This window comes from Ranitomeya variabilis, chromosome 2 (assembly GCF_051348905.1).
Source record: "Ranitomeya variabilis isolate aRanVar5 chromosome 2, aRanVar5.hap1, whole genome shotgun sequence".
NCBI lineage: Eukaryota > Metazoa > Chordata > Amphibia > Anura > Dendrobatidae > Ranitomeya > Ranitomeya variabilis.
The window spans coordinates 243796502-243940680 of NC_135233.1; the positions used below are offsets into that span (position 1 = coordinate 243796502).

Sequence of the window (144179 nt, forward strand, 5' to 3'; positions counted from 1 at the left end):
TGCTTCACCTCAGACTTGGTGTGGGCAAATAATGTACAATCCTATACCCTCCGGTTCTGTCGTGCGTCCAGGAGAACAACACGACCTCGGGCTCCTGATGCCCGGTTTCTGCACTCTGGTTCAGAGAGTGTCCGGTCGCCATTCCCCTCTGAGCCCCTTTCTCTTCCACTGTTCTCCTTTCCTCTTGAGCTCCACTACAATCCAACCCTTCAGGTTATCTCTTCCTTTTCCAGGGGCTGCAGCTCCCATGTGGTTGCTTGGCCCTACTGTCTGCTCCCCTTCCTCTCTCCTCACTGTCTGATCCATACTCATCTCTCTCCTCCTCCAGACCAGAACACTTAAAGCTAGGGAAGCTCCCCTGAATCCAGGTTCAGAGCTCCCCCTTCAGGCCTGGATTCAGAACATGTTGTATGTAAGTGCTTACCTTGTAAAGAGAATCCTTCTTGCCTCCAAGCATGATATCGCCCTCCCCGAAAGGAAGGCAACATCACTGTAACAACCGGTTACCTGGGGTGTTACACTGGCCCACTAGAAGGTCTTGCAAGGTGCACCTATCTTGGTGAAGCCCTTGATGAATCTCCAGTAGTAGCCTACTAACTCAAGAAACTGCTATACTTCATGAATGGTATTGAGTTTTGGCCAGTCCCTGATAACGGTGACTTTGTCAGGGTCTGGTGCCACACCTTCTGCGCTTACTTCGTGGCTTAGCTACTGCACCTTGGGCTTCAACAGGTGACACTTGGACAGCTTCACTTTCAGGCCAAAGTTGAACAGGGCTTTGAACATCTTGGCCAGGTGCTTCAAGTGGTCTTCATAGGTTTTGGAGAAGACAATGGCGTCATCCAGGTACAACAGAATGGTTTCAAAGTTTTTATGTCCTAAGCAGCACTCCATTAACCGCTAGAACGTTCCTGGTGCATTGCAGAGCCCGAATGGCATGCAGCTGAACTCGCAGAGGCCCATTGGTGTATTAAACGCTGTCTTCTCTCTATCCGCCTCTGCCACGGGAACCTGCCAATACCCACTGGTAAGATCTAAGGTGGACAAATAGTTAGCAGATTTCAGTGCAGAAAATGATTCCTCAATTCTGGGTAATGGGTAGGTATCCTTATGTGTAATGCGGTTAATCTGCCTGTAGTCAACACACATCCTCATTGTACCATCTTTCTTTCTAACGAGGACTTACAGAGCTGCTCAGGGGCTACAACTGTCTCTGATCACCCCAGCCTCCTTTATCTCCCATAACATACCCTTGGCGCATTGATAGTGAGCTGAAGGTACAGGCTGGTACTTCTCTTTAATGGGTGGATGATCTCCGGTGGGGATATAGTGTTGGACCCCTTTTATCTGCCCAAAGTCTAGAGGGTGTTTGCTGAAAACCCGCTCATATTCTTGGACCACTCGGTAAGCCCCATGCTTTTGGTGCAAAGGGGTGGAGTCAATGCCTATGTGAAGCTTCTGACACCAATCCTCTAGCTGTTCTGCAGAGCCATTGTCCTCCACCTGGTCTGACGGTACCAAGGGTTCTACTACCTGTATTACATTGTTACTGACAGTAAAAGGCTTAGCAAGGATGGTGTATCAGGGTAAATCTGAACTCTCTTTCCCCACAATTCAGGATGCGTATCAGTATCCTCCCCTTGCAGACATCTACTACTCCTCTGGCTGTCAGGATAGTAGGCCTGCTGTCTGAGTACATGGGTTCTACCAGTGCCTGGTAATCTTGACCCCGGATACCTATAGCAGCTTGACACCAATTTAACATTTCAGTTCTGGGAGATATTACAATGGGGAATGGGTCACTCACTCTCACACTGCCAATTTCTCCACCAGACAGCTCCACCTGTTGCCTCTGCATCAGGGCTTTGATCTCTTTTTGCAGGATACGCTGCTGACTGGAACTGGCGGTCTCGGCTACCTGTTGCAATAAAACAATAACCTCACCAAGACAATTTTCTATCACATTGATACCTAGGGTCATCATTGGGTTACATTCTCGCCGATCAATATCTACAATTATCAGACCTTGGGCTTTCAACTCTACTCGCCCCACCTTAATGATCACCTTTTTATACTCGACTTGTGGCAAAGGCTGACCATTTCTGGCGACTAGTGTCAGATCATTGTCTGCAGGTAATATCAGAGTCAGCCAAGTACCGTTTGTAAAGAATAGTCACCTGGGAGCCGGATTCTAGTAAAGCGTTCATCTGGATGCCATCAATAATGACAGGCAGGACTGGCCGTCCTCCAATGTACTTGTCTCGCCAGCTTTGTGGGCCTGGTCTTCTTATTCCCAGGGGTTGGCCTCTGCCCCTGGGGTTGCTCGTTTAAATTGCAGAATCTTGTGATGTGCCCCCCCTTTTAGCAGTGGTGACAGATGGGCTGTCCGTCCTCATCATAGTTATCGCTGTCTCTCCCTCTGGTCGGTGGGATTCTCTTCCGCTGTCGCCACGGGACGTCATCTGGGCTGGAAGCCAGCTGGAGCTTTTCCTTTGGGGACACTTGCATGGACCGCATGGTTTTGGTTAGCGCAGCCACACTTTTGGTCAGCTCCTGGACCTGGAGACGTAGTTCTGCAGAAGGGTCATTATCTAAGGTCTGGGCGTCGGCCTCAACGAGGGTCTGTGGAAAAGGCTCCTGGTGGTATGTAATTGCTGGGCACCTAGGTGAAGCGATGCCACTGGAATTTGGTTCACGTAGCACCCGGATGGCCCTATCTTTAAAGTGCACAAAGTCCAGGTCAGGGTTTTGTAGAGCCATGATGCGCAGCTGTGTCCTGTGGGTGTTGGACAGGAGTCCCTCAATAAACTGCTCTTTTAGCAATCTATCCTTATCGTGCACGCTGTCGGGGTCAACCTGCTTAATGCCTCACAGCACCTCCTGAAGATTAAGGGCATAGTCCCGTATACTGTCCTGCACCCTTTGTTTACACCCAAAGAATCTCATTTTTATCTCTGCTGCAGTGCGGGTGTCAAAGGTGTCCTTCAGCCTGGCCAAGATTTGCTTGACAGTTCTTTTATCAGTGTCCAGCCAGGACTTTACCTCCCCCTGGGCTGCACCAGGTAACTGGCCAGCAAGGATGCTGACTTTTTGACTCTCAGACAGGGAGTACACTTCAAACTACATAGTCTCTCCTTGAAATCGCTAAGGGTGTGCCACTCCCCTGAGTACTGTAGTAACCAGGCCGCTCCCGGCATGTACGGCATTGATAGTGGCATTATGGGCATTGCGGCTGCGGTCACCGGTGGATCTCCACCCGGGTTGGACATTTTTCCCCCCCTAGTGAACCTCAGCCAGGCTCTGGGTATCATTACTGTAGTAAGCGGCTGTTCCACTGGCGGGATGGATTGAGCTTCTGAGGGTGTCCAAATCGGGGCCTCCTGATACCAGCCGACTAACGTCCGAGCTCCCAGCAGGGCTTCTCTTCGCGCACTCTCTTGGGCTCCGACCACGACAACACATCCATTCTGCTTCTTGCACGCCGCGTGGCGTGATAATGGCGGTTACCACACAGTTCAATAAAGTTTATGACACACAGGACCTGGTGGTACCGAGCTACGATATTCTGCTCGTGACACCAAAATGTGACGCCCGCTAAGTCCGTGGGGTACTCTGAACTGGGTCGGGCAGTTCTTCAGGGAGTTGTCACAGCAGCGGTGACCCGGTCCGTGGCAATGGGCGTGCAATAAAAATTATGAGGGACTACAGGGACCACAGGGCTACCGATACAGTTTTGTAAGGGATCGTGGGCGTTGGGGTGCAGGACGGAGAGTGCAGGAAATAACTGGAGCACACAAGGATTGTAGTTTTCTTTACCTTTACTTGGTGGTTGAAGGTGCAGTCCGGGGCACAGGTAACAGGTGATGATGGGGGTCCGGGCAGCCTAGAAGCAACTTAGCATCCATCTTGCCTGATGGGGTTGGAGGCCTTCCTACTGCGCTGTTCTCTTAGGTCCTTGCTGCTCTAAGCTCTGCTCAAGTTCCTCTCCTGCATGTTGCTTCTAACCTGTATGGCAGACAGTGGGTGCCTATCTCGATCACTGCCTGTTCACTGGCAGCCCCAGCCTCTTGATCTGCTGTGGTGCCTCTGGGCATTCAGTGTGGCCAGGGAGCTTGCAGTCCTCTGCCCTCCAGATTCGGCTGTCGAGGCAAACAGCACCCACACAGACAAGGACTCTGGCGTCCTCTTGGTCAGCGCTCAGCACTGGGGTGAGCTTGGTTACAGATCCACTCCCCAGGTTCTCCTCGACCTCTCCTCTCACTCCCTCAGACTCAGACTAACTAACTCTGCCTCCAGGCCAGAACTTATAGGGAAGTTACCCTGAAACCGGGTGTTAGAGCTGCCTCTTCTGGTCTGGAGTGAGGAAAAGTGTTGGATGCTGGTGTTACCTAGCAAGGGGACCCCTCCTTGCTTCCAGTCATGACATCACCCACTGTGAGGGAGGCAATGTCACTGTGGCAACCAGACTCCTGGAGTGCCACAAATACCCTTTTGGTGTTTTAAGAAAAGATGGTTTTAATAACCCTGCCAGCATCACTGCATGGTCCTCCATTCCCCACCTGCCTGTTACTTCAACTCACTCACCCAGTGCCATGCTGTGAGATCTGTCTACTGCCGGTTCCATGCCATGTGCTCCATGGCCACTTACTCTGTGTACACTTCCTGGCTGTGTGCATAGGGGGGTGGCGCCAGCAACTCCGGATTCTTATTGAGACTGTGTGCACCTCCTTAGGGTGTCCCTGGCCAATAGCCTAGAGGCCTCTGATACTTAAGGCATCCTCACCCATTGGAGGATGCCTGAGCAAACTATTTCCCTCAGTTAGCATTTGCTACTGAGCTGCCAGGTTGTGTCTGTTTCCTGTCTCTGAGGGCTGCAATACGCAGGCCTTTATCTGTGTTCCGTTACTTCTGTGTCTGAACTCTGGTCTATGTCCGTTCCTGTTCCTTCTTTGTTTGTTTACCAATCTCACTCTGCTGAGTTCATCTCTGCGTTACCTCTCTGCTCTGCTTGCCACTATCAGTGGCTCTGCATCTCTGCTCAGTTCTGCCACAACCTGTGGTCCTGTGCTTCTCTGCTTTGCTTGCCAGAACCTGTGGCTTTGCCTCCTGTGGTTCTGGCTCTTGGCTTTGCCTCCTGCGGTTCTGGCTCTTGGCTTCGCCTCCAGCGTCTCTGCTCTTGGCTCCGCCTCCAGCATCTGCGCTCTTGGCTCCACCTCCAGCGTCTCCGCTCTTGGCTCCGCCTCCAGCCGCTCCACTCTTGGCTCTGCCTCCAGTGGCTCCATCCTTAGCTTCGCCTTCTCTTTTGCCTTCTCCTTCTCTGCTCTTATCTCTGCCTTCTCCTTCTCTGCTCTTAGCTCTGCCTTCTGCTTCTCTGCTCTTAGCTCCACCTCCTGCTCTTACTCCGCCTCCTGTGATTCTGCTTTGCATCCGCTCTTGCTCTACCTCTGTTCAGCAACTTGCCGTACAGGTCTCTACCTGTTTCTTTATATTCACCAGTCTGAACAGGTTCTTACCTGTTTCCATACACCCGCCTGTATACCAGTTCCTACCAGAGTATCAGCCCTGTCTGCCAGAGTGCCAGCCGTGCCCGCCTGTCTGCCAGAGTGTTAGCCGTGCCAGTCTGCCTGCCTGTATCTCCGTCAAGCCAGTCTGCCCATCAGGGCCTCTGCCGTACCTGTCCGTTAGCCAGTGTCACAGCCGTGCCTGCCTGCCTGTGTCTTGTCCCCGGTGGGATCAGCATCCACAGTCAAATTCCACCCTGGAGTTGTACCTGGTAGCAACCTATTGCACAAGTCTGACCTCACCATCAGAGGCTCCAGCGAACACCTAGGAAGCTACTTAGTTACGCCCCTTCCATGGAAGTTTGGTCTGTGGTCCAGTGGGGCCACATCCCCAGACGCCCGCGCCAACCAGTCTCGGCATGAGCGTTACAATGGTTTGGGGTGAGCTGGACTGCAGAGTGAAGGCAAAAGGGCCAACAAGTGCTAAGCATCTCTGGGAACTCCTTCAAGATTGTTGGAAGACCATTTCCGGTGACTACCTCTTGAAGCTCATCAAGAGAATGGCAATGTGCAAAGCAGTCATCAAAGCAAAACGTGGCTACTTTGAAGAACCTAGAATATAAGACATATTTTCAGTTGTTTCACACTTTTTTGTTAAGTATATAATTCCACATGTGTTAATTCATAGTTTTGATGCCTTCAGTGTGAATGTACAATTTTCATAGTCATGAAAATACAGAAAAATCTTTAAATGAGAAGGTGTGTCCAAACTTTTGGTCTGTACTGTATATACAGTATATATAATTATAATATATAAATATATAATATAAAATAATATAATATATACATACACACACAGTGGCTTGCAAAAGTATTCGCCTCCGTGGCATTTTTCATCTTTTGCTACCTCACAACCTGGAATTTTACTGTCCTTTTTAGGGCTTGTATCAGTTCATGTAAAGAACATGCCTACAACTGTGAACATTTGATTTTCGTTTTATTGTGAAGCAAACAACAAATAGGACACAAGTACTGTAAACTTCAGTGTACATAACTATTCACCTCCATAAAGTCAGTACTTTGTAGAACCTTCTTTTGCAGAAATTACAGCTGCAAGTCGCTTTGGATAAGTCTCTATGCACTTTCCACTTCTTGACACTGGAATTTTTGACCATTACTCAAGGCAAAACTGCTCCAGCTCTTTCAAGTTAGACGGATTCCTCTGGTGAACCGCAATATTCAAGTCTGACTACAGATTCTCAATTGGATTAAGGTCTGGGCTTTGACTAGTTTACTCCAAAACATTTACTTGTTTCCCTTAAACCACTTGAGTGTTGCTTTGGCAGTACACTTTGGGTCATTGTCTTGTTGGAAGGTGAACCTCTCTCCGAGTCTTAAACCACTGACAGACTGTGGAGCGGCCCCCAAACGCAGGGCAGCGGGGTACTCGGTACCGGGTCTCTCTCGGTTCTGGGGATGTCACGGTGGCCTGACCCGGTCCGTGGCCCTGCTAAGGGGCGTCCAATAAAAGATGTAGGTGACGGTGTAGGTCGCAGTAAATAACGAGGACACAGGGTTGCAGTCTCTTTACCTCTTTACTGAAGGCTTCAGCATCTGCAATCCAGAGCACTGTTAACAGGGCTGGCTGAGACCGGCCGGTCCGAAGGCACATCCAGAGTTGCCTTTGCAGGTGGAAATCAGTAGCCTACCTACTAGCGCCTGGGTGTTGTAGTACTTCCCTGCTGAGCACCACGGGATAGTCCTCACAACTGTCGTGTATGTTTCTGTTCTTTCTCTCTCCGTCCCCCAGATGATATGGATAGAACACACCCATATGACGGGGTAGGCCTGGAGTTATTTTATAGGGACCCTAGAGACGCCCCTCTCCCACAATTGCCTCCGTTGTCTTCATTAGGTGAAAAAGGTGAGACAGCCAACCTAGAGTTAACTGCCCTGCCGTTGGTTCAAAGTAATGCGTAGAGTCTATTACTTCCTCGGTGTTCCGGCCGCCGGCTACGCGCCTCAGTAGGATGTTGCCGATCTCGGGGCACAACTCCTACTGGTTCTATCGCCTTTGTGCTTTGATCTCGTTTCTCACTTCTCCACAATATCCTTCGCTTCGTGTCCTTTCTTAAGATGCCGCCGCAATGAGGTGCAGGCACGGCTCCGTAACGATCTGTCCTTTTGCTAGGCCTCTGTCAGGGGCCCCCCTGAATCTTCCCAAGTAACGCTCTCCTCTCACTAGATGTTACCTGGGCAAAACCCAGTCAGCTTCTCCCTAACTTCCTATCCAACCCCCAGTTTTACCAGAGTGTGAGGAGTGGCCTAATACATAGAACCCTTTGCTCCCCCTGGTGGCCAGAGTGTGAAGTGTAATGTGTGACTGTGATACCTGGTCAGGTGAACTCTTTTAGTGCAATCAGACGTACCATCACTCCCCTTAGCGGCAGAACGACGTTACTGCAATGACCAGGACTCTGGGGCGCTGCAACTGAAACAGGTTTTGTTCAAGAATATCCCTGTATTTCGCACCATCCATCTTCCCCTTGACTTGGACCATTTGCCTTGTCCCTGCTGCCAAAAAACATCCCCACAGCATGATGCTGCCACCACTATATTTCACTGTGGGATGGTGATCTTCGGTGATGAGCTGTGTTGGTCTGGCGCCAGACATAGCATTTAGCCAAAGTACAATTTTTTTCTCATCTGACAACAGCGCCTTCCTCTATACATTTGGGGAGTGTTCCACATGTCTTTTGGCAAACTCAAAAAGAACCTTATATTTTTTGTATGTAAGTACAGGCTTTTTACTGCTCACTCTTCCATAAAGGCCACATCTATGTAGTGTATGACTTATTGTGGCCGTACAGATGGATACTCCAGTCTCTGCTAGGGAACGCTGCAGCTCCTTCAGGGTTATCTTTGGTGTGTGTGCTGAATCTCTGATTAATGCCCTCCTTGCCCAGGCTGAGTCTTGGTGGGCTTCCTTCTCTTGACAGGTTTGTTGTGGCACCATGTTCTTTCCATTTGATGATAATGGATTTGATGGTGCTCCGGGGGGGGGGGGGGGGGTGCTCCACAGACAAATCCCTTGTAGTGTCCAGCATTACTAATTCATTTACTTATTTGTACCCTATTGCTCTACTCTTATTCTCCGCACTCTGCACTTTATTTATTATTTTTTCAGAAGTCTACTGTTTATTACTTTATATACGTGCACTTTATAATTAGAGTTTACTGTGCAGGTGATTACAAATCGCATATAATTATGGATGCAATATAACTTTTCAGGTACTATCCATCTATTTTTGGCTCCAGTGTTGTGCTTGCTTTTTTCTTTATGGTCTGTATACATCACCAAACACTTTTTTAAAATATCTTTTAATGGTATGTTTCAATCAAAATTATCTTTTTATATACAAATTAGGTTTGGATGACTTTTTTCTGCTCTGCATAGGTGTAAGGCTATGTGCACACTTTGCGGGGTCCTCTGCGGGTTCTCCCGCAGCAGATTTGATACATCTGCAGGGCAAAACCGCTGCGGTTATCCCTGCATATTTATCGCGGTTAGTTTTGCGGTTTCCGCTGCGGGTTTACTCCTATACTATTGATGCTGCATATGCAGCAATAAGCAACATCAATAGTAATGTTAAAAATAATAAAAAATAGTTATACTCACCCTCTGACGTTGCGATCTCCTCGGCGCTGCACGCGGCGGTCCGGTTCCAAAGATGCTGTGCGAGAAGGACCTTCGTGACGTCACGGTCATGTGACCACGGCGTCATCACGGTCATGTGACCGCGACGTCACCGCAGGTCTTGCTCGCACAGCAACCCTGAGACCGGAGGGCCGTGTGCAGTGCTGAGAGGTGAGTATATCATTATTTTTTATTTTTATTCTTTTTTTTTTACACTAATATGGTTCCCAGGGCCTGGAGGAGAGTCTCCTCTCCTCCACCCCGGGTACCATCTGCACATGATCCGCTTACTTCCCGCATCGTGGGCACAGCCCCATGCGGGAAGTTAGCGGATCAATGCATTCCTATGTGTGCAGAATCGCAGCGATTCTGCACAAAGAAGTGACATGCTGCGGAATGTAAACCGCTGCGTTTCTGCGCGGTTTTTCCCGCAGCATGTGCACAGCGGATTGCGGTTTCCATAGGGTTTACATGTAACTGTAAACGCTATGGAAACTGCTGCGGACCCGCAGCATCAAAATCGCCTCGGATCCGCGGTACAACCCGCAAAGTGTGAACATGGCCTTAGTGTCACGGTCCTCCGTGTTTACAATTTAGAGCATTTTTTTTGTTCTTATCTTTTTTCTGTGTTTTTTCACAGTTTTTCCACCCAATATTGATTTGCGCGCTAAGGATACTACCTGGCTTTCACAAATTAATTCTGTATTCAAAGGAGATGTCACACCAGAAAGAAATGATGGCCTTGACATAGCTCAGGATTTGATCACTTCCTCCAAATCTTTAATGAAGAAAAGGTTAAAAATGTGGTGGAATAAAGCTTCACTTGAGAATTACCTTGAAAAAAACATGATACCAAGGGGACTACGGGCTAAAATAGCGCCAGCATTTCAAATTGATGATAGTATCTTTCGCCAAAAATGGGAAGGGGCCTGTAACAACTGCTCCCGTTCCGTGATTGAGTTAGGCCGGCGTCACACTCAGCGTATGTAAATACGGTCCATTTTTTACGGCCGTAATACGCAGAAAAGTCCCCAAAATAGTGGTCCGTATGTCATCCGTAGGCAGGGTGTGTCAGCGTATTTTGCGCATGGCATCCTCCGTATGTAATCCGTATGGCATCCGTACTGCGATATTTTCTCGCAGGCTTGCAAAACCGACATCTAATGGATTTATGGGCTCAAATGTTCGTTAAAACATATATACAGTATATATATATATATATATATATATATATATATATATATATATATATATGTCATTGAGACACATATATATATTCTGTATTTATATTTAATTCAGCGCGATATATGTGAAAAGCCGGTAATTCAATTGCCGGCTTTTAATTTCTCCTTCACAAACCCGACATGATATGAGACATGGTTTACATACAGTAAACCATCTCATATCCCCTTTTTTTTTGCATATTCCACACTACTAATGTTAGTAGTGTGTATGTGCAAAATTTGGGTGCTGTAGCTGCTAAAATAAAGGGTGAAATGGCGGAAAAAATTGGCGTGGGCTCCCGCGCAATTTTCTCCGCCAGAGTGGTAAAGCCAGTGACTGAGAGCAGATATTAAAAGCCTAGAGAGGGTCCATGGTTATTGGCCCCCCCTGGCTACAAACATCTGCCCCCAGCCACCCCAGAAAAGGCACATCTGGAAGATGCGCCTATTCTGGCACTTGGCCACTCTCTTCCCACTCCCGTGTAGCGGTGGGATATGGGGTAATGAAGGGTTAATGTCACCTTGCTAAAAACTCGCTAGTGTGAGGCCGGCCTTATTGGTACTGATTGGCCATGATAAGAGAAGTCTTGATACTCTTGAGACTGAAATTGAGGCTTTGCAAAAGAAAGTCAAAGAAACATTGTCTATTAACCAGTTAGAAATTTTCAAAAAGGAGATGGACCAGTCATTTTTAACATGGAAGAAGGAAATCCAAGAAATGAAAACTCACAAATTTAAACGTGACCTACAGGACTATCAAACCTCTAGGGTGTACAGATGGAATGACAAACCAAAATGTTTGGAAGACTTTTTTCTGCTCTGCATAGGTGTTTGTTCGTGTCACGGTCCTCCATGTTTACATTTTAGGGCGCTTTTTTTTGTTCTTATACAGAGTTAGCCTAAGGTTATGTGCAGACGATCCAGTTCTGGCAGCGCTTTGGACGCAGCGCATGTTCGCTGCGTCCAAAGAGCTGCCATCTATCTATTTATCTATTGAACACAGGTGAATCTACATGTGATCACCAAATCTTGCAGATTCATCAAGTCCAATATATTGTCATGGTGAAATTTCTTTTGCAGAAATTTGTGCAGCGCCCCAGAGTCCTGGTCGTTGCAGTACTGTCGCTCCGCCGCTAAGGGGAGTGATGGTACGTCTGTGTCATGTCGGACGCTGTTCAGACCAGGTCGTCCGACAGACAGCGGTAGTTCCGCTTTTGACCACTATTTGCTCATTGGCGTCGGCTAGATTTTGTCTAGCTGTTCTGGGGTTAATTTACCTGATCCTCGGATTGGAAGCTGGGCCATGCCCATTGCCTTTAAATAGCTTTCCTGATCATTAGGCGTCGCCGATTATAGCTTCTGTCTTGCATTGTTATCTCGGTCTGGAGTGGAGAGCTGATTGTTGGAGAATCGTTGCTGGTGGTGTATTTTCCTTTGTCTTATTTACTCCTTCCTATATTTGTGTTTATTTTGCCCTGCACATTTATAGTGTATTCCTGAGTGACTGCGGCGTGGTGTATATTTTCCTTTATCCTTGTCTGTGCTAACTGTGGCTATTGGTGTATTACATTCACTGGGTGGAGGGCGGAGGTTTTCAACTTAGGGTTGTAACAGGAGGCAGGGTGAGGTTCGAGGCCTGGACATGCACACCATCAGTGTAAACTTCAGGTAGAGGGTCAGTCAGCATTTCCCTAGTCTGAGGGAAATTGCAGGGGCCCGGGTTATTAGCTCTCACCCACCTAGTCTCCCCGTGACATTATAATCAGCCAAATAACAAAAAGGGTTTCTTTTTTTTTGTGTTTTGTCATGGATCCCATGACCTCCATAACCTGCCAGTTGGAGGCGCTGTCCCTACAGGTCACGGAGTTGAGGGGGGCAGTACAGCAACAGGGACTAGCAGTATCTAATGTGCAAGCTAGAGCGACAGAAAGAGTTGCTGAGCCTAAATTTCCTTTGCCTGAAAATTTTTCTGGGGAACGCTGTAAATTTGTTTCTTTTCGTGAAGCTTGCAAACTATATTTCCGTATGCGCCCGATCTCCTCGGGTAATGAGGCTCAGCGTGTGTGCCTGGTGTTGTCATTGTTAAGCGGGGATCCCCAAGCATGGGCGTTTTCTTTGCCATCTGATTCTGCTGCATTTGACTCTGTGGAGATTTTTTTTTCTTCTCTTGGGAAAATCTATGATGAACCTGACAGAATGGCTCTGGCAGAATCTAAGATACGCTCCATTCGCCAGGGGGAGCGAGTAGCAGAGGATTATTGTTCTGAATTCCGCCGCTGGGCGATCGATACCCAATGGAATGATCCAGCATTGCAGAGTCAGTTTATTCATGGGGTTTCTGGAAGGGTTAAAAAAGCCCTTCTGATGTACGAGACTCCTGCTTCTCTAGATTCCGCTATGAGTCTGGTTGTCCGCATTGATCGCCGTCTGCATCAGGGGGAGCATGAGACACCACCTGTGGGTGAAGGTTTAGGTTCACGTGAGGTTGCTGCAGGTGAGCCCACGGAGCCTATGCAAATCGCAGGGGTGTCACATGTAAAGCGTCGAGCCCCAGAGATCAGGAAGCAGGGAGCCTGTTTTTACTGTGGTAAAATTGGTCATTTTATTAACATCTGTCCTCTGCTGTCTAAGAAAAACGCAACGGCGGAAAACTTCTAAGCTCAGATGGTATGGAGGAGACCAATCTGAGCTTATGTATATCCTCCATGGTGGTTTCTCAATGCATGCTCCCTGCTAAGGTTTTTTTCGTTGGCAGTGAGCTGCCAATTACTGTTTTTGTGGATAGTGGTTCAGCCACAAATCTCATTGATGAGGAGTTTGCGCGCACAGCAGGTTTTAGGATTGAAAAACTGTCTCATCCTATCCGTGTGGTCACCATCAATGCTGCTCCTCTCTCTCAGGGGGAGATTACTGAATTTGTGGCTGAGGTGAAACTCCACATTGGGGTTCTACATTCCGAGCGGGTTACATGTAAGGTGCTCAGGAATCTTCCTGCTCAGGTGGTTTTGGGTTTTCCTTGGTTGTCTATGCACAACCCGGTAATTGACTGGAAAGCTCAGGACATAATTCGGTGGAGCGAGTTCTGCCAGGAGAATTGCCTGGCCACATGTGTGGCTGCGGTGACTTCAAGCGTTCCGGAGTCACTTCTGGATTTTGTGGATGTGTTCTCTGAGAAGGGTTGTTCAGAGTTGCCGCCACATCGTCCCTATGACTGTTCTATCAGGTTTAAACCAGGGGCCAAATTGCCTAAAGCAAGGATGTTTAACATCTCCGGTCCGGAGAGACAAGCGTTAAAAGATTATATTGCCGAAAGCTTGAGCAAAGGGCACATCCGGCCATCATCCTCGCCGGTGGCAGCAGGGTTCTTCTTCGTGAAGAAGAAAGATGGCGGATTACGCCCATGTTTGGATTTCAGGGAGTTGAACCAGATTACGGTTTGTGATCCATACCCTATGCCACTGATACCAGATTTGTTCAACCAGGTGGCAGGTGCTAAGTGGTTTACCAAGCTTGACCTCAGGGGGGCGTACAACCTCATAAGAGTCCGTCAAGGTGATGAGTGGAAGACGGCTTTTAATACCCCTGAGGGTCATTTTGAAAATTTGGTGATGCCATTTGGGTTGACTAACGCACCTGCAGTGTTCCAACATGTCATCAATGATGTGTTCTCGCATGTTTTGGGGAAATTCGTTATCGTGTACCTAGATGATATTCTCATATATTCTTGCGACCGTGATGCTCATTTAGATCATGTCAGGCAGGTGTTACAGCTTCTCAGAGAGAATAAGCTGTATGCTAAACTTGAGAAATGTGTATTTTTTGTTCAAGAGTTGCCGTTCTTGGGTTATATTGTGTCTGCTTCTGGTTTTAAAATGGACGCCGCTAAGGTGCAAGCGGTGCTGCATTGGGAACGTCCTGATAACCTGAAAGCACTTCAGCGGTTCCTTGGGTTTTCTAACTACTATAGGAAATTTATCAAGTATTTTTCCATCATTGCTAAACCGCTAACCGACATGACAAAAAGGGTACCAATTTCTCTGTTTGGCCTGAGGCTGCTGTGTGCGCATTTGAATTTCTTAAGAACAGTTTTGTTTCAGCCCCCATTCTTGTGCAGCCAGACGTATCAAAACCCTTTGTTGTGGAAGTCGATGCGTCTGAGGTTCGTGTGGGGGCAGTACTATCTCAAGGCTCATCTTTGAGTGGTTTGCGTCCGTGCGCCTATTTCTCCAAAAAACTGTCGTCCGCCGAACGTAACTACGATATCGGCAACAGGGAGTTGTTGGCTATTAAGTTGGCCTTTGAGGAATGGCGACACTTCTTGGAGGGGTCGGTACATCAGGTTACGGTTATTACCGATCATAAGAATCTGCTGTATTTGGAGTCAGCCAAGCGTCTGTCCCCCAGGCAGGCTCGCTGGGCATTGTTTTTCACGCGGTTCAATTTTGTTGTCACTTACAGACCGGGGTCTAAAAACACTAAGGCGGATGCTCTGTCCAGGTGTTTTCCGGGGGGAGAACCTCGGGAGGATCCTGTACCCATCCTCCAAAAGGGTGTTGTTGTTTCGGCTCTCACTACCGAGGTTGAGGCTTAGATTGCCGAGGCTCAGGAGGAGGTACCATCTGAGCTTCCCATCAACAAATCTTTTGTACCGCTTCATCTCCGCTTAAAGGTTTTGGCGGAGGTACCTTGGAGTTGGTGTCACGTCGGTTTTGGTGGCCCAAGATCCGACAGGACGTGGTCTCATACGTGTCAGCTTGTACCACGTGCGCTAGGGCTAAGACGCCCCGCTCCCGTCCTGTTGGCACACTACTTCCTCTTGAGGTACCTAGTAAGCCATGGACGGAAATCTCCATGGATTTCCTCACTGATTTGCCCTCATCAGCTGGGAACACGGTCATCTTGGTGATTGTTGATCGGTTTTCAAAAATGTCGCACTTTGTGTCTTTGCTTTCGTTGCCTAACGCTAAGACTCTGGCTCAGGTATTTGTGCAGGAGGTGGTCAGACTTCATGGGGTTCCATCTGACATCGTGTCTGATAGGGGGTCTCAGTTTGTGGCAAAATTTTGGAAAGCATTTTGCTCACGGCTGGGGATCAAGTTGTCCCATTCTTCGGCGTTTCATCCTCAGTCAAATGGTCAGACTGAGCGTATGAACCAAAATTTGGAACAGTACCTACGCTGCTTTGTCTCTGATAACCAGGAGGAGTGGTCTACCTTTCTTCCTTTGGCTGAGTTTGCCATCAATAATCACCGCCAGGAGTCATCTGGGGAGTCTCCGTTTTTTTGTGTTTACAGGCTACATCCTCAATTTTGTACTTTGAGTCAGAGGGGCTCTTCCGGCGTTCCGGAGGAGGACCAGTTAGGAGCACAATTGTCGTCAGTTTGGAGGAGAGTTAAACAGCGCCTGTTGAGTGTGGGTGCTAGGTACAAACGTGTGGCTGACAGTAGGCGTGTGCCAGGTCCGGACCTGAGTGTGGATGACTGGGTGTGGTTATCCACAAAAAACATAAGACTCAAAATACCGTCCCTTAAATTGGGTCCACGGTTTATTGGTCCATTTAGGGTCACCGCCGTCATTAACCCAGTAGCGTACCGACTGGAGCTCCCTACGGTGTATAAGATACACAACGTGTTCCACAGGTCTCTTCTGAAGAAGGTGGTGGGTTCTGTGGACGCGGCGCCTATGCCACCTCCAGTCTTGGTGGATGGTAACTTGGAATTTGAAGTCTCCAAGGTGGTTGACTCTCGTGTAGTGCGCCGCACTTTACAGTACTTGGTACACTGGCGTGGTTATGGGCCTGAGGAGAGGTCCTGGGTACCAGCCTCAGACATTCATGCGGATCGGCTGGTCAGGTTTTTTCATCGTCGCCATCCGGACAAGCCAGGTCCTATAAGCCGTGAGGGCCCTGGGGTCCCTCGTAGAAGGTGGGGTACTGTCATGTCGGACGCTGTTCAGACCAGGTTGTCCGACAGACAGCGGAAATTCCGCTTTTGACCACTATTTGCTCATTGGCGTCGGCTAGATTTTGTCTAGCTGTTCTGGGGTTAATTTACCTGATCCTCGGATTGGAAGCTGGGCCATGCCCATTGCCTTTAAATAGCTTTCCTGATCATTGGACGTCGCCGATTATAGCTTCTGTCTTGCATTGTTATCTCGGTCTGGAGTGGAGAGCTGGTTGTTGGAGAATCGTTGCTGGTGGTGTATTTTCCTTTGTCTTATTTACTCCTTCCTATATTTGTGTTTATTTTGCCCTGCACATTTATAGTGTATTCCTGAGTGACTGCGGCGTGGTGTATATTTTCCTTTATCCTTGTCTGTGCTAACTGTGGCTATTGGTGTATTACATTCACTGGGTGGAGGGCGGAGGTTTTCAGCTTAGGGTTGTAACAGGAGGCAGGGTGAGGTTCGAGGCCTGGACATGCACACCATCAGTGTAAACTTCAGGTAGAGGGTCAGTCAGCATTTCCCTAGTCTGAGGGAAATTGCAGGGGCCCGGGTTATTAGCTCTCACCCACCTAGTCTCCCCGTGACAGTCTGATGGCACTTAAGGAGTTCACCTGACCAGGTATCACAGACACCAATACACTTCACAGTCTGGCCTCCAGGGGGAGCAAAGGGTACTATGTATTAGGCCACTCCTCACAATCTGGTAAAACTGGGGGTTGGATAGGAAGTTAGACAGAAGCTGACTGGGTTGGAACCAGACAACATCCTGTGGCAGAAGGTGTTTCGGGGAAAGATTCAGGGGGGTCCCTGTCAGGGGTGGGATCCTGACAGAGACCTAGCGAACAAGACAGAGCGTTAAGGAACCGTGCCTGCACTACATTGCGGCGGTATCTCAAGAAAGGACAAGAAGCGAGGTTTATTGTGAACAAGACAGAGCGTTAAGGAACCGTGCCTGCACTACATTGCAGCGGTATCTCAAGAAAGGACAAGAAGCGAGGTTTATTGTGGAGAGTGAGAAACTAGATCACAGCAACAAGGAGATAACACCAGTAGGAGTCGTGCCGTAAGATCGAGGCAACATCCTACTGAGGCGTGTAGCCGGTGGCCGGAACGCCGAGGAAGTATTGGGCTCCAAGCATTACTTCAAACCAACGGCAGGACAGTTAATTATGGGTTGGCTGTCTCACCTAAATCACCTAAGCAGACATAGGGGGCAACTGTGGGAGAGGGGCGACACTAGGGTCCCGGAAGAACTCCAGGCCTACCCGTCATACGGGTGCGTCCTAGCCATATCATCTGGGGGACGGAGAAGAACATCAGAACAGATATAAGTTGTGAGAAAGAACATCAGAAACAGACACAACAGTTGTGAGGACTATCCCGTGGTGCTCAGCAGGGAAGTACTACAACACACAGGCGCTAGAAGGTAGGCACAGATTTCCACCTGCAAAGGGAACTCTGGAGGTGCCTTCGGACCGGCCGGTCTCAGCCAGCCCTGTTAACAGTACTCTGGATTGAGGATCCTGAAGCCTTCAGTAAAGAGGTAAAGAGACTGCAACCCTGTGTCCTCGTTATTCATCGCGACCTACACCACGCACCACCATCACCCCTTTCATTGGACGCCCCTTAGCCGGGTCACGGACCGGGTCTAGCCACCGTGACGACCCCAGAACTGAGACAGAGAGGCCCGGTACCGAGTACCCCGTGGCCCTGCGTCTGGGGGCGCTCCATTTGCGTCTCTGCAAGAGAAATTGATCTGCTGTGGTCTGGAGAGACGCGCTGCATGTCCGTCTCCACGGGTGAGCCGTGGGCGACTGTGCATGCAGAGTATACAGGGGATTTCTTAAAATCTCACACACTATGCTGTAACATCTGGATGACAAGTACGCAGCATCCAACCTGCAGCAACTCCGGATCGTGTGCGCATGCCCTAACTGATCAGTCAGCAGCAGCTTGTTCACAGTTTCCATCTAGCAAATGCAAATTAAGTGTGGGCATTTTGGTGAAATAAGAACTTTGTCAGGTTTGCCAGAAGCAGTGTCCCCTTTCCCTTTGGGCACTATGCTTTTGACCAGGTCGCAAGTGGCTCTGCCTACTTTTGTCATGAATGATGAGATTTACCCCTGTGCAGTCAGGATCTCTGCATGACATACCAGCTGCATGACATCTACTAAATGTAACAAGTGCAGATTTCCTTGGAGGCGATGACATTGACCCTCCCCAGTGGTGAGAATCCACCTCTGATGCACAGTCCTCCACTCAGCACAGCAAGGACTACAGCAGCATGAAGTAACTGGACAGGACTCTCAAAATCATCCTCCTGGACCTCACAGCATGTCCACCATGGACAACAAACCTCTCCTGAGCGACCCCGAAAAATCTAATTATCAGTCTGTGGGAAAAGCCCTGAGAGAAGCTGAAAAGAAATATATAAAGTGAGTGATCAATCTATACATTCTATTTATCCGCTTACCTTTTTATCTATCTACTTATGTATCCTATTCATCTATCTATTCTTCATGTATGTATTTCATATCTATCATTTATCCATCTTACATGTCTATTAACTGTGTAACAATATGTCACATTGTCATATCATTCTATTATCTGTCTAGTATGTTTTCTGCCTTCTATCCATCATATTTATATGTTCATCGTTGTATTATTTATATTTCTTATCTATCCTTAACTATCTTTCCATGTCTTTCTGTCTATTTATTTATATTTATCTACTGTCTGTCTATCTATCTATCTATCTATCTATCTATCTATTATCTATCTGTTTATCATCTATCTGTCTTTCTGTCTATCTATCTGTCTATCTATTATGTATCTATCTATTTATCTAATAAATGGTAAAAAGGGGAACAGCACACTGGTTAACTTATCTCTGGGTGCAGAGCCTCCAGGCAACCCGTCCACTGGTCGTCCACATTCAATATAGATCAAAAAAAGAGGCAGCACTCCATTTTTCAAAAAAGGTGCAGGATTTATTCAAATCCACATGTCAGTGCGACGTTTCAGCTCTATTGAGCTTTTCTCAAGCCTTGAGAAAAGCTCAATAGAGCTGAAACATCGCACTGACATGTGGATTTGAATAAATCCTGCACCTTTTTTGAAAAATGGAGTGCTGCCTCTTTTTTTGATCTATATCTATTTATCTAGCTATCATCTATCTATCTATCTATCTACCTATCTGTCTATTATCTATCTGTTATCTATCTATCTATCTAGGATACAGTAATTGTCACTTCTCATTTTTGGAGATGTTACAACACTTCAAAATGTCACTAGAAATGAGCGCTTGCTGAATGGAAGTCACTTGAGTAATAGAATACTTACTCTGCGTGCACAATCATTATGCAACTTGTATTTTTAATGAATAATTTTATTATTGAACAATTACAGAACTGTTGGTCAATCCAAAAAAGTAAATAAACCCAAAAACTAAATATTTAAGAAAGTAAAAGTGCAGTTTTGTCTTTCTTAGGAGAATATCTTTGTGTGCAGAATTATTATGCAATTATAAGAAAAATGTTACATTTCAACCTCAATTGTTTATTTTCATCTGTGAAAATGAGAATAATAACCAAACAACTCATTATATACAAATATAAATGTCTGATATTTCCTAAAAAATATTAGTGACCAATATAGCCGCCCTTCTTTTCATTAACAGTCATAAGCTGTCCATGTATGGAGTCTGTCAGTTTCTTAAAGGGATAGTCCCATGAAGGAACTTAATTTTAATCAATAAATCTTGGAATAATAATAATTTCCACAATTGGATGTGTTTACAAAATGTTGTTCCTGTGCTGAGATAATCTTATACATGTGCCCCTGCTGTGTACTGTGTAATGGCCGTGTCTGACCGTACAGGGACATGGTCTGATCATACCGCAGCTCCTGGGCAGGGGGGAAAGCAAAATAATATACAGACAGGACAGCACAGGATCACAGCTGATTCTTTCTTTGAGGTAAAGCATTGCTTGAAAAACAGGCAGTGAAATGTTTTACCTCACAAAAAGAATCATTTGTGATCCCCTGCTGTAATGTCTGTATACTCTTTTGCTTTCCCCCCTGCCCAGGAGCTGTGGTATGATCAGACCATGTCCCTGTACGGTCAGACACGGCCATTACATAGTACACAGCAGGGACACATGTATAAGATTATCTCAGCACAGGAACATTTTATTTAAACACATCCAATTGTGAAAATTATTATTATACCAAGATCTATTAATGTAAATGTACTTTGTATGTGGTAAAACCTCTTTAATCTGTTGATGATCAAATTTCCGGACAGCACCAAGCACAGTCTCCCAGACTCTGTTCAGAGAGGTGTCTGTTTTGCTTCACCATAAATCTCCTGTTTAAGAATGGCCCATAAGTGCTCAGTAAAGTTTAGGTGGGGTGAGGAAGGAGCCATGTCTTTATTCTTTCATCTTTAAAGCGTAACCGTCGTTTTAATTTTTATTTCATAAATCAATAGTACACATGAAAATAAGCAACTCTGTCATATATCTTATCGAAGAGATCTGCTTTTCTCTCTGCCAAAATTAATCAGTCATTATCAAAATTCTCAATTCTGAGGTCAAATCTGTATTCACTGTAGACAGACTTTCCCATTACTGAGATAGGAGACTCCAACTGCTACTGATAATATTATATGTAGATGGGAAGAGGGATCAGTTCTGTCTCTACCTCTTCCCTCCATATACATAGAAGTGTATCAGTAGCAGCTGCCATCTCCTACCACAGTAAAGGCTGAGTCACACGATATCGTTGCAACGTCATGCTTTTGGTGACGTAGCAACGATCCCGCTAACGATCTCGTTATGTGTGACAGCGACCAACGATCAGGCCCCTGCTGGGAGATCGTTGGTCGATGGGAATGATCAGGACCCTTTTTTGGTCGCTGATCACCCGCTGTCATCGCTGGATCGGCGTGTGTGACGCCGATCCAGCGATGTGTTCACTTGTAACCAGGGTAAATATCGGGTTACGAAGCGCAGGGCCGCGCTTAGTAACCCGATATTTACCCTGGTTACCATTGTAAAAGTAAAAAAAAAAAAAAACAGTACATACTCACATTCTGATGTCTGTCACGTCCCCCGCCGGCGTTCACAGGGTTAAAACTGCTTTCGGCAAGAGCGCTGCTAATGCACGCACCTCCGGCCGAGAGCTTCCCTGCACTGACTGTGTCAGCGCCGGCCGTAAAGCAGAGCACAGCGGTGACGTCACCTCTGTTACTGCCGGCGCTGACACATTCAGTGCACGCCGGTGGACGCCGGCGGGGGACGTGACAGACATCAGAAGGTGAGTATGTACTGTTTATTTTTTTTTACTTTTACAATGGTAACCAGGGTAAATATCGGGTTACTAAGCGCGGCCCTGCACTCAGTAACCCGATGTTTACCCTGGATACCCGGGGACTTCGGCATCGTTGGTCGCTGGAGAGAGCTGTCTGTGTGACAGCTCCCCAGCGACCACACGACTTACCAACGATCACGGCCAGGTCGTATCGCTGGTCGTGATCGTTGGTAAGTCGTTTAGTGTAACGGTACCTTTATGGGAATGTCTGTCTACCTGACTACAGATTTTACCTCAGAATTGAGATTTTTGATAATGACCAATCAATTTTGGCAGAGAGAGAAGAAAATGTATCTGATAAGATATATGACAGAGTTGCTTATTTTCACATGTACAATTGATTTCTGAAATGAAAATTAAAACATTGGTTATGCTTTAAGGTCTTTACTGGCACACAAGCAGTGCAGATTTCATAGCTGTGATGGAGCATGCCCTGCATAAAAATCCCAGTTTTCTTGAAAGATGCAGACTTTTTCCTCCACCACTGCGAGAAGAAAGTATCTTCTAAAATTGGCAGTAGGTTTGGGAGTTGAGTTTGAGCCCATCTCTAAGGCTGGGTTCACATTACGTTATAGGCATCCGTTAGTCGGACTACGTTACACCGCTGCATAACGCGGTGTAACGTATTCCGTTAACGCCACCATTAAGTCCTATGTCGGACTCATCACTAGCGCACGCCCACAATGGGCGTGCGCTAGCCATGTGCTGTCATTGAGTGACGGACCCTGGAACGCGGGCTGCAGCGTTTACCGGGTCCGTCACTGCTAGCGCAGATAGAGCTAGCAGATGCTCTATCTGCGCTAGCGATGTGACAAGTCGGCACTTGCGTTAACAGCAGCCCGTTAACGTATGTGTTGAACGGGCTGCTGTTAACGCAGTGTGAACCTAGCCTAACCCCAAAAAGTCCAACTAGCTCATCTTTAATAATCCCAGCCCTTAGCTGTTCCCCACTTCCACCTTGCTGGTGTCTGTGTGCATGTGGATGTCTGTGTCCATTACTGCTCCAGCCATGGGCCACCCATCTGGTCTGTCAAGTGTCATTCTCCTCTCATCAGTGCATAAAACCTTTGAACAATCTGTTATCCGATATTTATTGGCCCAGTCTTGCTGTTCCACCTTCTGTGTCTTGCTTAGTGGTGACCTGTTTCAGGATCATTGCCTCAGCCATGTCTCTGAGCACTGAATACCTTGCACTTCTGTGTCTTGTTCAGTGGTGGTTAGGTTTCAGCCTTCTATAAAGGGAATCTGTCAGCAGTTTTGGCCGATACAAGGCCACCACCTTTCAGGGCTTATATACAGCATTCTATAATGCTTTAGATAAGCCCCCAACCCGACCTGGAAGAACCAAAAAATAAGTTTTATTATACTCAGCTGCCGGGCGGTCCGGTCCAATGGGTGTCGCTGGTCCTGGTCTTTTTTTCTCAATGCGTTTTTTGTGGCCCGTTGTCTATTTTTCACAAATATTTTGATGGTTCTGTGATCGCCCCAATATATGAGCAAGTTCAAGAGCACTGCATCCTCTGTAAGACGTGTAACAATTTGTGATTTTTCATTCAAATAATTCTTTTTTTGGGTTCATTTTACACCTTGATAAAGGGCATTGATATCTTTAGGCCAGACTCTCCTCATTACACAAATACATCTCACCTGATTTGCTTCATCCAATAAGCCCTCAGGTTTATACAAGGTTGGAATTGAAAAATCGGCAAAAATTATGTTATGGTCAAAGTACCCACTGCCTATTAAGTCTGTACGCAGTGTATAGCAGTGCTAAATGCTGATCAGCACTGGGTGCCACTATTCCTTAGTAGATTACCAGTATAAAATCTCAAGTATATCCAGGCATGGACTGGTCCACAGGAGAATCCTCCGGTGGGCCCCCATGCAGGACAACAGCTGCAGTGCCATAAGCCATTGATCCACATTGTATGCCCACAAAAAAAGAGGTGCCCTTGTCAACAATTTGGAGATTATTTTCCATACCCAACTTCTGCATATGTGGATAAACTGAGTATGAAGGACCCAGACCTCAGAATCTTACCCCCTTTTTCTCTCTAATGTCTGAAAATTTCAGCTGGGGGACGAGCTCTGAGTCCTCTCGTCCACTAGGTCATGATTTGATGACAATCACTAAGTTGGGGGTCCCTATTTTGAAACTCTTCTTACCTCCTTCCATACAGAACACTAGACAACAAGAAGATGTTCTTGGCCGCCTTTTCCGCCGTTCTTGGTAGCTTCTCCCATGGTTACGGCCTGGTTTACCCCTCACCTGTGCTGCCAGTTCTGGAAGAAGATGTTGATCCAGTTTTGCACATTACAGATGCAGAAAAGTCATGGTTCGGGGTACAGATCTTTTCTCTCTTTGTATCAATCAATGAGTTCTGTGTGGTATTACAGCTTGGCTACATTGAAGTGAATATGACTAAGCTGCAATACCACACACAACCTGTGAGCAGCTGTGGTGCTGTCATTAGAAGAAAGCAGCCATGATTTTCTAATCCTGAATAATGCTTGTAAATGTAATTTCTTTTTTCTCCGGACAGTCCATCTTTGCTCTGGGATGCTGTCTCGGAGGAATAAGCTCGATGTACCTAAATGACCGACTGGGACGTAAACTGAGTATCATGTTCTCGGCTTTTCCAGCAGCGGTGGGCTTCCTGCTCATGGGCAGTGCACAACACGTCTCAATGTTACTTTTGGGCAGGATTCTAACAGGTCTGGCCGGAGGACTGGCAGCATCATCTATACCGGTAAGACTTGTCACTTGTGTATAGTAAAATCTGATTAATAATGCAGAGACATGTGATTAATAATACAGAAAAATCAGATTCATAATGCAGAATAATCTAATTACTAATGCACAAAATAATGCGAAAAACAGTTGATTCCCTTCTCAGCAGGAGCCATGCCCAATTCCATATTACAGATCTAATATCAAAATCTTCCTGCGTCTCCAATTTCACATACAAAATTGTGTCATGTGGCAATGTTTGCTGAGTTATGGAGGTATTCCCACCTGAAATCACCCGAGACACTGCAAAGTGGCAACATATAGTGGATATGGCTTTGTAATACGCAGGCATAATGCCTTTATGTTCCATCATACCAGCTTGGGGTATGTGACTAACTGGTTGCTTGCATTGACTCCTATGCTAACCAATGTGAGTCAGACTGTTTATTATATATACAGTGATAAATCTTTGTCAGATAGCAGGCCCATAGCCACCAGTCTGGTTCTGATTACTGATATGACATGCAAACTACAAAACGAAAAAAAGGCCTGGTTGCCTCAAAAGTGGAAAAATGACAACAATAACGCTTACACCTGGATTTCTACCATTTACTGATATAATATGGACCAAGGAGTTGTACTGAAACGGACTTAAATCCACATGTAATAACCTTAACCGGGACCTCTAGTGAAACAGACATAGATCAGCATGTAATGATATAATGTGGGCCAAAGAGTTCTACTAAAATGGACTTGGAGCAATATGTAATGACATGGTCCGAGGACCTCTATTGAAACGGATGTAGATCAACATGTAATGATATAATGTGGACCAAGGAGTTCTACTGAAACGAACTCAGATCCACATGTAAATAATATAGACACAAACGTATGATATCATATGGATGTGAAATTAATTATATAATATGGGCCAAAGAGTTCTACTAAAATGGACTTAGATAAACATGTAATAATATAACAAGGACCAGGGGGTTATATCAAAACGGACATTTATCAACATGTACTGATATACTATGGCCTAAGAATACAGGGAAATGTTTCTGCCATGTCTTTTGTTGGAAGAAAGATAAAGGGATAGACGGAAAGCAACATTTCTAAAATCTCAAGATGGAAATTACCACATTTACAATGACACTTATATGATAAATATATGGACACCTTCTACCAAAATGAATTAACCTTTGGGCACATACATCTTATGGTAACTGTGTCCCACATTTGTCGCTCTGTTCGTCACACATAATATGGACATCACATACCGTGGAAATTTCCATAATCAGGGGCTATGCATTCCAGGATTTCCACTTATTAACCTTTTTAATGTACAATACGTTCTACAGTGTGAGGACCGTACCATAGCGATCCCCTATCTCAGCTCCCTATTTGAGGCTTTTAGGCCCCCATGCAATGTCATGTACTAATCCATGGTATGTGTAAGCTGCTCTCCTCAGATTTGGGGACAGAAGGGTCATTTATGGTAACTGATCAGCATAGCATTTCATTACCATGCTGAAGTCCAATTTTAGAGCGACAGGATTTCTACGGATTTGCAAGTAAGTACCGTATATGCCAACCTCACAGAAATGACTCACCATTTTCTATTTATTGATTTCGCGATTGTGTGTCAGTGTCGACTGCAGTTCTGGAAATCTACTAATGAATCAGGTGGCTCAGGATAAACAGTTCATGTCACAACTCACAACGCTAACATATGTGATGGTTTGTGTGTTCTAGGTTTATATATCTGAGATCTCCCACGCTGGTGTACGGGGGGCATTGGGCGCCGGTCCTCAGCTGATGGCTGTTTGTGGAGCTTTGGTTCTCTATTCTTTGGGTAAGTGTAGCTGCCGAGGTGCAGTTTTTAACCCCTCAATGACATATGATGTACAAGTTATGTCATATGCCATCTCCCTGACTTTAATGCAGGCTTATAAATCGAGTCCTCATCTTTGCTGGCAGATGATGGCTGTGATAATCAGCCATCATGTGATTGCAACAGAGCTCTATCCACGGTTGTTAACCTGTCAAATGCCGCTGTCAATCTATGACAACGGCATTTACAGCATGCTGGTAGGGAGGTGCGCTGTTCTATGCATGATTACGGGCACTGATGAGCTGCCATGATGGCCAAGTGTCTGCTGAAGACCCCTGTTCTTGTCATGAAAGTTTTCCTGTGAAAGCCAGCCAGTGGCTGATGTTCATAAAAGACCGTGATTTTTGCTATATACAGCAATACTGTGGTATTTAAATATATAGTAGAAGCGATCAGACTCATGCGCCCGAAGGTGAGTAAAGTAAACAAAATGTTTGAAAAAATGAAAGAAAAAATAAAAGTTCAAATCACCCCTTTTCTTCAATTTAAAATTAAGAAATAAATAGAGAACCTAGGTGGGTGGGGCTCGAATCTTCCTTTCTGTCACCATTTACTCTATCGGGTCTCATGTGGTCACTGCAGAAGCCCCAGAAAGGACTCTATGCCACAGCTCCATTTTCAGCCCATTCTCTGATGCTATGGAGGAAAGAAAGGTTCAAACACTGTTTACAATCTGAAACTTCCTTAATGACTCACCTCTTCTATAACCCTTCTTTTCCACCGGGGTTAGATCCTCGTCCCTTCCATTGGTGGGAGTCTAAAGGTTTTGCTACTCTTAAACATCTTACCACACCATTTAATATTTTACTCACCAAACAAGAATTTATGCAAAAGTTTACCCCACCAGCTTTTGAAATATTACGTATTAACCAGATCTTGCACTTCGCTGAGCAAATCTTACGACATGGAGTATCTCACTGTCCTACCAGCTATGAGCAAAAATGCTTAAACGGCCCCTTGGGTAGGGGAGCTATCTCTCTAATATACTCATCCTTAAATACTGTATCAGGGGAAAAAAAGCTCAAATATATGACACAAAGGGAGTGGGATTTCAATATGACAATGTCCCCGGAGGACTGGCAAAAATGTTGCTGCTCCCTTTCCAAGGGTAGCCTCCAAACCTCCCTTGTGGAGACATCCATAAGGCTCCTACATAGGACATATCAGGTTCCGAATAAATTACATGCCATTTACCCAAACCAATCGGATCGATGTTTCAGGGGCTGTGGAGCTCTGGGTGACTTGAGACACATGTGGTGGGATTGCCCAGTAGTTTCAGCTTTATGGCTAAAGATTAAATCTATAGTGGAGGGTTTGTTCGGTAGAACGATCAATCTAGACCCAACGGTTTTCCTTTTAGGCGCCAAGTACCCTGGCTTTTCCAACAAACTTCATAACCTAACCAATCAGCTGTTCTTGTCCACTAAGCTACACATCGCAACGAGATGGAAATCAACTATCCTTTCTCTTTCATTGGTAATTGACATCGGTAATTGACAAAATGAACTCTATCATGCTGTACGAACGAATTCAAGCTACAAGAGAAAGGGACACCAATAGTAACCTTAGCCAAGTTCTAACGCTATCGCTCTAAGGACAAGTGAAGTTTGATGAATTTCCTCAAGCCCGTCCTTTACCCCCATTCAAATAGTGTTTTATGATGCAATGTACGATCTCTTATTCCCCCCCCCCTTTCCTCTTGTTTTCTTAACCTTTTGTCTTTGTCTCTCTGTTTTTATGTTTAAAAATGTTAAAGTTATTCTGGAATATGATTACATTTGTTCACCTTCCCCTGCGTGGGACCTTGTTACGAGAATTTCTTGATCTTTGAAAAATAAAATTTATTGAAACTAAAATTAAGAAATAAAAAAATACACATATATGGTATTGATGGGTTCTTAAAAGTCCGATCTATCAAAATATAAAATAAATTAATCCGATTAATAGACGGCTTCACAAGAAAAAAAATAAAAAATTACAGAATTGCAGGTTTTCATCTGCTGCAACAACAAAAAAAAAGTAATAAGAGGTGATCAAGCATCATATCTACTCCAAAATGATATGAATAAAAACATTGTCTTGGAGCGCAAAAAACAAGCCTTCACCCAGCCCTATAGTACGAAAATTGAAAACGTTACGGGTCCTGATCGCTGCTATGGTAACCCATGATGACATCCGGGTTACCAGAGCTGAGAAACTTCATGTCATGGGCTGTGCATGTCAGGAAGTCTCTCAGGTCAGTGTGCAGGGATTGCAGCGCTGACAGCTTCTATAGCATGCAGATGCTGCTTCATCTGCATGCTATAGAAAAGACCAGCCTGCAAAAAATGATTGTTCCATGGTAAAAAAAAAATGTTTTAAACTCAAAAAATAAAAAATAATAATTAAATAATCAATATTTATACTATAATTAAATAAATATTTGAATAAAAAAATCTAAACAAGAAAAGTACACATATTTGGTATCCCTGCGTCCGTAATCACCCGACCTATAAAACTGTCCCACTAGTTAACCCCTTTAGTGAACACCATAAAAAAAGGCAAAAAACAATTCTTTATCATTATACTGACGAACAAAAAGAGGAATAACACGTGATCAAAAAGACGGATATAAATAAACATGATACTGCTGAAAACATCATCTTGTCCTGCAAAAAGCAATACAGCTCCATCAGCGGAAAAATTAAAAAGTTATAGCTCACAGAATAAAGCAATGCAAAAACAATTATTTTTTATATAAACTAGTTTTTATTGTATAAAAGCGCCAAAACATAAAGAAATTACATAAATGAGGTATCGCTGCAATAGCACTGACCAGAAGAATAAAACTGCTTTATCAATTTTACCACATGCAGAACAGTATAAATGCCTCCCCACAAAAGAAATTCATGAATTGCTGGTTTTTGTTCATTCTACCTCCCAAATATCGGAATAAAAAGCGATAAAAAAAGTCATGTGTCCGAAAATGCTACCAGTAAAAACGTCAACTCGTCCCACAAAAAACAAGACCTCACATGACTCCGTGGGCCAAAATATGGAAAAATTATAGCTCTCAAAATGTGGTGATGCAAAAACTATTTTTTGCAATAAAAGCATCTTTTAGGCTGGTTTCACATGTCCTGATATTCCCCAGTAGTTTACAGCCTGTGGCAGTCACATTAACAGCGCTCCCAGTTGTAAACTGTACATTCCCCTAGATATGGATTACGGCGTGGGACTGACTGTATGCCGGACAGGTATGGGTATATTGTTGGTTTATTATTTTGACTTTTTTTTACAGGAGATTGAGGGATTCGCTTGTAATGGCAGACTAATAATGGGAAACTTTGTTGTGTATGATTTCATTAAAATACTTTTTTCTTACTGTGTGGTGTGTTTAATTAACCCTTTAACAACTATAGGATTAGTAAAGGATAGGTGTCTTATTGATTCCTCTCCATTACTAAGCCGCCTTAATGTCACCTTACAATAGGAAGGTGACATTAACCCCTCATTACCCCACTTTGCCACCACTACAGGGCAAGTGGGAAGAAGCGGGCTAAGCTCCAGAATTGGCGCATCTAATAGATGCGCCTTTTATGGGCAGCTGCGAGCTGCTGTTTTTAGGTTGGGGGGGCCATATCCATGGCCTCTTACCAGCCTGAGAATAGCAGCCCGCACCTGTGAATTTTGCCGCGTTGGTTGAAAAGCATAGGGGGGACCCCACGTCAGGTTTTTCTTTCATTCATTCTCCCCTGCTCAATGGCCGAGCAGGGGAGAAGGTATGACAGCCGCATTCAGCACCACACGCAGGGGAACAGTGCTTACAGTAGCGCTTCTTCCCTGGCGGCAGTCCGTGCACACGGAGGACAGTATACACTGTTCTCCGTGTGCACGTGTGTGGCACGTTTTGTGGCCCGTATGTCTGGGTAAAAACTGACATATCTGTGTCTTTTGCACACAGACACGCAGTCCGTCAAAACACGCTGACATGTTCATAGACCCCTTCATATGAATAGGTTTACGTGTGTCAGTGTCTCCGGTACGTGAAAAAAACTGTCACTAAACTTACCGGAGACACTGACATGTGAAACCGACCTTAGTGTTTGACAGCAGCCAAACATAAAAAAACACTATAAGGCTTCTTTCACACGTCCTGATATTTCCGGTATCGGAGATGTCAGTGTTTGAGTGTGTAATACTTGCTGCACACGTGTGGCATCTGTGTGCTGCATCAGTACCACAAGGACGGGCGCAGGGGAGAATGATGAGAGCCGTGTTCAGCACCCGGCGACGGGGAACAGCGCTTACTGTAACGCTTCTTCCCCGGTGCTGATGCATGTCACATGGATGACATCCATGTGTGTTATGCGTATGCACGTGTGCTGGATGTTTTGTGTCCCATGCTCACATTAGAAACTACATGTCAGCATGCTTTTCCCATGGACACACGGTCCATGGAAACACAATGACATGTGCACAGACCCATTCACTTGAATAGACAAATAGTGCTCTGATCCTCCCGAGTCTCTCCTCATGGCTGGCCAATGGTATACAATTCTGTGACACACCCATATTGTCAATATGATCACTGCACCACTAGTTGAATTCATTGAGAGGTGTAGTTCATAAAATGGGGTCACTTATGGGGGGGGGTTCTGCTGTTTTGGCACCTCATGGGCTCTCCCAGTGGGTCATAGCACCTGCAAACCATAATAGTAAAATCTGGCGCTCCTTCCCTTGTGAGCTCTGCCATGCGCCCAAACAGTGGTTTACCCCCACATATGGGGTATCAGCGTACTCAGGGCAAATTGCACAGTAACTCTTGGGGTCCAATTTCTTCTATTACCCTTGGGAAAATAAAAAATTGGGGGTGAAAACATCAGTTTTGTGGAAATTGTATGATTTTTTATTTTTACGGCTCTACGTTATTAATGTCTGTGAAGCACTTGGGGGTTCAAAGTGCTCACCACACAGTTACCTAGGGGGTCTAGTTTACAAAATGGTGTCACTTGTGGGGAGTTTCCACTGTTTAGGCACATCAGGGGCTCTCCAAACATGACATGGTGTCCGATCTTAATTCCAGCCAATTTTGCATTGAAAAAGTCAAACGGCACTCCTTCCCTTACGAGCTCTGCCATGTGCCCAAACAATGATTTACCCCCACATATGGGGTATCGGCGTACTCGGGACAAATTGCACAACAACTTTTGGGGTTTTTGATAAAATAAAAAAATTGGATCTGAAGTAAATTTTTTGTGAAAAGAAGTTAAATGTTCATTTTTTAAAAATCATTCCAAAAATTCCTGTGAAGCACCTGAAGGGTTAATAAACTTCTTGAATGTGGTTTTGAGCACCTTGAGGGGTGCAGTTTTTAGAATGGTGTCACTTTTATCATATAGACCCCTTAAAGTGACTTCAAATGTGATGTGGTCCCTAAAAAAAATGTTGTAAAAACGAGAAATCGCTGGTCAACTTTTAACCCTTTTAACTTCCTAACAAAAAAAAATTGGTTCCAAAATTGTGCTGATTTAAAGTAAACATATGGGAAATGTTGCTTATTAAGTATTTTGTGTAAAATATCTCTGTGATTTAAGGGCATGAAAATTCAAAGTTGGAAAATTGCAAAATCTTCAATCTTATTGCAAAATTTCCATTTTTTTCACAAATAAACGCAAGTAATATCAAAGAAATTTTACCACTATGATGAAGTATAATATGTCACCAGAAAATATTGTCAGAATAACCGGGATTCATGGAAGCGTTCCAGAGTTATTACCTCATAAAGGAAAAGTGGTCACAATTGTAAAAATTGGCCGGTCATTAACGTGCAAACCACCCTCGGAGTAAAGGGGTTAAAAAAACAAGCTGTAAAAAAACTATCAAAATAAGCTTCATATAGTATCAATTGAATCATTAGTTTGACCGCAAAAAAAAGCTGTCAGGCAGCACTATTAAATGAAAAAATAATAATAAAATTACGGGTCACAGAAAATGGTGACACAAATCAAATTTCTTCTTTTATGAAGTTCAGAATTTTCTTTGCACATTAAATTAAAAATAAATTAAAAAGCTCTACAAGTTTTGTGTTGCTGTAATCGTACTGAGCTGAAATATCATGTTTCCAGGTCATTTTTTATTGACAATTTTAGCCGTAAAAACAAAAAAAACAAAAATAATGGAAAAATTGCGATTTTTTTTTTTTTTTTTTTTTTTTTTCACCACACTTTTCCTTTGTTTTTCAGTACATTGTATGGTAAAATGAATGGTGTAATTTAAAACTACAAGTCATCCCACAAAAAAAACAAGCCCTCATATGAGTAAAAAAAAGGTTAGTTCTCTTGGGAAAAGTGGTGGAAATGAGAAAGCGCAATCTGACAGGATTAGTGCTGGCAGCCATCTGTGCTTCTTCTGGAATGAGTGTTCCTCTGGTAATTATGAGCTGTCAGCAGCAGATTATTGAGGACACAGTCTGGCCACGTTTATGGCTTCTCATGCTAGCGCAGAACAGTATTTCTCTCAGTATTTTATCACACCATGTCTGTCTGTCAGTGTACAGGAGCGTCTCTGCCCTGCGCTCTCTCTGTCACTTTGTGAGGTAATTTTTTTTTTTTACACCTAACTTTATTAACAACATGTCATGGCTGACGACAGTCATGTACACAGCTATTTAGTTATAGCTGTAACCGCAGTCATAACATGTCAGCATCCAACTCACTATTATACTTTATGTTACAATCAGGGCCAGCGTTAGGGGCAGGCAGACCAGGCAGCTGCATAGTGCCCCCGCTCCCCCACCTACTGCCAGCGCCGACTCCCCCGCTGCCACCGCATTGAACTATACCAGCATCTGCCGGTACAGTTCAAAGGAATGATGGAGGAGAGAGCGTCAGCTGATGCTCCCTCTCCCATCATTCCCCGCTCTGCCTCTGACACTGCGGGTGCATGATGACGTTCGTGCACTCACTGTGTGGCAGGCAGTGCAGCCGCTGAGACAGGAACAAGGAGTAGCACGGGCACGAGGAGAGGTGAGGAGTGTGGGTTTTTTTCACTATAAGGCCGGAGTCACACACAACGTATAAAAATACGGTCCGTTTTTGATGGCTGAGATACGCAGAAAATTTCCTGAACAGTGATCCGTATTCAATGTGAGGATGCGATTTTTTTTTCAATTCTGTGTGTCATCAGTATGGCATCCGTATGGCATCCGTATGGCATCCGTACAGCGAGATTTTCTCGACGGCTTGCAAAATGGACATAGAATGGATGCATGGGCTCAAATATTCGTAAAAAATATATTCAGTCTATATATATATATATATATATATATATGTCAGTGAGACACATATATATACAAATATTTATATTTCATATGCTAGATAGCAGAAAAGCCGGTAATTCAATTGCCGGCTTTTGCTATCTCCTTCCCAAACCTGACAGGATATGAGACATGGTTACATACAGTAAACCATTTCATATCCCTTATTTTTTTACATATTCCTCACTACTAATATTAGTAGTGTGTGTGTATGCAAAATTTTAGGGCTCTAGCTGTTAAAATAAAAGGTTAAATCACGGAAAAAACTGACATGGGCTCCCGCGCAATTTTCTCCGCCAGAGTGGGAAAGCCAGCGACTGAGGGCAGATATTAATAGCCTAGAGAGGGACCATGGCTATTGGCCCCCCTGGCTAAAAACATCTGCCCCCAGCCACCCCAGAAAAGGCACATCTGTAAGATACGCCTATTCTGGCACTTAGCCTCTCTCTTCCCACTCAGGGGTAGCGGTGGGACTGGGGTAAGAAAGGGTTAATGTCACCTTGCTATTGTAAGGTGACATTAAGCCAGGTTAATAATAGAGAGGTGTCAATAAGACACCTATCCATTATTAATCCTATGTTCTTAAAGGGTTAAAAAAACCACACACATTAGGAAAAAAGCATTTTAATGAAATAAAGACACAGTGTGTTGTAATAGTTTATTAAGCGCTCAATCCAATTGAAGACCCTTGTCACCTGAAACAAAGTTAAAATAAAAAAAAACAACAATATCCCATACCTCTCCGGCGTTACAGTCAAGTCCCATGATGTAAATCCATCAGAAGGGATTAAATAATTTTACAAGCAGAAGCTCTGCTAATGCAGCTTGTGCTCCTGCCTGTAAAATCTGGGGAATTAATGGGCTGCAGGGGAAACGTTGAACGATTTCAATATTGTCGATCACACTCGTTTAGCGGCCTGAACTCAGCGCATGTAAATACAACAGAAATGCTTCTGTTGATGTGCAATATGGTAGCATTTGGGGCCCCATTTTAAACTTTGCCTAGGGCCCCACTTTGCCTAAAACCGGCCCTGGTTACAATTCTCCACCATGGTTAAGATCTCTGCTTCCCATTAATGAATGAAAACCAAAATGTCTTAAAGTTGGTGCAAATCGATTCACATGACCTGTCCATCAGCCATGATTGTAATGAGAACCACCGTTTAACTGATGACATTCGCGGCCCTTCTTCTGATTAGCCGGCCTCGCACTGCAAAGATGATGTTGCTCCAGGCTGGCTAATCAAAATAGCTTGCCTCCGATGGCCAGAGATTACTGACTTGGCCAATAAACCGAGTCATGCAAGTTAATTTGCACCAACTCTAGTTTTCACCCATTCCCGCCACAGCCAATTTTCATTTTTGAGCTTTCATTTCTTTCTTCTTTTTTTTTTTCAAGAACAATTACGTTTTTATTTTTCTATCCCAATAGTCGAAAGAGGGCTCATTTTTCTTTTTCGGGTGGGGGGGTTCCAGTTTTGAATTACACTATTAATTTTACCACATAATGTACTAAAAGGTGTGGGAAAAAAATTACAAGTGACAAGGTGAAAAAAATTCCATTTTTTACGGCTGTCATTTTGCGGTAAAAATGATCCGGTAAGGCTATGTTCGCACGTTGCGCTGTTGCAGCATTTTTCAAGCATTTTTTCATGCAAATTTTCATCTGCGTTTCACATTACCAGCAAAGTTTATGAGATTTCACAAGTCTCATGCACAAACCTTGTCTTTTTCCTGACTAAGGCCGGTTTCACATGTCAGTGCCTCCGGTACGTGTAGCTGTAGGGGATATAAATATGTTATATAAATAGCACGGGACCTAAAACTTAACTTTTATTAAACTACACAAACAACAAAGTGATGAACTCAAACCACCCAGTGAGGGGAAAAAAGGTATATATAGACACACAAGGGAATATTTAAAATAAATGCTGAGTTACAATACAGTCCTATATAGGTACTTGAATAGTCTTAGTATTGTATATTGCTCGTCTCTTGGTTGTATAGAACTTGTGGCAATACAGATATAACATACCAGCATTAATTTGCCATAGAGTCAAAGTATTCGTAGACCCCCAAACGAAACGTACAACGTTATATAGCCACAAAGAGTCATCAAAACTTGAATAAAAACGGGGAAAATTGGCAGCGGTCAATTTATAGCAAGCCGCACTCAACGGTTGTTATGTCCATACCATTTTTGGCTATTTACTACCACACTTGTCTGCCACACTTATATCCCCATGATTCCCAAGGCAAGTTTATCTTATACTCAGCATATATATTGCAGCATAAAAACAGAGTCCCCAAATAGACAATGATGCATAGTTTTGTCACACACAGACTCTTATCAGTATAATGGGTTTATGCTCTCCCAAATCCATCTTTTATAGATATCTGGTGTGTTGCTATAAGTAGGGCATCATATTATTCTTAAAACGGTTGCTTAACAATGGCGATAATGTGGTACATCAAATACGCTTAAGCAACCATAATGCAATGAATCCAATCCGTTTCACACGGGAACCAAAAGCACATTATTTTAATGCCATGCAAATGGTTTGATCTCACCCATCACCTACAGCCCAATCATGCTGTTCAAGTCAAAGGAAGATCAGGTAACCGGCCTCTATTGCGGAATAGCGTCTCCGATGCGTTTCATCCTTTCATGGACTCATCAGGGGAGCAATCAATATCTATGATGGATGCGATGTAAATATGTTATTGTTCCCTCTTCTCCCCAACCCCTTTAAGTGTGCATAATGAATGTTATTATGTGTTCGTACACGGTGGTACTGCTACACATAATGTGTATTACCACGTGTACAAGAGCATTGCTATACTGTCCGTATATTGCTTTGTATATGAGGGGGCACTGTAGCATATAGATAGAGTAGGAGGGGCACAGTGGCATAAGTGGCATAGTTTTAGTCAGTCGGGGCCTTGGCCCCCGTGCAGCTCACACAGCTGCCTGTCCAGAAGTCACTGTGTCCCGCAACATTGAAGAAAGGGGCCCAGCATAGCATACATAGTACTGAAGAATTCCTCTCGGAGGAAAGAAGTACAGAGATGCTGCGGACGCAGCTAAATGAATCTGTCCCCATAGAGAGAGAGAGAAGATTGTTCAGCCAGGCAGTACAAGCAAGATGTGGCAGATCTTTGCCTGGGCGGCAGTTCTTAGAACCGGGGCGAAGCGGTGTAGGACTCCCCCATGTGAGGCAAGAATTCTGGATGGAATAGATTCTGCGGGTCTGGAAGATACAGTCTGACCCGGGGCTGAACATAGTGTTGGAAAGGACAAAGAAGGGACAGAAAGGAAGAAATCAACTGTGATACTTGAAGTGCCTGTATTAGAACAAGCTGTGCTGAGTAAAAGAGTTAACTTTGAAGTTGAGCCGGAGTGTGTCTCCATTATTGTGGAACCGTCTATGAGGAATACATCCCATACCGGGCAAGTCCAGATGGCCAAGCTACAAGGTACTGCAACAGAGAGATGTGATCTTATGTAGGAGGGAGTCCAGGGAGTGATACAGGGATTGCTGTCGGCCATGGCTACCTCCCTGGCTCCCCCCTCCTACACTTGGCGTAGTCAGCAGGATCTCACTGCCCCATATGGCGGTGAAGCCAGCGTGGCGACGAAGACCGAAGAAAATGTTTTGGATGTGACTACCGCCGCAACTTCAGGAGGTATGGATGCCCTGTAGATGGCGGAAAATCTGGATGTGACTGAAAATTTATTAAGGACTGACTCAACCAAGATGACGATCAAGAAGGCGGTGAGTGGCTCCAAAAAGAAGGACTATTGCTATAATTGTACCCTCCGTGGGTGTGTCTGCGCTGAAATTAAGTTCCTTTGAGCGACACCTCCGGAGAATGCTCCGAAGAAATGTACCCCCATTCCTACTGGAAGCGACCCCACCCTGGAATGGGTGCGGCCCAGAAGAACATCATGGCTGCAGCTGCACTGTGTCATTATGTGATTCAGCACCGTCAGGCATGCATCGGTCCTGTGGCGGTAGAGGGGTACACTGCTTCGAGTGGCAATGGCGGCAGGAGAAAGAGCGGGCCCGGTCCGTGCAGCAGAACAACGTCGCGTGAGGAACAGAGTCCCTACCTGAAGCCAGGGAACCTCGGAGTCTGTTTGAGACCGTATACCATCCCAAGAAAAAACAGCGACAAGCCCCAAAGGAGCAAGTGTCATCCCATCTGAAGCCTCCGGGTCTGGAGCCGAGTCGTCTATTGAGGCCGGATGTTGTTGCTGCGATTCCGGAGCCTCCACGTCCACCGAATCTCAAACCGGAAACTATGCCACAGCCGGGACTACTTCCGGAAAGAAGTTCCGGGGACCACGGAGAGGACGTGAACAGAGCACGACAGCCAGGGGCGGTGAGTAAACATCCACCCGTGTCCCAAGAATACCGTCTCCATCTGGAGCCCGTTCCTGGTCGTTACTCCCTGCCGCGGCTAACCGACCTGTGAGAGAGGAGTCGGAGGTCCAGAGCCGCACTACAGCTCACCTGGTGCTGGAGGGGAGATGTGCCATGTGTCACCAGGTGCCCCAGGGAGCCGTGGTTCCTGCTCGCCTCGTGGGGGGTCCCTTCCCTTCCCCCGACCAACAGGCCTGGATCGCCGGGGTCGTAGAACAGAAGTAGAAAAGGGAGAATGAAGTTTGGGCCGTGTTGCGCCAGCCAGGAGGTGGTGCTATAGCTGTTCGCCACACCTATGGCCAGCTGTCTTCTGTGGAAATAGGCCAAGGCTACGGTATCATACGCGAGGTCAAGACCCATCACAAGGTCTATGTAAATGCAGCCTCAGTTAAATTTGGAAGGATACTGAAAAAAGGGGACTGGGTCTCCTTTTTCAAAGAGCGTTGCCCACGGGGCTATTTCGTGGTGGCGGTGGCCCTATGCACCCCGGAGGAGATAGCACAACATACGGACTTGAGCTCGACACAGTTGAGTGCCCGTGATGTCTTGCCACCCCTGCCTCTCCGAGGCAACCTGTGACTGCTGTGGCCACAGAGTCACCCCTGATCTGGGACAGGGAAAGGGAACCTGATGTTATTGGAGCGGCACGAGGCGCGTGTCATTGAAGAGACTGAACTCTTGCGTTTCTGGTGCCGTTGCACCGTATACTAAAAGGACAGTTCCGCGTCCTTTCAGGGCAGAAGAGAAGCTCCCTGTTGTTTTCCTCAGTGGAAAGAAAGTTCCATGGCCAAAAGCGGTCACACAGGACGGTAGTGTTTTTCTTGTGTGTGTTTGCTTGTTCCGGAGGACTGCGAACCTGATGAATAACATTTAGAGCCTATGGACTCTTTTTCTCTTTGTTGCACCCGTGGTGCTCATTCTGCTGGAGAAGCAGGACTCTACAGTAAAATTGTGTTTCCAGTACAGGAGTACCATGTTTAAAGGAAGGGGGTCATCTCCCCCTCTGGAGATATCATGGACATGACTCATATTGAGTCCTTTCTATTGTTTAAATAATGTTTTATATTTAAAGGTTGCCATGGTTGAGGACAACCATCTTTAAAGTAAGGGGAAATGTAGGGGATATAAATATGTTATTGTTCCCTCTTCTCCCCAACCCCTTTAAGCTTGCATAATGAATGTTATTATGTGTTCGTACGTGGTGGTACTGCTACACATAAAGTGTATTACCATTATGTACAAGAGCATTGCTATACTGTTTGTATATTGCTCTGTATATGTTTTGCACACTTTGTGTTAGGGAAAGTTTGTCTCCGGGCCCAGTATAGTGATAAGGGCGTAGTGTCCATAGTTGGCCATTAGAGGGGGACACTGTAGCATATAGTTAGAGTAGGGGGGGCACAGATGGAGCACCCGCTAGGACCGTGGGGTACTCGGTACCGGGCCGGTTCAGTTCTTAAAGCGGTGGTCACGGTGGCAGTGACCTGGTCCGTGGCCCTGGGCTTTCAGTAAAAGGGGGTTAATGAAAGTGGGAATAAAGTGTAATGTAGTAGTGTTCGTGACGCCACCTGTGGTACTCAGCTAGGGATGGCTAACGCTGCTTAAAGGGGTCCTCTGGGGATGATGGCATTGCAGTAGAGGTGGTATAGCTCCCCACAGGTAGAGCTTAGTCCCCAGGGCTCCCGGTGCAGTTGGTAAGGATGATAGATGGTGAAGTGCAGGAAAGAATTGGAGGACACAAGGTTGCAGTCTCTTTACCTTTAACTGATGCAGTTCCGGTACAGGATACAGGTGGTCTTTGGAATCCAGGCAGCCTGGAAGCTATTCGGAATCCCCCTAGCCAGGTGGGGTTGGAAGCCTTCCTTACTGGGCTGCATTCTCAGTCCCTTGCTGCCTGAGAATTCACACAAGGTCCTCTCTCAATCTGTCCTCTTAGGTGAACACTACCCACATGGCGAGCAACTCAAGCCTTTTTCAGGTGTCCGTTCTCGTGGTGACTCTGGGCTCTAATCTACTGCTGTGCCTTCGGGTGTAATTGTGGCTGGGAGACTTGGAATCTCCTGTCCGTCGGTTTCTGCTGTGAGGCATACAGTTCCCCCCACAACCTCGGACTTCTGGTCTCTGGTTTCTGCACTTGATCCTGGGAGTGAGCTCACTCTAAGCTCCACTCCCAGTTTCTCTCTCCTCCTATGCTCCTTCTCATCTCACTGTCTCCTACAGACTGCCCGACTATCCTGTCAGGAGCTGCAGAACCGCACGTCTGCTCAGCTCCAGCTCTCCTCACAGACTCTCTATTAACTCCTTCTCCAGCCAGAATATATAGGGAAGCTACTCTGAAACCAGGTCCAGAGCTCCCCCTTCTGACCTGGAGTCAGAACAGTGTTATATGTACGTGTTACCTGTTAAAGGGATCCTTGTCGCTTCCAGGCATGGCATCACCCTGCCCGTGAGGAAAGCAATACCAATGTGACAACCGGCTTCCTGGGGTGTCACATCCCCTTGTTAAATCCAGTACTCTTGGACTGGGAAAACATAAACAATAAATGGGTTAAGACATACAAAATTTTTGAAATGCGCATTTTAACTGTAACAGGTAATATAAACTTTTCTTCCCTTTATGGGAGGTTACTTTCTTGAACGTTGCAAATCACTATAATATAAGGTGAAAAATAGCTTTACCAAAAATAGAACTTTCTGCAACACAAAATAGTACTTGTTAATATTACTCATTCATATATTAAACTGTCAGAAATATACTAACACTTTTCCCTAGCAAGTGCAACAAATTCAACATATTCTGGAACTGAGGTAGTGCAAACATGTACAAGGTACAAACAGCATTCAAGTGGAAAACATTATTTCAGCAACACTTCTGCTCAACAAGTTGTGAGATCCAGGTCTTTCATAGGCACCGCCATCCTCTTCAGCAGTGCCTCTTTCCACACGGCCACCGGTGCCAGCTGCGACCGTAGGAGCCACGCTTTTCCCACACTCTTCTCTTCCTCTTTGTTGTGTGAGAGGTCCTTGCTCCACTTTCCCGCCAACAATCTTTGGAGGTGGATCCGTCCTCCTGACGGACAAGTTCCTTTCGCATTACAGTCTCTGCAGTGGGCGTGTCCGGCTTTCGTGTCTGTCCTCGGGCTCCACCCATGACAGCACATCTTCTCCGTTCCTCACCCGACACGTGGTCCAACAATGGTGGCAATTAAACAATTCGGTATAATCCATGGCGCACAGGATTGATCCATCCTGTTCGTGATGCCAAATTGGAGCGCCTGCTAGAATCGTGGGGTACTCGGTACCGGGCCAATTCTGTTCTTATCCCCTTAATCCCATATGACGTACTATCCCATCGAGGTGACTTGGGACTTAATTTCCAGTGACGGGATAGTACGCCATATGCAATCGGCCGCGCTCAAGGGGGGAGCGTGGCCGAACGCGGCCGGGTGTCAGCTGACTATCGCAGCTGACATCCGGCACTATGTGCCAGGAGCGGTCACGGACCGCTCCTGGCACATTAACCCCCGGAACACTGCGATCAAACATGATCGCAGTGTTTCGGCGGCATAGGGAAGCATCCCGCAGGAAGGGGGCTCCTTGTGCGCTTCCCTGAGACCCTCGGAGCAATACGATGTGATCGCATTGCTCCGAGGGTCTCCTACCTCCTCCTCCCTGCAGGCCCCGGATCCAATATGGCCACGGGGCTGCTTCCGGGTCCTGCAGGGAGGTGGCTTGCAAGCGCCTGCTCAGAGCAAGCGCTTGCAAGCGTCCCTGCAGTGCCTGTCAGATTGCTGATCTGACACAGTGTTCTGCAAATTGTCAGATCAGCGATCTGACCCAATAATATGATGCCCCCCCTGGGGCAATGTTATAAAGTAAAAAAATATATATTCACATATGTAAAAAAAAAAAAAAAGCTAACTAAGTAAATAAAAAATATATATACAGTATTGTTCCCATAAATACATTTCTTTATCTAAAAAAACACAAAACAATAAAAGTACACATATTTAGTATTGCGCGTCCGTAACGACCCGACCTATAAAACTGTCCCGCTAGTTAACCCCTTCAGTGATCACCGTAAAAAAAAAAAAGGCAAAAAACAACGCTTTATTATCATACTGCCGTACAAAAAGTGGAATAACACGCAATCAAAAATACGGATATAAATAATCATGGAACCGCTGAAAACGTCATCTTGTCCTGCAAAAAATGACCTGCGATACAGCATCATCAGCGAAAAAATAAAAAAGTTATAGTCCTCAGAATAAAGTGATGCAAAAATAATTATTTTTTCTATAAAATAGTTTTTATCGTATAAAAGCGCCAAAACATAAAAAATGATATAAATGAGGGATCGCTGTAATCGTACTATCCCGAAGAATAAAATTGCTTTATCAATTTTACCAAACATGGAATGGTATAAACGCCCCCTCAAAAAAGAAATTCATGAATAGCTGGTTTTTGGTCATTCTGACTCACTAAAATCAGAATAAAAAGCGATCAAAAAATGTCACATGCCCGAAAATGGTACCAATAAAAACATCAACTCGTCCCGCAAAAAAAAGACCTCAGATTACTCTGTGGACCAAAATATGGAAAAATTATAGCTCTAAAAATGTGGAGACGCAAAAACTATTTTTTGCAATAAAAAGTGTCTTTTAGTGTGTGACAGCTGCCAATCACAAAAACCCCGCTATAAATAGTAAATCAAACCCCCCTTCATGACCCCCTTAGTTAGGGAAAAATAATAAAATAAAAAAATGTATTTATTTCCATTTTCCCATTAGGGTTAGGGTGGGGCTAGGGTTGGGGCTAGGCTTAGGGTTAGGGCTAGGGTTGGGGCTAGGGTTAGGGTTGGGGCTATGGTTAGGGTTAGGGTTGGGTCTAGGGTTAGGGTTGGGTTTAGGGCTAGGGTTAGGGCTAGGGTTGGGGCTAGGGTTAGGGTTAGGGTTGGGGCTAGGGTTAGGGTTGGGTTTAGGGCTAGGGTTAGGGCTAGGGTTAGGATTGGGGTTAGGGCTACAGTTAGGGTTGGGGCTAAAGTTAGGGTTAGGGTTGGGGCTAAAGTTAGGGATAGGGTGGGGCTAAAGTTAGGGTTAGTGTCACGGATCCCTACTCCGTGGTGTCACTAAATCGTCATGTATCCGATCTCTCACATGCCTGCAAGGGTTATCTATCTCCCCACTCTCAGTCCAGCATTCAACCTTTGTCATAAGTAGTAATGGGAGCATAAATCACACACCAACCCAGGCCACACACCCGCTCATACACGCTGCCACCACTCACTGAATACACGGGCGATGAGTCCCGGACTATTAATACTAATATTGTCTACCACTCATAAGGCTCACACACCTTAGGCTATGGATTCTTTTAGAACATGCAAGGCTCAACTTGTTAAAGTTTTATACTTTAATACAAAAAAGGTTCAGTGCTTACAATAAGAAAAGGTATAAAAATACGATAATAAAAAGACATACAACTTATGCAAAACAGTCTAAAAATAAACAGGAGAAACTTACAGAAATTATCTAACTGGTAGTTGTTTTCTGCTCCCTGAGGGTAGGACGAATGAAGATTGGATCACACCAGCTTCTCAGGCTGCCCCCATTGTGTGAACACAATTCTCAGTATACAGCCTTAATTTATAGCTTGGTCTGGAAGTCAGGTTGCTAGACCGCCCCCTCAGGTTAATATCATAATTCCTGGCTTTTTGATTGGGCCGCGGCTGCGCTACTAATGAATATATTATTTTTTCTCTTGAGATAACCTGTGTAAAGGTTCTTACGGATAGATGCCATCAGGCCGCAATTAACATCTCCCCTCCAAGAGCTAGGAGGTGTCAAATGTTCCCTTTCAAAATCAATAGGAAGGGGGGCACTAATTGGAAAGGAAACAATAAATGAAAAAAAAGGAGTGCACTACCTAGTCTATACATAACAACATCCATCAACAAGAGAAAAGATAGACCAATTGGGTTAGGCACAACCACAAATGCATGAATATCAAAAAATCCTTTATCACCTCACAAAAGTACATAAAAACATTCAAAATTCATAACAAGAAGTCACACCCCCACTCATAGGTTTAAGTCAAACCCTGAGTCAATAACAATTGAAATAACAACATGAATAACATGAACAATATTATGAATACAATTACATGCTAGACCCCGTGCGCACCGAAATATCGGTCCCAAATAATATTAATGTTCTGTCCAGGCAAAAGCCAATGTATCAGCGACCCATAGATATTTGATGACCCTGTTTGCTGGAAAATGAGGCACTCTGGACCAGTATCATATAGGGTAAATAGCAACAACCCCACACTATGGTCCGGAAAATTACAATGGCAAAGTCATGGTCCAGAGTCCCGGATTCCTGTGACCACTAAATGAACAAAGCAGTACATAAGCGCGCACCAAAATGATCTGATAAAAGGCTCAAGAAAATGGAATTCCCAGAAGGGGGAATCGGGTAAGATAGCCCTGAAAAAAGGGGTGTGTGAAGGACAGGCCCCACGCGTATCGCTGCCGCACCAGCTTCGTCAGGGGAAGTGGCCTAGAGATGAATGTATCAGGATTAAATATCAGAAAAAATGATGTAAATTACATACCGTTGTATCAGAAATGAGGTGGACCAGGAGGGGAGGAAGGCGCGCCATCAGCGTGATTGTATCCAGGGGCGGAAGTGTCCATAGCGTCCACGATGGAAACTGCGCGTGCGCACACCGTGATTCAATGCAGAGTCACTTTGCGCATGCGCTAATGTGGACGGAGAAATTGACAGAGAGGGGCGAGATGTGGGAGTGGAAAGTGGAGGAGGGATCGCAAGCGCTGGTACCAGCCAATGGGGGGGGAGGGAATGAGTAGGAGATCAAGGAAAGCCCATAAGGGAGTACCAGATGCAGGGAAAATAGTCTGCAAACATATCTCCCAGGGACAAATGGATGGAGGAGCGGAAATATGTGAAAATGCAGAGCATGAAAATAAGCGTATAGAATATGGTGAAAACTAATTAAGATAACAATGCTAAATAGAACATTTTGTTTATGCAATAAGTCGTGACACTATGGGAAAAATACATATATATTGATAAATTACAACAAATAAATAAATATAAGAAACAACAATGTGTAATACTTAATTAAATAAAGCCCCATAGATGTTGATGGGGAATAAAAATAGAAAAACAAAACGGTTCCAATTCAATATAATGCTATATACATTTATTGCAATATATCACATATGATCATGCTATATAAGGACAAATGAACCCTGTGGTGTCCCCCTCGGGCCACATAGTTTAAGGGTCCTCAGACTCTCCACCGTTAACAGCTAAATCCCTCTATTCGAGGCAGTCCCAAGTCCGATGGATGTGACCGCTCAGACATGCTGTCATCTGTCAAGGGCCATCGCTGTGCGTATAAATCTTCCAGGGAATTGCTTCAGACCGCCCATTGTGTCCAAATGTCCTTGAGTTCCAATTCAACAACATCCACAAATGCCATGGAAAAATCACAAGATATGTGTTCAATAGCCACTCACATCCGTACCTGTTGTAATCTGTATAGATGCATCATACTTGCCAATGGAGGTTCATGAGGTTTACCGTTGATAGAATGTCCAGTATATAATAAAGGAAAGATGTTGATAGATGTTACCGACTCTGTGGAGTATAATGCTATTTCTGACATTCCAAGGACACTATATGTCAAAGGCAAAGGCATGACCACATATCCTCCTCGAACACCCTAATAAGAATTAAAGAACAGATTTATAAAATACTGAATACCCCCACATTAGACCTGATGCCCTACACAAAATTATCCCAGAAACCCAGTAAAAAGCAACTCCTCGTTGAGCTCTGTCGGTGTCACTGATTGGAGCTCAAAAATCTCAAAACCTGGACTCTATCTGCAGGAGGCGGTTACATATATTACCACCCCTGTCACCGCAGGCAACCTTCTGTAGCCCCACAATCCTAAGGTTCGAAAGAGAGCCCCAATGTGCTGTCAAGAAATGGGCAGCCACAGGGGTGAGGGTCTTGCCCTTCCTCTGGTCCGCGGCTGCCAGTTGTATGGTGGATATATGTTTTTGCGCTCTTTTTCTTAGCTCCTGAGAGGTATGCCCTACATATATCATATCAAGGGCAATGTTGACTTTCTTCGTGGCCCTAGCTAGACCCTCTGGTGAGATTTGGAGACAGAGGTCTACTTGTCTCAGGGAAGTACATATTAACACCTAAGTGCGACTTGTAGCTTTCAAGACAGATGTTACATTTGCCAGTGACACAATAACATAGTCCACTGCACACGTATATATATACACACATATTTCACCAGTTAGGGTTGGGGCTAAAGTTAGGGTTAGGGTTGGGGTTAAAGTTAGGGTTAGGGTTTGGATTACATTTACGGTTGGGATTAGGGTTAGGGGTGTGTCAGGGTTAGGGGTGTGGTTAGGGTTATGGTTGGGATTAGGGTTAGGGGTGTGTTGGAGTTAGGGGTGTGGTTAGGGTTTGGATTAGGGTTAGGGGTCTGTGGGGGTTAGGGGTGTGTTGGGGTTAGGGGTGTGGTTGGGGTTAGGGTGCACATTCGGGTTAGGGGTGTGGTTAGGGTTATGGGTAGAGATGGGATTAGGGTTAGGGGTGTGTTTGGGTTAGGGTTTCAGTTAGAATTGGGGGCTTCCACTGTTTAGGCACATCAAGGGCTCTCCAAACGCGACATGGCATCCTATCTCAATTCCATACAATTCTGCGTTGAAAAAGTAAAACAGTGCTCCTTCCCTTCCGAGCTCTCCCGTGCGCCCAAACAAGGGTTTACCCTAACATATGGGGTATCAGTGTACTCACGACAACTTGGACAACAATTTTTAGGGTCCAATTTCTCTTGATACCCTTGGGGAAAAAAATTGGGGGGGCTAAAAAAAACATTTTTGTGGGAAAAAAATTATTTTTTATTTTCACGGCTCTGCGTTATAAACTGTAGTGAAACACTTGGGGGTTCAAAGTTCTCACAACACATCTGGAAAAGTTCCTTGGGGGGGGTCTAGTTTCCAATATGGGGTCACTTCTGGGGGGTTTCTACTGTTTAGGTACATCAGGGGCTCTGCAAATGCAATGTGATGCCTGCAGACCAATCCATCTAAGTCTGCATTCCAAATGGCACTCTTTCCCTTCCAAGCTCTGCCATGCCCCCAAACGGTGGTCCCCCCCCCACATATGGGGTATCAGCATACTCAGGACAAATTGCACAACAACTTTTGGGGTCCAATTTCTCCTGTTACCCTTGGGAAAATACAAAACTGAGGGCTAAAAAATAATTTTTGTGAAAAAAAAAAGACTTTTTCACGGCTCTGTGTTAAAAACTGTAGTGAAACACTTGGGGGTTCAAAGCTCTCACAACACATCTAGATAAGTTCCTTAGGGGGTCTACTTTCCAAAATGGTGTCACTTGGGGGTTTCAATGTTGAGGCACATCAGGGGCTCTCCAAACGCGACATGGTGTCCCATCTCAATTCCAGTCAATTTTGCATTGAAAAGTCACATGGCGCTCCTTCCCTTCCGAGCTCTGCCATGCGCCCAAACAGTGGTTTACCACCACATATCAGGTATCAGCGTACTCAGGACAAATTGCACAACAAATTTTGTGGTCCAATTTCTTCTCTTACCCTTGGGAAAATAAAAAATTGGGGGCGAAAAGATCATTTTTGTGAAAAAATATGATTTTTTTTTTTTATGGCTCTACATTATAAACTTCTGTGAAGCACTTGGTGGGTCAAAGTGCGCACCACACATCTAGATAAGTTCCTTAGGGGGTCTACTTTCCAAAATGGTGTCACTTGTGGGGGGTTTCAATGTTTAGGCACATCAGGGGCTCTCCAAACGCAACATGGCATCCCATCTCAATTCCAGTAAATTTTGCATTGAAAAGTCAAACGGCGCTCCTTCCCTTCAAGGTACTCAGGACAAATTGTACAACAACGTTTGGGGTCCATTTTCTCCTGTTACCCTTGGTAAAATAAAACAAATTGGAGGTGAAATACATTTTTGGTGAAAAAAAGTTAAATGTTCGGGTTTTTTTTAAACGTTCAATCATTTCCTGTGAAACACCTGAAGGGTTAATAAGCTTCTTGAATGTGGTTTTGAGCACCTCGAGGGGTGCAGTTTTTAGAATGGTGTCACACTTGGTTATTTTCTATCATATAGACCCCTGAAAATTACTTCAAATGTGATGTGGTCCCTAAGAAAAAATGGTGTTGTAAAAATGAGAAATTGCTGGTCAACTTTTAACCCTTATAACTCCCTAACAAAAAAAAAATTTGGTTCCAAAATTGTGCTGATGTAAAGTAGACATGTGGGAAATGTTACTTATTAAGTATTTTGTGTGACATATCACTGTGATTTAAGGGCATAAAAATTCAAAGTTGGAAAATTTCATTTTCGCCAAATTTTCTTTTTTCACAAATAAACGCAGGTAATATCAAAGAAATGTTACCACTATCATCAAGTACAATATGTCACGAGAAAACAGTGTCAGAATCATCAGGATCCGTTGAAGTGTTCCAGAGTTATAACCTCAAAAAGGAACAGTGGTCAGAATTGGAAAAATTGGCCCAGTCATTAACGTGCAAACCACCCTTGGGGATAAAGGGGTTAAAGGGGTGGTCACAGTGGCAGTGACCTGGTCCGTGGCCCTGGGCATCCAGTAATTTGGAATCCCCCAAGGCAGGTGGGGTTGGAAGCCTTCCTTACTGCGCTGTATTCTCAGTTCTCAGTCCCTTGCCGCCTGAGGCTTCACACAAGGTACTCTCTCAATCTGTCCTCTTAGGTGGACACTACCCGCATGGCAGGCAACTCAAGCCTTTTTACAGGTGTCCCTTCTCCTGGTGACTCCGGGCTCTAATCTGCTGCTGTGCCTCCGGTTGTAACTGTGGCCAGGAGACTTGGAATCTCCTGCCCGCCGTTTTCTGCTGTGGGGCATACAGTTCCCCCCACAACCTCGGACTTCCGGCCTCCGGTTTCTATGTTTGATCTTGGGAGTAAGCTCACTCTCAGCTCCACTCTCAGTTTCTCTCTCCTCCTATGCTCCTTCTCATCTCACTGTCTAATACAGACTGCCCGACTCTCCTGTCAGGAGCTGCAGAACCGCACGTCTGCTCAGCTCCAGCTCTCTTCACAGACTCTCTACTAACTTCTCCTCCAGCCAGAATATGTAGGGAAGCTACCCTTCTGGCCAGGAGTCAGAACAGTGTTGTATGTACGTGTTACCTGTTAAAAGGATCCTTGTCACTTCCAGGCATGGCGTCACCCTCCCCGTGAGAAAAGCAATACCACTGTGACAACCGGCTTCCTAGGGTGTCACACAGTGGCATAAGAATAGTTAGGCTTCCTGGTTTTAGTCAGTCGAGGCCTGGGTGCCCGTGCAGCTCACAGAGCTGCCTTGCCAGAAGTCACTCTGTCCCGCAACGTAGAAGAAAGGGGCCCAGCATAGCATACATAGTACTGAAGAATTCATCTAGGAGGAAAGAAGTACAGAGAGGCTGCGGACGCAGCTAAAGGAATCTGTCCCCATAGAGAAAGAAGATTGTTCAGCAGGGCAGCACAAGCAAGATGTGGCAGATCTTTGCCTGAGCGGCAGTTCTTACAACCAGGGTGAAACAGTGTAGGACTCCCCCATGTGAGGCAAGAATTCTGGATGGAATAGATTCTGCGGGACCGGAAGATACGGTCCGACCCGGGGCTGAACGTAGTGAAGAAAAGGACAGAAAATGGACAGAAAGGAAGAAATCAACTGTCATACTTTAAGTGCCTGTATTTGAACAAGCTGTGCTGAGTAAAAGAGTTAATATTGAAGTTGAGGCAGAGTGTGTCTCCTATATTGCGGAACCGTCTGTTAGGAATACATCCCTGTACTGGGAAAGTCCAGATGGCGCAGAGAGCCAGATACAAGGTACTGCAACAGAGAGATGTGATCTTATGCAGGAGGGGGTCCAGGGAGTGATACAGGGATTGCTGTTGGTCAGTGGCATATCTAGGGGGGGCAGCCGGGGCATGTGCCCGGGCGCACCCGGCAGGGGGGCGCAGTCGAGCCGCCTAATTCGGCGGTCCGCAGTGTCTCCCCCGGCGGCTGCATTCTGCCGCCCCCGGTCTGGGAGTCAGCTGTTCTCTGTGCCGACTGTCAAGCTGACAGCTGGCACAGAGAAGCTACAGAGCGCAGGCTCCCAACGTGTGTAGAGGTGGAGGGAAGCCCCTGCAGAGTGACTGCGGCGGGCAAGGAGAAATCCCTGCAGCTCCGCTGCCCAGCGATCTGTCTTCCTGCTTCCTCCTGCTTCCTCTCACACAGACGCGCCGCTGGATGACGTCATCATTCAGCGGCCTGCTGTGTCAGAGGAAGGCAATGAGATGCTGCGGTAGAGCGCGAGGAGAGGTGAGAGGTGTATGTGAATGTGTGTGTGTGTATGTGAATGTGTGTGTGTATGTGAATATGTATGTGTGTATGTGAATGTGTGTATGTGAATGTGTGTGTATGTGAATATTTGTATGTGTGTATGTGAATGTGTGTGTGTGAATGTGTGTATGTGTGTGTGTGTGTGTGTGTGTGTGTGTGAATGTGTATGTGTGTGTGTGTATAGGGGGGAGGAAAATCGAACCAATAACCTATGGTCTTTCAGTAAAAATAGCTTTATTGTGGAAGGCACGGAGACGGTGGCAACAGTGATTAGCCACCAGACAAGATACACAAAACAAAAAACAAGAAAAGGGCACTGGGAACCATACATGCCATGTTAGTAATATAAACAGTATATATACATAACTAAAGGATCAAAGATCTATCCAGGAACATGCGAAAATTTGTAGGCATCTATGTAGATATATACAGGGCTAGGTCACACACAAGTCAATGCCGTCCCAGCTCTAAAAAGAGCCCCACCCGATCCACTAACAAGTATATAACAACCACATTATATTCAGATCAAAAAACGGTAACAGGAATACATCGTGTGTGCGTGTATGAGAATGTGTGTATGTGTATGTGTGTGTGTGTGTGTGTGTCTCAGTATTGGGTGTGTGTGTGTGTATATATCGCGCTGCAGGGGAATGTGCAGAGAAGTGAATGGTGTGTGTGTGTGTGGGGGGGAGGAGAGGGCAATGATGGGGCTGAAGGGGAGAGAGCAATGATGGGGATGGTGGAGGAGGAGAGGGCAATGATGGGGCTGATGGGGAGAGAGCAATGATGGGGATGGTGGAGGAGGAGAGGGCAATGATGGGGCTGACGGGGAGAGAGCAATGATGGGCATGGTGGAGGAGAAGGCGATGGGGCTGATGGAGAGAGGGCAATGATGGGGATGGTAGCATATGTCCTTGGGGGGGCACCAAAATGAATTCTTGCCCCGGGTGCCAGAAACCCTAGATACACCTCTGCTGTTGGCCATGGCTACCTCCCTGGCTCCCCCTCCTACATTGTGATAGTTTTCTCACGTACCAGAGACACTGACATACGTAGACCCATTCAAATGAATGGGTCTATGAAGATGTCAGCATGTTTTGACGGACCGTGTGTCCATGTGCAAAACACACAGACACACACACGGCCTGCCAAACGTCCTACACACGTGCTCAAGGAGAACAGTGTATACTGTCCTCCATGCGCACTGATGGCTGCGGGAGAAGCAGTGTACAGCGTACAGTCTGTCCCATGCAGTAATCCATATCTAGAGACATTTACAGTTTACAACCGGGAGCGCTGCTAATGCAACTGCTCCCGGCTGTAAACTACTGGTGAATGAATGAAATGCTGGGAGCGGAGCTTCGGTGACTAGCAGTGATGCCCCTAGATATGAATTACTGCATGGGACTGACTGTACGCCGGACAGGTATGGTATATTGTTGGTTTGTTATTTTGACATTTTTCCAGGAGATTAAGGGCTTTGCTTGGAATGGCAGACTAATACAGATGGAAAAACGAGTATATTGTTTTATTTCATTAAAAGACTTTTTTCTTATTGTGTGGTGTATTTGATTAACCCTTTAACAACTATAGGATTAGTAATGGATAGGTATCTTATGGACACCTCTCCATTACTAAGCCGGCTTAATGTCACCTTACAATAGGAAGGTGACATTAAACCCTCATTACCCCACTTGCCACTGCTACAGGGCAAGTGAGAAGAATCGGGCAAAGCTCCAGAATCGGCACATCTTTTTTTCAGTAAATATATTTATTGAAATTTTAAACAGGAAAAACAGTAAAAAGAATCATTACAATGTCCAGAGCTATACATTACGTCTCTGAGAACACAGCACAAGTGTAGTTGAACAAGAACTCTGGCACATAAAGGGTACATGGTTCTCATTTTGAGAATCACCTCGGGACATAGACCTTACTGTATATACAAAATACAGAACCTGTAAGAAAAGCAATTGTAGAAATAGGAGAAAGGAAAGAAAGAGAAAAAGAGAAAAAAAAGGGGGGGGGAATGGGGGAAAAGGGGAGTAAGGAGGGAGGGGGAGGGGGGATTAAGGGAGACCCAGCAATGTACACGCCCACGTATTGAGAATTATGAGTATGTACGCAGCCAAGTCAGGAACCCTGTCTGTGCTCTCCTTGAAGGATTGCCAGAGGAACCAGGTGCGCCCCTGGTCATATGCAACATCACCATCACCCGCCACAGAATCGGCACATCTAATAGATGTACCTTTTCTGGGCAGCTGTGGGCTGCTTTTTTTAGGCTGGGGGGCCCATATCCATGGCCCCTTACCAGCCTGAGAATAGCAGCCCACACTTGTGAGTTTTGCCGGGTTGGTTGTAAAATATAGGGGGGACCCCACGTTTTTTCTTTCATACATTCTCCCCTGCTCGCGCTGATCACCGACCGAGCAGGGGAGAAGGGATGACATCCGGCTTCAGCACCACACGCAGGGGAACAGCTCTTACTGTAGAGCTGCTTCCCACTGGCCGACAGTTTGGTCCTTATGTGGCACACGGTTGAGGATATATCACACGGACACGGATATCTCCGAAAATGTAGCAAGTCGCTTCTTTCAGCATTTTTTCACCCATTGACAATGGGTGGTGCATAAAAGAAGGAGTCAGGTTTTGGTGTGTTTTTGAAGAAGTTGAATCAGATTTTTTATGCACTAAACATTATTAGCATGCACATAAGACAAATGTACCCTGAAAAAAAGTACCAAAAATGCTGCAAAATGCTCCAAAAAATGCAGAAAATACTCAGCAAAACCTACTTTTTTGACATTGCTTCTTTACTGCCAAGTGAGTAGCTTTTGCCTGCAGAAAAGAAGACATAAAAAACACAACGTGTGAACATAGGCTAACATCATTCTCCAGGTCAGTACGATTACAGCGATACTGAACTTGTACAGTTTTTTATTTTATTTAAGTGATAAAAAAATTAGTAATTTGTAAAATAAACTAAAAATAAATATGTGCTTTGTGTCGCCATTTTCTGAGCTACTTAATTTTTATTTTTTCGCTAGAGCTAAGTGAGGGCTTTTTTTTGCTTTTTTTGCTTTTTTGCTTTTTGCGTTGTGAGGTGTACTTCTTAGTACCATCTCAGAGTACATATAATGTTTTAAAACACTTTTTTTCAAAAGTGGCTAGTTTTTTGTTGTTTTTATTCATTCCCACTGCTTCCCTGAATATTCTTTTTTTTTATTTTGAATTTTATGATTCCAGAAATATGGGATTTTATATGATCGTTACCAAAGGGTGTTGTGCACAGGATCCTCTGGGGTGTGTCTTTAGGCTGCTCTGCCTTCACAAGACAATAAAAATTAGCACTAAGGCTAAGTTCACATTAGCAAACGCATACCAAAACACATTTAGGCCGGTTTCACACGTCAGTGGCTCCGGTACGTGAGGTGACAGTTTCCTCACGTACCGGAGACACTGACACACGTAGACCCATAAAAATCAATGCATCTGTGCAGATGTCATTGATTTTTTGCGGATCGTGTCTCCGTGTGCCAAACACGGAGACATGTCAGTGTTCGTGGGAGCGCACGTATTACACGGACCCATTAAAGTCAATGGGTCCGTGTAAAACACGGACCACACACGGACGGTCTCCGTGTGCAGTCCCTGTGGCGTGCAGGAGACAGCGCTTGTTGTGATTTTGCTTTTTGCTCCCTCTAGTGGTCATTAGTGATTTGACTCTGGAGCGTCTGTCTTTTCCTATATCCTCACCTGGGCCGTTAGTTCAGGGGCGTTGCTATATAAGCTCCCTGGACCTTCAGTTCAATGCCTGGCATCGTTGAAATCAGAGCTAATCTGTTGTGCTCTTGTCCTCTGATCCTGGTTCCTGTTTTTCAAGCTAAGTCTGCTTCCTTGCTTTTTGCTTTTGTTTTGTTTGGTATTTTTTGTCCAGCTTGTTCCTTTCTGTATCCTGACCTTTGCTGGAAGCTCTAGGGGGCTGGTGTTCTCCCCCCGGACCGTTAGACGGTTCGGGGGTTCTTGAATCTCCAGCGTGGATTTTTATAGGGTTTTTGTTGACCAGATAAGTTATCTTGCTATATTCTGCTATTAGTAAGCTGGCCTCTCTTTGCTGAACCTGGTTCATTTCTGTGTTTGTCATTTCCTCTTACCTCACCGTTATTATTTGTGGGGGGCTTGTATCTTGCTTTGGGGTCCCTTTCTCTGGAGGCAAGAGAGGTCTTTATTTTCTTCTCCTAGGGGTAGTTAGATTCTCCGGCTGGCGCGAGTCATCTAGCGATCACCGTAGGCATGATCCCTGGCTACTTCTAGTGTTGGCGTTAGGAGTAGCTATTTGGTCAACCCAGTTACCACAGCCCTATGAGCTGGATTTTTGTATCTTGCAGACTTACACGTTCCTCTGAGACCCTGTCCACTGGGGTCATAACAGTATGCCAGGCCAGTACTAAATGTTTAATGCATTGCAGAAGTGGGATTATAAGAAAGAAAATTTTGAGTTTTTTTTTTTCCTCTCTCATTTTTTTTTTTCTTTTCCCCTTTACCTCAGAGTGGCTTAAGCTTGCTGCAGACATGAATGTCCAGACCTTGATTACAAGTGTGGACCAGCTTGCCGCTCGTGTGCAGGGTATACAAGATTATGCTACCAGAAATCCTAGGTCTGAACCCAAGATTCCGATTCCTGAACTGTTTTCAGGAGACCGATTTAAGTTTAGGAATTTCAGGAATAATTGTAAATTATTTTTGTCCCTGAAACCTTGTTCGTCTGGAGACTCTGCTCAACAAGTAAAAATTGTTATTTCATTCTTACGGGGTGACCCTCAGGATTGGGCTTTTTCGTTGGCGCCAGGAGATCTGGCATTGGCTGATATTGATGCGTTTTTTCTGGCGCTCGGTTTACTTTATGAGGAACCCAATCTTGAGATTCAGGCAGAGAAAGCCTTGCTGGCTATGTCTCAGGGCCAGGACGAGGCTGAGGTGTATTGCCAAAAATTTCGGAAATGGTCCGTGCTGACACATTGGAACGAGTGTGCACTGGCCGCTAATTTTAGAAATGGCCTTTCTGAGGCCATTAAGAATGTTATGGTGGGTTTTCCCATTCCCACAGGTCTGAATGATACCATGTCCCTGGCTATTCAAATTGATCGGCAGTTGCGGGAGCGCAAAACCGCAAATTCCCTCATGTTGTTGTCTGAACAGACACCTGATGTGATGCAATGTGATAGAAAAACCGCAAATTCCCTCATGGTGTTGTCTGAACGGACACCTGATTTGATGCAATGTGATAGAATCCTGACTAGAAATGAGAGGAAAATTCATAGACGCCGGAATGGCTTGTGCTACTACTGTGGTGATTCTACACATGTTATCTCAGCATGCTCTAAACGTATATCTAAGGTTGTTAGTCCTGTCACCGTTGGTAATTTGCATCCTAAGTTTATTCTGTCTGTAACTTTGATTTGCTCACTGTCATCTTATCCTGTCATGGCGTTTGTAGATTCAGGTGCTGCCCTGAGTCTTATGGATCTCTCATTTGCTAAGCGCTGTGGTTTTATTCTTGAACCATTAGAAAATCCTATCCCTCTTAGGGGTATTGATGCTACGCCATTGGCAGAAAATAAGCCGCAGTATTGGACACAGGTTACCATGTGCATGACTCCTGAACACCGCGAGGTGATACGTTTTCTCGTTCTACATAAAATGCATGATTTGGTTGTTTTGGGGCTGCCATGGTTACAGACCCATAATCCAGTCCTTGACTGGAAGGCTATGTCAGTGTCTAGTTGGGGCTGTCGTGGTATTCATGAGGATTCCCTGCCTGTGTCTATTGCTTCTTCTACGCCTTCGGAAGTTCCGGAGTACTTGTCTGATTATCAGGATGTCTTTAGCGAGTCCAGGTCCAGTGCATTGCCTCCTCATAGGGAATGTGACTGTGCAATAGATTTGATTCCAGGCAGTAAATTTCCTAAGGGAAGACTGTTTAATCTGTCGATACCTGAACATACCGCTATGCGTTCATATATCAAGGAGTCTCTGGAGAAAGGACACATCCGTCCGTCTTCTTCCCCTCTTGGTGCGGGATTCTTTTTTGTGGCTAAAAAGGACGGATCTTTGAGGCCTTGTATTGACTATCGGCTTTTAAATAAGATCACTGTCAAATTTCAGTATCCTTTGCCGCTGTTGTCTGACTTGTTTGCCCGGATTAAAGGTGCCAAGTGGTTTACCAAGATAGACCTTCGTGGTGCCTACAACCTTGTGCGCATTAAGCAAGGGGATGAATGGAAAACCGCATTCAATACGCCCGAAGGTCATTTTGAGTACTTGGTGATGCCTTTTGGGCTCTCTAATGCCCCTTCAGTTTTTCAGTCCTTGATGCATGACATTTTCCGGAACTATCTGGATAAATTTCTGATCGTTTATCTGGATGATATTCTGTTTTTTTCTGATAATTGGGACTCGCATGTGGAGCAGGTCAGGATGGTCTTTAAAATTTTGCGTGAAAATTCTTTGTTTGTCAAGGGCTCAAAGTGTCTTTTTGGTGTACAGAAGGTTCCCTTTTTGGGGTTCATTTTTTCCCCTTCTGCTGTGGAGATGGACCCAGTCAAGGTCCGAGCTATTCTTGATTGGACTCAGCCCTCGTCAGTTAAGAGTCTTCAGAAGTTCTTGGGTTTCGCTAACTTCTACCGTCGTTTTATCGCTAACTTTTCTAGCCTTGTGAAACCTTTGACGGATATGACCAAGAAGGGTTCCGATGTGGTTAATTGGGCTCCTGCTGCCGTGGAGGCTTTCCAGGAGTTGAAACGTCGGTTTACTTCGGCGCCTGTTTTGTGCCAGCCTGATGTCTCGCTTCCCTTTCAAGTTGAGGTGGATGCTTCAGAGATTGGAGCAGGGGCCGTTTTGTCGCAGAGAGGCCCTGGTTGCTCTGTTATGAGACCTTGCGCCTTTTTCTCTAGGAAGTTTTCGCCTGCGGAGCGAAATTATGATGTGGGCAATCGGGAGTTGTTGGCCATGAAATGGGCATTTGAGGAGTGGCGTCATTGGCTCGAGGGTGCTAAGCATCGTGTGGTGGTCTTGACTGATCACAAAAATCTGATGTATCTCGAGTCTGCTAAACGCCTGAATCCTAGACAGGCCCGCTGGTCATTGTTTTTCTCCCGTTTTGACTTTGTTGTCTCGTATTTACCAGGTTCAAAGAATGTGAAGGCCGATGCTCTTTCCAGGAGCTTTGTGCCTGATGCTCCTGGAGTCGCTGAACCTGTTGGTATTCTTAAGGATGGTATTATCTTGTCAGCTATTTCTCCAGATCTGCGACGTGTGTTGCAGAGATTTCAGGCTGATAGGCCTGATTCTTGTCCACCTGACAGACTGTTTGTGCCTGATAAGTGGACCAGCAGAGTCATTTCCGAGGTTCATTCCTCGGTGTTGGCAGGTCACCCAGGAATTTTTGGCACCAGAGATCTGGTGGCCAGATCCTTTTGGTGGCCTTCCTTGTCTAGGGATGTGCGGTCATTTGTACAGTCCTGTGGGACTTGTGCTCGAGCTAAGCCTTGCTGTTCTCGTGCCAGCGGGTTGCTCTTGCCCTTGCCTGTCCCTAAGAGACCTTGGACACATATCTCCATGGATTTCATTTCTGATCTTCCGGTGTCTCAGGGCATGTCTGTTATCTGGGTGATATGTGATCGCTTCTCCAAGATGGTCAATTTGGTTCCTTTGTCTAAACTGCCTTCCTCTTCCGATCTGGTTCCTGTGTTTTTCCAGAACGTGGTTCGTTTGCACGGCATCCCTGAGAATATTGTGTCAGACAGAGGATCCCAGTTCGTTTCCAGATTCTGGCGATCCTTTTGTAGTAGGATGGGCATTGACTTGTCGTTTTCGTCTGCTTTCCATCCTCAGACTAATGGACAGACGGAGCGAACTAATCAGACTTTGGAGGCTTATTTGAGGTGTTTTGTCTCTGCTGATCAGGACGATTGGGTGACCTTCTTGCCGTTAGCTGAGTTTGCCCTTAATAATCGGGCTAGTTCCGCCACCTTGGTTTCGCCGTTTTTCTGCAACTCTGGTTTCCACCCTCGTTTTTCTTCGGGTCATGTGGAACCTTCTGACTGCCCTGGGGTGGATTCTGTGGTGGATAGGTTGCAGCGGATCTGGAATCTTGTGGTGGACAACTTGAAGTTGTCACAGGAGAGGGCTCAGCGCTTTGCCAACCGCCACCGCGGTGTGGGTCCCCGACTACGTGTTGGGGATTTGGTGTGGCTTTCTTCCCGCTTTGTTCCTATGAAGGTTTCCTCTCCCAAATTTAAACCTCGTTTTATTGGTCCTTACAAGATATTGGAAATTCTTAATCCTGTATCCTTTCGCCTGGATCTTCCTGTGTCGTTTGCTATCCACAACGTGTTTCATAGGTCCTTGTTGCGGCGGTACGTTGTGCCTGTGGTTCCTTCTGCTGAGCCTCCTGCTCCGGTGTTGGTTGAGGGCGAGTTGGAGTACGTGGTGGAGAAGATCTTGGATTCTCGTCTCTCCAGGCGGAGGCTTCAGTACCTGGTCAAGTGGAAGGGCTATGGTCAGGAAGATAATTCCTGGGTGGTCGCCTCTGATGTTCATGCGGCCGATTTAGTTCGTGCCTTTCACGCCGCTCATCCTGATCGCCCTGGTGGTCGTGGTGAGGGTTCGGTGACCCCTCACTAAGGGGGGGTACTGTTGTGATTTTGCTTTTTGCTCCCTCTAGTGGTCATTAGTGATTTGACTCTGGAGCATCTGTCTTTTCCTATATCCTCACCTGGGCCGTTAGTTCAGGGGCGTTGCTATATAAGCTCCCTGGACCTTCAGTTCAATGCCTGGCATCGTTGAAATCAGAGCTAATCTGTTGTGCTCTTGTCCTCTGATCCTGGTTCCTGTTTTTCAAGCTAAGTCTGCTTCCTTGCTTTTTGCTTTTGTTTTGTTTGGTATTTTTTGTCCAGCTTGTTCCTTTCTGTATCCTGACCTTTGCTGGAAGCTCTAGGGGGCTGGTGTTCTCCCCCCGGACCGTTAGACGGTTCGGGGGTTCTTGAATCTCCAGCGTGGATGTTTATAGGGTTTTTGTTGACCAGATAAGTTATCTTGCTATATTCTGCTATTAGTAAGCTGGCCTCTCTTTGCTGAACCTGGTTCATTTCTGTGTTTGTCATTTCCTCTTACCTCACCGTTATTATTTGTGGGGGGCTTGTATCTTGCTTTGGGGTCCCTTTCTCTGGAGGCAAGAGAGGTCTTTGTTTTCTTCTCCTAGCGGTAGTTAGATTCTCTGGCTGGCGCGAGTCATCTAGCGATCACCGTAGGCATGATCCCCGGCTACTTCTAGTGTTGGCGTTAGGAGTAGCTATTTGGTCAACCCAGTTACCACAGCCCTATGAGCTGGATTTTTGTATCTTGCAGACTTACACGTTCCTCTGAGACCCTGTCCACTGGGGTCATAACAAGCGCTACAGTAAGCGCTGTCCCGCCCACATGGTGCTGAAGCCGCCATTCATATCTTTTCTGCAGCAGCGTTTGCTGCATAGAAGATATGAATAATAGTGTTTAAAAGAAAGATCTATCTGTCCGCCGCCCTCCCACCCCCTGTGCGCCCCCCCCCGCCCCATGAATAGTCAGCTCCGCCCCTATGGGAGGTGGAGCCGCCTATTCATGACTGTAAATGAGCGGCCCCACGTGACCGCATACAGTGGAAGCCGCGGCCAGACCAGGAAGGAGCGACAGCCAACGAGGGATGCGGGTATTTTCTGAACAGCGGGGGGGGGGCGCACAGGGGGTGGGGGGGCGGCGGACACATAGATCTTTCATTTAAACACTATTATTCATATCTTCTATGCAGCAAACGCTGCTGCACAGAAGATATGAATCGCGGCTTCAGCACGATGCAGGGGACAGCGCTAAACTTTAGCGCTGTCTCCTGCACGCTCCGTGTGGTACCCACTCGCCACACGGGCGGCACACGTGTGCCGCACATATGGCCTACGTGAGCTCACGGGCACACGGACACGGATAACTCCGGTACCGATTTTTTCCAGTACTGGAATTATCTGGACATGTGGGACAGCCCTTAAACACACGATTATGCTGCGTTTTTTTAGCCACATCACCTTGCGCATGACACAAAAAAAGCTGCATGTGCATGCATTTGTATGCATTTTTGCCTGCGTTTGCATTGTTTATGCGCAATGGGCGTGTCTCAATCAGTTACTGAACATGCTCAGTCTGAAGTACGCATGCGTATCGAACACACATGCGTACGCATGTGTGGCACCCCAGGAGTCTGGATGCCACAATGGTATTGCCTTCCTCGCGGGGGAGGTGATGTCATGCCTGGAAACAAGGAGGGATCCCTTCTTCAGATAAAACTGACATGCAACACCGTCCTGACTCCAGACCAGAAGTGGGAGCTCTAAACCCGGTTTCAGGGGAACTTCCCTATATATTCTGGCTGGAGGAGGAGTTAGTGTTCAGTCTGCTAGGGACAGTGAGAGGAGAGGAGGCAAAATGAGAGGAGCCTGGGGTCTGGAGCTGCGAGTGGGCTCACCCCAGAGGAAAGCACCAATAGACCGGACACCAGGGGCCGTGGTGGTGTGGGAGTTGCAGCACCAGCCACTGAACCCGGAGGACAGGAGATTGCAAGTCTCCTATCCCATCCAACACCTGCAGGTACCACAGCAAGTAAAGAGCCTGGGGCAGCCAGAGAGAGGACAGTGCCCATGAAAGGTTCAAGCTGTCAGCCATACAGGTTGAGAATACAGATACTGAGAGGACTTGTGCAGAGCTTCAGGCAGCAAGCGTCAGATATACAGCTCAGAGGGAAGGCCTCCGAACCCACCTGGCTAAGTGGATCCCAAGCTGTTTCCAGGCTTCCCGGCCCCACCATCACATGTTACCTGTACCCTGGACTGTACCTGAATTCTACCAGTAAAAGGTAAAGGAAACTGTTATCCCTGTGTCCTGCAGTTATTCCCTGCACCCCATCATCAACCATCCCTCTTACCAGCTACATCGGGAGCCCTGGGGACCAAGCTCTACCTGTGAGGAGTTATACCATCTAAGCTGCAAAACCATCAGCCCAGAGGACCCCTTTAAGCAGCGTCGGCCACCCCTGGCCGAATACCTCAGGTGGCATCACGAACACTACTACATTAGACTTTATTCCCATCTTCGCTAACCCCTTTTTACTGGATGCCCAGGGTCCCTGTGTACACAATGTTAAATATAGGTATGCAAGACGCATGTAGATCTATGTGGATATGTACGCAGGCGTACGCTGTGCACAGATACGCTAATGTGAACACGGCCTAAATGAAAAGGACCATATCTCTTGAACTGTAAGCGGATATAAAAAAAAAAAAACAACGCAACAACATGAATACTCAGGGGAACAGCAGGAATAAAATAAGAGTAAAACTGTCCACTTTTTAATTGGGGACAAGCTGTGACCTTTTATGTTTTACTTCAAGAGGATAGAAATCAGTCTTATTCATGGGATCATTTCATTATGTTCTCTCCATCTCATTCTCCAAGGGCTCATCCTGCCATGGCGCTGGCTGGCAATAGTTGGTGAGGTGCCTGTATTCCTCATGCTCTTCCTTCTCTGCTTCATGCCTGACTCCCCCCGTTATTTAATATCTAAGGGTAAGGATGAGCAGGCCCTTCAGGCCCTGGCCTGGCTCCGTGGCCCCAACACGGCATACAGGGAGGAGTTCCAGAGGATTAAAGAGAGCGTCCTGAAAGTGGTAAGGCTCCAGTGGGAGTTATGTATGGATGGATGGATGCTGGGAGCAGTGATTGAGATGATTATGGAAATGTATCTTTCTATCTTTTCAGAGCAGTTCTCTCACCTGGAGCGAACTCTCCGACAAATACTACTACAAGCCCATCCTCATCTCCGTATTCATGAGGTGTCTGCAGCAATTATCTGGAATTAATCCAATACTGACCTACCTGGAGCCAATCTTTAACAAGACCAAAGTTATTCTGGTGAGGACTGTGGTGCTTTTGAGTTTCCCACTTACCAACCAGTGCATATCCATTACTCTAAGTTCTTACTGCTGCTGTTGTAGCGACTAGGGTTGAGCGAAACGGGTCGATCATTTTCAAAAGTCGCCGACTTTTGGCTAAGTCGGCGTCTCATGAAACCCGATCCGACCCCTGTGCTTGTCGGCCATGCGGTACGCGACTTTCGCGCCAAAGTCGCGTTTCAATGACGCGAAAAGCGCCATTTCTCAGCCAATGAAGGTGAACGCAGAGTGTGGGCAGCGTGATGACATAGATCCTGGTCCCCACCATCTTAGAGAAGGGCATTGCAGTGATTGGCTTGCTGTCTGCGGCGTCACAGGGGCTATAAAGGGGCGTTCCCGCCGACCGCCATCTTACTGCTGCTGATCTGAGCTTAGGGACAGGTTGCTGCCGCTTCGTCAGAAGCAGGGAGAGCGTTAGGCAGGGTCCACTAACCACCAAACCGCTTGTGCTGCAGCGATTTCCACTGTCCAACACCACCTTCGGTGTGCAGGAACAGTGGAAGCTATTTTTTTTTTTTTTTCCCCTCAGCGCTGTAGCTCATTGGGCTGCCCTAGAAGGCTCCGTGATAGCTGTATTGCTGTGTGTACGCCACTGTGGAAACCAACTGCTTTTTTCAAAGCACATATCCTCTTGTTCCTTCCTTTCTGCACAGCTATCTTTTTTGTTTGTCCACACTTTTTATTTAATTTGTGCATCAGTCCACTCCTATTGCTGCCTGCCATACCTGGCTTACATTACTGCAGGGAGATAGTAATTGTAGGACAGTTTTTTTTTTTTTTTGTTTTTTTTTTGTGGGAGATTAAGATTGGCATTTCTGCTACAGTGCCATCCCTGTGTGTGCCATCTCTCACTGAGTGGGCCATAGAAAGCCTATTTATTTTTTCCGTGATTTGTGTTCTAAAATCTACCTCAACACAGAAACACTACATCAATCAGTGGGAGAAAAATATTGGCCTCAGTCAGGGCTTGTGTGCCACTGCTGTGTGTGCGCTATCATTCAGTGGGCTATAGCAAGCCTATTTTTTTTTTTTTTTTTTTTTTTTTTAATATTATTTGGTTTCTAAAGTCTCCCTGAAAAAAAAAAAAAACCTAAAAAAACAGTGGGAGAGTAATATTGCCCTTTCAGCTTGTGTGCCAGTCTTGACTCCTGGGTGTGCCACCTCTCTCCCTCTCATTCAGTGGGCCATAGAAAGCCTATTTATTTTTTTTTTAAAATATTATTGGGTTTCTAAAGTCTCCCTGAAAAAACAAAAAATACATAAAAAAACAGTGGGAGAGTAATATTGCCCTTTCAGCTTGTGTGCCAGTCTTGACTCCTGGGTGTGCCACCTCTCTCCCTTTCATTCAGTGGGCCATAGAAAGCCTATTTTTTTTTTTTTTAATATTATTTGGTTTCTAATTCTCCCTGAAAAAAAAAAAAAAACCTAAAAAAACAGTGGGAGAGTAATATTGCCCTTTCAGCTTGTGTGCCAGTCTTGACTCCTGGGTGTGCCACCTCTCTCCCTTTCATTCAGTGGGCCATAGAAAGCCTATTTTTTTTTTTTTTAATATTATTTGGTTTCTAATTCTCCCTGAAAAAAAAAAAAAAACCTAAAAAAACAGTGGGAGAGTAATATTGCCCTTTCAGCTTGTGTGCCAGTCTTGACTCCTGGTTGTGCCACCTCTCTCTCTCTAATTGTGGGCCATAGAAAGCCTTTTTTTTTTTTTTTTAATATTATTTGGTTTCTAAAGTCTCCCTGAGAAAAAAAAATAAATAAATTAGGTGGGAGATTAATATTGACATTAGTGCTTGAGTGACAGTCCTGCGTGTGTGTCATCTCTGTGATTTTGTGCCACAGAAAACAGAGTGTGTAACATTGTGCCTGATTTTCCTTGTGGTCTCACCAACCTGTTAAGGGATATTGAAATCATACTGAAGTTATAGCTCACCGTGTAAGTTGTTTGATAGCAACAAATAAAGTTACTTTGGTTAAGATTTTAAAACAATGAGGAAGTCTGGTGCAAGAGGTCGTCGTGGGCGTTCATTGTCAGCTGGTAATGATGGTAGTGGTAGTGGAGCATCAGGTGGTCGTGGGGATAAAAATATTCCACCTAAGTCTGGAGCTGTGGAGCCAGTTTCGTCGTCAGGCTACACAAGGCCTCGAACGCTCTCTTTTCTGGGAGTAGGAAAACCGCTTTTAAAGGCGGAGCAGCAACAGCAAGTTTTGGCTTACATTGCAGACTCAGCCTCTAGCTCTTTTGCCTCCTCTTCCGAAACTGGTAAATGTAAAAGCAGCGCGTCGCTTGTGGATGTTCACGGTCAGGGACAAGTCGCTTCCTTGTCCTCCTCAGCAAAAACTACAACAAGAGAGAAGGATGCAGCAGGCGACACAACGGGTCACTCCATGGAGCTCTTTACACATACCGTCCCTGGCTTAGAAAGTGAAACATTTAACAGGCCATGCCCATTACAAGTATATTCTGACATGGAGTGCACTGATGCACAGCCACAGCCAGAGTACTATGCTGCTCCTTTGACTCAGACCACCACATTGCCCTCTCAGGGTACAGATCCACAATCAGACCCTGATGAGACTATGTTGCCCCGCCACGAACGCTATACCACCGACCGACACAGTGACACAGACGAAGTTGCACACGAGCTCGAAGAGGAGGTAATAGATGACCCAGTTATTGACCCCGATTGGCAGCCATTGGGGGAACAGGGTGCAGGCGGCAGTAGTTCAGAAGCGGAGGTGGAGGAGGGGCCGCAGCAGGCATCAACATCGCAACAGGTTCCATCTGCCGGGCCCGTATCTGGACCAAAACGCGTGTCAAAGCCAAAACCTGTTGGAGCACAGCGTTGCCATCCGGTTAAAGCTCAGTCTGCAATCCCTGAAAAGGGATCAGAGTCTAGGAAGAGTGCAGTCTGGCATTTTTTTAAACAACATCCAACTGATCAGCGCAAAGTCATCTGTCAAAAATGTTCAACTAGCTTAAGCAGAGGTCAGAATCTGAAAAGTCTAAATACTAGTTGCATGCATAGACACTTAACCACCATGCATTCTCAAGCCTGGACTAACTACCAAACGTCCCTCAAGGTTGTAGCACCCTCGGCCAATGAAGCTAGTCAGCAACGCAACATCCCTTCCGTCACTGTAAGGCCACCATTTTCCGCACCACCGGCAGTATCTGTGCAGGTTTCTTTGCCAGCCAAAAGCAGTCAGGGTCAGGGAATCACCAGTTTTGTAGGAGGAAATATTGCATGTAGGGCACCGGCGGAAACAATACCGTCTCCAACCGTCTCTCAGTCTGCCATGTCCACCGGCACACCCGAAAGTTCCACGATCTACAGCTCTCCAGTCCAGCTCACCCTACATGAGACTCTGGTTAGAAAAAGGAAGTACTTATCCTCGCATCCGCGTACACAGGGTTTTAACGCCCACATAGCTAGACTAATCTCGTTAGAGATGATGCCCTACCGGTTAGTTGAAAGCGAAGCTTTCAAAGCCCTGATGGAGTACGCTGAACCACGATACGAGCTACCCAGTCGACACTTTTTTTCCAGAAAAGCCATCCCAGCCCTGCACCAGCATGTTAAACAGCGCATCGTCCATGCACTCAGGCAATCTGTGAGTACAAAGGTGCACCTGACTACAGATGCATGGACCAGTAGGCATGGCCAGGGACGTTATGTGTCCATCACGGCACACTGGGTGAATGTGGTGGATGCAGGGTCCACAGGCGACATCAATTTAGGGACAGTTGTGCCTAGCCCACGGTCTAGGAAACAGTTGGCTGTAGGCGTTCGCACCCCCTCCTCCTCCTCCTCGTCCTCCTGCAGAAGCTACAGCTCTTCCACAGAACGCAGTCGGCCAACCACTCCATCGGCAGATGACACTGTTGCACACCAGTTGTCCCATTATGGGCCAGCTACTGCCAAGCGTCAGCAGGCTGTATTGGCTATGAAGTGTTTGGGCGACAACAGACACACCGCGGAAGTTCTGTCCGAGTTCTTGCAACAAGAAACGCAGTCGTGGCTGGGCACAGTAGATCTTGAGGCAGGCAAGGTAGTGAGTGATAACGGAAGGAATTTCATGGCTGCCATCTCCCTTTCCCAACTGAAACACATTCCTTGCCTGGCTCACACCTTAAACCTGGTGGTGCAGTGCTTATTGAAAACTTATCCTGGGTTCTCCGACCTGCTCCTCAAAGTGCGTGCACTTTGCTCACATATCCGACGTTCGCCTGTACACGCCAGCCGTATGCAGACCTATCAGCGGTCTTTGAACCTTCCCCAGCATCGCCTAATCATAGACGTTGCAACAAGGTGGAACTCAACACTGCACATGCTTCAGAGACTGTGCGAACAGAGGCGTGCTGTTATTTATTTGTGGGAGGATACACGGGCAGGCAGTAGGATGGCAGACATGGAGTTGTCAGGTGTGCAGTGGTCGAAGATACAAGACATGTGTCAAGTCCTTCAGTGTTTTGAGGAATGCACACGGCTGGTTAGTGCAGACAACGCCGTAATAAGCATGAGCATCCCCCTAATGCGTCTGCTGATGCAAAGTTTGACGCACATAAAGGAGCAGGCGTCTGCACCAGAGGAAGAGGGAAGCCTTGATGACAGTCAGCCATTGTCTGGTCAGGGCAGTGTACAGGACGAGGTAGCGGGCGAAGAGGAGGTGGAGGACGAGGAGGATGATGGGGATGAGTATATTTTTAATGCGGAAACTTTCACGGGGGCACAGGAAATTGGTTGCGTGTCACGGCCGGGTTCTGGTTTTTTGAGGGACACAAGTGACGTAGATTTGCCTGCAACTGCCCCTCAACCAATCACAACCGGAGATTTGACAAGTGGAACTTTGGCCCACATGGCGGATTATGCCTTACGTATCCTACAAAGGGACACACGCATTACGAAAATGATGAACGATGACGATTACTGGTTGGCCTGCCTCCTTGATCCACGCTATAAAGGCAAATTGCAAAATGTTATGCCACATGAGAACTTGGAACTAATATTAGCAACCAAACAATCAACTCTTGTTGACCGTTTGCTTCAGGCATTCCCAGCACACAGCGCACGTGATCGTTCTCACACGAGCTCCAGGGGGCAGCAGACTAGGAGTGTTAGGGGTGCACACATCAGAAGTGGCGTTGGACAGAGGGGTTTTCTGACCAGGTTGTGGAGTGATTTTGCTATGACCGCAGACAGGACAGGTACTGCTGCATCAATTGAAAGTGACAGGAGACAACATTTGTCCAGTATGGTTACTAACTATTTTTCATCCCTTATCGATGTTCTCCCTCAACCGTCATTCCCATTTGATTACTGGGCCTCCAAATTAGACACCTGGCCAGAATTGGCAGAATATGCATTGCAGGAGCTTGCTTGCCCGGCAGCAAGTGTCCTATCAGAAAGAGTATTCAGTGCTGCAGGGTCAATATTAACCGAAAAAAGGACTCGTCTGGCTACCCAAAATGTTGACGATCTAACATTCATTAAAATGAACCACAACTGGATTTCAAAATCTTTTGCCCCACCTTGCCCGGCCGACACCTAGCTTTCCTATGAAAAGCTCTTGCCTGTGAATTACTTTTCTAATGTCTAATTTGCTGCTGCAGATTGTACAGCATACGACATGTTTACACCTCCCTAAATGGCCAAACTCCCCACACGGGGCCGTGGTATCGCGACTTGGCGCAAGCACCCGTGAGACTGCTGTTTGTCTGAAGAGGTGGGTGTGCTCGCTTTTGGTTGACGGCATTGCTACTGGGTCCCTCATAGTACAATGTAGTGTCTCTGGCGGTGGTGGTGCGCACCCAACGTCAGACACACCGTTGTAACATGAGTGGCCCTGGGGCGGTCCCGCCGGCCTCAAGAGAGTTCCCCCCTACCCCAGCTCAAACTGGGCTGTACTACGTGCAAAATTATGTCGCACAGCTCCACCAATCTTTAGTCTATTCGCTGACATCATTCAATGTCTGGCACTGACAATACAAATTTGTAGACATCTATGATGCAACTTAAAGTAGTCTGTGTCTGTGTCCTATATTGGCACCATTAAATAGTTACTGCCAAATTACTATGTCAGAAACACAGCAGATGAGCCCACCCCTGTACCTAAGTATGCCATCTTTTTTTTTGTTTTGGTTGTTTTGCGAGACATTAACATCTATTTATATTTTGGGAGTACTGGGACAGACACTCCTTGCACTACTCCTCCACTCAGCACCAAGCTGCCTGCCCGTGTATCCATGTAACCGCTGTAAAACTGCCATGAGCCTATTGTTTGTTATTTTAGGCCTTTGATAGCCTGTCTGCGGTCCCTACTCCTCCACTGACCACCAAGCTGCCTGCCCGTGTATCCATGTAACCGCTGTAAAACTGCCATGAGCCTATTGTTTGTTATTTTAGGCCTTTGAAGCCTTTCTGCGCTCCCTCCTTCCACTAGTCCTCCACTGACCAGACCACTGCTGCCCGTGTACCCCTGGAACCAATTTTAAAGTGCCTACAGCCAGCCCATTTTATTGTGTTAGGCCTTCGAAGCCTGTCTGCGGTCCATACTTCCACTAGGCCTCCACTGACCAGACCACTGCTGCCCGTGTACCCCTGGAACCAATTTTAAAGTGCCTACAGCCAGCCCATTTTATTGTGTTAGGCCTTCGAAGCCTGTCTGCGGTCCCTCCTTCCACTAGGCCTCCACTGACCAGACCACTGCTGCCCGTGTACCCCTGGAACCAATTTTAAAGTGCCTACAGCCAGCCCATTTTATTGTGTTAGGCCTTCGAAGCCTGTCTGCGGTCCATACTTCCACTAGTCCTCCACTGACCAGACCACTGCTGCCCGTGTACCCCTGGAACCAATTTTAAAGTGCCTACAGCCAGCCCATTTTATTGTGTTAGGCCTTCGAAGCCTGTCTGCGGTCCATACTTTAAATACTCCTCCACTCACCACCAAGCTGCCTGCCCGTGTATCCATGTAACCGCTGTAAAACTGCCATGAGCCTATTGTTTGTTATGTTAGGCCTTTGATAGCCTGTCTGCGGTCCTTACTTTAAATACTCCTCCACTCACCACCTAGCTGCCTGTGTATCCATGTAACCGATGTAAAACTGCCATGACTGCCTACTGTTTGTTATTTTAGGCCTTTGATAGCCTGTCTGCGGCCCCTACTTGCAATACTCCTCCACTGACCACAATGCTGCCTGGAGTGCCTGCCTGTGTATCCATGTAACCGATGTAAAACTGCCATGACTGCCTACTGTTTGTTATTTTAGGCCTTTGATAGCCTGTCTGCGGCCCCTACTTGCAATACTCCTCCACTGAGCACAATGCTGCCTGGAGTGCCTGCCTGTGTATCCATGTAACCGATGTAAAACTGCCATGACTGCCTACTGTTTGTTATTTTAGGCCTTTGATAGCCTGTCTGCAGCCCCTACTTGCAATACTCCTCCACTGACCACACCAATGCTGCCCGTGTACCCCTGGAACCTATTTAAAAGTTCATAGAGCCTAGTTATATATTTTATTTACTATTAATAAGGCCATGATGGACTACGCTGTACCACGCTACAAGCTAACCAGTCGACACTTCTTTTGCGAGAAAAGCCATCCCAACCCTCCACCAGCATGTAGAAGACCGCATTGTCCATGCACTCTGGCAATCTGTGAGTACAAAGGTGCACCTGACAACAGACGCATGGACCTGTAGGCATGGCCACGGAAGATTACGTGTCCATTACGGCGCAATGGGTTAATGTGGTGGATGCATGGTCCACAGGGGACAGCCTACTAAGTCTGTCTGCAGTCCCTAATTCAAATTGTCCTCCACTGTCTAAATCGGAACTTCCACCTTCTGGCTTTCGGCCTATAGTATCAGAAATTAAACTGCATTTGGCCTTCAACTTTGGTTAGGGCCTACTAACGGCTTCTGCCCCTCCCTGGTGTTGTCCTCAACTAAATAAAGCTGAGCTTCAACCTTCCGGCTCTCATTAAGTGGTTTTTAAAAAAAAAAAATTGGTGGTTAGGGCCTACTAACGGCTTCTGCCCCTCCCTGGTGTTGTCCTCAACTAAATAAAGCTGAGCTTCAACCTTCCGGCTCTCATTATGTGGTTTAAAAAAAAAAAATGGTGGTTAGGGCCTACTAACGGCTTCTGCCCCTCCCTGGTGTTGTCCTCAACTAAATAAAGCTGAGCTTCAACCTTCCGGCTCTCATTAAGTGGTTTTAAAAAAAAAATGGTGGTTAGGGCCTACTAACGGCTTCTGCCCCTCCCTGGTGTTGTCCTCAACTAAATAAAGCTGAGCTTCAACCTTCCGGCTCTCATTAAGTGGTTTTTAAAAAAAAATGGTGGTTAGGGCCTACTAACGGCTTCTGCCCCTCCCTGGTGTTGTCCTCAACTAAATAAAGCTGAGCTTCAACCTTCCGGCTCTCATTATGTGGTTTTAAAAAAAAAATGGTGGTTAGGGCCTACTAACGGCTTCTGCCCCTCCCTGGTGTTGTCCTCAACTAAATAAAGCTGAGCTTCAACCTTCCGGCTCTCATTAAGTGGTTTTAAAAAAAAAAAAAATGGTGGTTAGGGCCTACTAACGGCTTCTGCCCCTCCCTGGTGTTGCCCTCAACTAAATAAAGCTGAGCTTCAACCTTCTGCTCCAAATTACCATTTTAAAAAATGCAATAGGCTTTTCCGGCCTACTAAAGGTGTCTGCCCCTCCCTGGTGTTGTCCTCAACTGAACAAAGCTGAGCTTCCACATTCTGGCTTTCGCCCTATACTATCAGATATTAAACTGCATTTGGCCTACTAGTGTGGTTAGGCCCTTGAAACAGTGTCTGCTGCTCTTGGGTTTGCTACTCCACTGAACAAAGCAATGCCGCCTGTTTAGTCCTGTTACCAATTTTGAACTGCATGTAGCCTACTTTATTCTTTGGCCCTATATCTGTTTCCTCCTCATCCTGCCCATTGCCCAGCCACTGCTAAATGAGTCTGCTGGTACATTGACCTAGACCACTACATTCCCCTTGTACTCTACACAGCCAGAATCTGACCCTGCTGAAAGTAAGGTTCCCCTTCCCGCATGTTATACCACCTTACACAGGGACAAAGAGGAAGGTGCAGATGAAAGTGCAGGTTCCTTCATCAGGTGGGGGGGCATACTCGTTGGCGACGTCACTGGCACAGGGCCCCTCAGAGTACGCAAAAGTGTCGCTGCTGGTGGGAGGCGCCCCCGCCATGCAAACACACCGCCGTACTTTGAGGGGCCCTGTGCCAGTGGCAATGCGAACGAGTGGGCCCCCCCTGCTTGCTCAGGATCACAGCACTTGCAACTTTTAAATACTTACCTTTCCCTGCAACACCGCCGTGACGTAGTCCGCATTTCCTGGGCCCACGAAAAACTTGAGCCAGCCCTACTCCCCCCACAACTTTCCCCCAATTCCTTATGCCCAACTATTATTATACAGTTAATTAAGATTGGCAAGCTTCAGAAACAAGAATGGATGTTTTTGGCATTAAAATGGGCACTGTAGGTGTTTTCCTGGCCTCCACTCACTGCCGACTATGCTTCCCCATTGACTTGCATTGGGTTTCGTGTTTCGGTCGATCCCCGACTTTTAGCGATAATCGGCCGACTGCACTCGACTCGACTCTGGACAAAATCGGGTTTCCCAAAACCCTACTCGATCTTAAAAAAATGAAAGTCGCTCAACCCTAGTAGCGACTTTTCCAGCTGTATGTAAAATGCCGCCATACAATGCCTAATACCTCTATACAGTACTCAAACAATAATTCTACCTGATGGTGCGCCCATAAAACTGTCATATATTACCAGCCCAATACTTATATTCAGTGCTCAAAAAATACAGCCATTCAGTGTCCAGATTACAGCCATATAGAGCTTTGCAAAGTAACTGAGACTGACAATGATGCGGCACAATTTGTTCATTTTAGCGCACCAATACTCTCATGCACTAAAGCACGCCAGGAAAGTGGCCATACGCATCAGGTGGCTGTTGTTTGACGATTGCAAAAAAAAGGAAAAAATGTTCCAGCTTCTGGTAAAATTTTCAGAGCAATCTTATTCCATCAAAAAACAATAAAAAATATGGTGGAGAGGAACAGGAGCAAACGACGCGTTTTGAACACGGTTGTTCTTTACCAAGATTATTTAGCTTGATAAAGAACAACCGTATTCGAAACGTGTTGCTTGCTCCTGTTCCTGTCCACCATATTTTTAATTGTTTTTTGATAGAATATAGATTGCTCTGACAATTTTACCAGAAGCTGGAACATTTTTTGCTTTTCTGCAATTGCTACACATGAGTGGTCGGCTCGCAGTTTCGTGCATGCTGGGCTTCTATAAACTTCATCGGTGAGCTGTCATTATCCTTTTCTGTTTTTAGCTGTTGTCTGAACATTTGTTCGGCAGAGAAATATCTCTTCCGTCTTTCCCATTGACATGAGCACTTGTCTTGTGTTTTCAAAGAAGAGGAGACATCCGCTACAGGCTTCTTCCATGAAAACAAAAGTATCAGCCTACGAATTTCCAACATCTGTTGGGGAAAGTCGCAAGAACCCATACACATCAGATGGTCAGGCAGTCCCATTCAAAATTGTGGTTTTGGACGACCTTCATCTAATGTGTATAGTTTAAATGACCACTCTGCAGACTGCTAAAACTGGCATTGGTGCAGAATACTGGGAACCCATGGAAAAAGGAGGCCCGGAGCAGCTGCCCAATTCTCATTATCCAACCCAGTCCTAGTAAATTAATCGTTGTTACTATTTTATAGTCCAGAAGAAGTAGAGGGAGTCCAGCATCACAATCATGGTAAATACTGCATTCTCAGTGTGAACGAGTACATAGAGATACATGAAGTTAAAATATCATGATAGAAAAATTAAAATTCCATCTTCCTACTACTTTAGAGTCCTTTGATCCTGTGGGCAATTGTTGATATCTCAGTGATTCTCGGATACCAGGGATATCTCACAGGCACCTACGGGTACTGTCTCACAGTGGCACTTTTGTCGCTACGACGGTACGATCCGTGACGTTCCAGCGATATCCATACGATATCGCTGTGTCTGACACGCAGCAGCGATCAGGGACCCTGCTGAGAATCATACGTCGTAGCAGATCGTTTGGAACTTTCTTTCGTCGCTGGATCTCCCGCTGTCATCGTTGGATCGGTGTGTGTGACACCGATCCAACGATGCGTTCGCTTGTAACCAGGGTAAACATCGGGTTACTAAGCGCAGGGCCACGCTTAGTAACCCGATGTTTACCCTGGTTACCATCGTAAAAGTAAAAAAAAAAAAACAGTACATACTCACATTCCGGTGTCCGTCAGGTCCCTAGCCGTCTGCTTCCCGCTCTGACTGACTGCCGGCCGGAAAGTAAGAGCAGAGCACAGCGGTGACGTCACCGCTGTGATCTGCTTTCACTTTACGGCGGCACTCAGTCAGAGCGGGAAGCAGACTGCAAGGGACCTGAAGGACACCGGAATGTGAGTATGTACTGTTTGGTTTTTTTTACTTTTACGATGGTAACCAGGGTAAACATCGGGTTACTAAGCGTGGCCCTGCGCTTAGTAACCCGATGTTTACCCTGGTTACCCGGGGCCTTCGGCATCGTTGGTCGCTGGAGAGCGGTCTGTGTGACAGCTCTCCAGCGACCACACAACGACTTTCCAATGATCACGGCCAGGTCGTATCGCTGGTCGTGATCGTTGGAAAGTTGCAGAGTGTGACAGTACCCGTAGGTATCAGGGATATCTCTCAGACTAATGATAACATGGCACCTACCACAGTAAGGACAGAGATATCGTATCTACAATGATAAAAAAGACAATGCAGTGTGTGGGGACAGGGATCGATGCGCTAATGATGTATGAGGACAATTACTACTGCCGGAAATGTTGGGAAATTTTATATGTTGGAGGGTGATCCTTGACCTGCGGCGTCTTCTTCTAGAGAGGCGGATATGATGCTGTCTTGGTTGGACTTGTGAGATTGGTCTCTGTGCTTGTGGCAGCTCTAGCAATGGATAAAGCGGGCAGGAAACTCCTCCTTTTTATATCTGGTAAGCATGTGAATCTAATCAATGCTTCTCTATGGACTCCACACATGGTGCCCTCTTCATCTGTCTCTTCTACCTTGTATGCCAGGTTCTCTGATGTTGGTGTCCTCTCTCTCCATGGGATTGTACATTCATTTCACGGTAGACATGAATAACAATTCCACCAACCTGACTGTAACTGCGAATGACCCGCATACCAATGATGCTCAAGTTAACTATTTGGAAATCATCCCCCTTGTATGTATCATGTTGTATATCTTAGGTAAGTGACCTGGTGGCGCGTACGCTCAACCTCATGTGATACCCTCCCTAGACAGGTGCGGCCCATCTGTTCTGTTCATGGCTCTATATACCTATCTATGGAGAGTAACTTGCCTCAATATGACCATCCGGGTCCGACATGTATGGAGTCCAACATTGTTGGAGACCAAAAGGTGCCCATCAGATGTCTGTGCACCTCTATAGAGTGTAGAAGTGTTACTGCATTGCTTATGAAGTTATGGATAAACCTGTTATACTCTTTTGAGCCCAATGTTTTTTTTTTATCTCAGTTCGGTGATCAAAAACACATTAAACTATCCCTACTTGTAAAAAGAGACCTTCGATGACTTATCTTCTTGCTGGAACCTCTAGCAATCATCTGTAATCCGTAGCAAAACTATTCAATTTCCTTTCAGTGCCTTTAGAGGGGATTGGAAGTATTAAACAATGCCTATTTTTTTTTTGGGCTGCCTGTGTGATGCAGGACAGGATGGGTTCTTCAGAGAAAGAGACGTTCCTTTGTGACCACTCTCCTCTTTGGACAAGAGATGAGAATTCTGAACAGAGAGGTCCCCTTTTTATTTAATCTAAATTAACTAATGGGGTTTATAAAAATGTGCACAACCCATTAAGTGAATGCTCTATGGGCAGTTGAGTAATCAGAATTTTCGGTACCTGTTTCACTGTAATAACACTATCTCCTCTTCAGGTTATGCTTTTGGCTGGGGACCAATCACCTGGCTTCTCATGTCTGAGATCCTACCACTGAAAGCTCGAGGAATGGCTTCAGGCCTCTGCGTGATGGTCAGTTGGATCACCGGCTTTGTACTCACCGAAGCTTTCCTGCCTGTTGTGGTGAGTACCAGTGAAGGAACTTGAGCCATGCCATAGGTCCTACTTATACAGCACAGTTCCGTCGGGTTGGTGGTTGGGTTGAAGTCTACTCTATGAAAATGTAGGAAATATCTTCTTACGTTGCGGGTGGCGTTGTTCATTATGAGACTTATGGGCCCTGATTTTCAGAAGGGACACCTTGGTTCCGCTGGTTGTGTCTATGGTCATAACATTCATCATATAAAGAATTAGAATATCCCAACATAAATTTGTCCATACACCTTCAATAGCTGTTGACTCCCCATATACGGTACATGCTTTCTTGACTCAACCGAGCATGCATGTGTTTTTAATTGGGACAGACAGTGATCTTACCCTCCTCCAACTCCCAAAAGGATCATGCATTAAAATTTAGCTTCTTTCGCCTGGCATCTGCCACTTGGGGAGAATTGGGAAGCCTCTGTACCCCAAAATTAGGATATTTGGCTGACTTTTCTCTAATGTGTATGAAGGCCTTAACAACCAACAGCTCCAATGTCAAAGTCCTTGTCTTCTAAGATAGGTAATAGGATGGCAATGTAGTGTATATGTGGTTAAATTTTTCTGACCTTGGGTCTCATTAGAAAGTCTTATACTTGATGCCGTGATAAATTGATTCAAAATTTTCATTTTTTCACAGAACGCCTTTAATCTGGAGACTCCGTTCTTCTTCATCACAATCATCTGCGTGTGCTGCATCATCTTCACTTATTTCTATGTCCCAGAAACCAAGGGACGAACTCTGGAACAAATTGAATTCTACTTCCGAACTGGTCGACGTTCCTTCATCAAGTAGCCACCAGAGGGGCTGGTAGACCGCCATTCTGGCTATATACCAAAAGCGGAAGAGGCAGTGTACCTTGGAATGGCCCTTTAAATGGAACTGGATGTGTTTTACGCCCAATAATCTAATATTAATGCCTTATGCATAGGGTAGTCCTTCAATTTCAAAGACCCAGGAGTGTCCAGTTACGCCGTTTTTCAAATATGCAAGTAATCTGACTAACAGAGGAGGTTTTGTCACTGGCAGTGGCTAACTTTATGGCTTTCATGAAATCACAATAAACTCTGATTATTTGCTGGGGGCTGATGGCAGAAACATCGCTGACATATAAGGGTCATTACGATATGAGCAGAGACGTTCTTTACCACTGCTTATGTGGCAACAGGAAATTTAACTACAAAATAAAAAAACAACAACCATATACAAATCTGATCTGTAATGAACTACCTGCAAGCCACAGGATAACATCTACTATAGATATATTATGCTCTTTAAAGGGCAAGTACAGATTAAATAATGGGGGAGTTTTATAAAGACTGGTGCTGATGCCCATAACAACCAGTCAGGTCTCAGTTCCACTTGATCTGAACATTGGAAGCAGCAGAAAGAGAAGTTAAAAGCTGCATAATTGCATATATGCAAAATGCATATGACGAACCAGCAAGCACAGAGGAATCCTGACAGTGTTCATGTTACATACTGTTTGGATTCGGCATCATACACTGCCTGACAAAAACTAGCCCTGGCCCAGAAAATACATAATGTAGAAACAAATTCAGTGACTCCTCTGTGTTATTTTCTAAGATCGAAGTTGTTCACTTTTCCTTTTATTGTCTTTCTAACCCAGACAGCCATGCTGACTTTTTCCATCCAAGAACCGTCCATGCAGAATGTAACACAATTACATCTTTAGCGCATCACTTTTCCAGCACTCTCCCAACTTTTGTCACCCCCTGCGCAGACCTCAACTGCTTCCCTTATGCATACTGCCATAGACAGTAAGGGTACCGTTACACTAAACGATTTACCAACGATCACGACCAGCGATACGACCTGGCCATGATCGTTAGTAAGTCGTTGTGTGGTCGCTGGAGAGCTGTCACACAGACAGCTCTCCAGCGACCAACGATGCCGAAGTCCCCAGGTAACCAGGGTAAACATCGGGTTACTAAGCGCAGGGCCGCGCTTAGTAACCCGATGTTTACACTGGTTACCATTGTAAATGTAAAAAAAAAAAAAAACACTACATACTCACATTCCGATGTCCGTCAGGTCCCTCGCCGTCTGCTTCCCGCACTCACTGTGTCAGTGCCGGCCGTAAAGCACAGCACAGCGGTGACGTCACCGCTGTGCTCTGCTTTTACTTTACGGCCGGCGCTCACAGTCAGTGCGGGAAGCCGTCGGCGAGGCACGTGACAGGCACCGGAATGTAAGTATGTAGTGGTTTTTTTTTTACATTTACAATGGTAACCAGGGTAAACATCGGGTTACTAAGCGCGGCCCTGCGCTTAGTAACCCGATGTTTAAAAAAGAAAGGAATGTCCAGCTTCACCGAATCCGTAAAAAAGAGTTTTCTTTACAAACTTTCACAAACTTTAAACATGGAGGATACAGACTTCAGCACAACCATGTCATGATTAAGGGAGCTTAGTCTCCAGAAACGCGTTGAGATTCTTACCCATATGGTTGTGCTGAAGTCTGTATCCTCCATGTTTAAAGTTTGTGAATAAAGAAAACTCTTTTTTACGGATTCGGTGAAGCTGGACATTCCTTTCTTTTTTGGACTTTATACGCCTGGACACAGCGGGTCCGTGCTCCCGAGGTTTGGTTCTTGCATCACGGGTGAGCTGGTTTATATTCCTTCAACCCGATGTTTACCCTGGTTACAAGCGAACACATCGCTGGATCGGTGTCACACACACCGATCCAGCGATGACAGCGGGTGATCCAGCGACGAAAGAAAGTTTCAAACGATCTGCTACGATGTACGATTCTCAGCGGGGTCCCTGATCGCAGTAGCGTGTCAGACACAACGAGATCGTATGTATATCGCTGGAACGTCACGGATCGTGCCGTCGTAGCGACCAAAGTGCCACTGTGAGACGGTACCCTTACAATATCACTTATCTCCTCTTCACAATGTAAGGCTGCGCAATGTACTGCGTGGCTGTGCAATATACTACATGTGCTGTGCTATACACTACGCATACATATTCTAGAATACCCGATGCGTTAGAATATAAATTTGCACAAACAAAAACAGTTTTTGGTTACCATATTTCCCTATAAAAAACTGTTTTGGCTACTGAACCTCCCTACCAAAAATGCTATAAAATCTATCAAAATGTTGTATGTAATCCTATATGGTAATAATAATAACATCTGCTCCCCAGGCAAAAAAAATTGTGCCCACAAAAAAATATTACAAAAAGTTATGGGTGTCAGAAAATGGTGGCCCAATCCAAAATTTTGTTTTTAAAATGTTCTACATATTTTTACCCACTAAAATATAATAAAAACTTACCGTGTATGAGTTTGGTATCATTGTAATCATGGTGAACTAGAGAAATTTGTTGACAAGTCATTTTTATTGCCCATTGAACGCTGTAAAAACATAATTCAACGGACAATGGCAGAATTGCAGGGGTTTTTTCACCTTTTCACCACACCTGTAATTTTTTTTCATGTTATTAGCTACATCATATGGTAACAATTAATATTATCATTCAAAATTATGTTTATAGGACGGAAAAATAAAAAAAGGTATGGCTCTTGGCAAGGAAAAAGAAAAAGTGTAAAAACGAATATGGAATTCTATGGGAAAAGGTAGTAATGAGAAGAATATGTAGGAATCCACAGAAAGAAAGGGACCTCAAGGGTCATCGTGTCCAGTGGTGTAACTAAAGTCTGAGGACCCCGGTGCAACATTTGGACCGGGCCCCCCATCCAGATACATATATATATGTGTAATACATATATTCTCCATACTGGTATGTATGTAATTCCTACTGGTGTGTGTGTGTTAAACCCAAAAGAGAAAAATAGCGGAAGCTTTTTTTGATTATAAAAATGCATAACAAGTTTATTGAAGTAGCAATACAAAACATTAAAAACACACACAAAAAACGTGTTAAAGACGATAAAATACAAAGACACCAAAATGTGCCTGGCCCTCATATGATTATAGCGTCCATAATAAATATTGATTACTACCCAGGATGTATGAAATAACAAAAAACACCTCCTAATTGTAAGGTCTCACAGCACACCATCAGATAGTCTAAGGAGAGTATGTATTAAGTAGATATGGCAAGATAACCGATATCTACATGCTGTATCTCAGCTCTCTGAGCCTAAGAGAGGGTAACCAAAAGGAGCATGTCTCACCTGGGTATGGAGGGACCACGGCACGCACCCCGACGCACGTTTCGCCGCTGTCGCACCCTGCTTTCTCAAGGGGGAAGTGTGGTGTGGAAAAGATTGCAGGACCTTAAATCCCCATGGAAACTGGTCACATGGGCATCAGGTGACCTCCCCCAAACACCGCTGTGTATGTACGGCGCATGCGCCTGTCATCGTCCTGGTTAACCCGCCCCCGCCCGGACCAGTCTAGCTAAGTGCACGAACGGGAATAAGTAAACCCGGTCCTGCATGTCGCCGGACACCGCCGGACAGGGAGGGGGGAAGCAGCGACGATCGACCTGCGCACGCGCACCACAGCTGAACGAGGAGTGTCACACTGTACATATATGCTAAATACAGCTAAGTGTACATAACTACAAACAGAATTCATCACTACTAACACCTAAACTGCTGTGAGGCCATAATGTGTACATATAATATAAGGTAAATTAGCCAAAACAGATCATAGTTCTAAGTAAGGTGCTGAGGTTATTTCTTCAGTTTTTTCTGTAGAGATGACGATTGAAGGAGATCATAATGACGCCCTTTCTTCTTTAAGGAACCTAATATTATGTATGACAAATATAAAAAACTGTTAAAAACAAACATACTCACACCAATTAAAAACAAGTGCCACGGATTGATTATGGAAAAGGGTATTCAAGCCAGAAAAAGACATCACTACAATAAGGGGCTAAAACTGAGAGCATCATTTAAACCGGCTGGCTTCATTGTTCCCAAGGTCACGATCCATTTTGTCTCGCGTTGTGCCAGCAATTTTTTAACGTTGCCACCTCTAATGCCCATATGTACCACCTCTATACCCCTCACCAGAAACTCTTTGGGGTTACAATTATGGACCATCCCGAAATGTTTCGGGATTGTCTTAAGGGTTGACACATCTTCCTCTGTCTTTGCTGCGACAATATCCCTGACATGTTCTCTTACGCGTACTCGCAGCTCCCGGGATGTTAGGCCTATATAGATTAACTGACAGCTGCATGTAGCATAATAAATAACGTTCGTAGTATTGCAAGAGATATATTCCCTAATCATATATTCTTTACCTTCCACTGAGTTGAATTTAGTGGTTCGAAGGATATTGCTACATGCCAGGCAGTGGCCACATTTAAAGCAGCCCTGTTTTGGTTTTGAGCAACCAAAGGGATTTACTCTAGGTGCAACATAATGACTTGTTATAAGTAAATCTTTGAGATTTTTGGATCTACGAGGAGTCATGAGTGGTCTATCTGTCACAAAACGTCTAAGTGAGGGTTCAGCACCCAAGACCGACCAGTGTTTTGCTAATATGTCCCGCATGTTATCCCACTCATGATTATATACCGAGATATAACGAATCCTATCCTCCTGCTTAGTCTTCTTATTTTTGTGGTATAACAATGAATCCCGAGACACCGACCTTGCTCTATTGTACCCATTTTTAATACTTCTCTGGCTGTAACCTCTTTGTGTGAACCTGTCCCTAAGATCCATAGCCTGTCTTTTGAATTTTTGGTCTGTCGAGCAAATACGCCTCACCCTCAGAAACTGTCCAACCGGGACGGCCCTCACAGTGGCTAAACTATGTGCAGACTTAGCATGCAATAGAGCATTCACTGATGTTTTTTTACGGTATACATCAGTCTGAATCGTGGATAACGAATCCACTTCCAGACTGATGTCAAGAAAATCAATTTTATGGTAATCATACCTATATGTCAATTTGATGTTAAAGATGTTATTGTTCAGTGTTGCCATGAAGTCATCCAGCTGCTGCACCGTCCCCCGCCAAAAAATAGGACGTCGTCAATATAACGCATCCAACACAGCACATGGTCGGCGGCCCCTGCCCCTGCGTCTCCAAAAACCAACCTCTCCCAGTACCCCAAGAAGAGGTTGGCGTACGCAGGGGCACAGGCCGCACCCATGGCCGCGCCACGTTTTTGTTGGTAAAATTGATCTTTAAAGGTGAAAAAGTTATGGTTGAGGACAAAATGCAGCAGCTCTAAAATGAATTCACATAGAGGGCCGCCCAGGTTGGAGGTCCCAAGGAAGAAACGGACCGCCCGCAGACCATCATCATGGTCTATACAGGTGTATAACGTCTCTACATCTGCAGTGACCAATAGAGTCCCTGTTTCTATAGAGACGCCGTCAATCCTACCCAGGACATCCGTGGTGTCCTTTACAAAAGAGGGCAAAGTTTCAACTAATGTTTTAAGATAAAAATCAATGAACTTACAAGCATGATCACACAGTCCATCTATCCCTGAGACGATCGGACGTCCTGGAGGATTGACGGCGTCTGTCATGAATCCCCAATGGCTAGGGATAGCACAGGATAAGCAAAGTATAATAAATATCGGACGAGCTCTAGGGTGATGGAACCTGGGCTGACCGCTGCCCTACGCCTGACAAACGCAACTAGAGATAGCCAGGGAGCGTGCCTACGTTGGTTCTAGACGCCACGCACCAGCCTAAGAGCTAACTAGTACTGCAGAGAAAACAAGACCTCACTTGCCTCCAGAGGAATTAACCCCAAAGATATAGTTGCCTCCCACATGTATTGACGGTGAAATGAGAGGAAGGCACATACATAGAGATGATGTATATAGCTTTAGCAAATAGAGGCCCGCTGAAAACTAGAAAGCAGAATGACACAAAAGGGGACTGAGCGGTCAGCAAAAAACCCTAATCAAAAAACCATCCTGAGATTACAAGAACCCATGTGCCAACTCATGGCACATGGGGAGAACCTCAGTCCACTAGAGCAACCAGCTAACAAAGAGACATTCTAAGCAAGCTGGACAAAAAAAACAAACAACTGAAAATCAGCACTTAGCTTATCCTGAAAGATCTGGGAGCAGGTAGGCAGGAACCAAACAGAGCACATCTGAACACATTGATAGCCGGCAAGGGAAATGACAGAGAGGCCAGGTAAAATAGGAAACACCCAGCCTCTGATGGACAGATGGAAACCAAAGGCCGCAACCCACCAAAGTCACCCAGTACAAGCAGTAACCACCAGAGGGAGCCCGCAAACAGAATCCACAACAGTACCCCCCCCTTGAGGAGGGGTCACCGAACCCTCACGAGAACCCCCAGGGCGATCAGGGTGAGCACTATGGAAGGCGCGGACCAAATCAGTCGCATGAACATCGGAGGCGACCACCCAGGAATTGTCCTCCTGACCATAACCCTTCCAGTTAACCAAATACTGGAGTTTGCGTCTGGAAACACGAGAATCCAAGATCTTTTCAACAACATACTCCAATTCTCCCTCCACCAGCACCGGAGCAGGAGGCTCGACCGAAGGAACAACAGGCACCTCATACCTCCGCAACAACGACCGATGGAACACATTATGAATAGCGAACGATGCTGGGAGATCCAAACGGAAAGATACAGGGTTAAGAATCTCCGAGATCCTATAAGGACCGATGAACCGAGGCTTGAACTTAGGAGAAGAGACCTTCATAGGGACAAAACGAGAAGACAACCACACCAAGTCCCCAACAAGAAGTCGGGGACCCACGCGGCGACGGCGATTAGCAAACTGCTGAGTCTTCTCCTGAGATAACTTCAAATTGTCCACCACCTGATTCCAAATGTGATGTAGCCTGTCCACCACCACGTCCACCCCAGGACAATCCGAAGACTCCACCTGACCAGAGGAAAAACGAGGATGAAACCCTGAATTACAAAAAAAAGGAGAGACCAACGTGGCCGAACTAGCCCGATTATTAAGAGCAAATTCGGCCAGTGGCAAAAAAGCAACCCAGTCATCCTGATCAGCAGAAACAAAACACCTCAAATAAGTTTCCAAGGTCTGATTAGTTCGCTCCGTCTGGCCATTCGTCTGAGGATGGAATGCAGACGAGAAAGACAAATCAATGCCCATCTTGGCACAAAACGTCCGCCAAAATCTAGACACAAACTGGGATCCCCTGTCAGAAACGATATTCTCCGGAATCCCATGCAAACGAACCACGTTCTGAAAAAACAAAGGAACCAACTCAGAGGAGGAGGGCAACTTAGGCAAGGGCACCAAATGAACCATCTTAGAAAAGCGGTCACACACAACCCAGATAACGGACATTTTCTGTGAAACCGGGAGATCAGAAATAAAATCCATGGAAATGTGCGTCCAAGGCCTCTTCGGGATGGGCAAGGATAACAACAACCCACTAGCCCGTGAACAGCAAGGCTTAGCTCGAGCACACACTTCACAAGACTGCACAAAGGTACGCACATCCCTAGACAAGGAAGGCCACCAAAAAGACCTGGCCACCAAGTCTCTTGTACCAAATATTCCAGGATGACCAGCCAACACAGAAGAATGGACCTCGGAGATAACTCTACTGGTCCAATCATCCGGAACAAACAGTCTTTCTGGTGGACATCGATCCAGTTTATCCACCTGAAACTCCTGCAATGCGCGTCGCAAGTCTGGGGATACGGCGGACAATATTACCCCATCCCTAAGGATACCAGCAGGCCCAGTGTCCCCAGGAGAGTCAGGCACAAAACTCCTGGAAAGAGCATCTGCCTTCACATTCTTTGAACCTGGCAGGTATGAAACCACGAAATTGAAACGAGAAAAAAATAACGACCAACGAGCCTGTCTAGGATTCAAACGCCTGGCAGACTCAAGGTAAATGAGATTCTTGTGATCAGTCAAGACCACCACGCGATGTTTAGCACCCTCAAGCCAATGACGCCACTCCTCAAATGCCCACTTCATGGCCAAAAGCTCCCGATTACCCACATCATAATTACGCTCGGCGGGCGAGAATTTTCTAGAGAAGAAAGCACATGGCTTCATCACCGAGCCACTAGAACTTCTCTGTGACAAAACCGCCCCCGCTCCAATCTCGGAAGCATCAACCTCCACCTGGAAAGGAAGTGAAACATCTGGTTGACACAACACAGGAGCAGAAGAAAACCGGCGCTTAAGTTCCCGAAAGGCCTCCGCGGCCGCAGGAGACCAATCAGCAACATCAGCACCCTTTTTAGTCAAATCAGTCAAAGGTTTAACAATACTGGAAAAATTAGCAATGAACCGACGATAAAAATTAGCAAACCCCAAGAACTTCTGAAGGCTCTTAACAGATGTAGGTTGTGTCCAGTCACAAATAGCCTGAACCTTAACGGGATCCATCTCAATAGTAGAAGGAGAAAAAATGTACCCCAAAAAAGAAATCTTCTGGACTCCGAAGAGACACTTTGAGCCCTTCACAAACAGAGAATTGGCCCGCAAAACCTGAAACACCTTCCTGACCTGTAGAACATGAGACTCCCAGTCATCAGAAAACACCAAAATATCATCCAAATACACAATCATAAACTTATCCAGATATTCACGGAAAATATTGTGCATAAAGGACTGAAAGACTGACGGAGCATTGGAGAGTCCAAAAGGCATTACCAAATACTCAAAATGGCCCTCAGGCGTATTAAATGCGGTTTTCCACTCATCACCCTGTTTTATCCGCACCAGATTATACGCACCACGAAGATCTATTTTAGTGAACCACCTAGCCCCCTTAATGCGAGCAAACAAATCAGTAAATAATGGCAATGGATACTGGTATTTGACTGTAATCTTATTCAGAAGGCGATAATCTATACAAGGCCTCAGGGAACCATCTTTTTTTGCCACGAAAAAAAAACCTGCTCCCAGAGGGGACGAAGATGGACGAATATGTCCCTTTTCCAAGGACTCCTTAATATAATTCCGCATAGCAGTATGCTCTGGCAGTGACAGATTAAATAAACGACCCTTAGGGAACTTACTGCCAGGAATCAATTCTATAGCACAGTCACACTCTCTATGGGGAGGGAGCGAATTGAGCTTAGGCTCCTCAAAAACATCCCTATAATCCGACAAAAACGCAGGGATCTCCGAAGGAGTAGATGAAGCTATAGAAATCGGAGGTGCATCATCATGAACCCCGTGACATCCCCAGCTTAGCACAGACATTGTTTTCCAGTCCAGGACAGGATTATGAGTTTGTAACCATGGCAGACCAAGCACTAGTACATCATGTAAATTATACAGTACAAGGAAGCGAATCACCTCCTGATGAACGGGAGTCATGCGCATGGTCACTTGTGTCCAATACTGCGGTTTATTCATAGCCAATGGTGTAGAATCAATTCCTTTCAGAGGAATAGGAACTTCCAGAGGCTCTAGACTAAAACCGCAGCGTTTAGCAAATGACCAATCCATAAGACTCAGGGCAGCGCCTGAATCCACATAGGCATCGACGGAAATGGAAGACAGTGAAAAAATCAGAGTCACAGACAAAATGAACTTAGACTGCAGAGTATCAATGGCAAAAGATTTATCAACCCTTTTTGTGCGTTTAGAGCATGCTGATATAACATGAGCTGAATCACCACAATAAAAACACAAACCATTTTTCCGCCTATAATTTTGCCGTTCACTTCTGGACTGAATTCTATCACATTGCATAGTCTCAGGTGCCTGTTCAGAAGACACCGCCAACTGGTGCACGGGTTTGCGCTCCCGTAAACGCCGATCAATCTGAATGGCCATAGCCATAGACTCATTCAGACCTGTAGGCGCAGGGAACCCCACCATAATATCCTTAATGGCCTCAGAAAGACCATTTCTGAAGTTTGCAGCCAGGGCGCACTCATTCCACTGAGTAAGCACCGACCATTTCCGAAATTTCTGACAATATATTTCCGCTTCATCATGCCCCTGAGAGAGGGCTAATAAAGCCTTTTCAGCCTGAATCTCTAGGTTAGGTTCCTCATAGAGCAATCCCAATGCCAGAAAAAACGCATCCACACTGAGCAACGCAGGATCCCCTGGTGCCAATGCAAATGCCCAATTCTGAGGGTCGCCCCGTAGGAACGATATAACAATCTTGACCTGTTGAGCAGGGTCTCCAGAGGAGCGAGATTTCAAAGAGAGAAACAATTTACAATTGTTCCTGAAATTCAGGAAGGTAGATCTATCTCCAGAAAAAAACTCTGGAATAGGAATTCTAGGTTCAGACATGGGAGTGTGAACAACGAAATCCTGTATGTTTTGAACCTTTGCAGCGAGATTACTCAGGCTGGAAGCCAAACTCTGGACATCCATGATAAACAGCTAAGATCAGAGCCATTCAAGGGTTAAGAGGAGGTAAGAAGCAGCTAGACAGCAATTAAGGGCTAGGCAGCAAAACTCTGAAGGAAAAAAAAAAATAAATTTCCTTGAACACTTCTTTTTCTCCTGCTTCAGCCCAAACAATTAACACTTTGTGGGCCGGCTATACTGTCATGAATCCCCAATGGCTAGGGATAGCACAGGATAAGCAAAGTATAATAAATATCGGACGAGCTCTAGGGTGATGGAACCTGGGCTGACCGCTGCCCTACGCCTGACAAACGCAACTAGAGATAGCCAGGGAGCGTGCCTACGTTGGTTCTAGACGCCACGCACCAGCCTAAGAGCTAACTAGTACTGCAGAGAAAACAAGACCTCACTTGCCTCCAGAGGAATTAACCCCAAAGATATAGTTGCCTCCCACATGTATTGACGGTGAAATGAGAGGAAGGCACATACATAGAGATGATGTATATAGCTTTAGCAAATAGAGGCCCGCTGAAAACTAGAAAGCAGAATGACACAAAAGGGGACTGAGCGGTCAGCAAAAAACCCTAATCAAAAAACCATCCTGAGATTACAAGAACCCATGTGCCAACTCATGGCACATGGGGAGAACCTCAGTCCACTAGAGCAACCAGCTAACAAAGAGACATTCTAAGCAAGCTGGACAAAAAAACCAAACAACTGAAAATCAGCACTTAGCTTATCCTGAAAGATCTGGGAGCAGGTAGGCAGGAACCAAACAGAGCACATCTGAACACATTGATAGCCGGCAAGGGAAATGACAGAGAGGCCAGGTAAAATAGGAAACACCCAGCCTCTGATGGACAGATGGAAACCAAAGGCCGCAACCCACCAAAGTCACCCAGTACCAGCAGTAACCACCAGAGGGAGCCCGCAAACAGAATCCACAACAGGCGTCCTTATGTACTTTCGGAAGTAGGTACAAGGTCGGTGTCTTGGGAAAAGGGACTGTTAAGCCATCTAGAATCTTCTTATTGATAATTCCTGAGTCAAAAGCCCGAACCAGAATTTTCTGAAGCTGAATTGAGAAAGACACCACTGGATTATAGCTCAATTTGTTATACACATTAGTATCACGCAACTGGCGAAGAGCCTCCCGCTCGTATTTGACAATGGGCCAGACTACAATTCGGGATGGTCCATAATTGTAACCCCAAAGAGTTTCTGGTGAGGGGTATAGAGGTGGTACATATGGGCATTAGAGGTGGCAACGTTAAAAAATTGCTGGCACAACGCGAGACAAAATGGATCGTGACCTTGGGAACAATGAAGCCAGCCGGTTTAAATGATGCTCTCAGTTTTAGCCCCTTCTTGTAGTGATGTCTTTTTCTGGCTTGAATACCCTTTTCCATAATCAATCCGTGGCACTTGTTTTTAATTGGTGTGAGTATGTTTGTTTTTAACAGTTTTTTATATTTGTCATACATAATATTAGGTTCCTTAAAGAAGAAAGGGCGTCATTATGATCTCCTTCAATCGTCATCTCTACAGAAAAAACTGAAGAAATAACCTCAGCACCTTACTTAGAACTATGATCTGTTTTGGCTAATTTACCTTATATTATATGTACACATTATGGCCTCACAGCAGTTTAGGTGTTAGTAGTGATGAATTCTGTTTGTAGTTATGTACACTTAGCTGTATTTAGCATATATGTACAGTGTGACACTCCTCGTTCAGCTGTGGTGCGCGTGCGCAGGTCGATCGTCGCTGCTTCCCCCCTCCCTGTCCGGAGGTGTCCGGCGACATGCAGGACCGGGTTTACTTATTCCCGTTCGTGCATTTAGCTAGACTGGTCCGGGCGGGGGCGGGTTAACCAGGACGATGACGGGCGCATGCGCCGTACATACACAGCGGTGTTTGGGGGAGGTCACCTGACGCCCATGTGACCAGTTTCCATGGGGATTTAAGGTCCTGCAATCTTTTCCACACCACACTTCCCCCTTGAGAAAGCAGGGTGCGACAGCGGCGAAACGTGCGTCGGGGTGCGTGCCGTGGTCCCTCCATACCCAGGTGAGACATGCTCCTTTTGGTTACCCTCTCTTAGGCTCAGAGAGCTGAGATACAGCATGTAGATATCGGTTATCTTGCCATATCTACTTAATACATACTCTCCTTAGACTATCTGATGGTGTGCTGTGAGACCTTACAATTAGGAGGTGTTTTTTGTTATTTCATACATCCTGGGTAGTAATCAATATTTATCATGGACGCTATAATCATATGAGGGCCAGGCACATTTTGGTGTCTTTGCATTTTATCGTCTTTAACACGTTTTTTGTGTGTGTTTTTAATGTTTTGTATTGCTACTTCAATAAACTTGTTATGCATTTTTATAATCAAAAAAGCTTCCGCTATTTTTCTCTTTTGGGTTTAGCTATCTATACGTGGAAGTAGATTGTCATGGTATGTGACTAAAACCGTTGGTGTGTGTATCTATATATATAATTGTCTAAGGGTTTTTCTGTCTGTCTGTCTGTCCTGGAAATCCCGCATCTCTGATTGGTCGAGGCCGCCAGGCCTCGACCAATCAGCGACGGGCACAGCATGGCGACGATGATGTCATAAAGGTTGCCTCGACCAATCAGCGACGGGCACAGTCTGCTGCGAATTCGCCTCGACCAATCAGCGACGGGCACAGTATCGACGTAGATGTCATAATGGTTGCCATGGCGATGATGATGTCAAAAAGGTTGCCTCGACCAATCAGCGACGGGCACAGTCTGCCGCAAATTCTGGAATCATCATTGTCCATATACTACGGGGACATGCATATTCTAGAATACCCGATGCGTTAGAATCGGGCCACAATCTAGTATGTATATATATATATATATATATATATATATATATATATATATATATATATATATACAGTGCTCAAAAAAATACAGTGAACACTTAGACAACAGAATCTAACTCTAAGTAAATCAAACTGTCCATTTATGAAGCAGCACTGTTTGACAATCAATTTCACATGCTGTTGTGCAAATGGAATAGACAACAGATGGACATTATTGGCAATTATCAAGACACCCTCAATAAAGGAGTGGTTCTGCAGGTGGGGACCACAGACCACATCTCAGTACCAATGCTTTCTGGCTGATGTTTTGGTCACTTTTGAATGTTGGTTGTGCTTTCACACTATGAAAATTGTACATTCACACTGAATGCATCAAAACTATGAATTAATACATGTGGAATTATATACTTAACAAAAAAGTGTGAAACAACTGAAAATATGTCTTATATTCTAGGTTCTTCAAAGTAGCCACCTTTTGCTTTGATTACTTCTTTGCACACTCTTGGCATTCTCTTGATGAGCTTCAAGAGGTAGTCACCGGAAATGGTTTTCACTTCACAAGTGTGCGCTGTCAGGTTTAATAAGTGGGATTTCTTGCCTTATAAATGGGGTTGGGACCATCAGTTGTGTTGTGCAGTCTGGTGGATACACAGCTGATAGTCCTACTGAATAGACTTAGAATTTGTATTATGGCAAGAAAAAATCAGCTAAGTAAAGAAAAACGAGTGGTCATCATTACTTTAAGAAATGAAGGTCAGTCAGTCGGAAAAATTGGGAAAACTTTGATAGTGTCCCCAAGTGCAGTTGCAAAAACTATCAAGCGCTACAAAGAAACTGGCTTACATGAGGACTGCCCCAGGAAAGGAAGACCAAGAGTCAGCTCTGCTTCTGAGGATAAGTTTATCCGAGTAACCAGCCTCAGAAATCGCAGGTTAACAGCAGCTCAGATTAGAGACCAGGTCAATGCCACACAGAGTTCTAGCAGCAGACACATCTCTACAACAACTGTTAAGAGGGGACTTTGTGCAGCAGGCCTTCATGGTAAAATAGCTGTTAGGAAACCACTGCTAAGGACAGGCAACAAGCAGAAGAGACTTATTTGGGCTAAAGAACACAAGAAATGGACATTACACCACTGGAAATCTGTGCTTTGGTCTGATGAGTCCAAATTTGAGATCTTTGGTTCCAACCACCGTGTCTTTGTACGACGCAGAAAAGGTGAACGGATGGACGCAGAAAAGGTGAACGGATGGACTCTACATGTCTGGTTCCCATCGTGAAGCATGGAGGAGGAGGTGTGATGGTGTGGGGGTGCTTTGCTGGTGACACTGTTGGGGATTTATTCAAAATTGAAGGCATACTGAACCAGCATGGCTACCACAGCATCTTGCAGCGGCATGCTATTCCATCCGGTTTGCATTTAGTTGGACCATCATTTATTTTTCAACAGGACAATGACCCCAAACACACCTCCAGGCTGTGTAAGGGCTATTTGACCAAGAAGGAGAGTATTGGGATGCTACGTCAGATGACCTGTCCTCCACAGTCACTAGACCTTAACCCAATCGAGATGGTTTGGGGTGAGCTGAACTGCAGAGTGAAGGCAAAAGGGCCAACAAGTGCTAAGAATCTCTGGGAACTCCTTCAAGATTGTTGGAAGACCATTACCGGTGAGTACCTCTTGAAGCTCGTCAAGAGAATGCCAAGAGTGTGCAAAGCAGTCATCAAAGCAAAAGGTGGCTACTTTGAAGAACCTAGAATAAAAGACATATTTTCAGTTGTTTCACACTTTTTTGTTAAGTAAATAATTCCACATGTGTTAATTCATAGTTTTGATGCCTTCAGTGTGAATTTACAATTTTCATAGTCATGAAAATACAGAAAAATCTTTAAATGAGAAGGTGTGTCCAAACTTTTGCTCTGTACTGTACATACATACATACATATTCTAGAATACCCGATGCGTTAGAATCGGGCCACCATCTAGTATACATATACAGTGGGGCAAAAAAGTATTTAGTCAGTCAGCAATAGTGCAAGTTCCACCACTTAAAAAGATGAGAGGCGTCTGTAATTTACATCATAGGTAGAGACCTCAACTATGGGAGACAAACTGAGAAAAAAAAATCCAGAAAATCACATTTTCTGTTTTTTTTATCATTTTATTTGCATATTATGGTGGAAAATAAGTATTTGGTCAGAAACAAAATTTCATCTCAATACTTTGTAATATATCCTTTGTTGGCAAGGACAGAGGTCAAACGTTTTCTGTAAGTCTTCACAAGGTTGCCACACACTGTTGTTGGTATGTTGGCCCATTCCTCCATGCAGATCTCCTCTAGAGCAGTGATGTTTTTGGCTTTTCGCTTGGCAACACGGACTTTCAACTCCCTCCAAACGTTTTCTATAGGGTTGAGATCTGGAGAATGGCTAGGCCACTCCAGGACCTTGAAATGCTTCTTACGAAGCCACTCCTTCGTTGCCCTGGCGGTGTGCTTTGGATCATTGTCATGTTGAAAGACCCAGCCACGTTTCATCTTCAATGCCCTTGCTGATGGAAGGAGGTTTGCACTCAAAATCTCACGATACATGGCCCCATTCATTCTTTCATGTACCCGGATCAGTCGTCCTGGCCCCTTTGCAGAGAAGCAGCCCCAAAGCATGATGTTTCCACCACCATGCTTTACAGTAGGTATGGTGTTGGATGGATGCAACTCAGTATTCTTTTTCCTCCAAACACGACAAGTTGTGTTTCTACCAAACAGTTCCAGTTTGGTTTCATCAGACCATAGGACATTCTCCCAAAACTCCTCTGGATCATCCAAATGCTCTCTAGCAAACTTCAGACGGGCCCGGACATGTACTGGCTTAAGCAGTGGGACACGTCTGGCACTGCAGGATCTGAGTCCATGGTGGCGTAGTGTGTTACTTATGGTAGGCCTTGTTACATTGGTCCCAGCTCTCTGCAGTTCATTCACTAGGTCCCCCCGCGTGGTTCTGGGATTTTTGCTCACCGTTCTTGTGATCATTCTGACCCCACGGGGTGGGATTTTGCGTGGAGCCCCAGATCGAGGGAGATTATCAGTGGTCTTGAATGTCTTCCATTTTCTAATTATTGCTCTCACTGTTGATTTCTTCACTCCAAGCTGGTTGGCTATTGCAGATTCAGTCTTCCCAGCCTGGTGCAGGGCTACAATTTTGTTTCTGGTGTCCTTTGACAGCTCTTTGGTCTTCACCATAGTGGAGTTTGGAGTCAGACTGTTTGAGGGTGTGCACAGGTGTCTTTTTATACTGATAACAAGTTTAAACAGGTGCCATTACTACAGGTAATGAGTGGAGGAAAGAGGAGACTCTTAAAGAAGAAGTTACAGGTCTGTGAGAGCCAGAAATCTTGATTGTTTTTTTCTGACCAAATACTTATTTTCCACCATAATATGCAAATAAAATGATTAAAAAAAAACAGAAAATGTGATTTTCTGGATTTTTTTTTCTCAGTTTGTCTCCCATAGTTGAGGTCTACCTATGATGTAAATTACAGACGCCTCTCATCTTTTTAAGTGGTGGAACTTGCACTATTGCTGACTGACTAAATACTTTTTTGCCCCACTGTATATTGTAGTGTAGTGACCCCTGTGGCAGCTAGGGGGCGCTGTGTGTGCTCCTTGGGATATGCATGGAGGCATATTTATCATTATAATCGTGGTGAAACAGTGTCTGGCAGTGTTGTGAATGGCGGATATGTGTCGCAGAGGGAGTCTGCGTGGTAAGTTTGATGCAATGTTGTTGTTCTGGGACCTGTAGTCCCTCAAGAGTGTGTATATCTATGGTGTAGTTGTAAGGGAGATTTACTAGGCTAGTTGTGTGAGATGGGCGGGACAAACTAGCCACACATCCACACTCCCACCTGTGGGAGTGGTTAGTACTATATAATGTGACTGAGGGCTGGTCACATGGGCTGTGAGTGTGGATCTGAATGGTCTGTGCTGGAAGGTCCGGTAGAGAGCCCCATGTGTTGGGAGTGTCGGCTCCCTGAAGAGCACATGGTGGGGGCTCTGGACCTCACACAGACCAGACTGTGGAACGGATGGAGATCCGTGTTGTACTGACCGGGGTCAGAGTGAAAGAATGTCTGAAGGATGCCTCTAGTGAAGAGAGGTATCCGAGAACCTGTGCAGCAATGGCAGGTAACGAATGGAGATTCGTGTTGTACTTGCAGCGCCCCAGAGTCCTGGTCGTTGCAGTAATGTCGCTCTCCCACCAGGGGGAGTGATGATACGTCTGATTGTACTAAAGAAGCTCACCTGACCAGGTATCACAGTCACACACTACACTTCACACTCCGGCCACCAGGGGGAGCAAAAGGTTCTATCTATTAGGCCACTCCTCACACTCGGGTAAAACTGGGGGTTGGATAGGAAGTTAGAGAGAGGCTGTCTGGGTGAGACCCAGAGAAGACCTGTCAGGCCGACAGGGAGGGTAGGAGGAACATCTGAGCTGCAGACAGAGGTCCCTGTCAGGGGTGGGATCCTGTTGTGAACTCTATTTCTGGGCTCCCTCTTGTGGTCACAAGTGGTACTGTGTGAGTGCTGTCTTTCTGCAGGTTTGTGACTGGCATCAGCTGTCTCGTTATCTGTGGGCTGGTTTTCTATTTAAGCTCACTTGGAATCTCAGTCTATGCTTGCTGTCGTTGTATTCAGTGCTATTCTGTTTGCTCCTGTCTACATCCGTTACCAGTCTCTTCAAGAGAAGCTAAGTTCTGTTTGCTTATTCTTGCTCATCTGTGTTCAATATGTTCCTAGAATATTATGAGTTTTGTCCAGCTTGCTAATATGTGATTTCTCTGCTTGCTGGTAGCTCTGGGGTGCTGAGTTGCTCCCCCCACATCGTTAGTTGGTGTGGGGGTTCTCGCATATTCTGCGTGGATATTTTTGTATAGGGTTTTTTACTGACCGCACAGATCCCTTGCTATTTTCTGCTATCTAGTGTTAGCGGGCCTCATTTGCTTAACCTGTTTCATCTCTGCGTTTGTCTTTTCCTCTTAACTCACCGTTATTATTTGTGGGGGGCTGTTCTATTTCTTTGGGGTTATTTCTCTGAGGCAAGTGAGGTCTTAATTTATGTCTAGGGGTAGTCAGTTTCTCAGGCCGTGAAGAGACGTCTAGGATTTCAGGAAACGTTCCACGGCTACCTTTAGTGTGTTTGGTTAGGATCAGCTTTGCGGTCAGTCCAGTTACCACATCCGCAGAGCTCGTCCTATTGTCTCTGTCTTAGCTGGTTCGATTTGTGATCCTAAGCCACTGGGATCATAACAGTACAGCAGGCCTGAAAAGTGTTTAATGCATCGCAGAAGTGGGATAAGAGAAGTCCTGAGTACAATTTTTTTTTTTCCTCTCCCTTTGCTGCAGTCTGTCCAGCTTCTCTCATCCCCTTAATCTCTGGGTGGCTTTGAGTTCAGCTGCAGACATGGATATTCAGAGTCTGACTTCTAGTGTGGATCATCTTGCTGCAAGGGTGCAAAGCATTCAGGATTTTGTTGTTCACAGTCCTATGTCTGAGCCAAAAGTACCTATTCCTGAGTTGTTTTCTGAAGATAGATCTGGGTTTCTGAATTTTAAGAATAATTGTAAATTATTTCTTTCTTTGAGACCTCGTTCCTCTGGTGATTCCGCTCAGCAAGTTAAAATTGTTATCTCCTTGTTACGCGGCGACCCTCAAGATTGGGCTTTCTCCCTGGCGCCAGGAGATCCTGCATTGCTGAATGTGGATGCGTTTTTTCTGGCGCTTGGACTGCTTTATGAGGAACCTAATCTTGAGAACCAGGCAGAAAAGGCCTTGCTGGCTCTCTCTCAGGGCCAGGATGAAGCTGAGGTGTATTGTCAAAAATTTCGGAAATGGTCAGTGCTTACTCAATGGAATGAGTGTGCCCTGGCTGCAAATTTCAGAGAAGGTCTTTCTGAAGCCATTAAGAATGTTATGGTGGGGTTCCCTACGCCTGCAAGTCTGAATGACTCAATGGCTTTGGCCATTCAGATTGATCGGCGTTTGCGGGAGCGCAAATCTACGCACCATCTGGCGGTGTTTTCTGAACAGAGACCTGAGTCTGTGCAATGTGACCGAATTCTGACCAGAATTGAGCGGCAAAATCATAGACGTCAAAATGGGTTGTGCTTTTACTGTGGTGATTCAACTCATGTTATCTCAGCATGCTTTAAGCGCGTAAAAAAAATCGCTAAATCTGTCACCGTTGGTACTATACAGCCTAAATTCATTTTGTCTGTTACTTTAATTTGTTCTTTGTCATCCTACTCGGTTATGGCTTTTGTGGATTCGGGTGCTGCCCTGAACCTGATGGATGTGTCGTTTGCCAGGCTCTGTGGTTTTGTCCTGGAGCCTTTGGAATTCCCTATTCCACTGAGGGGTATTGATGCTACACCATTGGCTGAGAATAAGCCTCAGTATTGGACTCAAGTGACCATGTGCATGACTCCTGTACATCAGGAGGTGATTCGCTTTCTTGTGCTGCATAATCTGCATGATGTTGTCGTTTTGGGTCTGCCATGGCTGCAGGCCCATAATCCAGTTCTGGATTGGAAAGCTATGTCTGTTTCAAGTTGAAGTTGCCAGGGGATTCATGGCGATGCTCCTTTGGTGTCAATTGCTTCTTCCACTCCTTCTGAGGTCCCTGAGTTTTTGTCGGACTACCAGGATGTATTTGATGAGCCCAGATCCGGTGCCCTGCCTCCTCACAGGGATTGTGATTGTGCTATAAATTTGATTCCTGGTAGTAAGTTCCCCAAGGGACGACTTTTTAATTTGTCTGTACCAGAACATGCCGCAATGCGGAGTTATATAAAGGAGTCTTTAGAGAAGGGACATATTCGCCCGTCCTCCTCCCCTCTTGGTGCTGGATTCTTTTTTGTGGCCAAGAAGGATGGTTCTCTGAGACCTTGTATAGATTATCGTCTTCTAAATAAAATCACGGTCAAATTTCAGTATCCTTTGCCATTATTATCTGATCTGTTTGCTCGGATTAAGGGGTCCAGTTGGTTCGCCAAGATAGATCTTCGTGGTGCGTATAACCTTGTGCGTATTAAGCAGGGGGATGAATGGAAAACAGCATTTAATACGCCCGAGGGCCATTTTGAGTACTTGGTGATGCCTTTTGGACTCTCTAATGCTCCTTCTGTGTTCCAGTACTTCATGCATGACATCTTCCGAGAATATCTGGATAAATTTATGATTGTGTATCTGGATGACATTTTGGTCTTTTCTGAGGACTGGGAGTCCCATGTGAAGCAGGTCAGGATGGTATTTCAGGTCCTGCGTGCTAATGCCTTATTTGTGAAGGGCTCAAAATGTTTCTTCGGAGTACAGAAGGTTTCCTTTTTGGGTTTTATTTTTTCTTCTTCTACTATTGAGATGGACCCAGTCAAGGTCCAGGCTATTCATGACTGGACTCAGCCTACATCTGTTAAGAGTCTTCAGAAGTTCTTGGGTTTTGCTAATTTTTACCGTCGCTTCATTGCTAATTTTTCTGGCGTGGTTAAACCCTTGACGGATTTGACCAAGAAGGGTTCTGATGTGACTAATTGGTCTCCTGCGGCCGTGGAAGCCTTTCAGGAGCTGAAGCGCTGGTTTTCTTCGGCTCCAGTTTTGTGTCAGCCTGATGTCTCTCTTCCTTTTCAGGTCGAGGTTGATGCTTCTGAGATTGGAGCAGGGGCTGTTTTGTCGCAGAGAAGCTCTGATGGCTCTGTGATGAAGCCTTGTGCTTTCTTTTCAAGAAAGTTTTCGCCTGCCGAGCGGAATTATGATGTTGGTAATCGGGAGTTGTTGGCTATGAAGTGGGCATTTGAGGAGTGGCGACATTGGCTCGAGGGAGCTAAACATCGTGTGGTGGTCTTGACTGATCACAAAAATCTGATTTATCTCGAGTCTGCCAAGCGGCTGAATCCTAGACAGGCTCGTTGGTCGTTGTTTTTCTCCCGTTTCGATTTCGTGGTCTCGTACCTGCCTGGTTCGAAGAACGTGAAGGCTGATGCTCTTTCTAGGAGTTTTGTGCCTGACTCTCCGGGAGTTTCAGAGCCGGCTGGTATCCTCAGAGAGGGAGTGATTTTGTCTGCCATTTCCCCAGATTTGCGACGAGTGCTGCAGAAATTTCAGGCGGATAAACCTGACCGTTGCCCACCAGAGAGACTGTTTGTCCCAGATAGATGGACCAGCAGAGTTATTTCCGAGGTTCATTCTTCGGTGTTGGCAGGCCATCCTGGGATTTTTGGTACCAGGGATTTGGTGGCTAGGTCCTTCTGGTGGCCTTCCTTGTCGCGGGATGTGCGTTCCTTTGTGCAGTCCTGTGGGATTTGTGCTCGGGCTAAGCCTTGCTGTTCTCGTGCCAGCGGTTTGCTTTTGCCTTTGCCTGTCCCGAAGAGGCCTTGGACGCACATTTCCATGGATTTTATTTCGGATCTTCCAGTCTCTCAGAGAATGTCTGTCATCTGGGTGGTGTGTGATCTTTTTCTAAAATGGTCCATTTGGTGCCCTTGCCTAAGTTGCCTTCCTCCTCCGATTTGGTTCCTCTATTTTTTCAGAATGTGGTTCGCTTGCACGGCATCCCTGAAAATATTGTGTCTGACAGAGGATCCCAGTTTGTGTCCAGATTTTGGCGGATCTTTTGTGCTAAGATGGGCATTGATTTGTCTTTTTCGTCGGCCTTCCATCCTCAGACGAATGGCCAAACCGAGCGAACTAATCAGACCTTGGAAACTTATTTAAGATGTTTTGTTTCTGCTGATCAGGATGATTGGGTGACTTTTTTGCCATTGGCCGAGTTTGCCCTTAATAATCGGGCTAGTTCTGCTACTTTGGTTTTGCCTTTTTTCTGCAATTCTTTTTTTCATCCTCGTTTTTCCTCGGGTCAGGTTGAACCTTCTGACTGTCCTGGGGTGGATTCTGTGTTGGATAGGTTGCAGCAGATTTGGAACCATGTGGTGGACAATTTGAAGTTGTCACAGGAGAAGGCTCAGTGCTTTGCCAACCGCCGTCGCGGTGTGGGTCCCCGACTTCGTGTTGGGGATTTGGTATGGCTGTCTTCTCGGTATGTTCCTATGAAGGTTTCCTCTCCTAAATTCAAGCCTCGCTTCATCGGTCCTTATAAGATTTTGGAAATCCTTAACCCGGTGTCATTTCGTTTGGACCTCCCAGCGTCGTTTGCCATTCATAACGTGTTCCATAGGTCTTTGTTGCGGAGGTATGTGGTGCCTGTGGTTCCTTCTGTTGAGCCCCCTGCCCCGCTGCTGGTGGAGGGCGAATTGGAGTACGTGGTGGAGAAGATCTTGGATTCTCGTATTTCTAGACGGAGGCTTCAGTATTTGGTTAAGTGGAAGGGCTATGGTCAGGAGGATAATTCCTGGGTCGTCGCCTCTGATGTTCATGCGGCCGATTTGGTTCGTGCCTTCCATGTGGCTCATCCTGATCGCCCTGGGGTTTTTGATGAGGGTTCGGTGACCCCTCCTCAAGGGGGGGGTACTGTTGTGAACTCTATTTTTGGGCTCCCTCTTGTGGTCACAAGTGGTACTGTGTGAGTGCTGTCTTTCTGCAGGTTTGTGACTGGCATCAGCTGTCTCGTTATCTGTGGGCTGGTTTTCTATTTAAGCTCACTTGGAATCTCAGTCTATGCCTGCTGTCGTTGTATTCAGTGCTATTCTGTTTGCTCCTGTCTACATCCGTTACCAGTCTCTTCAAGAGAAGCTAAGTTCTGTTTGCTTATTCTTGCTCATCTGTGTTCAATATGTTCCTAGAATATTATGAGTTTTGTCCAGCTTGCTAATATGTGATTTCTCTGCTTGCTGGTAGCTCTGGGGTGCTGAGTTGCTCCCCCCACATCGTTAGTTGGTGTGGGGGTTCTCGCATTCTCTGCGTGGATATTTTTGTATAGGGTTTTTTACTGACCGCACAGATCCCTTGCTATTTTCTGCTATCTAGTGTTAGCGGGCCTCATTTGCTTAACCTGTTTCATCTCTGCGTTTGTCTTTTCCTCTTAACTCACCGTTATTATTTGTGGGGGGCTGTTCTATTTCTTTGGGGTTATTTCTCTGAGGCAAGTGAGGTCTTACTTTATCTCTAGGGGTAGTCAGTTTCTCAGGCCGTGAAGAGACGTCTAGGATTTCAGGAAACGTTCCACGGCTACCTTTAGTGTGTTTGGTTAGGATCAGCTTTGCGGTCAGTCCAGTTACCACATCCCCAGAGCTTGTCCTATTGTCTCTGTCTTAGCTGGTTCGATTTGTGATCCTAAGCCACTGGGATCATAACAGGATCCTGACAGAGACATAGCAAGAGATAGAATGTTACGGAGCTGCGCCTGCACCTCATTGCGGCAGCATCCTAAGAGAGGACAAGAAGCGAAGTATATTGTGGAGAAGTGAGAAACGAGATCACAGCACAAGGAGATAATACCAGGAGGAGTCTTGCCTTAAGATCGGCAATTTCCTTCTGAGGCGCGTAGCCGGTGGCCGGAACACCGAGGGAGTAATAGGCTCTACGCATTACTTCAAACAACGGCAGGACAGTTAATTCCAAGTTGGCTGCCGGAGCTTAATACCTAATGAAGACAACGGAGGCAAATTGTGGGAGAGGGGCGTCACTAGGGTCCCTATAAAATAGCTCCAGGCCTACCCCGTCATACGGGTCGTCCTATCCATACCATCTGGGGGACAGAGAGAGAGAACATCAGAAATATACACAAGAGTTGTGAGGACTATCCCGTGGTGCTCAGCAGGGAGGTACTACAACACACAGGCACTAGTAGGAAGGCTACTGATTTCCACCTGCAAAGGGAACTCTGGATGTGCCTTCGGACCGGCCGAACTCAGCCAGCCCTGTGAACGGTACTCTGGACTGCGGACGCTGAAGTCTTCAGTAAAAGGTAAAGAGACTGCAACCTTTGTGTCCTCGTTATTCATCGCGCCTTACAACATCCACCATTACCACCTACTCATCAAGGGAAGCCCTGGGGACATACTGTGGGAAGGTATACCATCTAGCTGCCATTCCATCACCCCAGCGGACCCCTAAGCAGCGTCGGTCATCCTGACCAAACACCACAGGTGGCGTCACGAACACTTGACAAACTACACCTTTAATTGGGCGCCCCTTAGCAGGGCCACGGACCGGGTCAGGCCACCGTGACATCCCCAGAACCGAGACAGAGGGACCCGGTCCGTGACCCTGCTGAGGGGCGTCCAGTGAAAGTTGAGAATGATGTGGTGTGGTGCAGGTCGCGGTGAATAACGAGGACACCAGGTTGCAGTCTCTTTACCTCTTTACTGAAGGCTTCAGGATCCTCAATCCGGAGTACGGTTAACAGGGCTGTCTGAGACCGGCCGGTCCGATGGCACTTCCAGAGTTCCCTTTGCAGGTGGAAATCTGTGCCTACCTTCTGGCGCTTGTGTGTTGTAGTCCTTCCCTGCTTAGCACAACGGGATAGTCCTCACAACTGTTGTGTCTGTTTCTGAAGTTCCCTCACAACTGATTCTGATGTTCTTCTCCGTCCCCCAGATGATATGGCTAGGACGCACCCGTATGACGGGTAGGCCTGGAGTTCTTCCGGGACCCTAGAGTTGCCCCTCTCCAACTGTTGCCCCCTATGTCTGCTTAGGTGATTTGGGTGAGACAGCCCGCCTATAACTGACTGTCCTGCCGTAGGTTTGAAGTAAGGCCTGGAGCTCAATACTTCCTCGGCGTTTCCGCCCACCGGCTACGCGCCTCAGTAGGATGTTGCCTCGGTCTTACAGCACGACTCCTACTGGTGTTATCTCCTTGTTGCGTTGATCTCGTTTCTCACTCTTCACAATAAACCTCGCTTCTTGTCCTTTCTTGGGGTACCGCCGCAATGAAGTGCAGGCGCGGTCCCGTAACGTTCTTTCTGTTCGCTAGGCCTCTGTCAGGATCCCACCCCTGACAGGGACCCCCCTGAATCTTCCCCTGCAACACCCTCTGCCACAGGATGTTGCCAGGTTCCAACCCAGTCAGCTTTCTGTCTAACTTCCTATCTAACCCCCAGTTTTACCAGACTGTGAGGAGTGGCCTAATACATAGCACCCTTAGCTCCCCCTGGAGGCCAGACTGTGAAGTGTATTGGTGTCTGTGATACCTGGTCATGTGAACTCCTTCAGTGCCATCAGACGTACCATAGCCCCCCTTAGTGGCGGAGCAACAGTACTGCAACGACCAGGACTCTGGGGCGCTGCATATGGGGCACCTCTGAGGCCGAGAGGTGTCCAGGAACCCGTGAAGGTTGCCAACGGGTAACGGTCTGAAAACCATGTGTAATGCTGACCGGGGTCAGAGACGAGCTGTGGTAAAGTTGAATATGTCCAGAAACTGTTCAAGCTGTTACTAAGTTCCTGTGGATGTGGTTTATGTTGTGCGAAATAAACCTAAGAGACTGTGTTTTTAATAGAAAACCGTGCCTGAGTGCTTTAATCCCGTGCCAAGCGAGTGTCCCCCAAGACACGTAGTAGGCCCTATGCTACAATATATATATGTATGTATATATATATATATATATATATATATATATATATATATATATATATATATATACCCTCTATCCTGGTATTTATGTCCCTCATCCTGGGCTCCATCTGGTATCTGTCCCTTATCTTGGGTCGCATCCTGGTATATATTCCCCATCCTGGTATATGCAGGGTCGGACTGGCCCACCGGGAGATCGGAGAATCCTCCGGTGGGCCCGCCCCCCAGGGGGCCCTCCCCCTCACCAGACTCCTGCTCTGTCCTGTATTTAGCGCATTGTGATTGCATGCACCCAGCAGTGAGTGTTATTCCATACCCGGTGCCGGCCGCCTGCACTGCTCAGTAACATGTGAGGTGAGGTGAGAGCTTTCTCATCACCTGCTGCGGCTTCTACTGATGTGTTGGCGCCGCTCTCTCAGCTGCGCAGTGCTCATGAGATCAATATAAGCGGCAGCAGCAGGTGATAGAAAGCGCTCACCTCACATCACTTGGTGCCGAGCCGTGCAGATGGCCAGCACCGGGTATAGAATAACCCGCACAGCACCACGCACAGCACAGAGCCACAGGCTAGAGACACTGCACACAGCGTCTAGAACGGAGTTGATTTTTCGAGGGCATGATGTCACTGGAAGGGGCGGGGCCTCCATCAGACCAGTCACCTGATAGCAGGAAGCAGCGCTGTGCTCACTGAGGCTGCTGGAGCCCTGTGACTACTAGGACTGAGGGGGCTGCAGTGCACTATGGAACTGTGTGAGGAGAGGAATGAGGGTCTGCACAATGGACCCTTGCACAGATAGGAATGAAGACCCAGCATTCAGTGTCAGTGGTCAGAGGATGTATTTATTTGATGTAAATTGAAAGGGGCTGTGTGGAGAAGGAGGAATGTTGAGGGGGCTGTGTGGAGAAGGAGGGATGATGAGGGGGCTGTGTGGAGAAGGAGGAATGTTGAGGGGGCTGTGTGGAGAAGGAGGGATGATGAGGGGGCTGTGTGGAGAAGGGATGCTGAAAAGGCTGTGGAGAAGGAGGGATGATGAGGGGGCTGTGTGGAGGAGGGATGCTGAAAAGGCTGTGGAGAAGGAGGGATGATGAGGGGGCTGTGTGGAGAAGGAGGAATGATGAGGGGGCTGTGTGGAGAAGGAGGGATGATGAGGGGCTGTGTGGAGAAGGAGGGATGATGAGGGGGCTGTGTGGAGAAGGAGGGATGATGAGGGGGCTGTGTGATGAAGGGGGGATGATGAGGGGGCTGTGTGGAGAAGGAGGGATGATGAGGGGGCTGTGTGGAGAAGGAGGGATGATGAGGGGGCTGTGTCATGGTTCCCAATGGCAGGGGAACGTCAGGACACATAAATAACGGACGAGCTCTTGGGTGATGGAATCTCGAGCTGACCGTGAGCTAAACCTACCACACAACTAATAGTGGCCGGGGGGCGTGCCTACGTTTTATCCCTAGACGTCTCTCGCCAGCCGGAGGACTAACTAACCCTAGTAGAGGAAAAAACAGACCTGGCTTACCTCTAGGGAAATTCCCCCGAAAAGGAGACAGAAGCCCCCCACATATATTGACGGTGAGTTCAGAGGAAAAGACATACGCAGTATGAAGGTAGGTTCAGCAAAGCGAGGTCCGCTTACTAGATAGTAGAAAGATACAAAAAGGAACTGCACGGTCAGCTGAAAACCCTTTTAAAATACCATCCTGAAATTACTTTAAGACTCATGTGTCAACTCATGACACCGGAGTGGTAATTTCAGCCCACAAGAGCTTCCAGCTACAGAGAAAGATATAACTGTAAACTGGAACAAAAAATGCAAACAAACTTAGGACTAAGAGTCCAACTTAGCTGATCAGTAGTCTAGGAGCAGGAACATGCAACAGAAAGGCTCTGGTTACATTGATGGCCGGCAAGGCAATGACTGAAGAGCAGGAATAAATAGGAACTCCACACTACTGATGAAAACAGGTGAACTGAGAAAGAAAACACACCCGAGTCACCAGTACCACTAGCCACCACCAGAAGGAGCCCAAAAGCAGATTCACAACAGTACCCCCCACTCAAGGAGGGGGCACCGAACCCTCACAAGAACCACCAGGGCGATCCGGATGAGCCCTATGAAAGGCACGAACCAAATCAGAGGCGTGAACATCAGAAGCAGTTACCCAAGAATTATCTTCTTGACCATAACCCTTCCACTTAACCAGATATTGTAGTCTCCGTCTGGAAATACGGGAGTCCAAGATTTTCTCCACAACATACTCCAATTCACCCTCAACCAGCACAGGAGCAGGAGGCTCGGTAGAAGGAACAACCGGCACCTCATACCTCCGCAACAACGACCGATGGAAGACATTATGGATAGCGAAAGATGCCGGAAGGTCTAAACGAAAGGATACAGGGTTAAGAATCTCCAAAATCCTATAAGGACCGATGAACCGAGGCTTAAACTTAGGAGAAGAAACCCTCATAGGGACAAAACGGGAAGACAACCACACCAAGTCCCCAACACGAAGACGAGGACCAACACGACGACGGCGGTTGGCAAAATGCTGAGTCTTCTCCTGGGACAACTTCAAATTGTCCACCACCTGTCCCCAAATCCGATGCAACCTATCCACCATAGTATCCACTCCAGGACAATCCGAAGACTCCACCTGACCGGAAGAAAAACGAGGGTGAAACCCCGAATTGCAAAAGAAAGGAGAAACCAAAGTGGCAGAACTAGCCCGATTATTGAGGGCAAACTCTGCCAACGGCAAAAAGGCAACCCAGTCATCCTGATCCGCAGACACAAAACACCTCAAATAAGTCTCCAAGGTCTGATTAGTTCGCTCCGTCTGGCCATTAGTCTGAGGATGGAACGCAGACGAAAAAGACAAATCAATGCCCATCCTAGCACAGAATGCCCGCCAAAATCTAGACACGAACTGGGTCCCCCTGTCAGAAACGATATTTTCCGGAATACCATGCAAGCGAACCACATTTTGAAAAAACAGAGGAACCAATTCGGATGAGGAAGGCAACTTAGGCAAAGGTACCAAATGAACCATCTTTGAAAAACGGTCACACACCACCCAGATGACAGACATTTTCTGAGAAGCAGGGAGATCAGAAATAAAATCCATAGAGATGTGAGTCCAAGGCCTTTTCGGAATAGGCAAAGATAACAACAATCCGCTAGCCCGAGAACAACAAGGCTTGGCCCGAGCACAAACATCACAAGACTGCACAAAAACTCGTACGTCTCGAGACAGGGAAGGCCACCAGAAGGACCTAGCCACCAAATCCCTAGTACCAAAGATTCCAGGATGACCTGCCAACGCAGAAGAATGAACCTCCGAGATGACTCTACTGGTCCAATCATCAGGAACAAACAGTCTACCAGGCGGGCAACGATCAGGTCTATCCGCCTGAAACTCCTGCAAAGCCCGTCGCAGGTCTGGGGAAACAGTAGATAATATCACCCCATCCTTAAGGATACCTGTAGGTTCAGAATCACCAGGGGAATCAGGCTCAAAACTCCTAGAAAGGGCATCTGCCTTCACATTTTTAGAACCTGGTAGGTATGAGACCACAAAATTAAACCGAGAGAAAAACAACGACCAGCGCGCCTGTCTAGGATTCAGGCGCTTGGCAGACTCAAGATAAATCAGATTCTTGTGATCGGTCAATACCACCACCTGATGTCTAGCCCCCTCAAGCCAATGACGCCACTCCTCAAAAGCCCACTTCATAGCCAAAAGCTCCCGATTACCAATATCATAGTTTCGCTCGGCGGGCGAAAATTTTCGAGAAAAGAACGCACAAGGTCTCATCACGGAGCAGTCGGAACTTTTCTGCGACAAAACTGCCCCAGCTCCGATCTCGGAAGCGTCGACCTCAACCTGAAAAGGAAGAGCAACATCAGGCTGACGCAACACAGGGGCAGAAGAAAAGCGGCGCTTAAGCTCCCGAAAGGCCTCCACAGCAGCAGGGGACCAATCAGCAACATCAGCACCCTTTTTAGTCAAATCAGTCAAAGGTTTAGCAACATCCGAAAAACCAGTTATAAATCGACGATAAAAATTAGCAAAGCCCAAGAATTTCTGAAGGCTCTTAAGAGAAGAAGGTTGCGTCCAATCACAAATAGCCCGAACCTTGACAGGATCCATCTCAATGGAAGAAGGGGAAAAAATGTACCCCAAAAAAGAAATCTTTTGAACCCCAAAAATACACTTAGAACCCTTCACACACAAGGAATTAGCCTGCAAAACCTGAAAAACCCTCCTGACTTGTTGGACATGAGAGTCCCAGTCATCCGAAAAAATCAAAATATCATCCAGATACACAATCATAAATTTATCCAAATATTCACGGAAAATGTTATGCATAAAGGACTGAAAGACTGAAGGGGCATTTGAAAGACCAAAAGGCATTACTAAATACTCAAAATGGCCCTCGGGCGTATTAAATGCGGTTTTCCACTCATCCCCCTGCTTAATTCGCACCAAATTATACGCCCCACGAAGATCAATCTTAGAGAACCACTTAGCCCCCTTTATTCGAGCAAACAAATCAGTCAGCAGTGGCAAAGGATACTGATATTTGACTGTAATTTTATTCAAGAGTCGATAATCAATACACGGCCTCAAAGAGCCATCTTTTTTAGACACAAAGAAAAAACCGGCTCCTAAGGGAGATGAAGAAGGACGAATATGTCCCTTTTCCAGGGACTCCTTAATATACTCTCGCATAGCAACATGTTCAGGTACAGATAAATTAAACAAACGACCCTTTGGAAATTTACTGCCTGGAATCAGATCTATGGTACAATCGCAATCTCTGTGAGGAGGGAGTGAACCAAGCTTAGGCTCCTCAAAAACATCACGATAATCAGACAAAAATGCCGGAATCTCAGAGGGAATAGATGATGCAATGGAAACCAAAGGTACGTCCCCATGAGCCCCCTGACATCCCCAGCTTAACACAGACATTGCTTTCCAGTCAAGGACTGGATTATGAGATTGTAACCATGGCAATCCGAGCACCAAAACATCATGTAGATTGTACAACACAAGGAAGCGAATCACCTCCTGATGGTCTGGAGTCATACGCATAGTCACTTGTGTCCAGTATTGTGGTTTATTACTGGCCAATGGCGTAGAATCAATACCCTTCAGAGATATAGGGACTTCCAGAGGCTCTAGATTAAACCCACAGCGCCTGGCAAAGGACCAATCCATAAGACTCAAAGCGGCGCCAGAGTCGACATAGGCGTCCGCGGTAATTGACGATAATGAACAAATCAAGGTCACAGATAGAATAAACTTAGACTGTAAAGTGCCAATTGAAACAGACTTATCAACCTTTGTGCGTCTAGAGCATGCTGATATAACATGAGTTGAATCACCACAATAGAAGCACAACCCATTTTTTCGCCTAAAATTCTGCCGTTCGCTTCTGGACAGAATTCTATCACATTGCATATTCTCTGGCGCCTTCTCAGAAGACACCGCCAAATGGTGCACAGGTTTATGCTCCCGCAAACGCCGATCAATCTGAATAGCCATTGTCATGGACTCATTCAGACCTGTAGGCGCAGGGAACCCCACCATAACATCCTTAATGGCATCAGAGAGACCCTCTATGAAATTCGCCGCCAAAGTGCACTCATTCCACTGAGTAAGCACAGACCATTTACGAAATTTTTGGCAGTATATTTCAGCTTCATCTTGCCCTTGAGACAGGGCCATCAAGGCCTTTTCAGCCTGAATCTCTAAATTAGGTTCCTCATAAAGCAACCCCAAAGCCAGAAAAAACGCATCCACATTGAGCAATGCAGGATCCCCTGGTGCCAATGCAAAAGCCCAATCTTGAGGGTCACCTCGCAGCAAGGAAATTACAATCTTAACCTGCTGTGCGGGATCTCCAGCGGAGCGAGGTCTCAGAGAAAGAAATAATTTACAATTATATTTGAAATTCAAAAAACGAGATCTATCTCCGGAGAAAAATTCTGGTATAGGAATTCTAGGTTCAGATATAGGAGCATGTATAACAAAATCCTGTAAATCTTGAACTTTTGTGGCAAGATTATTCAAACCTATAGCCAAACTCTGAAGATCCATTTTAAGCAGGTGAGATCAGAGCCATTCAAGGGTTAGAAGGAGAGGGAGACAAAGACTGCAATTAGAGCTGAAATGCAACTGATTCAACTATAGAGCAAGCACCAAGGGGAAAAAAAAAAAAAAAAAATTTGCAGACTTCTTTTTCTCTCCTTTCTTCTGCCAACAGCTTTAACACTTGGCCAGCCATATTGTCATGGTTCCCAATGGCAGGGGAACGTCAGGACACATAAATAACGGATGAGCTCTTGGGCGATGGAATCTAGAGCTGACCGTGAGCTAAACCTACCACACAACTAATAGTGGCCGGGGGGCGTGCCTACGTTTTATCCCTAGACGTCTCTCGCCAGCCGGAGTACTAACTAACCCTAGTAGAGGAAAAAACAGACCTGGCTTACCTCTAGGGAAATTCCCCCGAAAAGGAGACAGAAGCCCCCCACATATATTGACAGTGAGTTCAGAGGAAAAGACATACGCAGTATGAAGGTAGGTTCAGCAAAGCGAGGTCCGCTTACTAGATAGTAGAAAGATACAAAAAGGAACTGCACGGTCAGCTGAAAACCCTTTTAAAATACCATCCTGAAATTACTTTAAGACTCATGTGTCAACTCATGACACCGGAGTGGTAATTTCAGCCCACAAGAGCTTCCAGCTACAGAGAAAGATATAACTGTAAACTGGAACAAAAAATGCAAACAAACTTAGGACTAAGAGTCCAACTTAGCTGATCAGTAGTCTAGGAGCAGGAACATGCAACAGAAAGGCTCTGGTTACATTGATGGCCGGCAAGGCAATGACTGAAGAGCAGGAATAAATAGGAACTCCCCACTACTGATGAAAACAGGTGAACTGAGAAAGAAAACACACCCGAGTCACCAGTACCACTAGCCACCACCAGAAGGAGCCCAAAAGCAGATTCACAACAGGGCTGTGTGATGAAGGGGGGATGATGAGGGGGCTGTGTGGAGGAGGGATGATGAGGGGGCTGTGTGGAGCAGGAGGGATAATGAGGGGGCTGTGTGGAGCAGGAGCGATGATGAGGGGCTGTGTGATGAAGGGGGGATGATGAGGGGGCTGTGTGGAGAAGGAGGGATGAGGGGGCTGTGTGGAGGAAGGATGCTGAAGGGGCTGTGGAAAAGGAGGGATGATGAGGGGCTGTTTGGAGGAGGGACAATGAGGGGCTGTGTGGAGAAGGAGGGATTATGAGCTTTGTGGAAAAGGGGGGGTGATGAGGGGGCTGTGTGGAAAAGGGGGGATGATGAGCTTTGTGGAAAAAGAGGTGATCTGGGGCTGTGTGGAGAAGAGGGGGAGTGAGAAAAAGCCCATTGGTGAGTTCACCGCCTCTGCACCGTGGGACTTTCTCACTGCGCTAGTGAGAATCTCACCAAGGTCACCACAGTTCAGGGGCCTGGCTGGGAACAAAGCCTCAATGGCTTGCCATAACCTCGATGAGGTTAGCTGACCCCAGTGACCAGAGGTAAACTTTATACCTCCGATCACAGCTGCGGGTTCGCATCATTTGATAGCGTGTGAACATCAGCTTTCAGACTGGCAGTAATGATTTTACCGCCGATCAGAAGCACTGTTAGCCGCTCTGTCGTGTATCTGACAGAGTGGTAAACACTTGATGTATTGGCCCCCCATTCAAATGAATAGGGTCCAGGTACTTTTCTGGTACCCGAACCTGGACTCATTTTTAACTGTTCAGCCGGACCCGAACATCTAGGGGTCCGCTCATCTCTAATCATCACTGGGCCCGTCGAGGCTATGTGCACCTGTTGTGTATGCGTCTTCACAGCGGTTTTCCGCTGCGAAAATGCATACTGTTGTGAATTTACCTTTTTGGCTCCCTCTAGTGGTTACTAGTGATTTGACTCTGGGAATGTCTGCCATCCCTTGTATGCTCACCTGGGTCGTTAGGTCAGGGGTGTTGCTATATTAGCTCCCTGGACCTTCAGTTCAATGCCTGGCAACGTTGTAATCAGAGCTAATCTGTTGTGCTCTTGTCTACTGATCCTGGTTCCTGCTAGATTAAGCTAAGTCTGCTTTCTTGCTTTTTGCTATTTGTTTTTGTTTGCATTTTTGTCCAGCTTGTACATAATCTGTATCCTTACCTTGCTGGAAGCTCTAGAGAGGCTGGAGTTCTCCCCCCGGGCCGTTAGACGGTTCGGGGGTTCTTGAATTTCCAGTGTGGATTTTTGATAGGGTTTTTGTTGACCATATAAGTTATCTTACTACATTCTGCTATTAGTAAGTGGGCCTCTCTTTGCTAAACCTAGTTCATCTCTGTGTTTGTCATTTCCTCTTACCTCACCGTTATTATTTGTGGGGGGCTTGTATCCAACTTTTGGGGTCTATTCTCTGGAGGCAAGAGAGGTCTTTGTTTTCCTCTTCTAGGGGTAGTTAGTCCTCCGGCTGGCGCGAGACATCTAGTGACCAACGTAGGCATGTTCCCCGGCTACTTCTAGTGTTGGCGTTAGGAGTAGATATATGGTCAACCCAGTTACCACTGCCCTATGAGCTGGATTTTTGTACTTCGCAGACTTACTTGTTCCTCTGAGACCCTCGCCATTGGGGTCATAATAGTTTGCCAGGCCAGTATTAAATGTTAAATGCATTGCAGAAGCGGGATTATAAGAAAGAAAATTCTGAGTTTTTTTTTTTTTTTTTTTTCTCTTTCTCATTTTTTTTTCTTTTCCCCTTTACCTCTGAGTGGCTTGTGTTTGCTGCAGACATGAATGTCCAGACCTTGATTACAGGTGTGGACCAGCTTACTGCTCGTGTGCAGGGCATACAAGATTATGTTATCAGAAATCCTATGTCAGAACCTAAGATACCGATTCCTGAACTGTTTTCCGGAGACCGATTTAAATTTAGAAATTTCAGGAATAATTGTAAATTGTTTTTGTCCCTGAGACCCTGTTCATCTGGAGACTCCGCTCAGCAAGTGAAAATTGTTATTTCTTTTTTACGGGGCGACCCTCAGGATTGGGCCTTCTCGCTGGCGCCAGGAGATCCGGCATTGGCTGATATTGATGCGTTTTTTCTGGCGCTCGGTTTGCTTTATGAGGAACCCAATCTTGAGATTCAGGCAGAAAAAGCCTTGCTGGCTATGTCTCAGGGCCAGGACGAGGCTGAAGTGTATTGCCAAAAATTTCGGAAATGGTCCGTGCTGACCCAGTGGAACGAGTGTGCATTGGCTGCAAATTTCAGAAATGGCCTTTCTGAAGCCATTAAGAATGTGATGGTGGGTTTTCCCATTCCCACAGGTCTGAATGATTCCATGGCCCTGGCAATTCAAATCGACCGGCGGTTGCGGGAGCGCAAAACCGCAAATTCCCTCATGGTGTTGTCTGAACAGGCACCTGATTTAATGCAATGTGATAGAATCCTGACTAGAAATGAGCGGAAAATTCATAGACGCCAGAATGGCTTGTGTTACTACTGTGGTGATTCTACACATGTTATCTCAGCATGCTCTAAACGTCTTACTAGGGTTGTTAGTCCTGTCGCCATTGGTAATTTGCAACCTAAATTTATTCTATCTGTAACTTTGATTTGCTCACAGTCATCGTATCCTGTCATGGCGTTTGTAGACTCAGGTGCTGCCCTGAGTCTGATGGATCTGTCATTTGCCAAGCGCTGCGGTTTGGTTCTGGAGCCATTAGAAAATCCTATCCCTCTTAGGGGTATTGATGCTACACCTTTGGCAAAAAATAAACCGCAGTTTTGGACACAGGTTACCATGTGCATGACTCCCGAACATCGGGAGGTGATACGTTTTCTTGTTCTGCATAAGATGCATGATTTGGTTGTTTTGGGTTTGCCATGGTTACAGACCCATAATCCAGTCTTGGACTGGAAGGCAATGTCGGTGTCAAGTTGGGGCTGCCATGGAATTCATGGAGATTCCCTGCCCTTGTCTATTGCTTCTTCTACGCCCTCGGAAGTTCCGGCGTATTTGTCTGATTATCAGGATGTCTTCAGCGAGTCTAAGTCCAGTGCACTGCCTCCTCATAGGGAATGTGACTGTGCAATAGATTTGATTCCTGGCAGTAAGTTTCCTAAGGGGAGACTGTTTAATTTGTCGGTACCTGAACATACCGCGATGCGTTCATATATCAAGGAGTCTCTTGAGAAGGGGCATATCCGTCCTTCTTCTTCCCCTCTTGGTGCGGGATTCTTTTTTGTGGCCAAAAAGGACGGATCTTTGAGGCCTTGTATTGACTATCGGCTTTTAAACAAGATCACTGTCAAATTTCAGTATCCTTTGCCGCTGTTGTCAGACTTGTTTGCCCGGATTAAAGGTGCCAAGTGGTTCACCAAGATAGACCTTCGTGGTGCGTACAACCTTGTGCGCATTAAGCAAGGCGATGAATGGAAAACCGCATTCAATACGCCCGAAGGTCATTTTGAGTACTTGGTGATGCCGTTTGGGCTCTCTAATGCACCTTCAGTTTTTCAGTCCTTCATGCATGACATTTTCCGGAAGTATCTGGATAAATTTTTGATTGTTTATCTGGATGATATTCTGGTTTTTTCTGATGATTGGGACTCGCATGTGGAGCAGGTCAGGATGGTTTTTAAGATTTTGCGTGAAAATTCTTTGTTTGTTAAAGGCTCAAAGTGTCTCTTTGGTGTACAGAGGGTTCCCTTTTTGGGGTTCATTTTTTCCCCTTCTGCTGTGGAGATGGACCCAGTTAAGGTCCGAGCTATTCATGATTGGACTCAACCCTCGTCAGTTAAGAGTCTTCAGAAGTTCTTGGGTTTTGCTAACTTCTACCGTCGTTTTATCGCAAATTTTTCTAGCGTTGTTAAACCATTGACGGATATGACCAAGAAAGGCTCTGATGTAGCTAACTGGGCTCCTGCTGCCGTGGAGGCTTTCCAGGAGTTGAAACGCCGGTTTACTTCGGCGCCTGTTTTGTGCCAATCTGACACCTCACTTCCCTTTCAGGTGGAGGTGGATGCTTCGGAGATTGGGGCAGGGGCCGTGTTGTCGCAGAGAGGCCCTGGTTGCTCTACTATGAGACCTTGTGCCTTTTTCTCCAGGAAGTTTTCGCCGGCAGAGCGAAATTATGATGTGGGCAATCGGGAGTTGTTGGCCATGAAGTGGGCATTTGAGGAGTGGCGTCATTGGCTCGAGGGTGCTAAGCATCGTGTGGTGGTCTTGACTGATCACAAAAATCTGATGTATCTCGAGTCTGCTAAACGCCTGAATCCTAGACAGGCCCGCTGGTCATTGTTTTTTCCCGTTTTGACTTTGTGGTCTCGTATTTACCAGGTTCTAAGAATGTGAAGGCCGATGCTCTGTCTAGGAGCTTTGTGCCTGATGCTCCTGGAGTCGCTGAACCTGTGGGTATTCTTAAGGAAGGAGTTATCTTGTCAGCTATTTCTCCTGATCTGCGGCGTGTGTTGCAGAGATTTCAGGCTGGTAGGCCTGACTCTTGTCCATCTGACAGATTGTTTGTGCCTGCTAAATGGACCAGCAGAGTAATTTCCGAGGTTCATTCCTCAGTGTTGGCAGGGCACCCGGGAATTTTTGGCACCAGAGATCTGGTGGCCAGGTCCTTTTGGTGGCCTTCCTTGTCAAGGGATGTGCGGTCATTTGTGCAGTCCTGTGGAACTTGTGCTCGAGCTAAGCCTTGCTGTTCCCGTGCCAGCGGGTTGCTCTTGCCCTTGCCTGTCCCGAAGAGACCTTGGACACACATCTCTATGGATTTCATTTCTGATCTTCCAGTGTCTCAGGGCATGTCTGTCATCTGGGTGATATGTGATCGTTTCTCCAAGATGGTCCATTTGGTTCCTTTGCCTAAGCTGCCCTCCTCTTCTGATCTGGTTCCTGTGTTCTTCCAGAACGTGGTTCGTTTGCACGGCATTCCTGAGAATATTGTGTCGGACAGAGGATCCCAGTTTGTTTCCAGGTTCTGGCGATCCTTTTGTGGTAGGATGGGCATTGATTTGTCGTTTTCGTCCGCTTTTCATCCCCAGACTAACGGACAAACGGAGCGAACTAATCAGACTCTGGAGGCTTATTTGAGGTGTTTTGTCTCTTCTGATCAGGATGATTGGGTGACCTTCTTGCCGTTGGCTGAATTTGCCCTTAATAATCGGGCTAGTTCCGCCACCTTGGTTTCGCCATTTTTCTGCAACTCTGGTTTCCATCCTCGTTTTTCCTCGGGACATGTGGAGCCTTCTGACTGTCCTGGGGTGGATTCTGTGGTGGATAGGTTGCAGCGGATCTGGAGTCATGTGGTGGACAACTTGAAGTTGTCACAGGAGAAGGCTCAGCGTTTTGCCAACCGCCGCCGCGGTGTGGGTCCCCGACTTCGCGTTGGGGATTTGGTATGGCTGTCTTCTCGATTTGTTCCTATGAAGGTCTCCTCTCCCAAATTTAAGCCTCGCTTCATTGGTCCTTACAAGATATTGGAAATCCTTAATCCTGTATCCTTTCGCCTGGATCTTCCGGTGTCGTTTGCCATTCACAACGTATTTCATAGGTCCTTGTTGCGGCGGTACGTTGTGCCTGTGGTCCCTTCTGCTGAGCCTCCTGCTCCGGTGTTGGTTGAGGGCGAGTTGGAGTACGTGGTGGAGAAGATCTTAGATTCTCGTCTCTCCAGGCGGAGGCTTCAGTACCTGGTCAAGTGGAAGGGCTATGGTCAGGAGGATAATTCCTGGGTGGTCGCCTCTGATGTGCATGCGGCCGATTTGGTTTGTGCCTTTCACACCGCTCATCCTGATCGCCCTGGTGGTCTTGGTGAGGGTTCGGTGACCCCTCACTAAGGGGGGGGTACTGTTGTGAATTTACCTTTTTGGCTCCCTCTAGTGGTTACTAGTGATTTGACTCTGGGAATGTCTGCCATCCCTTGTATGCTCACCTGGGTCGTTAGGTCAGGGGTGTTGCTATATTAGCTCCCTGGACCTTCAGTTCAATGCCTGGCAACGTTGTAATCAGAGCTAATCTGTTGTGCTCTTGTCTACTGATCCTGGTTCCTGCTAGATTAAGCTAAGTCTGCTTTCTTGCTTTTTGCTATTTGTTTTTGTTTGCATTTTTGTCCAGCTTGTACATAATCTGTATCCTTACCTTGCTGGAAGCTCTAGGGAGGCTGGAGTTCTCCCCCCGGGCCGTTAGACGGTTCGGGGGTTCTTGAATTTCCAGTGTGGATTTTTGATAGGGTTTTTGTTGACCATATAAGTTATCTTACTACATTCTGCTATTAGTAAGTGGGCCTCTCTTTGCTAAACCTAGTTCATCTCTGTGTTTGTCATTTCCTCTTACCTCACCGTTATTATTTGTGGGGGGCTTGTATCCAACTTTTGGGGTCTATTCTCTGGAGGCAAGAGAGGTCTTTGTTTTCCTCTTCTAGGGGTAGTTAGTCCTCCGGCTGGCGCGAGACATCTAGCGACCAACGTAGGCATGTTCCCCGGCTACTTCTAGTGTTGGCGTTAGGAGTAGATATATGGTCAACCCAGTTACCACTGCCCTATGAGCTGGATTTTTGTACTTCGCAGACTTACTTGTTCCTCTGAGACCCTCGCCATTGGGGTCAAAACAGCATACACAACACTAACCAGGTTTAAAAAAAATAAAAAAATCGCAGTGTTCTCACCTACCGGCGTTCCCATGCAGTGTCATCGATGCTCCTGGCAGCTAGCGTTCCTAGCAATACTCTGCGAAATCTCGCAAGAAGTCACAATGTATTACTAGGAACGCTAGCTGCCGGGAGCATTGGTGACGCTACGCGGGAACGCCGGTAGGTGAGAATACTGCGATTTTTTTATTTTTTTAATTATTTTTAACATTATATCTTGTTACTATTGATGCTGCATAAATTCGTAGAAAAACTTGGCACTCAAGGGTTGTGAAATTTTTTCTAAAGTTTTTATTTAACATCCAGAGAAATTAGTCAATTGACTAATTTCTCTGGATGTTAAATAAAAACTTTAGAAAATATTTCAAAACCCTTGAGTGCCAAGTTTTTCTACGAATTTATCATTGGGGGTCGGATACCCTACTTGAGCACCTAGGTACGCCTTCCTTCTTCAGAGTGCCGTGTATATATTTTATTGACTATATTGATGCTGCATAGGCAGCATCAATAGTAAAAAGAGAGAGAGAGAGCGAGCGAGAGAGTTTCCCTGACGGGAAATTCTTCCACGCATGCTCTCTTTGAAAAGATGGGACCAGTTGCTGGATTCCTGCTTTTCACAGGCAGCGACGCATCCTGTGCCCATAGGCTTCCATTGTAGCCAGTGACGGACAGCGCAGGATGCGTCGCTGACCGATTTTCCGACGTGCAGAAAAAACGTTCCTCTGAACGTTTTCTCTGCCCGACGGACCGTTTTTATGCAGGATCCAGTGAAAGAGGGAAGACTCTGCTGCTAGTACCCCTTAAGCATGGTGGGCCCTTAGAATGATTTTCTCTGGTGGGCCCAAGCTACTCCAGTCCGACGCTGGGTATATGTCCCTCATTTTGCCGCTGTTCTTTAATGTATAGAAAAATAATAATAATTATACTCACCAGGGGTGTACATATATGTCACGTTTTATAATCTGAACATACATGAGCAATTCTGTTCTTATGCTGAATATGGGCAGAACTTATATTTTTCGTTATCTGAGTTTCAAATGGAAGTAAACCCTGGTGGCAGCTGTATTTGCAGACATAATGGTAGTCACCCATCTTTGCAAGCCTGTGATCAGCTGGAACTTGAATGCTGGTCGCTTAGCATAGCTACTGACTGTACCCAGCAATAGTAGTATAGAAATGCAGAAGAATGTATGACACCATGGTGTACTCGTGAGGACTGTAATGATAGACAACCTGTTCATCTGGTTACGATGACAGAAAAAAGCCTGGAATTTAGATAAATAGACCTCCCTCCCCAGAAAAACAAATATAAAACTTTCTCACATGTTGCCTATTTGGTTTGAGGATTATTACCCCATCAAACATCCAGCCTAAAGTGACCATACACATTACATGACAGCCAACTGATTTTTGTCAGGACCAGTCAATAATTTAATGGGGGCCCTCTTGATGCCTGAGTTGTCATGTTTATGGGAGTGACTCTCAGACAACCGCAATTTAATGTGTATGGTCACCTGTAATCAGTGTATAAATCACAATGCTACCATCTCCCATAAATGCAGACAAGCATATCAAATCACGTGATGCTTGATGTCAATGAATTAATGATTGTAGGTTGCAGCTTAGTGACCTGTAAAAGTCAACGATACCTGATCATTGTTGGATGAGTGAACTGTTGTCTGAGCAGTCACAATGTGTCATGTCGGACGCTGTTCAGACCAGGTCGTTCGACAGACAGCGGTAATTCCGCTTTTGACCACTATTTGCTCATTGGCGTCGGCTAGATTTTATCTAGCTGTTCCGGGGTTAATTTACCTGATCCTCGGATTGGAAGCTGGGCCATGCCCATTGCCTTTAAATAGTTCTCCTGATCATTGGGCGTCGCCGATTATAGCTTCTGTCTTGTGCGTTGTTATCTCGGTCTGGAGTGGAGAGCTGGTTGTTGGAGATTCGTTGCTGGTGGTGTATTTTCCTTAGTCTTATTTACTCCTTCCTATATTTGTATTTATTTTGCCCTGCACATTTATAGTGTATTCCTGAGTGACTGCAGCGTGGTGTATATTTTCCTTTATCCTTGTCTGTGCTAACTGTGGGTATTGGTGTATTACCTCTTCCCTGGGTGGTGGGCGGAGGTTTCAGCCTAGGGTTGAAACAGGAGACAGGGTGAGGTTCGAGGCTTGGACATGCACACCATCAGTGTAAACTCCAGGTAGAGGGTCAGTCAGGATTTCCCTAGTCTGAGGGAAATTGCAGGGGCCCGGGTTATTAGCTCTCGCTCACCTAGTCTCCCCGTGACACAGTGCCCTCTTAACACGTTAAGCCAGATTCATGCCAACCATTGACCTGCATGGATGTATTTGATCATAGATAGATAGATAGATGATAGACAGATAGATAAAAGAAAATCATTCTTCATACTCAGAGGAATGTGTACAGACCCTAAACAAGATGTAATTGTTTACAGCCCTCAGACCAGTACCCCCAATGTTCATAGATGCCAGACCAGAACTCCTCCAATTCATAGAGCGAAGACCCCTAAACAACTATTCAGACTCTCTTCCCACCATCTTGCTCTTCTCTACACAGACCTTCCTTAGCTCCCGAGGTTTTCCATGGTGGTCCCAGGAGCAGGAGTAAGTACAGAAACAGTGAAAGGAGAGTATGTGGGGCTGCGGCACCTAGGATATTGGCTGAATCTCCTCAGAATCCACAAGATATCCTCTAATTTTGGACATCCAGGAGAGACCTGAATGTACCAGTTGTGTCCGGAGTACTCCTTTAATTATAACCACACGCCTGTGCGTCTGTATAAACTACAGATCCAATAATAATTGGTCACCTGTCTTTTTAGTTTTTGCTATGTCTACAGGCTGTCAGGATATGCTAGGAGGTGTAGTTCTACAGCAGCTGGAGAGATCCAGTCTGTATTCTGTATATGGTTCAACAGACTTGTGCAAGCAGAGGCTGAAAGTCTCCAAAATCTGTGCCCAGGTTGGAGATACAGGAGAGTACTTACCCCAATGCTATGCAAGAAGACTCTGAAGCGCAGCTCCAGAAACTGCTAGATGCTATGGAGCCTCCCTGCCAGGTAGGGCAGGTGAGTGCACACACATAAGGCTACTTTCACACTTGCATCGGTACGGGGCCGTCGCTATGCGTCAGCGCGACGTACCGACGCACGTTGTGAAAATTTGGCACAACGTGGGCAGCGGATGCAGTTTTTCAATGCATCCACTGCCCATTGTAAAGTCCCGGGGAGGAGGGGGCGGAGTTCCGGCCACGCATGCGCAGTAGGAAATGGCAGACCTGATGTACGAAAAACGTTCCCTTGAACTTTTTTTGTGCCGACGGTCCGCCAAAACACGACGCATCCAGTGCACGATGGACGCGACGTTTGGCCATATGTCGCGATCCGTCAGCAATACAAGTCTATGGGCAAAAAAACGCATCCTGCGGGCACATTTGCTGGATCCGTTTTTTCCCCAAAATGACGCATTGTGATGGATCTAAGGGTATGTTTCCACGGTAAGTAAACGCTGCTTGTTTGACGCTGCAGCGTCAAACAAGCAGCGTCCAGATGTTCCAGCATAGTGGAGGGGATTTTTTGAAATCCCGTCTCCACTATGCGTGGAAACCCGCACGCGGCGGCCCTGCGACTCCGGACATGCTGCGCGTCTTTTCAGATCGCAGCATGTCCGTGCTACCTGCGGCGACGCTGCGTCGCCCCAGGTAATATCACAGGGCCCTATGGCGAGGGGGGCAATGATCCCGGATGTGTACTGTACACATCCGGCATCATCGCGTCCCAGAAAGGGGGCGGGGCTTAGCGCCGAGCGGCTTCGCCGCTGCGGCGATACCGCCGCCCCTCCGGACCGTGGAGCCATACCCTAAAACGACACAAGTGTGAAAGAAGCCTAGCATGCCCAGCGTTCCTGGAGACTCAAAACACCTCCCCTCTCTCGCTGCTACAAAACTGCTATGTACACAGATCTGTCCCCGCTCCATGCCCATCATATATACGTATATACAATATTTATATGCAGCTATACAGTGCCAATAATACAGCCACACAGAGCCAAAAGTACAGCATTACAGAGCAAATAAAACAACTATACTGTGCCCTATAGTGCTGCACAGTGCCAGATCGAGTTAGCAATGGGCGAACTGCTGCTTCTGCATGCTCTGGCGACATACAGACAAAACACATCGCAGTCCCGGTGCCCTGATGCATCACACTTAATTATGGCCCATAGGCGTCCACTGGCTCCAGGCTTTTATCTTCCAGAACCTTCACAGCAAACAATCCAGGGGACTCTTAATTCGTTAAAACAGTTAAACTTGTACGTGGCAGCTTTCAGTCATTACAATCAGGTATATAGGATAAGACCGAACGGGTTACAGTCTTTCCCACAGGTACCGGACTTAACTTCAGATATGGTTCTCAGTATGGGTAGAGCATCCCTCCTGCTATCTCTTCTACACTAGGAAGTCTTCTCCACCACTAGCAGTGCACTCGGATTCCGTCACCTCCTGTCTCTGAGGGTTTGAGTCCATCTTTCCCTACAGACTAAGGCTAGTTTCACACTAGCGTCGGGAACAACCCGTCGCTGCGCGTCGGGCCGACGTTCCCGACGCTAGTGTGTTCTCCGCCGCACAACGGGGGCAGCGGATGCATATTTCCCACGCATCCGCTGCCCCATTGTGATGTGCGGGGAAGTGCGGGGAGGTGGGGGCGGAGTTCCGACTGCGCATGCGCGGTCGGAAAAAGCGGACCGTCGGGAGCAAAAAACGTTACATGTAACGTTTTTTTCTCCCGACGGACCGCTACCATACGCCCAAACGCCGCCAAACGCATTCACCGTTTGGAAATGCGTCGCAAATGCGTCGCAAATGCGTCGCTAATGTTACTCTATGACGAAACAACGTATCCAGCAAAAACTTTTGCTGGATGCGGCGTTTCGCAAAAACGACGCATTTGCGACGTATTGCAGTTAACGCTAGTGTGAAAGTAGCCTTAGTGTGCTCAAAACCCAAAGTCAATCTCAAGGTTCCCTGTTGTGAACTGTGTTTCTGGGCTCCCTCTGGTGGTCACTAACGGTATTGTGTTAGGCATGTCTTGTTGCAGGCCTGAGCTCCAGCTGTGTCGTTAAGCAGCGGGTGTTCCCTATTTAAGTCTCCTCTGGACTCAGTCTCTTGCCTGGCATCGTTGTATCCAGACCTATATGGTCTCCTCCGGATTCCTTTCAGTCTGTCTCATGCAAGAAAAGCTAAGTCCATTTTGAATAATTTGGATCGTTTGCATTTTTCAGTGTTTTTGTCCAGCTTGCTTAATATTTGATTTTTTGGCTCGCTGGAAGCTCTAGGGGGCTGATATTCTCCCTCCGCACCGTCAGTCGGTGTGGGGGTTCTTGAATGATCAGCGTGGATGTTTTTGTAGGGTTTTCTGCTGACCGCATAGTCCACTATCTATTTTCTGCCTATCTAGACTAGTGGGCCTCACTTTGCTGAATCTAGTTCATCTCTACGTTTGTGCTTTCCTCTTGCCTCACCGTTATTATTTGTTGGGGGCTTTCTATATCTTTGGGGTTCAATTTCTCTGGAGGCAAGTGAGGTCTTATTTTCCCTCTAGGGGTAGTCAGTTCTCCGGCTGGCTCGAGACGTCTAGAACCAACGTAGGCACGTTCACCGGCTGCTTCTAGTTGTGTGTGTTAGGATCAGGTATGCGGTTAGCCCAGTTTCCACCTCCCTAGAGCAGTATTTATGTTTTTGCTGTCTTGCCGGAATATCAGAGATCCTCTACCACTGGGATCATAACAGTATGCCAGGCTCAAAGAAAATGTTTATTGCATCGCAGAAGCGGGATTAAAAAGAAGTTCTGAGTTGTTGTTTTTTTGTTGCTGCAGTTTGCCTAGCTTCTTCCATCCCCTTTTTCTCTGAGTGGCTGGAACTCTGCTGCAGATATGAATGTCCAGACTCTGACTTCTAGTGTGGATCAGCTTGCTGCTAGGGTGCAAAGCATTCAGGATTTTGTTATCCATAGCCCTATGTCTGAACCAAAAATACCTATTCCTGAGCCGTTTTTTGGAGATAGATCTAAGTTCCGGAATTTTAGGAATAATTGCAAATTATTTCTGTCTCTGAAACCTCGTTCCTCTGGTGATTCCGCTCAGCAAGTTAAGATTGTTATTTCCTTCTTGCGCGGCGACCCTCAAGATTGGGCCTTCTCTCTGGCGCCAGGAGATCCTGCATTGGTGAATGTTGATGCGTTTTTCCTGGCGCTTGGTTTGCTTTATGAGGAGCCTAATCTTGAAAATCAGGCTGAAAAGATGTTGCTGGCTATCTCTCAGGGTCAGGACGAAGCTGAGGTATATTGTCAAAAATTTCGGAAATGGTCCGTGCTTACTCAATGGAATGAGTGTGCACTGGCCGCAAATTTCAGAAATGGTCTTTCTGAAGCCATTAAAGATGTGATGGTGGGGTTTCCTATCCCTACTGGTCTTAATGATTCAATGGCTCTGGCCATTCAAATTGATCGACGTTTGCGGGAGCGCAAATCTGTTAATCCTTTGGCGGTGCTGTCTGAATGGTCACCTGATTCTATGCAATGTGACAGAATTCTGACCAGAGCCGAGCGACAAAATCATAGACGTCAAAATGGGTTGTGTTTCTACTGTGGTGATTCAACACATGTTATCTCAGCATGCTCTAAACGCTTAAAAAAAATGTTAATCCTGTCGCCATTGGTACTTTTCAGCCTAAGTTTATTTTGTCTGTGACTTTAATTTGTTCATTATCTTCTTACTCAGTTATGGCTTTTGTGGATTCTGGTGCTGCTTTAAGTCTGATGGATTTGTCGTTTGCCAAGCACTGCGGTTTTGCCCTGGAGCCTTTGGAAAATCCTATTCCTCTTAGAGGAATTGATTCTACGCCATTGGCAGAGAATAAACCTCAGTATTGGACGCAAGTGACCATGTGCATGACTCCTGTACATCAGGAGGTGATTCGTTTTCTGGTACTGCATAAAATGCATGATGTTGTCGTTTTGGGTCTGCCATGGTTACAGGCCCATAATCCAGTTTTAGATTGGAAAGCTATGACTGTGTCTAGTTGGGGGTGTCAGGGGATTCATGGCGATTCTCCATTGGTGTCTATTGCTTCTTCTACTCCTTCTGAGATCCCTGAGTTTTTGTCAGACTTTCAGGATGTATTTAATGAGGCCAGGTCCAGTGCCCTTCCTCCTCATAGGGACTGTGATTGCGCTATAGATTTGATTCCTGGTAGTAAATTTCCTAAGGGACGACTCTTTAATTTATCTGTGCCAGAGCATGCCGCGATGCGGAGTTATATAAAGGAGTCTTTGGAGAAGGGACATATTCGCCCATCCTCTTCTCCTCTTGGTGCAGGATTTTTTTTTGTGGGCAAGAAAGACGGGTCTTTGAGACCTTGTATAGATTATCGTCTTCTGAATAAGATCACGGTTAAATTTCAGTATCCTTTGCCATTGTTGTCTGATTTGTTTGCTCGGATTAAGGGATCCAGTTGGTTCACCAAGATAGATCTTCGTGGTGCGTATAACCTTGTGCGCATAAAGCAAGGAGATGAATGGAAAACGGCATTTAATACGCCCGAGGGTCATTTTGAGTACCTGGTGATGCCTTTTGGATTATCTAATGCCCCTTCTGTTTTTCAGTCCTTCATGCATGACATCTTCCGGAAATATCTGGATAAATTTATGATTATTTATCTGGATGATATTTTGTTTTTTTCTGATGATTGGGAGTCCCATGTGAACCAGGTCAGGATGGTGTTTCAGGTTCTGCGGGAGAATGCTCTATTTGTGAAGGGCTCAAAATGTATCTTTGGGGTACAGAAGGTTTCTTTTTTGGGTTTTATTTTTTCCCCTTCTACTGTGGAGATGGACCCAGTCAAGGTCCGTGCCATTCATGACTGGACTCAGCCCACGTCTGTTAAGAGCCTGCAGAAGTTCTTGGGCTTTGCTAATTTTTACCGTCGTTTTATCGCTAATTTTTCCAGCGTGGTTAAACCTTTGACGGATATGACCAAGAAGGGTTCTGATGTTGCTAATTGGTCTCCTGCGGCCGTGGAGGCCTTTCGGGAGCTGAAGCGTCGGTTTACTTCAGCGCCAGTCTTGTGCCAGCCGGATGTCTCTCTTCCCTTCCAGGTTGAAGTTGATGCTTCTGAGATTGGTGCAGGGGCTGTTTTGTCGCAAAAAAGTTCTGATGGCTCCGTGATGAAGCCATGCGCCTTCTTTTCAAGAAAGTTTTCGCCTGCTGAGCGGAACTACGATGTTGGTAATCGGGAGTTGTTGGCTATGAAGTGGGCATTTGAGGAGTGGCGACATTGGCTCGAGGGAGCTAGACATCGTGTGGTTGTCTTGACTGATCATAAAAATCTGATTTACCTCGAGTCTGCCAAGCGCCTGAATCCTAGACAGGCTCGTTGGTCGTTGTTTTTCTCCCGTTTTGACTTTGTGGTCTCGTACCTGCCTGGTTCGAAGAACGTGAAGGCTGATGCACTTTCTAGGAGTTTTGTGCCTGACTCTCCGGGAGTCTCGGAGCCGGCTGGTATTCTCAGAGAGGGAGTGATTTTGTCTGCCATTTCCCCAGATTTGCGACGAGTGCTGCAGAAATTTCAGGCTGATATGCCTGATCGTTGCCCACCAGAGAGACTGTTTGTCCCAGATAGATGGACCAGCAGAGTTATTTCTGAGGTTCATTCTTCGGTGTTGGCGGGACATCCTGGGATTTTCGGTACCAGAGATTTGGTGGCTAGGTCCTTTTGGTGGCCTTCCTTGTCGCGGGATGTGCGTTCTTTTGTGCAGTCCTGTGGGATTTGTGCTCGGGCTAAGCCTTGCTGTTCTCGTGCCAGCGGGTTGCTTTTGCCCTTGCCTATCCCGAAGAGGCCTTGGACGCACATTTCCATGGATTTCATTTCGGATCTTCCGGTATCTCGGAAGATGTCTGTCATCTGGGTGGTGTGCGATCGTTTTTCTAAAATGGTCCATTTGGTGCCCTTGCCTAAGTTGCCTTCCTCCTCTGATTTGGTCCCTTTGTTCTTTCAGAATGTGGTTCGTTTGCACGGCATCCCTGAGAATATTGTGTTTGACAGAGGATCCCAGTTTGTGTCCAGATTCTGGCGATCCTTTTGTGCTAAGATGGGTATTGATTTGTCTTTTTCGTCGGCTTTTCATCCTCAAACTAATGGCCAGACCGAGCGAACTAATCAGACGTTGGAGACGTATTTGAGATGTTTTGTTTCGGCTGATCAGGACGACTGGGTTACCTTTTTGCCACTGGCCGAGTTTGCCCTTAATAATCGGGCTAGTTCTGCCACTTTGGTTTCACCCTTTTTCTGCAACTCTGGTTTTCATCCTCGTTTCTCCTCGGGCCAGGTTGAACCTTCTGACTGTCCTGGGGTTGATTCTGTGGTGGATAGGTTGCAGCGGATTTGGAACCATGTGGTGGACAATTTGAAATTGTCACAAGACAAGGCCCAGCATTTTGCCAACCGCCGCCGCGGTGTGGGTCCCCGACTTCGTGTTGGGGATTTGGTTTGGTTGTCTTCTCGGCATGTTCCTTTGAAAGTCTCCTCTCCTAAGTTCAAGCCTCGCTTTATCGGTCCTTATAAGATTTTGGAAATCCTTAACCCGGTGTCTTTTCGCTTGGACCTTCCAGCGTCATTTGCTATTCATAATGTGTTCCATAGGTCCTTGTTGCGGCGGTACGTGGTGCCTATGGTTCCTGCTGTTGAGCCTCCTGCCCCGGTTTTGGTTGAGGGCGAGTTGGAGTACGTGGTGGAGAAGATTCTGGATTCTCGTATCTCTAGACGGAAACTCCAGTATTTGGTTAAGTGGAAGGGCTATGGTCAGGAGGATAATTCCTGGGTTGTCGCCTCTGATGTTCATGCGGCTGATTTGGTTCATGCCTTTCACGCTGCTCATCCTGATCACCCTGGGGGTCTTGGTGAGGGTTCGGTGACCCCTCCTCAAGGGGGGGGTACTGTTGTGAACTGTGTTTCTGGGCTCCCTCTGGTGGTCACTAACGGTATTGTGTTAGGCATGTCTTGTTGCAGGCCTGAGCTCCAGCTGTGTCGTTAAGCAGCGGGTGTTCCCTATTTAAGTCTCCTCTGGACTCAGTCTCTTGCCTGGCATCGTTGTATCCAGACCTATATGGTCTCCTCCGGATTCCTTTCAGTCTGTCTCATGCAAGAAAAGCTAAGTCCATTTTGAATAATTTGGATCGTTTGCATTTTTCAGTGTTTTTGTCCAGCTTGCTTAATATTTGATTTTCTGGCTCGCTGGAAGCTCTAGGGGGCTGATATTCTCCCTCCGCACCGTCAGTCGGTGTGGGGGTTCTTGAATGATCAGCGTGGATGTTTTTGTAGGGTTTTCTGCTGACCGCATAGTCCACTATCTATTTTCTGCCTATCTAGACTAGTGGGCCTCACTTTGCTGAATCTAGTTCATCTCTACGTTTGTGCTTTCCTCTTGCCTCACCGTTATTATTTGTTGGGGGCTTTCTATATCTTTGGGGTTCAATTTCTCTGGAGGCAAGTGAGGTCTTATTTTCCCTCTAGGGGTAGTCAGTTCTCCGGCTGGCTCGAGACGTCTAGAACCAACGTAGGCACGTTCACCGGCTGCTTCTAGTTGTGTGTGTTAGGATCAGGTATGCAGTTAGCCCAGTTTCCACCTCCCTAGAGCAGTATTTATGTTTTTGCTGTCTTGTCGGAATATCAGAGATCCTCTACCACTGGGATCATAACAGTTCCCAGACTGACAGATGGACTTGAACAGAAGGATTGTTTGGCAATCCACTGCTCCAAGGAACAGGCTCATGCTGTCCCTAGTAGCCTATTGCCTGTGACAGTTGCTATCACTTGATCACTCTCCCTCCAACTGCACTTGACACTCCCTGAACTTGGCACTAACTCTTAGCTCCCCCTCCCTAATCTGGGCCAGCAGTTCCAGTTAACCTTATCTAGGCTAGGCTGCAGCCCCAGAGGGTTTTATTCTCAGATAACATACATCAATATAAAATACATTTACCACAGTTAACCATTTGGAGTGTCAAGGAGTATCCACTACTCCTACATTCCCCACACTTTAATTATGGTCGCCCTTGACCATATTGGGGTCTAAAAGAAGAGCTAGTGCATATATCATAAAAATTGTAAAAACGTTAGCTGAAAACTTGTGCAGTTTTCTTCTCCTTCTTAGGAGGACACCCGGACCCTTCTTAGTTAAGGGCCCCAGGACAATAAGAGGTAGCATCCATAACTTTTAAAACTTTTATCAGCACCAGTCCTTCTCGGTAAAGACCCCGGAAACAAACTGTCTATGTGTATATTTTTAACAGGGGCCCGTAGGCCAACTCAGCAGCAGCCCCCCTTTTTTTAAAGGGCATAGTCCAGGAAACACACATTGTCAGTTACTGAGGATATCAGACCTCATGGTCGCACCAGTGCGTACAATTCCAGCAGAAAAAGGCACAACAAAAATAAATAAAAACTCATGCAAAGTAAACTTTAGCCGATTCAGCCTTCCCAGCCTCTGAGGGTTTCAAGCAGTCCCTCTGCCTTCATCCAACGACAATCAACACAAACTTTGAACATCACACAACCAGTCTTTAATTGAGACGGGGACCGCTCACCCCCAACAGGGATTTTTCAAATGTCTCACCCGGTTTTCACCGGACAAGACTAAAGGTACCTTCACACTAAACGACTTTGCAACGATAACGATAGCGATCCGTGACGTTGCAGCGTCCTGGATAGTGATATCGTTGTGTTTGACACGCAGCAGCGATCTGGATCCTGCTGTGATATCGCTGGTCGTTGCTGAAAGTCCAGAACTTTATTTGGTCGTCAGATCGGCGTGTATCGTCGTGTTTGACAGCAAAAGCAACGATGCCAGCAATGTTTTACAATGGTAACCAGGGTAAATATCGGGTTACTAAGCGCAGGGCCGCGCTTAGTAACCCGATATTTACCCTGGTTACCATTGTAAAAGTAAAAAAAAAACCACTACATACTCACCCTCTGATGTCTGTCACGTCCCCCGGCGTCCGCGCTGCTGCTCAGAGCTTCCTGCACTGAATGTGTCAGTGCCGGCCGTAAAGCAAAGCACAGCGGTGACGTCACCGCTGTGCTTTAGGGCCGGCGCTTACACAGTGCAGGGAAGCTGAAGGCGAGGGCCGCGACAGACACGGCAATGTAAGTATGTAGTGTTTGGTTTTTTTTACATTTACACTGGTAACCAGGGTAAACATCGGGTTACTAAGCGCGGCCCTGCGCTTAGTAACCCGATGTTTACCCTGGTTACCCGGGGACTTCGGCATCGTTGCTCGCTGGAGAGCTGTCTGTGTGACAGCTCTCCAGCGACCACACAGCGACGCTGCAGCGATCGGCATCGTTGTCGATATCGCTGCAGCGTCGCTTAATGTGACGGTACCTTAAGATGCTTCTCCTTTAAATTTTAAATCAACCCTAGAGCACGTTGAGCCCAGAGCACCTCCCCTTTCAGGATTTCTTCATTGCATCCCGCCGCTCTGTTCCACTTCCAGGGCTGATCTGGAAACTTCACAGGTCCCAATAATAACAACACTATACAGCGCCAATACAACAGCCATACAAAGAAAATATGTGCCAATAGTACAGCTATGCAGTGTCAATATTAACAACAATATAACATGCCAATAATACAGCCATACAGAGCCAATAGTACAGCTTACAATGCCAAAAATACCAAAAAACAGCTATCTAATACCAGTAATACAGCTATATAGTTCCCAATAATACCGCTATACAATACCAATAATATAGCTATACAGTGCTTAGTAATACAGTTATACAGAGCCAGTAATACAGCTATACAGTGCTCAATAATACAGCTATATAGTGCTAAATAATACCCTTTCGGTCCTTAAAGAAACTTCAGTTCCTGAGTTTCAAAGTATATCGAGTTAACCTCTGAATTTAATTAGTCTTATGGGGTTGGTGAGGTCATTAAGATGGTGAAGGCCACAAGACATTTGCCCTTTTTGCCTCAGTATCACTTGGTCATCATGGTGCTCTCTACCACTGACCTTTATGTGGCATCACACATTGGATGGCTGTCACTACTATACTGCACTGTAGTTGTCATTAGGATAGTGCACTGTATGGCACTGATGAGGCATCAGACATTTCTGTAACATGTGACATCTTGCATATACACTGTATGGAGGAATGGTGCTCTACATAGAGAAACCTTGAGATAAAATGTGGTATTTGTGAACAATGTTTATCGGCACACTCTGTGCCAATCAATTCATCGGCTTCATTCATGACCTTCACTCATGGTGGCAGATTTTATAGGAGAAGCAGAAACCACAGCAGATACAAGAATGTGTGACATCATGACAGCCCCTGACATCCTGGGTGAGGCTTTCTTTTGCAGAACCCATGCATAAATCATTTGAGTCCGTTGAGCAGGGTCAATGTCAGGGGTATACGTAGAAATTACGGGGGGGCCCATAGCAAAAGTTGTAATTGCCCCCCCCCCAATATATATATATATATATATATATATATATATATATATATATATATAGTGGGGTCAGAGCATATCTCACAACTTTGCAACCTTCACATAGTAATTTTCCTTCTGCTGAAGCCCTAGGTTCCCCTTTCATTGCACCCATAAAGCATGTTGTCAAAAAAAGTGTCCCACAGTGTCCCACAAACACTATTTGATCCCCCGACAGTGACTTCCTCCTCAGTACCATCCACATTCACAGTATGATAACCTACTGTACTCCCCCGGAAAAGTATGGTGACCCCAATACAGTGTGATCCGCCAACTGTGACCCCTACACAGTCCTCCAAGCAGTATAATTGCCCTAGATACAGTATAATGGCCCCACACCTCTCCACACCATATAACGGCTTGTACTATCCCTCCAAACTGTATAATTGCCTCCACATAACCTTCGACACAATATGATGGACCCCACACAAACCTGCACACTGTACAACTATTTGCCCCTACATATCCCTCCATAAAGTATAAAGGCTTTCACATAGTCCTCCAAATATTATAATGGTCCCAACATAGCCCTAAAAATATTGTAATGCCCAGTACATAGCCTTCCATATAGTATAATCGGCCTCACATAGCCCTCCATATAGTATAATGCACTCAATAGTTTTCCATATAGTATAGTGCACCCCTCATAGCTCTCCATATAGTATAATGCACTCACTATTGTCCTCATACAGCAAAATGCACCCTCCATAGTCCTCTATACAGTATAAAGCACCACGCAGTGCTCCATATAATATAATGCTCTCCCCATTATCCTTCATATAGTATACTGCACTCCCTATAGTCCTTCATACAGTGTACTGCACTCCCCATAGTCCTCCATACAGTATACTGTACTCCCCATAGTCCTCCATCAGTATACTGCACTCCCCATAGTCCTCCACATAATATGCTGCAAGTCCCTATAGTCGTCTATATAGTATAATACACTCTATATAGTCGATCCAAGCAATGAAGAAATAGAAGTGGCACTCACCCCGATGTTGCTGTAGAATGATATCCTTTATTCAAATTGTGAAGGCACAAACATAATATGGAGAGGCGGCTGGTGAGGGAAGGGGTGCAAGAGGAGGCAGAAGGACGACGGCCGTTTCGCGCTTGTGCGCTTCCACGGGTCCAGGTCCGGGCGCACAAGCGCGAAACAGCCGTCGTCCTTCTGCCTCCTCTTGCACCCCTTCCCTCACCAGCCGCCTCTCCATATTATGTTTGTGCCTTCACAATTTGAATAAAGGATATCATTCTACAGCAACATCGGGGTGAGTGCCACTTCTATTTCTTCATTGCTTGGATCTACATTATTACTAGCGTTGAGCACCGCCCATACGCTGTTGATTAATGCGTGCCACAGTGGTTCTAAATAGGATCCTATACTTCAACGTTTTATTGTTTAACTGGAATTCCATACCTCAGTGTTCTAACATCGAGTTGGCAGCCTAAAGATAACCACCTAGTGCCATTCTAATTCTACATTCTCACTCTATATAGTCCTTCATACAGTATAATGCACTCCCCATAATCCTCCATACAGTGTAAAGCACCACATAGTCCTCCATATAGTACAATGCTCTCCCTATCTACCTCCATATAGTATACTTCTCTCCTCATTGTCCTCCATACAATAAAATGCACTCCCCGTAGTCTTCCATACAGTATAATGCACTCCCCATAGACCTTCAAAAATTACACTGCACTCTCCATAGTCCTCCACACAGTAAACTGGCTTCTCCGCAGTCCTCTATACAGTATTATGGCCACAACAATGAAAAAAATAAAATAAATAATAATACTGTAACAACCCTGCCGGCATCACTGCATAGCCTCCCATCCCCTACCTGTCTTACACACCAACTTACTTACTACTCCGGGCAATGCTGTGAGTTCTGTCTTCTGCCGGCCTCATGCTGGGTACCTCTTGTCTCCTGTCTGCTCTCTGCATACTTCCTGGTTGTGTGCATGGGGGGGCGGTGCTGACACTCCCTAGCTCTTATTGAGTCACTGTGCATCTTCCTAAGGTGTCCCCAGCCAATTATCAAGAGGCCTCGGGTACTTAAGGCATCCCCACCAATAGGAGGATGCATGAGCAACTTACTTCCTCAGTGTCTTGCTGCTGAGGTGCCAGGTCCTGTCTTGCTATTTCTCTTGTGTTAGCCACCCAGAGGGGCTTCGTACCCTGGCCTGTACCTGTGTCTCTTGTTTCTGCCACCCATTGGGGCTTCGTACTCTGGTCTTAGTCCTTGTATCTGTGCCTTGTCCTGTTCTTGTCCCTGTCTGAACCTAGTCCTATACCTGTGTCTGTTTGTATCCCTGTCTGTAGCCTTTCCTATTCAGATGTGTTTCCTTGTGTTTACTCCTTCTCCTCTTTGCTCTGCCTTTTTCGGCTCTGCTCTTTGCTCCGCCTTCTTTGGCTCTGCTCTTTGCTCCGCCTCCTTCGGCTCTGCTCTTTGCTCCGCCTCCTTCGGTTCTGGTGTTTGCTCCGCCTCTTGCGGTTCTGGTCTTTGCTCTGCCTCCTGCGGGTTCTGGTCTTTGCTCTGCCTCCTGCGGTTCTGGTCTTTGCTCTGCCTCCTGCAGTTCTGATCTTTGCTCCACCTCTTGCAGTTCTGCCTTGCTCCGCTCCTTGCGGTTCTGCCTTGCTCTGCTCCTTGTGGTTCAGCTCACTGCACTGCAACCAGCACCTCTGTTCTGCTCTCCGCTCCACAACCTTGCTTTCCTTCTCTACTTCCGTTCTGCAACCTGCGGGTCAGGTCCCTACCTGTTCCCATATACTTTCCTGTCTGAACAGGTCCCTACCTGTTCCCATATACCCTCCAGTCTGTACACGCCCCTACCTGTACCCATATACCCTCCAGTCTGAACAGGCCCCTACCCGTTTCCATATACCTGCCCGCATTCCTGTCCATACCAAGTCACTACCTGTCCCGCCAGAGTACCAGCCGTGCCCGCCTGTCCTGCCAGTGTCTCAGCCGTGCCCACCTGCCAGTGTCTCAGCTGTGCCCGCCTGCCTGTTATGACCTGGTGGTTAAGAGGCCACACTGATATGACCTGGTGGCTAAAACGCAACATGGAACGAGCTCTGAGGAGGTGGTAACTCTACTGACCGCAGTCCCTAATCCTAACAACAACACTAGTAATAGCCGTGGGATGTTCCTGACTCTCCCTAGACACCTCTTCACAGCCTAAGAACTAGCTACCCCTAAAGAAGGAAATAGAAAGCTATCTTGCCTCAGAGAAAACCCCAAAAGGAAAGATAGCCCCCCACAAATATTGACTGTGAGTGGAGAGGGAAATGACGTACACAGAAATGAAATCAGATATCAGCAAAGGAGGCCAATACTAAACTTGATAGACAGAGAGAAAAGGATACTGTGCGGTCAGTATAAAAAACTACAAAATCCACGCAGAGTTTACAAAAATGAACTCCACACCGACTCACGGTGTGGAGGGGCAAATCTGCTTTCCCAGAGCTTCCAGCTAGCCTGAATATGACATAGTGACAAGCTGGACAAAAAGAGACATATTTGCAGAGCAATAGAGTCCAAAGCAAATGGACAAACAAGAACTAGCAAAAACTTATCTTTTGCTGACAAGGACAGGCCATATGAGAAATCCAAGGAGAGAACCAAATCCAACCTAAGATATTGACAGCTGGCATGAACTAAAGCCCAGAGCAGGTTTAAATAACAAACCCAGGCAAGGCGATTAGTGAAGGCAGCTGCTACAGCTACCTAAAGGAGCAGCAGTTCCACACGAAACCACCAGAGGGAGTCCAAGGGCAGAACTCACAAAAATACCATTAGCAACCACAGGAGGGAGCTCCAGAACGGAATTCACAACAGTACCCCCCCCTTGAGGAGGGGTCACCGAACCCTCACCAGAGCTCCCAGGCCGATCAGGACAAGCCAAATGGAAAGCACGAACCAAATCGGCAGCATGAACATCGGAGGCAACAACCCAAGAATTATCCTCCTGGCCATAACCCTTTCACTTGACCAGATACTGAAGCTTCCGCCTCGAAAAACGAGAATCCAAAATCTTCTCCACCACATATTCCAATTCCCCCTCAACCAACACCGGAGCAGGAGGATCAACGGAGGGAACCATAGGTACCACATATCTCCGCAACAAGGATCTATGGAACACATTATGAATGGAAAAAGAAGCTGGAAGGGCCAAACGAAAAGACACCGGATTGATAATTTCAGAAATCTTATAAGGCCCAATAAAGCGAGGCTTGAACTTAGGGGAAGAAACCTTCATAGGAACATGACGAGAAGACAACCAGACCAGATCCCCAACACGAAGGCGGGGACCAACACACCGACGACGGTTAGCAAAACGTTGAGCCTTTACCAGAGACAATGTCAAATTGTCCACCACATGAGTCCAAATTTGCTGCAACCTGTCCATCACAGAATCCACACCAGGACAGTCAGAAGGCTCAAGCTGCCCTGAAGAAAAACGAGGATGAAAACCAAAGTTACAAAAGAAAGGCGAAACCAAGGTAGCCGAACTAGCCCGATTATTAAGGGCAAACTCGGCCAACGGCAAAAAGGTCACCCAATCATCCTGATCAGCAGACACGAAGCATCTCAAATAGGTTTCCAAGGTCTGATTGGTTCGCTCCATTTGGCCATTTGTCTGAGGATGGAATGCTGAAGAAAAAGACAAATCAATGCCCATTCTAGCACAAAAAGACCGCCAAAACCTAGAAACGAACTGGAAACCTCTATCAGACACAATATTCTCCGGAATACCATGCAAACGAACCACATGCTGAAAAAATAATGGAACCAAATCAGAGGAGGAAGGCAACTTAGGCAAAGGCAAAGGTACCAAATGGACCATCTTAGAAAATCGGTCACAAAACACCCAGATGACAGACATCTTCTGAGAAACAGGAAGATCAGAAATAAAGTCCATGGAAATATGCATCCAGGGCCTCTCAGGAATAGGCAAGGGCAAAAGCAACCCACTGGCACGGGAACAGCAAGGCTTTGCCCAAGCACAGGTCCCACAGGACTGCACAAACGAACGCACATCCCGCGACAAGGAAGGCCACCAAAAGGACCTAGCCACCAAATCTCTGGTACCGAAAATCCCAGGGTGACCAGCCAACACCGAACAATGAACCTCAGAAATTACCCTGCTAGTCCATCTATCAGGAACAAACAGTTTCCCCACTGGACAGCGGTCAGGTTTATCAGCCTGAAACTCCTGAAGTACCCGCCGCAAATCAGGGGAGATGGCAGAAAGAATCACCCCCTCCTTGAGGATCCCAGCCGGCTCAAGAACCCCCGGAGAATCAGGCAAAAAACTCCTAGAAAGGGCATCAGCCTTCACATTCTTAGATCCCGGAATATACGAGACCACAAAATCAAAACGGGAGAAAAACAGAGACCACTGAGCTTGTCTAGGATTCAACCGCTTAGCAGACACTCGAGGTAAATCAGATTTTTATGATCAGTCAAGACCACCACTCCTCAAATGCCCACTTCATAGCCAACAACTCCCGATTGCCGACATCATAATTACGCTCAGCAGGCGAAAACTTTCTGGAGAAGAAAGCACATGGTTTCATCAAAGAGCCATCAGAATTTCTCTGAGACAAAACGGCCCCTGCCCCAATCTCAGAAGCATCAACCTCAACCTGAAAAGGGAGAGAAACATCTGGCTGACGCAACACAGGGGCAGAAGTAAAACGACGTTTAAGCTCCTGAAAGGCCTCAACAGCCGCAGAGGACCAATTCATCACATCAGCGCCTTTCTTTGTCAAATCGGTCAGAGGCTTCACCACACTAGAAAAATTAGCAATAAAGCGACGATAAAAATTAGCAAAGCCCAAAAATTTTTGAAGGCTCTTTACAGATGTGGGTTGAGTCCAATCATGAATGGCCTGGACTTTAACAGGGTCCATTTCAATAGCCGAGGGAGAAAAAATGAAACCCAAAAAAGAAACGTTCTGAACTCCAAAGAGGCACTTAGACCCCTTCACAAACAACGCATTAGCACGAAGGACCAGAAACACCATCCTAACCTGCTTCACATGAGACTCCCAATCATCGGAAAAAAACAAAATATCATCCAAATACACAATCATGAATTTATCCAGATAATTCCGGAAGATATCATGCATAAAGGACTGAAATACCGATGGAGCATTAGAGAGCCCAAATGGCATCACAAGATATTCAAAATGGCCTTCGGGCGTATTAAATGCTGTTTTCCATTCATCACCTTGTTTAATACGCACGAGATTATACGCCCCTCGAAGGTCGATTTTAGTAAACCAACTGGCACCCTTAATCCGAGCAAACAAATCAGAAAGTAAAGGTAAAGGGTACTGGAATTTGACCGTGATCTTATTGAGAAGGCAATAATCTATACAGGGTCTCAAGGAGCCATCCCTCTTGGCAACAAAAAAAAATCCCGCTCCCAACGGTGACGAAGATGGGCGAATATGCCCCTTCTCCAAGGACTCCTTTATATAACTCCGCATAGCGGCATGCTCTGGCACAGACAGATTGAAAAGTCGGCCCTTAGGGAACTTACAGCCAGGAATCAAATTAATGGCACAATCGCAGTCCCTATGAGGAGGCAGGGAACTGGACTTGGGCTCATCAAATATATCCTGGAAATCCGACAAAAACTCAGGAACTTCAGAAGAAGAGGACGAGGAAATGGACATCAAAGGAATATCACTATGTATCCCCTGACAACCCCAACCAGTTACAGACATAGATCTCCAATCCAGCACTGGATTATGTACCTGTAACCATGGAAAACCCAGCACAACAACATCATGCAAATTATGCAACACCAAAAAGCGAATATTTTCTTGATGTGCTGGAGCCATGTACATGGTTAACTGTGTCCAGTACTGAGGTTTATTCTTGGCCAATGGCGTAGCATCAATCCCCCTTAAGGGAATAGGGCTCTGCAAAGGCTCCAAGGAAAAACCACAGCGCTTGGCAAATTCTAAGTCCATTAAGTTCAGGGCAGCGCCAGAATCCACAAATGCCATAACAGAAAAGGACGACAATGAGCAAATCAGGGTAACAGACAAAAGAAATTTAGGCTGCACGGTACTAATAGTAACAGACCCAGGGACCCTCTTAGTACGCTTAGGGCAATCAGAAATGGCATGAGCAGAATCACCACAGTAAAAACACAGGCCATTCTGACATCTGAATTTCTGCCTTTCTGCTCTAGTCAAAATCCTATCACATTGCATAGGCTCAGGACTCTGCTCAGAGGACACTGCCATATGGTGCACCACCTTGCGCTCACGCAAGCGCTGATCAATCTGAATGGCCAAAGACATTGACTCATTCAGACCAGCAGGCGTGGGAAACCCCACCATAACATCTTTAAGGGCTTCAGAAAGACCCTTTCTGAAAATCGCAGCCAGGGCATACTCATTCCATTTTGTGAGCACAGACCACTTTCTAAATTTCTGGCAGTATACTTCTGCTGCTTCCTGACCCTGACACAGAGCCAGCAAAGTTTTTTCTGCCTGATCCACAGAATTAGGCTCGTCATACAGCAATCCGAGCGCTTGAAAAAATGCGTCAATATTGAGCAGTGCAGGATTTCCTGGCTCAAGGGAGAATGCCCAGTCCTGCGGGTCGCCACGCAGCAAAGAAATAACAATCTTCACCTGCTGAATGGGATCACCAGAGGAACGGGGTCTCAGAGCAAAAAACAATCTGCAATTATTTTTAAAGTTCAAAAATTTAGATCTATCCCCAGAAAACAAATCAGGAATAGGAATTCTAGGCTCTAATACCGGAGTCTGGACAACATAATCTTGAATACTCTGTACCCTTGCAGCGAGTTAATCCATGCACAAGGACAGACCCTGAACCTCCATATCAGCACCAAAATCCTGAATTACCCAGAGATTAAGGGGAAAAAAAAGACAAAACAAGCTACAAAGGAAAAAAAAATGACTCAGAACCTTCTTTTCCCTCTTTTGAGATGCATTTAACACATTGTGGGCCAGCTGTACTGTTATGACCTGGTGGTTAAGAGGCCACACTGATATGACCTGGTGGCTAAAACGCAACATGGAACGAGCTCTGAGGAGGTGGTAACTCTACTGACCGCAGTCCCTAATCCTAACAACAACACTAGTAATAGCCGTGGGATGTTCCTGACTCTCCCTAGACACCTCTTCACAGCCTAAGAACTAGCTACCCCTAAAGAAGGAAATAGAAAGCTATCTTGCCTCAGAGAAAACCCCAAAAGGAAAGATAGCCCCCCACAAATATTGTCTGTGAGTGGAGAGGGAAATGACGTACACAGAAATGAAATCAGATATCAGCAAAGGAGGCCAATACTAAACTTGATAGACAGAGAGAAAAGGATACTGTGCGGTCAGTATAAAAAACTACAAAATCCACGCAGAGTTTACAAAAATGAACTCCACACCGACTCACGGTGTGGAGGGGCAAATCTGCTTTCCCAGAGCTTCCAGCTAGCCTGAATATGACATAGTGACAAGCTGGACAAAAAGAGACATATTTGCAGAGCAATAGAGTCCAAAGCAAATGGACAAACAAGAACTAGCAAAAACTTATCTTTTGCTGACAAGGACAGGCCATATGAGAAATCCAAGGAGAGAACCAAATCCAACCTAAGACATTGACAGCTGGCATGAACTAAAGCCCAGAGGAGGTTTAAATAACAAACCCAGGCAAGGCGGTTAGTGAAGGCAGCTGCTACAGCTACCTAAAGGAGCAGCAGTTCCACTCAAAACCACCAGAGGGAGCCCAAGAGCAGAACTCACAAAAATACCATTAGCAACCACAGGAGGGAGCTCCAGAACGGAATTCACAACACCTGCCAGTGTCTCTGCCATGTCTGGCAGTCGAGCTTGTTGCCTGCTTCTGTCCTAGCACTCCATCACCCAGTGTGATCAGTAGCCACAGCCACCACCCTGCAGTGGTACCTGCAGCTACCTGCCGCACAAGCCTGACCTCACCATCAGAGGCTCCAGTGAACACAGGCTCGGACTGGCCCACCGGAGACCCGGAGGATTCTCCGGTGGGCTCTGGCACTGACACCTGCTGGCATACTGGCCAGCAGCTGCCTAGGGCCCCTGTTATGATCTGGTGACCTTGGAGCCGCATGAAAACTTTCTCTGGAGTCGGTGGACCCTGTACTGACCGCAAATCCTGAACTAACACCGCAACTAGAAGTAGCTGTGGGGTGTGCCTAACAAACCCTAGACACCTCGACACAGCCGGAGGACTAAATACCCCTATAGATGGAAATAGGAATGCTATCTTGCCTCAGAGCAGACCCTGTTATGACCCCAATGGCAGAGGGTCTCAGAAATAAATACCAAGTCTGCAAACACAAAAAACCAGCTCATAGGGCAGTGGTAACTGGGCTGACCGTATATCTAATCCTAGCACCACAAATAGCAGCAGCCGGGGAACGTGCCTACGTTGGTTCTAGACGTCTCGCGCCAGCCGGAGAACTAACTAACCCTAGAAGGGAAAAGATAGACCTTTCTTGCCTCCAGAGAAAAAACCCCAAAAGTTGGATACAAGCCCCCAACAAATAATAACGGTGAGGTAAGAAGAAAAGACAAACGTAAGAATGAACTAGGTATTTAGCAAAGAGAGGCCCACTGACTAATAGCAGAATATAGTAAGATGACTTATACGGTCAGCAAAAACCCTATCAAAATTTCCACACTGGATATTCAAGAACCCCCGAACCGTCTAACGGCCCGGGGGGAGAATACCAGCCCCTAGAGCTTCCAGCAAAATCAGGAATCACATTTAGTACAAGCTGGACAAAAAATAAGAGCAATACAAATAACCAAAAAACAAGGAAGCAGGACTTAGCTTAATTTTGCAAGAACCAGGACCAGCAGACAGGAGCAAACAGAAAGGACTGATTACAACGATGCCAGGCACCAGACTGAGAATTCAGGAAGTTCATATAGCAACACCCCTGGACTAACGACCCAGGTGGGTGCCAAACTGAGAAAAGACAATCCCAGAGTCATATCACTAGTGACCACAAGAGGGAGCCAAAAAAGTCTAATTCACAACAGTACCCCCCCTTTAAGGAGGGGTCACCGAACCCTCACCAAGACCACCAGGGCGATCAGGATGAGCAGCGTGAAAGGCACGAACTAAATCAGCCGCATGTACATCAGAGGCAACCACCCAGGAATTATCCTCCTGACCATAGCCCTTCCACTTGACCAGATACTGAAGCCTCCGCCTGGAGAGACGAGAATCCAAGATCTTCTCCACCACGTACTCCAACTCGCCCTCAACCAACACCGGAGCAGGAGGCTCAACAGAAGGAACCACAGGTACAACGTACCGCCGCAACAAAGACCTATGGAACAGGTTGTGAATGGCAAACGACACCGGAAGATCCAAGCGAAAGGACACAGGATTAAGGATTTCCAATATCTTGTAAGGACCAATGAAGCGAGGCTTAAATTTAGGAGAGGAGACCTTCATAGGAACAAATCGAGAAGACAGCCATACCAAATCCCCAACACGAAGTCGGGGACCCACACCGCGGCGGCGGTTGGCAAAACGCTGAGCCTTCTCCTGTGACAACTTTAAGTTGTCCACCACATGATTCCAAATCTGCTGCAACCTATCCACCACAGAATCTACCCCAGGACAGTCAGAAGGCTCCACATGTCCCGAGGAAAAACGAGGATGGAAACCAGAGTTGCAGAAAAATGGCGAAACCAAAGTAGCGGAACTAGCCCGATTATTAAGGGCAAACTCAGCCAACGGCAAGAAGGTCACCCAATCATCCTGATCTGCAGAAACAAAACACCTCAAATAAGCCTCCAGAGTCTGATTAGTTCGCTCCGTTTGTCCATTAGTCTGAGGATGAAAGGCAGACGAAAACGACAAATCAATGCCCATCTTAGCACAAAAGGATCGCCAGAACCTAGAAACAAACTGGGATCCTCTGTCAGACACGATATTCTCAGGAATGCCGTGTAAACGAACCACATTCTGAAAGAACAAAGGAACCAGATCGGAAGAGGAAGGCAGCTTAGGCAAAGATACCAAATGGACCATCTTGGAAAAGCGATCACATACCACCCAGATGACAGACATGCCCTGAGACACCGGAAGATCTGAAATGAAATCCATGGAAATGTGTGTCCAAGGCCTCTTCGGGACAGGCAAGGGCAAGAGCAACTCGCTGGCACGAGAACAGCAAGGCTTAGCTCGAGCACAAGTCCCACAGGACTGCACAAATGACCGCACATCCCGTGACAAGGAAGGCCACCAAAAGGACCTAGCCACCAAATCTCTGGTGCCAAAAATTCCCGGATGCCCTGCCAACACCGAGGAATGAACCTCGGAAATGACTCTGCTGGTCCACTTATCAGGAACAAACAGTCTGTCAGGTGGACAAGAGTCAGGTCTACCAGCCTGAAATCTCTGCAACACACGTCGCAAATCCGGAGAAATGGCTGACAAGATTACTCCCTCTTTAAGAATACCAACTGGTTCTGCGACTCCAGGAGAGTCAGGCACAAAGCTCCTTGAAAGAGCATCAGCCTTCACATTCTTTGAACCTGGTAAATACGAGACCACAAAGTCAAAACGGGAGAAAAACAATGACCAACGGGCCTGTCTAGGATTCAGGCGTTTAGCAGACTCGAGATACATCAGATTTTTGTGATCAGTCAAGACCACCACCCGATGCTTAGCACCCTCGAGCCAATGACGCCACTCCTCAAATGCCCACTTCATGGCCAGCAACTCCCGATTGCCAACATCATAATTCCGCTCAGCAGGCGAAAACTTCCTAGAGAAAAAAGCACATGGTCTCATTACAGAGCAACCAGGGCCTCTCTGCGACAAAACGGCCCCTGCCCCAATCTCAGAAGCATCCACTTCAACCTGAAAGGGAAGTGAGACATCAGGCTGGCACAAAACAAGCGCTGAAGTAAACCGGCGCTTCAACTCTTGGAAAGCTTCCACGGCAGCAGGAGCCCAGTTAGCAACATCAGAACCTTTCTTGGTCATATCCGTCAAAGGTTTAACAACGCTAGAAAAATTAGCGATAAAACGACGGTAGAAGTTAGCAAAACCCAAGAACTTCTGAAGACTCTTAACTGACGTGGGTTGAGTCCAATCATGAATAGCTCGGACCTTGACTGGGTCCATCTCCACCGCAGAAGGGGAAAAAATAAAACCCAAAAAGGGAACCTTCTGTACTCCAAAGAGACACTTTGAGCCCTTAACAAATAAAGCATTCTCATGCAAAACCTGAAACACCATCCTGACCTGCTCTACATGCGAGTCCCAATCATCAGAAAAAAACAGAATATCATCCAGATAAACAATCATAAATTTATCCAGATACTTCCGGAAAATATCATGCATAAAGGACTGAAACACTGAAGGAGCATTAGAGAGCCCAAAAGGCATCACCAAGTACTCAAAATGACCTTCGGGCGTATTAAATGCAGTTTTCCATTCATCTCCTTGCTTAATGCGCACAAGGTTGTACGCACCACGAAGATCTATCTTGGTGAACCACTTGGCACCTTTAATCCGGGCAAACAAGTCCGACAACAGTGGCAAAGGATACTGAAATTTAACAGTGATTTTATTCAGAAGCCGATAGTCAATACAAGGTCTCAAAGATCCGTCCTTCTTGGCCACAAAAAAGAATCCCGCACCAAGAGGGGAAGAGGATGGATGGATATGCCCCTTCTCCAGAGATTCCTTGATATACGAACGCATTGCGGTATGCTCAGGTACAGACAGATTAAATAGTCTTCCCTTAGGAAATTTACTACCTGGAATCAAATCTATAGCGCAGTCACAGTCCCTATGAGGAGGCAGAGCACTGGACCTGGACTCGCTGAATACATCCTGAAAATCAGACAAATACTCAGGAACTTCCGAAGGAGTAGAGGAAGCAATAGACACCGGCGGGGAATCACCATGAATTCCCTGACAGCCCCAACTTGACACAGACATTGCCTTCCAATCCAAGACTGGATTATGGGTCTGTAACCATGGCAGACCCAAAACGACCAAATCATGCATTTTATGCAGAACAAGAAAACGAATCACCTCCCGATGTTCAGGAGTCATGCACATGGTTACCTGTGTCCAAAACTGCGGTTTATTTTCCTCCAATGGCGTAGCATCAATACCTCTAAGAGGGATAGGATTTACCAACGGCTCAAGAACAAAACCACAGCGCTTGGCAAATGACAGATCCATAAGACTCAGGGCAGCACCTGAATCCACAAACGCCATAACAGGGTAGGAAGACAATGAGCAAATTAAAGTCACAGACAAAATAAATTTAGGTTGCAAATTACCAATGGCGACAGGACTAACAACCCTTGTTAGGCGTTTAGAGCATGCTGATATAACATGTGTAGAATCACCACAGTAAAAACACAACCCATTCTGACGTCTATGATTTTTCCGTTCATTTCTAGTCTGAATTCTACCACATTGCATTAAATCAGGTGTTTGTTCAGACAACACCACAAGAGGATTAGCGGCTTTGCGCTCCCGCAAACGCCGGTCAATTTGAATAGCCAGCGCCATGGAATCATTCAGACTTGTAGGAATGGAGAAACCCACCATCACATTCTTAATGGCTTCAGAAAGGCCATTTCTGAAATTTGCGGCCAGAGCACACTCATTCCACTGAGTAAGCACGGACCATTTCCGAAATTTTTGGCAATACACTTCAGCTTCATCCTGGCCCTGAGAAATAGCCAGCAAGGCTTTTTCTGCCTGAATTTCAAGATTGGGTTTCTCGTAAAGCAATCCGAGTGCCAGAAAAAACGCATCAATATTTGCCAATGCCGGATCTCCTGGCGCTAGCGAGAAGGCCCAATCCTGAGGGTCGCCCCGTAAGAAAGAGATAACAATTTTAACTTGCTGAGCTGAGTCTCCAGACGAACGGGGTCTCAGAGATAGAAACAATTTACAATTATTCCTGAAATTCCTAAACTTAAATCGGTCTCCAGAGAACAGTTCAGGAATAGGTATTTTAGGTTCAGACATAGGACTACTGATAACAAAATCTTGTATGCCCTGCACACGAGCAGCAAGCTGGTCCACACTTGTAATCAAGGTGTGGACATTCATGTCTGCAGCAAGCTCAAGCCACTCAGAGGTAAAGGGGAGGAAGAAAGAGAGGGAAAAAAAAAAAACAAAACTCAGAATTTCCTTTCTTATTATCCCACTTCTGCAATGCATTAAACATTCAACTTTGGCCTGGCATACTGTTATGACCCCAATGGCAGAGGGTCTCAGAAATAAATACCAAGTCTGCAAACACAAAAAACCAGCTCATAGGGCAGTGGTAACTGGGCTGACCGTATATCTAATCCTAGCACCACAAATAGCAGCAGCCGGGGAACGTGCCTACGTTGGTTCTAGACGTCTCGCGCCAGCCGGAGAACTAACTAACCCTAGA

General features: G+C 46.2%; 1 protein-coding gene across 2 annotated transcripts; it reads left to right on the forward strand.

The window, feature by feature from the left end:
- The first annotated feature begins 18548 nt into the window (after positions 1–18548).
- LOC143805251 (solute carrier family 2, facilitated glucose transporter member 6-like) lies at positions 18549–77730 on the forward strand. Of its 2 annotated transcripts, none has more exons than XM_077284339.1 (10): positions 18549–18802; positions 23921–24083; positions 24284–24490; positions 26227–26326; positions 62071–62282; positions 62374–62526; positions 74527–74635; positions 74721–74894; positions 75603–75748; positions 76407–77730. In XM_077284339.1, the coding sequence occupies exons 1-10, from the start codon at positions 18702–18704 to the stop codon at positions 76560–76562; spliced, it is 1521 nt and encodes a 506-aa protein (XP_077140454.1). In that variant the 5' UTR covers positions 18549–18701; the 3' UTR covers positions 76563–77730. The 2 variants fall into 2 exon arrangements, with proteins under 2 accessions (XP_077140454.1, XP_077140455.1); XM_077284340.1 differs by having other exon boundaries at positions 18550–18802; positions 24384–24490.
- Positions 77731–144179: the final 66449 nt, after the last annotated feature.

Excerpts from the sequence above, each read along its gene's own strand:
- LOC143805251 (XM_077284339.1), top strand. The coding sequence starts at position 18,702 with ATGTCCACCATGGACAACAAACCTCTCCTGAGCGACCCCGAAAAATCT. Across the intron at positions 26,327-62,070 it reads TTTGGTTCTCTATTCTTTGG|GGCTCATCCTGCCATGGCGC; the intron begins GTAAGTGTAGCT and ends TCATTCTCCAAG. Across the intron at positions 74,895-75,602 it reads TATCATGTTGTATATCTTAG|GTTATGCTTTTGGCTGGGGA; the intron begins GTAAGTGACCTG and ends TCTCCTCTTCAG.